Source organism: Trachinotus anak, unplaced genomic scaffold (assembly GCF_046630095.1).
Source record: "Trachinotus anak isolate AG129_WGS33_773 ecotype Australia unplaced genomic scaffold, CSIRO_AGI_Tana_v1 ptg000028l, whole genome shotgun sequence".
NCBI classification, from domain to species: Eukaryota; Metazoa; Chordata; class Actinopteri; order Carangiformes; family Carangidae; genus Trachinotus; species Trachinotus anak.
Window position 1 is genome coordinate 21,082,423 of NW_027273879.1, and position 121,896 is coordinate 21,204,318.

The 121,896-nt window shown below is 41.3% G+C and overlaps 7 protein-coding genes and 1 long non-coding RNA gene across 15 annotated transcripts; 3 read left to right on the forward strand and 5 right to left on the reverse strand.

The window, feature by feature from the left end:
• Positions 1-20,268: 20,268 nt before the first annotated feature.
• thap1 (THAP domain containing, apoptosis associated protein 1) lies at positions 20,269-25,933 on the reverse strand. Its single transcript, XM_071466496.1, has 3 exons — positions 25,580-25,933; positions 23,485-23,677; positions 20,269-21,224 (listed from the first exon to the last, which is right to left on the reverse strand). Exons 1-3 carry the CDS (start codon positions 25,648-25,650, stop codon positions 20,829-20,831), a joined length of 660 nt encoding a protein of 219 aa, XP_071322597.1. The 5' UTR covers positions 25,651-25,933; the 3' UTR covers positions 20,269-20,828.
• Positions 25,934-30,364: 4,431 nt separating this feature from the next.
• Positions 30,365-35,043, reverse strand: ccdc82 (coiled-coil domain containing 82). Its single transcript, XM_071467008.1, has 2 exons — positions 33,873-35,043; positions 30,365-33,699 (listed from the first exon to the last, which is right to left on the reverse strand). The coding sequence occupies exons 1-2, from the start codon at positions 34,422-34,424 to the stop codon at positions 33,514-33,516; spliced, it is 738 nt and encodes a 245-aa protein (XP_071323109.1). The 5' UTR covers positions 34,425-35,043; the 3' UTR covers positions 30,365-33,513.
• Positions 35,044-37,008: 1,965 nt separating this feature from the next.
• Positions 37,009-58,808, reverse strand: wdr91 (WD repeat domain 91). The gene is made up of 18 exons (XM_071466999.1): positions 58,558-58,808; positions 55,772-55,908; positions 55,481-55,660; positions 55,164-55,371; positions 54,908-54,990; positions 53,258-53,367; positions 48,722-48,893; positions 45,559-45,768; positions 44,145-44,347; positions 43,937-43,991; positions 43,711-43,806; positions 42,879-42,973; positions 42,370-42,523; positions 41,182-41,290; positions 40,707-40,819; positions 39,415-39,522; positions 38,926-39,015; positions 37,009-37,360 (listed from the first exon to the last, which is right to left on the reverse strand). Exons 2-18 carry the CDS (start codon positions 55,892-55,894, stop codon positions 37,196-37,198), a joined length of 2,274 nt encoding a protein of 757 aa, XP_071323100.1. The 5' UTR covers positions 55,895-55,908; positions 58,558-58,808; the 3' UTR covers positions 37,009-37,195.
• A 966-nt stretch (positions 58,809-59,774) lies between these two features.
• On the forward strand, positions 59,775-64,420 carry LOC139611934 (sperm-associated antigen 16 protein). Its single transcript, XM_071467000.1, has 3 exons — positions 59,775-61,020; positions 63,101-63,205; positions 63,320-64,420. Exons 1-3 carry the CDS (start codon positions 60,049-60,051, stop codon positions 63,989-63,991), a joined length of 1,749 nt encoding a protein of 582 aa, XP_071323101.1. The 5' UTR covers positions 59,775-60,048; the 3' UTR covers positions 63,992-64,420.
• A 72-nt stretch (positions 64,421-64,492) lies between these two features.
• Positions 64,493-77,658, reverse strand: cunh18orf54 (chromosome unknown C18orf54 homolog). 6 transcript variants are annotated; one of them, XM_071467006.1, is made up of 15 exons: positions 77,179-77,658; positions 76,319-76,454; positions 75,480-75,636; positions 74,954-75,121; positions 73,530-73,668; positions 73,359-73,422; positions 73,051-73,264; positions 71,170-71,258; positions 70,196-70,304; positions 69,387-69,479; positions 67,793-67,856; positions 67,655-67,706; positions 67,240-67,422; positions 67,033-67,088; positions 64,493-65,833 (listed from the first exon to the last, which is right to left on the reverse strand). In XM_071467006.1, exons 2-15 carry the CDS (start codon positions 76,451-76,453, stop codon positions 65,683-65,685), a joined length of 1,674 nt encoding a protein of 557 aa, XP_071323107.1. In that variant the 5' UTR covers position 76,454; positions 77,179-77,658; the 3' UTR covers positions 64,493-65,682. The 6 variants fall into 6 exon arrangements, with proteins under 6 accessions (XP_071323107.1, XP_071323103.1, XP_071323108.1 ...); XM_071467002.1 differs by having other exon boundaries at positions 73,051-73,267; positions 73,521-73,668; positions 77,532-77,626; XM_071467007.1 differs by having other exon boundaries at positions 73,063-73,267; positions 73,521-73,668; positions 77,179-77,611.
• Positions 77,659-81,408: 3,750 nt separating this feature from the next.
• mbd2 (methyl-CpG binding domain protein 2) lies at positions 81,409-110,805 on the forward strand. 3 transcript variants are annotated; one of them, XM_071466128.1, is made up of 7 exons: positions 81,409-81,910; positions 86,007-86,166; positions 90,281-90,421; positions 93,713-93,803; positions 93,880-94,057; positions 100,201-100,329; positions 110,012-110,805. In XM_071466128.1, the coding sequence occupies exons 1-6, from the start codon at positions 81,798-81,800 to the stop codon at positions 100,316-100,318; spliced, it is 801 nt and encodes a 266-aa protein (XP_071322229.1). In that variant the 5' UTR covers positions 81,409-81,797; the 3' UTR covers positions 100,319-100,329; positions 110,012-110,805. The 3 variants fall into 3 exon arrangements, with proteins under 3 accessions (XP_071322229.1, XP_071322228.1, XP_071322227.1); XM_071466127.1 differs by lacking the exon at positions 110,012-110,805 and adding an exon at positions 104,337-105,090 and having other exon boundaries at positions 81,419-81,910; positions 93,877-94,057; XM_071466126.1 differs by having other exon boundaries at positions 81,420-81,910; positions 93,877-94,057.
• Positions 110,806-112,728: 1,923 nt separating this feature from the next.
• On the reverse strand, positions 112,729-115,141 carry LOC139611728 (lysozyme C-like). The gene is made up of 4 exons (XM_071466609.1): positions 114,942-115,141; positions 114,181-114,339; positions 113,128-113,206; positions 112,729-113,038 (listed from the first exon to the last, which is right to left on the reverse strand). The coding sequence occupies exons 1-4, from the start codon at positions 115,066-115,068 to the stop codon at positions 112,972-112,974; spliced, it is 432 nt and encodes a 143-aa protein (XP_071322710.1). The 5' UTR covers positions 115,069-115,141; the 3' UTR covers positions 112,729-112,971.
• A 39-nt stretch (positions 115,142-115,180) lies between these two features.
• LOC139611729 (uncharacterized) lies at positions 115,181-121,394 on the forward strand. The gene is made up of 2 exons (XR_011686349.1): positions 115,181-120,222; positions 121,083-121,394. It is a non-coding gene; the product is annotated as an uncharacterized lncRNA (long non-coding RNA).
• Positions 121,395-121,896: the final 502 nt, after the last annotated feature.

The window sequence follows — 121,896 nt, forward strand, 5'->3', positions numbered from 1 at the left end:
CACCAACAATATCACAGAGGAGCCCTGGATTAAGACACAACCACCAGCTGCCAGAGGCAACCAGCAGACAGAGGGATTACCAACCAGGACAATGGGACCAGTTCCCTGAGGACTCTTATCACCAGGAGCCTCCGACAACCAGGGACCTCTTACCAGCAGGGCCCTCTGAGCTCCAGGACTCTCTGACCAGTAGAAAGGAAGAACAGATAGAATAGATTTTGGAAGAGGAAGGGAGGAATGAAGAGAGAAGAATAAAAGATGGGAAGAAAAAGGAAAGAAATTAAGACAGAGAAATGAATATGAATTTGTAAAGAGAAGTGAGCACTGGGAGAATGAAAGACAGAAATGAAGAAAGAGAATATTTATTTATCTATTTATTGACTGCAAACTTCTTTTAAACTTTGACACCCACATGTGAAACTGTGCAAATTATCCATGTCAGTTAATTCATTTTCACTGTTAACACAAACACACAGAAAACATGACATGATGTCCATACTACACACACCTCCTACAAACATAATGCTGCCCCTCCACCTTCTTCTACAGCAGGTTTAACGGGACTGTCCTCCAATAAAAAATCTCCCATAGGTCGTCTGCAGCAGGTTATTATGACCCGTAGTTAGGTTTTGTTGCTAGGCGACATCTAGTGGTCGTAGTAATGATGACAGGAGCAAAGGGAAAAGTGCGGTGACGTAGTTTATAGAGCTACAAAGTCCACGTCAGGAGGAGGTTGGGGTGGATGGATGAATATGACACAGGAGAGTGGTGTTCAATTCCCATGTGAAAGTAGCAGTTTATGTTTTTTTTTTTATTATCTATAACTGCTCATTGTTATTATTGTAACCATGACAACAAAGATTGTCTAAAGTCAATGAAGTACTTATTTTAACCCAAATTACCGTCTTTTCCTAAACCATGATCAAGCCATGACAGTTATTATAGTAACCATGGCGACGAAGGTAGGTACGCCACTCTAAGTACAGTCTGCATGTGTATTATTGTTACCATGACAAACAAGGTCCAGTACACCTGTTGCTATAGGGGAGCTATTATAGGAGACACTCCTATTGGTCGTACCAGAGGGTTGAAAAATGAGAGCAGCGTACCTGCCTTCATCGCCATGGTTACTATGATAAAAGTCGTGGCTTGGTTAGGTTTAGTGGAGTAAAGTTTGTCAGACGTCTACACCCGGACCAGGAGTTGCAGTGGAGTCATTTCCAGCTGATTATAAAATAGACAGAAATAGAACATGAGTAACATGCACACATGTTGCACGCAAAACCATTCAAAGAGAAAGCAGAGGAAAATCTTCACTGACCAGTGTTTTCATCATCATCACATGGTGCTCCACCACCACCAAAACACTTCCCCTCAGCGACTGGTGGGAGAAGGGGAACAGGTTGCACCATCTCAGGCCATCGCAGCCAAACCAGTGGACCCTGGCATCCAGGCCGGGGCTGGAGTTATAGTTTTTCCACAGGGAGACACATAAACTATAAAATCAGTGAATGTCGTTGCTGTGAATGTCTGACAGGCTGGTGAGCTTCAGTCAGGATGAGACACTGCTGGACGCGCTGATCATAGAAACCATCAGATATATAAATGACTTAAGAAATTTAAATAATGTCACAGGGGTAGTCATGAAATATCAACCAGTGTCACATCAGTGAATCCAACAATTACACAGCTAATATATTGATTAAAAAAAAAACAAATTAAGTTCAACAGCAAAGGCTAACAAATGACCAATAGATGCTAAATAAAATCACAAACTCAAAATACCTTGACGTGTGAAAAAGAAGGCTCAACTTTGTGTCATTCATTCAGTGTTTCCTTTCAATTTTGCACATCTGTACAGCGTTCACATCAAGCATCCTCGTTCCTGAGACACAACACGTCTGCGTGTACTGCTCAAACACAGCGGTGACGCCTTTCAGAGAAAAAAGACTTTTCATGGCTTTGGAAAAGTTAAGGTTAAAACCTCATTGTTTAAATATATGTTCATTTAGAGTAACAATAAAACATCAGCAGTGCAGGTCAGGAATATACTGTGATTTTTTTCTTGTGAATTTAATTTCAGAGATCTCAGGGTTTTTTTTTTTTTATTTACAACTTAGTTTTTTCTCAGAGTATTATCCCCCTCCCCCTGCACCATCATTTTATTTATTTATTTATTTTTTAACTACAGTCAGAAACCTTGGTGTCATTTTTGACCAGGACTTGTCCTTTACTTCACATATAAAGCAAGTCTCTAGGACAGCCTTCTTCCACCTGTGCAATATTGTTAAAATCAGACCCATTCTGTGTCTAAAGGATGCTGAAAAGCTAGTTCATGCAAAAACGCAGTAAAAAGCCTCCAATTGATCCAAAATGCGGCATCACGAGTACTGACAGGAACTAGGAAACAAGATCACATCTCTCCTGTGTTAGCTTCTCTGCATTGGCTCCCTGTAAAATCCAGGATAGAATTTAAAATCCTCCTCCTCACCTACAAAGCCATTAATGGTCAGGCACCATCGTACCTTGGAGAGCTTATACTTCCCTATTTTCCCAATAGGACACTTCGCTCTCTAAATGCAGGTCTACTTGTGGTTCCCATAGTTTGTAAGAGTAGAATGGGGGGCAGAGCCTCCAGCTATCAGGCTCCTCTCCTGTGGAACCAGCTCCCAGTGTGGGTTCGGGAGGCAGACCCCCTCTCTACCTTTAAGATCAGCCTTAAAACTGTCTTGTTTAGTAAAGCTTATAGTTAGGGCTGGCTCGGGTATGTCCTGACCCATCCCTTAGTTATGCTGCTATAGAGCTAGACTGCTGGGGGATTCCCATGATTCACTGGGCTCTCTCTCTCTCTCTCTCTCTCTCTCTCTCTCTCTTTCTCTCTCTCTCTCTCTCTCTCTCTCTCTCTCTCTCTCTCTCTCTCTCTCTCGATTACTTTATGCCATTAACTTTGTATTTTTTTCTCTCCCGTAGTTTGTGCTTCTCCTCTCTCTCCCTCTCTCTGTTCTCATTCTGCAGTATCCCTCTGGAGCAGCAGGATCCAGATCCACCACTACTCATCTTTACTATTAACCACTGTTACCTGTCATTATTATTGATAACACCATTACCTACACAGCTGTTCCTGGTCTCTCTCTCTCTCTCTTCTCACCTCTCTCCTCCCCCCACCCCCTCTTTTTATCTTCTCCTAAACCCAACCGGTCGAGGCAGACGGCCGCCCACCCTGAGCCCGGTTCTGTTGGAGGTTTCTTCCTGTTAAAAGGGAGTTTTTCCTCCCCCCTGTCGCCAAGCGCTTGCTCTTTGTGGGAACTGTTGGGTTTTTCTCTGTAACAAAGTAAGGTCTTGACCTTACCCTGTAAAGTGCCTTGAGATCATGTATATTATGATTTGGCGCTATACAAATAAAATTGAATTGAATTGAATACAATGACCCTCACACACCATCCTATACAAGACTGTCAGTAGTAAGCATTACATTAGCTACAACACGTACAAATTCATCACAGATATGGGGGCTCAGAGGTCAGACAGTCAACACTGACATAGTGTTATGTGAGGAGAAAAATCACATAAATATTTTCTTTTAATATAGTTGAGGCCTGTTTAATTTTCTCCGGCGGTGTCACTAACAGGCCTGCTCACGCAGTTCACATGTCTGGAAATGGTTCCTGACATTCAGATATCTGCAGCCTGTGTCGCTCATCCAGCTCTGTGCAACTGTGACCATGCAGAAAAGCCAACTCGGCTGCATGTTAAGCTGCTCACAGCTTCTGCACGTCAGCGAGCACTGAACTGTAATTTTCTAATATGAAGTTGTGTTTTAAAATATTACTATGTGCTCCTTGGAAGAGCTGAAACATCTTCAGCACGCCTGGTTCTGTGACTTTGACTATGACAGACAGACAGACATCTCTTACACACATTTTTTTCAATGTCAAGGGAAGGATCCAGCAAAAATATTAATGAGGGTCAGGTGATATATAAGATTCAGGCCATCTCCCCAACTTAATTAATTATTCCTCTGCGCAAGAAACAGCCAGAGCTGGAGTATGTAATGTCCCATTCTCCTGGACACAATATCTCTGTAACGCTTTGATGGAACTCAAGGCACATTTGGCACAAATGTCCACTTGGACTCAAGGATGAACTGATTAGATTTTAGTGGTCAGAGATCAAAGGTCAATGTCATGGCGCCCATTCATAGTTCATTCACATCTCTGTCTGGTTGATGATTGGTCACCTGAACGTGCTGCTGCTCTGTCCTGCCCACTGAACACCGTCAATCCAGAGCCACATCAGTCTAGAGCCGGAAGGTTTTATGAGTGACAGTTGTTTTGTATTGTGTTGTTTTATGGTGGTGCTGGTATTTCAGCTCCATAGGTTTGTATGACATCATTTGCTCATCAGGGGGATCCCATTTCCTACTACTCTGTGCACCCTGGGACCACCCACCTGGGCTGGAGCTGGTCTTTCCCTGTTTGTGGCTGGCCATGTGGAGACGCCAGGGGCGGCTATGATTTCATCTGACGCCACTCGCTCCCCTTCCCTTTGTTCTTGGCCTCCTCTCTCTGTTCTCTTTTTGTGTGGTCATTGATTTGTTAACTTTTGGCTTTCTGGACAATAAAAGGTTTTACTTGCCAGATCTATCAGCCTATGTTGGTTTCCTTACCCCTAGATACCTGCAGGGTTATAACAGGAGGAGAGGAGACAGGGTCTGTCCAAAAAGTCTCCAGACATGTCGCTAACTGCTTGCATGATTTTTTTTCAAATCATGAGAGAAAAATCACTTAATTGCCAACAAAGAAACCTCATTAAAGAGTCTTTGTGTGTTGATGAGCTCTGGACTAATAATGTGGGTTATTTACAATGTGACAACATTGAAGTTAGTTAGTTATTCATTTAGATTTTTATTTTAAAAAAATTACAAATATATAATTACAAACATAATGGTGATGGACACTGATTGCAGGGGCCCTCTGCCACTTTTTCAACTGTAGGGCCCCACCGGGCTCTACAATCACCATTGATTATATTGTGTTGTATCTGTAATGGCTAATAAATATAAGTTAACAACTTTAACTGTATACTGCTGTAAGAAGCCATGTCTTTGATGCAGTTTCCCTCAATAACATATCAGCTCATTAAAAGTTACCTGCAGGCTCGTTTGGTGTGTGACTGTGTTTGAGGGGAATCATGTTCCTAACAGCCACAGGAAGGTGCCGTCAGAGAGAAGGGTGAGATATGGTAATCATTAAAATACACACTGTCAGACGGTCCCCGCACACAGACACTCATGGTGCTGAGAGTGTTTGTACACACAGAACGTGGCAGAATTTGTTGTGTAAGGAATAAAGAGACATTCAAAGTTAATCAGGTAGGCTTTAGTTTTTAACAGTCATTGTCTAAAGCCACACTGTGGCCTGTAGCTGCTAAACCCTCTTAAAAAAGTTGAATATCTGTTCCCAACAGAACAAAATGATGCAGAACAACTGCATAATTTAAAACTGTTATTTTGTGATGTCAGTGTGCGTTGGCTTGAGCTTTGTTTTGGATAAACCTCTTGATGTTCATCTTGCAACCTGCTCAGCTGGGACTGGAAGCATGATGAGACAGTCAGACGGACGGATGTTGGAGGAAAAGGCCCTACAGCTGGTCTGCTGCATAAAATTACAGAAAAAAACACGACGAGGAAATTTATGCTGCAGCGTCTTTGTGTTCACGCTGCTGGAAAGCAAGCTGAGCGGAAACTGATCAGATCAGATCTGATCAGAGCCACATTCAGGACAAGGCCAGCGGTGCAGGGCTGACTCTGGCTGTGTGTGTAGTGGGGGGGCGTTGCACATTCACAGAGCCATAAACTAATTTCATCGAGTCGTGGTCGCAGCTCGTCTAAAAATAATAACGCCTCACATGTTTTGTCTTCAAACTGGAGGTCAGAATCAGAATCAGCAGCAGCAGCTTTCACTTCTCCGCTGCAGCTGTCCTACATTCAGAGTTTCAGTAAAACAAAAAACAAAAAAAAAACATCTGACAACATTGTTTTCCTCTGTTTTCCTTTGTAACTTTAATAAATATCTTTTAATAAATTTTACGTCTACATTCTTATTATAATCTTCATTTTGACCTTTTGCCTCATTGTAGACTTCATTTCATACATTTATTTATTTACTTTGTCTAATTTCATCTTTTGTAAAAATTGGCTATGATATTAGGACAATATCTAACTGTTTTCATGCTCTGTGTTTTATTCTGGAGGTCAAAGGTCATCTGTGAGCTGAGCTGCGATTAGTCAGTCTAGACCCAAAACCTCAGGCCGACAGAAACTGAAGCGTTTCCAGGGGACACCAGAAAACCCGGCTGGGCTGCACTTGTTGCTCAGTGCTTTTAACTTCAAATGTCACAAAGCATTAACAACACGTGCACCCCACGCGTGTTCATCTCTTTTTGGTGTCCCCTGGAAACACATCAATTGTCGTCTGTGCTACTTGCAGCACTTTTTGTGTATTTAGCTGACTAGTGAGTATTTGCAGCACATGTGTTGTTAAATTGACAAAGACGTTTTCTTCATTTTTTTGTGTTTTGTGTATTATTATTATTATTATTATTATGTATTTTCTTAAGTTGCAGTCTTTTGAGCTGTCAGGGCCACCGTAGCAAAAGCACTGTCAAACTCAGTAGATCTCATAGTAGTGGTATCTCAGTCTGTGTAAAACCACACACAGTTCAGTTTTGTTAAGCATATACACATAAAATGAGACAATTTATAACAGTGTATTAAGGCCACATTGAGGAACAAAAAAGAAATCTGAAATTTTTCAGAATAAAGTTATAATATTGCCAGAATAAAGATGCAATTTTATGAGAAAAAGTCATAATATTTCAAGAAAAAAGTCATGATATTACAAGAATTAAAAATGTTAAAATTCAAAGAGAAAAAAAAAGAAGCTTCAAATAGAAGTTGAATGGACAGTCACTGGCAGCCTGAGCCTACTTCTGGCAGCTGCTGTTTTTCTGTCTAACAATAGAATGGACACATTTTCTTGCACAATCTTTTCAACATCCTGATGCTCATGATGATGTGATGCTTATGTACCAAAAGATGAGGTATCTCCTCCTTTGTGAAGCCTGTGCTAAAGAAACTTGACAGGATGCTCCACAGTTTAAAGCACGGTTACACTGCAGCTCTTCTGATATTTACCCTCTAAAACAACACATAACCTAAAATTGCAACTTTACTCTCGTAATATTATGACTTTATTCTATTATTATTTTTATTTTCCTCAATGTGGCCCTAACACTCCATCATAACGATGCATCATAATATACACAGAAAAAAATAAAAACCCTGAAATCCATCCATGACAAATAATGGATGTATTATACAAAATAATAAATATATTTATCAAGAGAACTTCAAATAGGGGCCATAACTGTCTCAGGTATTTGTTATTGATTGCAGTCTGTGGCTTCAGTATAAAGACATTATTATTTCATATTGAGAGTCTAATTCCTGATGAAGGTCCATGACTCAAAGTTGCTTTTTAAATAAAATGACAGAGTGCTGGAGGTCACCTCTTTCTTTTAAAAGGCATTTAAAACATTGCTGGGACCACATGTTCTAATTAGTAGCTGTCTAAAGTTCACTTTCTTTCTTTTTGCACAGTGCATAGTGGTAATAAGGTCTTGGTCAGTACCATTAATTGTACATTGCTTTTTTACGTGAATGGTGGGATAATTAGAGTCCAATATTTAAGGCAGTGGTTACCAACCTTTTCCAACGATGTGCCCACTTGAAAACCTCAAAAATGTTGGCAGCCCACATTCGACCCTGTAACAACACGGAGGTGTAATTATTCCTTATCAGAGCACTTTTTATTTTAATGATGATCGCACATTCAGGACTGAACTGAAACCAGGGGAAGCTCAACACTATGCAAAATACCCCAAAGTCTGGAGACTGAGTTGCCCAAATATTTCAAACTATGACCCATATACAATAAAATCTGGACTGGACACACTCTGATCATAGCTTTAGAAGATATCATATCAAAAAATCTCCGGATATGATCCAGATTTTTGCGAGGACCTAAAAATTATATCTCTGGATTCTTGGGGTTTTGGCACAGTGACAATCAGACTGATATAGCAAACACAGCAACACGATGTGGTCTGGCAGCAACCTAAAAGCTCCTATCATTGGCTTATCACAGTGATAAAAATGTTTTTATAGATCATTTTGTTTTGAAATGTTTTATTATTGAAATTATTTTATTCTTTGTACATATAATTACATCAATACTATTCACCAAAATCATCCTGTTTTGCAGTTGATTTATTGGCCCACTTACAATACCTTTGCGGCCTACCACTGGGCCCCGGCCCACAGGTTGAACCACTGGTATAATATTCCTCAATGGACATGTGAAGGATACTACAAACTCTGGAAGCCACTAAATATTGAACTATTTATGTCAGATTCTGGGTGGAGGGGGGTTGACCGAGGAATCACCAACCTCTAAATCTGAGCAAACACACTCCTCCCAGCTGGTGTCATAGTCAACAGCCATGAGCAGCTACTGTTATGTTCTCAGTCTCTGCTGGACAGACAGGACCTGGTGGAACTTTGACAGTCACAGAGGAACATTTATGACCCTCAGAGAGAGTGTTGTAGTTGCATTAGCAGCTCTGCTGTGAGAATGACTGCCAGGGTATCAGTACATGGTCGTGACCATGCTGTGATTAACACTGGTGTTTGTCAGCCCTGAATATGTTGTTAAAGTCTGAACGCAGCACAGTTGTCATGAGGCCTGTGTGTTGTGTTTACTGCCACTGCAGAGGAACACCTCTTGTTCATGTAGGATGTTGTTTTTCTGTTGGCATTTATCAGGCTCGCTAACGTCCCAGCAGCTACAGTACAGTATGTGCCTTAGACACAAACTGGGGCCATGGGCAGCCAGTGTTCTGCTTTATTCTTGGCACAGACACTGACATATGACATAGACCTGAGAGATCTGAGTCTTGCCAATCACTTCTCTGTTAGAAAGGGGCCAGGTGGTTTGGCTGGACCAAACAAAGCAAACCCAAGCAGACACATACAAGCTCAAAGCAGTTTTTACATACAGCATGTTTTGCTGGAAAAATCAACTGTATTAACATCATATGACCTCAATAATCTACGTGATTTTTGTGTACAGTGCAAAACATTCATTGTGCAGGAAAACTGCCAAGAGATAAGTTGTTGGTGACTGAACTCAACCTGTTTCTGTCTGAGACCAATCTGCAGCCTTAGATTAGAAATATCTCCTCTAACTCCTCATGTTTGAAGTTTGTTCAGTTTGTCTGGTAGCGGATTATCCATCCATCCAGTTTCTGCCACATATGTTCCTGAATTAAAGCTGACAAATCCCAAACAAATGACTGACACAGATATGTGTGTGTTCGTGTGTATGTGTGTGTGTTGTTGTTGTTGTTGTTGACATACATTCAATGCTGATTTGTTATGCCATCTGTACTTTCAGATTATTATTAGCAACAAGGTTTAAGGTGATACACACATGAATTATTCACAAGTTTTGTCTACATACAGGATGTTTACATGAACCCATTATAGACAAACTGAAACAATCAGTTCTTGTCTCAAATAGATCAGAATCGTCTGCCTCAGTTAGTGACTTTATTATTTTATATTATTTTATTTCATGTAGTCTTTTAGGATCTCTTTCATGTTAAATTACCAGATTATTTTCTGATGTAATTATTTTATAAAATATAACAAAATAACATTCACAACATTAAGAAAGAGCGCTGATTACCAGACATAACATCAGTGTCACTGTGGTCTGTGGTCTGTTTACATTCACTCTTACTCCTGTGGCAGACACTTCATCCAAAGAGATTTAAAAGTGAGGGACATCACTAAAGAGTCAGTGCAGTAGGAGACCATGGTGTAAGTACCGAGTAGTACATCTGTTTAATAAGTGAAAGGATTTCAGATAAAGAAGTCCAACAGTACATAGTATGTTCTAGTTAGGTGTGTTAGGGTGTTAGAGGTGAGGAGGTGCCCTCAGAAGAGATGAGCCTTCAAGAGACGCTGAGGGTTTTCTTGGTTTGGGCTTGTAGGCTACAGATTTTTAACATAAAGCCACCATTACAAACTTGAACATGGATTTTTCCATCCATATATTTTCTTCTGCTTATCTCGGGTCGGTCGTGGTGGCAGCAAGCTAAGCAGGGCATTCAAGGCATCAATCTCCTCAGCAATGCTATCCAGCAGCTCCTCCTGGGGTTTCCCGAGGTGTTCCCAGGCCGGATGGGATATGTAATCCCTCCAGCATATTCTGGGTCTACCCCAGGGTCTCCTCTCAGTTGGACATTCTTGGAGAACCTCCAAAGAAAGGCGCCCAGGAGGCATCCTAATCCAATCCCTGAACCACCTCAATTGACTCCTTTAAAAAAAGATACAATCCAGTTGTATTATGGGAAATACAGGATACCATGTTTTTGGAGTTTCACCCATACTAAGTACAAATCGTCAGTATATCTTGACCCCTACTGCTTCAGTTTTGATCATTCTTTTTTATGTGGAAGTCTCACAATGCTAATGTGCAATGCTAATCACTGTAGCAGCCATTACCACAGAGTTAGCAGACCTAACAGGCATAGGTGGAGTGTGCCCCAGTTTAGGTTCTACAGTCTCAAAAGCTCAGTCACAGGTCTTTAAGCAGGTGCCTGGGACAGACAGTAAATTTAGCTGATTAGACCTAAGAGAGCGAGCTGATGAGTGAAAGTGAAGTAGATCAACCACGTAAGCAGGAGCTTGGCAACACAGTGCTAGTTAGTCAGAATGAGGACTTTATACTGGATCCTGTATGTACCAGGGAGCCAGTGAAGGGATGCAAGTACAGGGGTAATATGAGGCCATCTATAAGACCTACCAGTAGGTAGCTTTCTGAATTGCCTGTACACCCTCAATGGCAGACATATTAAATGAGGAGAAAAGTGTGTTACAATAATCAATATGAGATAAGATAAACATATGTATAAGTATCTTTAAGTCTGCATTTGAAACTACAGATTTCAATTTACTGATATTTTTTAAATACTAAAAACAGTAGCTGTTTAACATGGGTGTCAAATGCCAAGTATGAGATCAAAATGTTGCCTTAACATACATAAGTTGGAGTGGGCAGCAGAGGAGAGAAGATCAATACTTTGCTGGATCATGGAGGCAACCTTTTCTGGAGCAACAGTCAGAAACTGTGCCTCATCAGCATTAAGCTGTACGAAATTTTGCTAACATCCCAGCAATCTCTATTAGTGTTTAGATGGTCTGGGAGCTTAGTTAACCTATAAGTCTCACTAGGTTTGAATGAAAAATATAATTGGAGATCATCTGCAAATAAGTGATATGGTTTAAATGCTTATAATCTGTCCGAAGATCAGCAAATGTAGAAAAATTACAGAGACTCCAGAACCAGGCCTTGTAGGACAACAAATGTCACTGGATAGGAATCAGACATAAAGTTGCAGATAGAGAAAACAGTCATTACATTATCAACAAAGAAAATAAGGACAATATTAATGGTGTCAAATAAAATCTTAGGATTTGTTTTTGAAAAAGAGATCATATGTGCAAAGTGAGCAGTCCAGGCTTCCTTTACTGATGCATTAAAAGAAAGTAGTGGTTTTCCATAGTCATTCAGTCTTGGCAGCACTTCTTTCTCAGGCAGCAGACAGTGTCTGTCATCCATGGTAAGCTGTTACAGATAGCAAAAGTTCTTACCTTTAAAAGGGCCACATTGTCCAGCAGTGAAGAACAAGGCCTGTTAAAAGAGAACTCAACATCATTTAGATTTCAGAACTGATCAGCTGTGCTCTGAGTGATGCTGTGGGACACAAAGGGTCAGCACTCACAGTACGCTCAAAGAAAATGCATTTGTGGTCCAAGGTCCAAAGCATGACCACCTGTGTGACTGACACCTGAAATAACTAATATTACTTTGTCCAGCTTAATAACTGAAGTCAGAAAGTTGGTGAACTTAGATAAAAACTGACCCGCTGGACCGAGACATCCTGTGTCAGTGTCAGTGAATCACAGATCTTTAACATGAAACCCCTGTATTCAGTGTTTCTACTGAGTTTTAATCCCCTGGTTTGTTTTGGACAGGAGGACACCTCTGCAAATAATTTGGCTGCCGGTAAAAACTTCCTGAACATCTGGATCACAAGTTATCAGAGAAACAATGGAAACAGAGGTTTGCAGTATCAGCTCGCAGCCCTTCCCTGATGCCTTCGTACATAGTTGGTGAAACTGACTTTAACTTTGAACTGCTTTATGAAGTGTTTTTAGTGGTTCACCTGGTCTGTTGTTTTGGAGAGGAGACCTCTGTGGATAATTCAGCTCCTGCGAGAAACCTCCTGCACGACCAACATGAATCCAAACTGGGAGACACTGATGGCAATGGTGGTGAAGACAACAACTCCCATGAGCCCATGCTGCCTTACCATATCATTAAATGCCATATTTTGTTAATGTTTTGATTGAGACCCCTGACGGCAAAAGTTACCTACTGTTAAAAAGGACAATTTCCTTTCCTATTTACATTTCTATTTTCCCGCTGCTTTTCCTTTTCCTATCAACTATGCAGTTTGCTTCCATTATTTAATTATGTATTAATTATTTTTACATTATGTACTTAATGACTTATTGTTTTATGTTGTTTTTGTAAACCGTTTTTTGAACTATTTATTGATGGATTAATATTTCATTTGTAAATAATTTTTATAATTTCTCTGTCTATTACTCTTAAAATATCAAATCATGAATTAGGTTGTAATTTAGTCTGTTTATTTATAGATTGATAAATTAATTTGTAAACTATATTCATATCTATTTTTATTGTACAAGTTGTTATTAACTAATGAAATGCTTTAAAATTTCAATTTTTGTTGATAAGACCAGAAAAACACTAAATAAATGCAGTTCAACTTTGTATGATAAAAAATGACTCTGTGTGTGTGTGTGTGTGTGTGTGTGTGTGTGTGTGTGTGTGTGTGTGTGTGTGTGTGTTTCTTACAAACTTTCTCATGACATCAGGCAGGAATTAGGCTGTCAGACATGACTCAAACCAGCGGCACACACTGCCGCCATGTTAATGCTCAGCTACACACTCACACACACATATAGATGAGGTGAAACTACGTCGCTATGGTTGCATTTGGTCTTAGCGACACCCTTTAGCCCCAGAGGAGTGATGTCACATGGTCTCCACCCAGGTGTGCGTCATGGTGACGGCAACAGGCAGAAACTCTCACAAAATAACAGGTCTGTGTTTACTGAGCAGATAAATAAACACACACTGAAAAATCATCATTTACCTTTTAAGCTTCAAGCTTAAAGTCCTGATCAGCAACACACACACACACACACACACACACACACATATATACACACTGTATAGCGACACCAAAACACCAAATGCGTGAATATCTTTTGGAGGAGTGGTGTTCATCCCTGCAGTAGACTTCAGAGAAGTGGAGGCGCAACACCTGACTAAGACTCTTTATGTTGGTTTTTCCTGTAATTTGTCATGTTGATATTTGCATCCCCTGAAACACAAACAGCAGCATGAAGTCACACGTTCATCCTCATCCTCCTCCACTCATCTCTTCACTCCTGTTCATCTCACAGCTTCTGCTCTCTGAGTCATTTTCCTTCACTACCCTCAGATGCACACAGTAAATCACAAGAGAACAAAGTGATTTAGAGAACAAATTACTAATTAGTGTGCACGAATGTGTGTGCACTTTCTACTGCATGAATTAAGTAATTGTAAGACAAAAAGAAAGTACTTCTATTGCACAAATGAATTATTAGTGATCACAAATTATGTAATTCTTGTGTAATCAAGAATTCCATAGCACAAAATATGTATATAATTCTAGGAAATGGATTAAATAACTGTAGAGCACCGTGCTAATTAATATACTGTATATTAATCAAGTAATTCATGTTCACAAATTACAGACTGCAAGGGCTCAGTGCCATTTAACTACTAGACTACTAATTACCAAGTAGTAGTAGTAATTTGTGCGCTCGCATGATGCATTAAGAAATTCTACTCTATGAAATATTAATTATAATAATGCACATTAATTAAATTATTCACAAATTACTAGTGTGGGAAATCTCACAAGGCTGACACATCTGAGGTGCGGTGTATTCCAGGCCCTGTTCAGACCTGGTAGTAACATGGGTCTTCAGTGACCCCATCACAAGTGGTCAGCTCGAAGTTTGTCTGTTCACACTTGTGATCAGATCTCACTTCCCCGCTCTATGCAAATACGCATGTATGCATTGTTGTTTTTAGCCAGTCCAACAGTTGTCATGTGTTTGTGTGTGTGTGTGAGAGAGAGAGAGCAGGGCACGGAGGGGGTCAGCTTGAGGGTTGTGATCGGATCAGATGGATGGTAATACCAGGCCTGAGCAGAGCCTTACTTCTGTTCTCACAGCAATAAATGAGTTGTGAGGACATTAGCTGCTCAGACCAGAGCACCAAACCTGGAGCAGTGCTTACATTTAAAGACAGATCAAAGCTTCCTGAAGAGAGCAGAAGGTAAAATCAAATTACCGTATTTTCCGGACTATAAGGCGCACTTAAAAGCCTTTAATTTTCTCAAAAAACAACAGTGCGCCTTATAATCCGGAGCATCTTATATATGGATTAATTCTGGTTGTGCTTACTGACCTCGAAGCGATTTTGTGTGGTACACGGCGCTCTGTCAAAATGTTTTAGTACGACTTTGGTAAACTACAAAGCCGCACCGCTTGCAGCATTACGATCAAACTGTATCAAACTGTTTTTTTTACGTGTTACAACTGAACAAGGTTGGGAGTTATTGTGAATACGCTCATTAACGTTTGAACAATGTTGAGAGTTATTGTGAACGCGTTTAATTAAGTTTGACTGACTTATCTGACTGTTTTGTTTCGCTTAATGCGCCTTATAGTCCGGTGCGCTTTATATATGAAAAAAGTTCGAAAATAGACCATTCATTGACAGTGCGCCTTATAATCCAGTGCGCCCTATAGTGCAGAAAATATGGTAAGCAGGAGGCTGCTGTCATGCTGTGACTGTTGTTTAACCTCTCAGACCTTCTCTCAACTCACATGGACCTACATACAGAAGAATGGAATATTTTCCAAGATGGGACTAAATCAGCAAACTAGTCTCTTATAACTGTTGAATAGACATAATAAAGTGTTAGCATTAACAGCTGTTTATCTACCAGTCTAGAATAAATGTTGTGAGTTCAGCATCAAACTTCATCCCTTTATTCACAAAGAGCTGTCTCTAGCAGGTGGCAACTCAATGTAGAGTGATTCTGAGTGATTGAAAAAAATACAGCAGATTTCAGGTAAACACTCAGAGAAACCAAATCCTGCAAGGTTGGATGGTGAGTTGAGGTGGGTGGGGCTTGGGACATGGCTGAGAGCAGTGACTGCTTTGTTGTGACATCACAAAGTTACAGAAGTCCTGGAAGCTGGTTTTAAGGCTCAGTTTCTGAATACAGGCTGTGTGCATTTCTCTGTGGACTGAGGCTTTGATACTTTCACAGTATTAATATAGAACCTAGACCTGCTTTATAATCAAAAACACATGGACATCTACCTTTAGACTGTGTGGAGCTTTAAGTTGTTCTAAAGTTAGTGCAAACAATTTAAACAATTCAGTAGGCTACAGTTTGGTATCTGGTAATTAATGCACACAACAGTGAGGATTAAGCAATTTTAGACCATGAAATGGGAACAGAGAACAAATTACTAATTGGTGCACATGAATGTGGTGCCTCTAGTGCAAATTATTCATTTGTGTTTATGAATGAAGTTGAGAACAAAAACAAATATTGATTTGAATGCAGGAATGTGAGAAACTGTACTACAGACACCTGCCACTGAAAGAGTCTGAATTCAGGAAATGAATAATATTTTAATATTATATCTATGGATTGGAATTATAAATAACATTATTCACTTTATTTTTTTACTGCAGTCATATGTAGTTTGACATCCAGTTCAGTATCCTCAGCAGCTGCTTTGCTCATCAGCACATCAGCAGCATTGTCCTTGTTTCATTGAACCGCTCCCTCTGATCTTTCTCTTCTCTCTGGGATTTGAACGAACAGCTCTCTGCTCACTGTTAAAGCAGGATTCCTCCCTCCTCCCCCTTGTTTTCCTCCCCCACTCTGTTTCCTCCCTCGAGGCGTTTTTCAGTGTTTTTGAGGAAGCAGCAGATTATTGGCAGAGAGATCAGACAGTGTTATAGATCTGATAGATGCTGCCGGGCAGATTTGAGTCTTATGGCAATGTTTATATTTATATACTGTACATCGGCATCATTATCATCATTATGTTCATCCTTCTAACCTCCATTTAATTGAATCCTGGGCTCAGTGCTCCAGGTTGAATACAGAGTCCAGACTGAAAAGAATGAGAAGTGAACCTGTGTAGTTTCTATCTGGGTCAGAGGATGAACAGATTCATCAGAGTCTGAACAGAAGAAAACTATCTGATAGACGGAGAAACTCTGACACGTTCATATTTAACCTCTGGGATCCTGACTTCTACTTAAATTTACCCTTAAGTGGTATTAAGTCTTCCACGTCAGGAACATACAGTACAAATGTAATAATGAAGTATATATATATACTCACATACACATTCAAATAATTTGTTACTCATTTTATGTTTTTATCATGTTTTTAAATAAATAAAATAATTTTCTTGTGGGGTTGTTTTATGTATTTTTTTCATTTATTATCTTGGATTTCAAACTTTTTTTTTCAGTTGAGAACATTTTACTGCTAAAACTTTAATGTGTAATATCAACTATCTTTATATCAGTAAAAAATAATTAGTTGAATCTCTTGTATGGTTGACCTGAGTGATTAATTAAATTAATTATAAACAAATTATGCTCTTTCCAAAAAAAAAAAAATTCTATATAAAACCCAACGTTACCTTTGTTGTTGGTTGCTGGTGGCAGCGGCAGCAGAGCATGCCGGGAGCAGGAGGTGATCCAGGTGTTGTTTAATCAGAGCGGTCAGATTGCAGCCTGAGGAGTGTTACAGTTCAGACAGGATGACCTTGATGCTGGGCTGGGGGGTGGAACGTCATACCAAACACGTCGACCTGGATCAGATTTAGCCCCACAGTGGTCTGTTCACCTGAGGACGGTCAAAGGGCTGAAGTGTGTGTCCAAACTGAGACTCAGCTGAGAAACATCAGAGACTAAAGTCCTGCTAGTGTCCCCTAGAGGGTGCAGTGTTCATTACAGCCACATTATGAGACTGTCAGAACACACACACTGATGATTTAACTACACCCTCACTAGTAGTTAGCAGTGAACTACTGATGTAAAGTTTGCCCTGAGTAAAGGTCACGAGGTCATTTCAATCTGCAGCGTTCACCCTCTGGGGAATGTGATTAGGAAATGTATGTTTGTTTATTTGGATCTCCACTGTGTCCCCATTGTTTCACTAGCAAGTCCTAAGCTCCATAAAAAAATACAATATATTCAACAAATATTTAGACCACATCATTAGGGATAAAAAAAAAATAAATAATTTTTTTTTTTTTTTTTTTTCTTTAAGTTTTGTCAAATCATAGATACTGGTTGGGGGCCACTGTATGACACTGCAACTACACCAAAAGCAAACATATGACACCAGCTACCAACTTCATTTTTGTCTGGCACATTTCATGCAGGTCAGTGTAATTTAAAGTGCATCTTGAGGCTGTGTGGAAAGATAAGTGTGTATCCAGTGCAGGTTTCAGTGCAGTGCATGTTGGGGCACATGTACTGGCTACGTACCCAGAGACACACAGATCTGTAGCACCACCTGCAGGCCACAGCTATCACTGCTGTTCATCTTCTCCCACCAAAACAATGAGCTTTTTATGTGACACAGCTGAATCAATCTGACATAAATACAATAATTAATAACAATGAGTAAAAAGTGAAAATGAAAAAAGAGATTCAGTCAACCCCTTGAAAAAACTGTGAAGTATTTTTTCTGTCGTCTTGCAGCCCATCCACAGCTGTGGTGTCAGATCATCTGTGGTGAAAATTCATGGATGTGTTTAAAAGCAGTATCAGTGTTTAAATGGATGATTGGCTGACTGATGTCGATATGAGTTGTGTGTTGTGTTGTCGTTGACTGGTCACACAAATACACAAATGATGCAAAATGAACAAAAAACAAGGGCAAAAATCTATTTAAAAAACCACAGAGACTGTTCAGTCTGTCCGTCTTTCAACGATTTCAAAAACTGCACTGGATCTAATGAATGTTAATCTCCATTTTTTTTTCTCACTTAAAAATTAATTTTTGAGGTGGAAGGTGCAACATGAGGTGCATGATGGGGGCTGGGAGTAGGCTATGATTTTCAAGGCTAAAATTTTCAGTTGTGAAAATCTCATGGAAACATGGTGTTGATCAAGTGTTTTTTTTTTTTTTTTTTTTTTTAAAAGTCTACACACTGAAGTTGAATCCAAATGTGCACCTCCTGGACGGAGCTCTTGCAGACCTTTTTCATACGTACAGTGATGTCTTCACCATCCTGAACCTCGAGGAGATGTAATGTGCTATAAGATGTGATGTAAAGACCTCATGTGTTTCCATGTGACCCAGTCAGTCATTTTAAAGGAAGTCTGAACAGTTCTTAACAATACACATATTTGCAACTTAGGTGGGACATGTGCAGATCTGCTGCATCTCATACAGCAGGCATAAAAGCTACGGTCAGAATGTGCAGTAAAAATGCTGCCAAACATGCTCACACCGTGGATGGATAAAACCCATCCTATTCAGCCTATATACATATACATACATGTTCTATATGTGCAATATGAAACTTACTACATCTATACATTTAGACAACAAAAAAGAAAAAAGAAGATAAATAGTAAATAAATAGTACATTATTTATTAATTTTACATTGTCACACCCATATCACTATGGACTATGAGCTAATTTCAAGTGTGGTGAAGTCTGCATCCTGTGAGGACTCTCTGGAAGTCTGCAGGAAGTCTTCTTGAGCCCCCTTGTGGACTGATGAATTGTGGATGTGGACAGCAATCAGGCTGAATTTTGTTGCGGCGACGCTGCAGACTGGCTGGAGTGTGAGCAGTGTGTTTTAAGTTTATTACACACAATCAGCTGTTCAGTGAATCTGAATGGTGGAACATGCACACATAAACGCGCACGTGACCTTTTTTGTTTTGAAAAAAAAAAACTGTCAATCAACATAAAAGTTTAAAAACATCCATGTTTCATGTTATAATGTCCACCTGCATCTGCAAATCCCATGCCTGGGTCTTTAAAGGAATAATTCAACATCTTTGAAAATATTAGTTTTTTTCTGAGACTGACATCAGAAGATCAATTTCATATTAATCTCACGTCTGTTTGTTAAGTACAAAGTAAGGATTTGGTTAGCCAATCTTAGCATAAAGACTGCAAGCAGGTGGAAACCACAGACTGTAAATAAGGATGGATGTAGCTTCCGTGATGTCACCCACAGGTTTCTGAAGAGCGGTCATGAAGCTCTTAGTGGGCTGCTCCACCGTCGCCATCTTGGCACTGCCTGACTCCGCCCCTAACTCCTGGCTAATCCTAAAATACACAAAGAGGTGGAGCATGTGTGCAGCTGAGACTTCAGTGCTAGCAGTTGGTGGCAAATGGCTAATTAGCTAGTTAACCAGCTAAGCTAACAAAGTGGTATGATCAGCTAACCAATGCTGACATATCAATAAATACTAGAATTACATTCACCTAAAAAAAAAAAAAGAACAGGAGCACAGACGTGCTCACGTTGTGTTAGTCAATAAACTGCAAAGCAAACCAGGTTATCTGTCTGATGCGTGCAAGAAAAACTCAAATTAGCTGAGGTGACACCAAGCAGACAGCTGCAGCTGGCCTACTGTGATGGCACCCACCTGTCAGTCAAAGCAACCACGCCCACAATTATGCAGAACTTTAAGCCTTAACAAAACATAAACAGGTGAGTTATATAAAAAAATTCACCCCCTGTACAGTTGTCATGAAGGAGGAAATTAGCTCTAGAGACCAAAATCGTTTTTTCATACCAGGCTGTAAACATGTTGTTGTTCTGTGTAAAGTTTAACATGGGAGTCTATGGAGACTGACTCAGTGTTGGAGCCAGACTCTAGTGGTCATTAGAGGAATTGCAGCTCTTAGCTCATTAATCAATATATTGTATCTTATTTGTTTAATCCTTATACAAGCACTAATGTAAAAACAGAGTTTATAGTTTTATGGGTTTAAATTTTGACAGTTTCTTGACCCAACAACAGTTCATCCATCTGCCCAGCACTTCTGTGCAGTGTCTCAGTCACTGCTCCCAGCCAGTCTAGACTAGACTAGCCAGTCTCAGTGCACAACTCTCTCTAAAGAAACACACAATGTTGAACTTTTCATTTAAAGTGAATTCACTTGAAGCCATTTTCAGTGCAGCCTAATCAGAAAACACAAAAAATGAAAAGCAAATGCAAATGGAAAATGGAAAATGAAAAATGGATATGTAAGGAGTTTGATGTATCCACAAAAACAGACTGAAGTTTTTTCTTTCCTCCGTTTGTATTCCCCAACATGTGAGTGCTGCAGCTCTTGGCTCGGGAGTTGCTGCCTTGCTCAGCAGCAACAGTCTGCCTGGCTGCTGCTGACACATCTGAGATGGAACCTGCAGCAGAATTTTAATCCGCGGGTCAATATGACCACAGCAATGTTCTCCTTCCTCTCCTCCTCATCACTCAATACCTTTCAGAGTGTGGTAGATTTGTTTGGGTAAAATCACGTATCCCTCGCCAAACGCTGCAGGTGGCTCACAGCTGGTCCTTGGCACATCACAGGCGGCCTTCAGCCTCTTCAGCTGCCTCTCCTGCCGCCGACACTTCTGCTGCGTCGTCTTCAGCTTCTTCCTCAGACGCTCCAGCTGCTCCTCCAGCTGCTCGATGCGCTTCTTCTGCCGCGCAGAGTCCTCTGCCGTGTAGTTGTGGTCACAGGAGACCGATGCCGTGTCACAGTGGGTGTCGGGCAGGCTCCTCGCAGGCTCAGGGTCCTCCTCCACCACTGGGTCAGAGGTCAGAGGCAGAGAGAGGGGGAAGTGGATCTCTGAGGGGAAGGGATGCTCCAGGGACTCCGACTGTCAGACAGATAGCACACATGAGCTCTGACGCTGATTCCCCAACCAAGTCAGGACAACATGGCAGATTTTGTCTCAATAAGCTAAACACAACTGAAGGATCAATTTCTTCATTTTGATTGGATTTAACTTGGATAAGATTGTGCACTTCTTTTAAAATAAGGACTGGAGCTCGTCCTGATATGACACTTGAGACCATTTAGATTTTTTATCAGTATAATTTAAAGAGCATTTCCACCAAACACTCCAGGAATTTTACTTTCCAGACCTAAAGTCCAGAAACTTTCCCAGAGCTGATGTATCAAAAGCATGATGGTCGTCTTTCACATCATTTGTACAAATATGCGTTGTCTGCAGATGATGATTGCACTTGATCCAATCAGTAACCCCGAGAGCTCCAGATTATTCACACTAAATCCAACATGTCATTATTGTAGACACACTACTGCCAACAGCTGGACTGATGTGGCACCATAGACTGTGGTGACTTGTGGAATACAATTAGCCTTGAATACGACCTAGAGGTAGTATCAGGAAAAGAGGACATCAAGTGTTGATGCATCAACATTCACTCAGTGCAGGGAAAGATCCTGTGATTATCTTAAATTTGTTTTGTCATTATTCTCCCAAACCCCAGATGTTCTGTAGATCAACACAGTTCATAGTAGAGAGTAAACAATTAGTCTACTAATGAATTAGTCCACTGACTGAAAATTGATAATCAAATCACTGTTTTAGGTTTTTTTTTAAGCTAAAATTATTTTTCAGATAAGACACTTCAAGACGTCACTTTGGGCTGAGGGAAATAATAAAAAAACAGATAATTACAGCCCTAAATCACAGTAAAGCTTAGAGACATCAGCTCAGGGAAACTCTGGGGGTTTGTCTTTCATGCTGCATCTCAACTCAGTGGACAGAACAGGAAAACCTCCCGTTATTCCAGCTGAGGAGCATTCACAGCTTACTCCAGATATTCCAAGGAGTGGGCGATATGAGGAATGTACTCGATGTGTTGCAGCTTGTTGCACGTAGGATGTGGTTTGGCTCAAATCAAGTGTGGTGAAGTTGCCAGTTTGGCTGGCATCACTCAGGTTGGTGTGGAAGCTGTGTGTCAAACAACCAGACCAAGAACACCTGGGAAGAAGGTGTTGGTCCACGTCCAATCGGACTGAGGTGCAGTTCAATTGTGGCGTGAAAGCTAAACATCCATCCATCCATTTTCTATACCACTCATCCATACAGGATGGCGGGGGGCTGGATCCAGTCCCAGCTGACATGTATAATAATGTTTGATTTTGACATGAACCATTAATGGTCTGAGGCTATGGTTCTCAGCCGGAGAACGGTGGACTGCTTCCTTTGGATTGGGGGGCGGGGGTACTGTCCCAAGTGAAGGAGTTTAAGTACCTCGCGGTCTTGTTCTCTTGTGAGGGTAAGATGGAGTGGGAGATCGACAGGCGGATCGGTGCAGCGTCAGCAGTAATGCAGACCTCGTACCGGACCATCGTGGCTCAGAGGGAGCTGAGTCGGAAGGCAAAGCTCTCAACCTGCTGGGAATTACAGGGAATTAAACATTTCACCCAAACAGCAGGGCTGAGCTGGAAGGCAAAGCTCTCGATTTACCAGTCGATCTTCATTCTAACCCTCACCTATGGTCATGAGCTCTGGGTAGTGACCGAAAGAATGAGATCACAGATACAAGCGGCTGCATTGGGTTTCCTCCTGGGCCTCATTGGGCTGGGCTCAGCCTTAGAGACAGGGTGAGGAGCTCTGACATCCAGAGGGAGCTCGGAGTACAGCTGCTGCTCCTTCATGTCGAAAGGAGGCAGCTGAGGTGGTTGGGGCATCTGGTGAGGATGCCTCCCCAGCCTCCCTCTGGAGGTTTTCCAGGCATGGGAGGAGGCCCCAGGGTAGACCCAGAACTCACTGGAGGGATTATATATCCCATCTGGCCTGAGAACACATTGGGATCCCCCAGGAGGAGTTAGAAAGTGTTGCTAGGGAGAAGGATACCTGGAATTCTCTGCTTAGCCTGCTGCCACCCGACCCGTCCCCGGATAAGCAGATGAAAATGGATGGATGGGTTCTGACATGAATTCAAATGATAAACTACTAATCATGAAGTTTCAGATCAAACATTTAGATGTTTTTATTCTCCACACTTCTGACAGGACTCTGAGTGTGTGTGGACTCCAGGTGTGTGTGGACTCCGAGTGTGTTTGGACTCTGCATTAGATGGAAAAGCTCTGTGCTCCTTCACCTTGATGCTGAGGCTGAAGGTGAAAAGCGATGGCACGGCGTTCTCCTTCAGCACTCGGTTGTTGCACTCTCTCTTGAAACAGTCTTTGGTGAAGTGCTGTGAGCAGATGTTGCTGTACTTTGTCGGCTTGAAGTTGTTCCTCCTCATTGCTGCCACCCATTTACCACAAACATCTGGACGCGCCAGCGGAAACCTGAGAGTCAATCAACCCATCAGCAAACAAAATGAGAGATAAATATAAACGTGTGCTTTGCTTTTTGTTTTCTATCTGTAGTATTTCTTCAATCACCATCAGTGGGATAATTAATCAGTTCATAGGATTATTATCAATCATTCATTTAGGTTATTTAGGAAGCAAACTTTGTCAGAATTGTTAGCTACAGGCTGGTCACAAGTCTTTTCCTGGTGAATACTCAAGAGTCTAGTCCTCCACAAAGAACTCAGTTCTATAAAACAACAACTTTTATAACAGGTTGATTTATTTGCTCTGAGCGGGCAGTCAGTGACTGACTCAACCTGCTGGGATTCACAGGGAATTAAACATTTCACCCAAACAGCAGGAATGAAACGAATGAAATTGAAACACAACTTTGAATCTTTATGTTTCTGTAGCCTATGTTCCATCTTTATCATCTAAAAAAAAGTTCGATTTCCAACTAAAATAATGTAACAAATCCACTGTTACTTTCATTTTGGCTCAAGATGCAGCGATTGGTTTCCTATTGATCGAAAAGGCCGGTTTTCAGTGTGATTGGCTATGATCAGTGATCAGCTGATCAGTCCCAGGTGGGCGGAGGTGAAGGAGGCTGAAATTGCTGCTCTGCCTTGGACAGTGGTGATCAATAATAATTATTATCTCATTTTTCTATGGGAATTTTTTTTTTAAGTGGCTGAAACATGTTTTTGCGTCTGGCCCCGTCCACAGCAGCACGTCACTCAGCCTCTGAGCCAGTACTTGTGGCTGCTTCTCAAAACTGGGAGTGTACAGACTCAGATCTACTGCAGCTAATACACTGACTCTGTCTAAGTACCTCACACAACCTGACATCAAATGACCTGATCTATCCCTTTAAGAAAGAAAAATTATAAAAACATTAACATATGTTTTTATTGGCTCAAAATAGGAGTGAAAATGAGGTATAGTCCTGGCTGAACTACATGTGTAGCCTCCCCATAATGTAAGTTGACTATAAATGTAAAGTGATTCTTCCTCAGTTTTAGTACTAACAGCAATGCAGTTGTTTTGAGCTGTGAGTGAACTTTATTGTTGAGCAACCTCAACGTGAGCAATAAAGAATAACTGAGGAAAAATGCTGTAATGCACACAATTCCTCTCCTCAGAAACATGTGACATGGAATATTCATAAAGACATTTGGTATCACAACACGTACATGAGGATATGTGCAGTGTTTGATGCAGAACCTGCTTGTTTTGGAGACTGTTGCAAGGCAGCGATGTGTCTGCTGAGCAGTCAGTGTAATATTAGGAATTGTTAGGTGTACTTTAAAATCATACATTTTATCTATCCAACAAACCACTTTCTAGAAAAACATATATATTGATTATAAATTTTCTAAGTTTAACAGAACTCCATTCAGATTCAAAGAAGTTTACTATACCAGCATTTCTGGATAAGACAAACATGTTGACAGAATATAATATCAAGTTTTTACGAACTTGTATAATGTCCTGGTAAATTCGGCGGATAAAAATGTATGGAACATAAATTAAGTGAATTAAATCACTTATGTGCGGTTATCACCACCGTTAACCTGTTACTCTGGAGGAGGGAAGTGTGCGACTGGCGGACGAAGTTGAGACAAGACTTGACTTTTATCTGAAAGATAAACGGTGCTTGGTGATTTATCTGTGACCCGATTTTGAAAAGAAAATCTCCCGACATAAGAAATGTCATGTGTCCACTTCTACCACTCATATAATGGTGACGACTAGCCTCGAAGCTTTTAAAAGACACATCAGTAAAGGCAGATTGGTGAACTCTAAGTAGTGTGCAACAGTACAACACAGAGCTTATCCACCATGTCTGTACAGCTAATGCTGCCTAGCTGACACTCACGGTTTTAAAGAACTTACTTATGGAAGGAGATGTCTTTGTCTTTGTGGTAGCGGTTCTTACATCCGTAGGCTGAGCACGTCTGAACCATGTTTCTGCCTGAGCAGCACTCACAGACCCCGAATGACCCTCTACGAGCTTCGTAGAGCTGGTGGTCCTCCTAAATCCTGCTTTGCAATCCCTAATCCTACAGAGGCTACGGTTGTGGTTCTGGTCTTCTTCGTCTATTTCCTTCTTCTTCTTCTTCTTCTTCTTCTTCTTCTTCTTCTTATTATTATTATTATTATTATTCTTCTTCTTCTACCCCTGGAGTTTGGCAGCAAATGTTGTACTACTGCCATCTTCTGGAGTTAGTTAACGGTTCTCATTAGAAAGCTAAGCAAGCATCTACTGCCTTTTCCTCCATCACCACACTCCAGTAAACTGCTTACTTGTGTTAGTCCTAATCTTTTCATTTCTTCTATCATCTCCTTTATGTTTTTTCTACAGACTATGTTTGTACTACATACTTTCTGAGTAATCAGGGGCGTCGCCAGGGATTTGTATGGTGGCCCTGAGAGCTCAACCCACTTCAATTTAGACAACATGTATGCAAATTCAATTCAATTCAATTCAATTTTATTTGTATAGCGCCAGATCATAATATACATTATCTCAAGGCACTTTACATGGCAAGGTCAAGACCTTACTTTGTTGCAGAGAAAAACCCAACAGTTCCCACAAAGAGCAAGCACTTGGCGACAGGGGGGAGGAAAAACTCCCTTTTAACAGGAAGAAACCTCCAACAGAACCGGGCTCAGGGTGGGCGGCCGTCTGCCTCGTCCGGTTGGGTTTAGGAGGAGATAAAAAAGGGGGGGTGGGGGAGGAGAGAGGAGAAAAGAGAGAGAGAGAGAGACCAGGAACAGCTGTGTAGGTAATGGTGTTATCAATAATAATGACAGGTAACAGTGGTTAATAGTAAAGATGAGTAGTGGTGGATCTGGATCCTGCTGCTCCCGAGGCAGAGAGACCTGCAGAATGAGGACAGAGAGAGGGAGAGAGAGGAGAAGCACAAACTACGGGAGAGAGAAAAATACAAAGTTAATGGCATAAAGTAATCGATAGAGAGAGAGAGAGAGAGAGAGCCCAGTGAATCATGGGAATCCCCCAGCAGTCTAGCTCTATAGCAGCATAACTAAGGGATGGGTCAGGACATACCCGAGCCAGCCCTAACTATAAGCTTTACTAAACAGGACAGTTTTAAGCCTGATCTTAAAGGTAGAGAGGGGGTCTGCCTCCCGAACCCACACTGGGAGCTGGTTCCACAGGAGAGGAGCCTGATAGCTGAAGGCTCTGCCCCCCATTCTACTCTTACAAACTCTGGGAACCACAAGTAGACCTGCATTTAGAGAGTGAAGTGTCCTATTGGGAAAATAGGGAAGTATAAGCTCTCCAAGGTACGATGGTGCCTGACCATGAATGGCTTTGTAGGTGAGGAGGAGGATTTTAAATTCTATCCTCGATTTTACAGGGAGCCAGTGTAGAGAGGCTAACACAGGAGAGATGTGATCTCGTTTCCTAGTTCCTGTCAGTACTCGTGCTGCCGCATTTTGGATCAGTTGGAGGCTTTTTACTTAATTTTTGGGACATCCTGACAATAAAGAGTTACAGTAGTCCAGTCTTGAGGTAACAAATGCATGAACTAGCTTTTCAGCTTCCTTTAGACACAGAATGGGTCTGATTTTAGCAATATTGCGCAGGTGGAAGAAGGCTGTCCTGGAGACTCGCTTTATATGTGAAGTAAAGGACAAGTCCTGGTCAAAAATGACACCAAGGTTTCTGACTGTAGCACTGGAGGCCAAGGTGATGTCATCCAGAGTCAGTATATTATCACATAGTGTATCTCTGAGGTGTTTTGGGCCAATTACAATAACTTCAGTTCTGAATTTAAGAGTAAGAAATTACTGGTCATCCAGGTTTTTATGTCCTTAAGACACACCTGAAGTTGGGCTACCTGGTTAGTCTCACCTGGCTTCATGGATAAGTACAGCTGGGTGTCATCTGCGTAACAATGGAAATTTATCTGGTGCCTCCTAATAATGTTTCCTAGAGGAAGCATATATAGAGTGAAAAGTATTGGTCCTAGCACAGAACCTTGTGGAACTCCATGACTGACTTTAGTGTTGATAGAAGAGTCATTATTAACATGAACAAACTGGAGTCTATCTGACAGATATGACTTAAACCAGCTTAGTGCGGTTCCTTTAATGCCGACCATATGCTCTAATCTCTGTAATAGAATCTTATGATCGATGGTGTCAAATGCAACACTAAGATCTAGCAGGACAAGTATAGAGACAAGTCCATTGTCTGAGGCTATGAGGAGATCATTGGTAACCTTAACTAGAGCTGTTTCTGTGCTGTGATGGACTCTAAAACCTGACTGAAAATCTTCAAACAAACTATTTCTGTGCAGATAATCACATAACTGGTTTGCAACAACCTTCTCAAGGATTTTGAAAATAAAGGAGAGGTTGGATATAGGTCTATAATTGGCTAAAACATCTGGATCAAGAGTAGGCTTTTTAAGTAGAGGTTTAATTACTGCAACTTTAAAAGCCTGCGGTACATAACCAGTTGATAAAGATAAGTTAATCAGACTTAATATAGAGTTGTCGATTAAAGGAAAAACTTTGAGCAGCCTTGTTGGAACGGGGTCTAGAAGACAAGTCGATGGTTTAGATGAAGAAACTGTTGAAGCGAGCTCAGAGAGATGTACAGGAGAAAAACAGTCAAAATATAAGCCAGTTACAGTGGACTCTGAGGCTGCTGAACTGGACAGTACATCTGAGCCAGCTGTGGGGAGGAGATGGTGAATTTTTTCTCTAATAGAGACAATTTTATTTGTAAAGAAGCTCATAAAGTCATTAGAACTGAGGGCTAAAGGTATAGATGGATCAACAGAGCTGTAGCTGTCTGTCAGCCTGGCTACAGTGCTGAACAGAAACCTGGGATTATTCTTGTTTTCCTCTATCAATGATGAATAATAGGATGTTCTGGCAATACGGAGACTTTTTTTTATACGCCAATAAGCTGTCTTTCCAAGCCTTTAGAGATTCTTCCAGGTTAGTAGAACGCCACCTTCTTTCTAGCTTCCTTGAATTTTGCTTTAAAGCTCGTGTTTCTGAGTTGTACCATGGAGCTAGCCTTCTCTGACTCACTACCTTCTTCCTCAGAGGGGCCACAGTATCTAGAGTTGCACGCAGTGAGGCTACAGTACTGTCAACAAGATCATCAACCTGTGTGGATGTGAAGTTAAGGGAGCTGTTCCCTACTGCATTGATACATGGCAGTGGGCTAAGTACTGATGGGATTCTTTCTTTAAATTTGCTAACGGTATTGTCAGAGAGACACCTGCTGTAATGGACTTTTTTCCCAGATGCTGTGTAGTCCATGACTGAAAACTCAAATGATAACAGAAAATGGTCAGATAAAAGAGGGTTTCTGGGAGAAACTGTTAGATATTCAATGTCAATCCCATAAGTCCAGATGAACCAGATCAAGGGTATGGTTAAAAGAGTGAGTGGGTTCATTAACATGCTGAGAGAAGCAAACAGACAAAACCCAAACAAGTTCAGAAAACATCATCAATTTCACGACACATGTGCTGCACATACTGACAAGAAAGCGGAAGTGTTTCCAGGGGACACAAAAAAGTGATGAACCTGGCTGGGATCTGCACCCGGCTGCAGTGCACTTGTTCAATACTTTTAACTCCAAATGTCACAAACAGTTGAACAGCTGCCTCTAAGCAAGGTTCATCACTTGTGTTGTGAATATTTGCAGCACATTCGTGTATTTGGTTGTGAATGTGAGTATTTGCAGCGCAGGTGTTGTCAAATTGATGATGTACCAACCATCCTCTCCACTACATCCTTCAGGCCAGAGAAGCAGCTACAGCAGCAGCCAACGTCTCATCTCTCTGCTGCAGGGCTGAGAGGTTCAGGAAATCCTTTGTTCCCACTACCATCAGATTATTTAACAACTCAGACAAAGGAAGTGACTGAATCTTAATTTAACTGAATACATGAATAAGCTCCTGGATAATTGTGACTTTCCCTGAAGGGATAAATAAATATTTCTTATTTTATCTTATGAAAGAGCAGAGGGTCATGTAGAAAAAATAACAATCCCCAGGCTCAAAAACATTGTTTCATTAACTAAATACACTTTGAAAGATTATTTTTATATACCTTTTTACAGGATTAATGGGATATTTATGTTTTATTTATATGTATTATATTATTATATATTTATTAATGTTGGACTGCTTTGTACAAAGACTTTTCAAAGAAAGAAAGAAATGTTTTATCTAGGTTGTTGTCTGTTTGTGACAAATCTGTGGCACCACATGATCAAAACACAAACCAAACACAATATATAATGTAGCTATTAACATATTTACAGCCATGCTGCCACCAGTAGTGTATGTGCTGTTATTGTATGGATATAGGCTATTTATACAGTTTACAATTGTGAAGAATTATGTATTATATTTGTATTATTTATCAGAGGTGCTGATGTTTTTGGCTGTGACTGGATGAAATCCCAATAGACTCTGTCAAAGCATCATGGGAGCTGTAGTTATTGAATGCCAGCCAAATACTGCCATGTATAAAGTGATGTGTTCAGGCCTTCGTGTCCTGATGGTTCAATTCTGTTTATCGTTCAGGTCATGTAAAAAAAACAAACAAAAACAGCTGCACTGATTCATGGGAAATGTAGTCATATGCCAACAAAATTTAAAAATTGTGCTTTCCAACATATAATCTGTCAAAAAAGAAACTTTATTTATAAAACAGGTGTTTTCCACAGGGTAGGTTGGTCTGAAGAGCCTTATAGAGAAACAACAGACCAGAAATACACTGGAAAACAAGTAAATACACAGCACTGATATGTAACTATAACGTATGTGTTTGTCTGTATCTTCATGACACTGTATATCACACTGCGTCCAGTAGATGAGAAAAGCAGAAAAGGCCACAAGGCTCTTAAACACTCTTTAGGTTCAGTTTCAGTAGCTGCACACTGGCAGCTTATTTGTCATGTTGTGGTCTTTTATCCATTTGGTATGAGTGTCCTTAAACACACCATCACAGAGAGAGGAACTGCAGGAAAGGGAAGATTAAAACGAAGGGAGGAAAGAATGTTAAAAAAAGAGCAAACTTATCATTAGTGACATTATTTGTCCAATTTATACATTAGCACATGAATGCATCACCGCAACCAACTTTAAAAAGGGAGAAATAAATAGAACAAGTACAAAAAGAACTTTTTGCATGAGGCCCCCAAATAATTATATATAACAGAAACATTATTTCTTCTCCTGTCACATTAGTATGTTAACATTTACAAAAATGTTTGACCAAATTAAATTTAAAATCTTTTAAGTGCAAAATGCAAACTGCAATAGTTTTCTGCATTTAGAAGAAATGTCCAGAATCTCTGATTCAACACGTATGAACATAACAGAAAAATTACTCTTTCTTGTTTCTTTAAAGAGTCCAAATTTTATTTGGATAGTTTTGTGCCTCTTTCCTGTCAGCTGTGATAATATTTCACTGGAAAATATTCCGTTCAGCAACATAAAACGAGAGCTTTGGGCTTTGTTAAGTTTACCTCCAACAGCAGAACAGTGCAGTGTCGGTTTAGAAGATTGTTCGGGCTATGAAACATGGTAAAAATGACTATCAGTGTTTTTCAGTGTCCAAGGGGACGTCTTCAAATGTCTTGTTTTATCCAACCAACAATCCAAAACCCGAAGATAGATTCAGTTTACTATGATACAGAACAGAAAAGCAGCAGATCCTCACATTGGAGAAGTTGTAATCAAAAATAAATAAAACCATGACTGAGAATCTTAACAGACATCTTGTAATTGAAGAGTGGCTGCTGAGTCAAATGTACCTATAACAAAGCTGGGTGATTAAACAATAGTGACATGTACCAGAGTCAGAGTTTTCAAGGTTGCATGAACAAACCCAGAGTGTGCTCCCTCCCTGTCTCATAAACAGCCTATCACATCCCAGTGAGGGACACACAGCCAGTCATTTTGTGTGTTGTTGTTGAACCAACAACTTCAGTCTGGTGTGAGAAAATGAGCAGAGCCAGTAAGGACAGGTCAGCTGGCCAGTGTGTCAGTGTTGTAGTTTCTTTAATTGTAACTAATATAAGAACATCACTATGTCTAAACTGTGCAGGAAAACTGTCCTGACCAAGAGCGAGGGCACAACAAACTTCATTTATCACTATAGCCGCTTACATCCTTTGGACTGTGCAGTCATGACGTCAGTCAGGACCAACATGTGCTACATCTGAGGAAGCCCACAGGCCCCACGATGGAGAGGGACTCAGCACCAACATAACACATCCAAACGGTACAAGGACATATCCCACGCAGTAGTGTACTCCTGCTCTCCTGGTCTTTATTAAAAATAGTTCAATCAAAATTATTAAATTATTGAATGATATGAAAATTGTTATCATTTATCATAACATTTGTACCCTACCGCGCAGCCCTACTTTAGACTCACAGCAGAGATGGACAAAACTACCAAAAGATACAGACGCTACTGCAAACACTGCCTTTAAACTGTGACCAATAAAAAGCTACTGTACCAGAAAACGTACAAGTGTTAAACTGTTCTGTCTAAACTGTCTGTAGACATCACACAGTAGCCTGAAAAATATATATATATATCTGCTCTGCAGGAACGGAGTCCGAGTTAATCTCTTATTCAAATGCAAAAATAAATGAAAAAGACGGAAAGTGCAACGAAGAAGAATCTCAATGCTGTCAGTTGGGTATGTTGAATGTCTCTTAAGTACCACACTACCCATAAGCCTCAGTGGCCATTGTCCATCCAAACCTGTGAAATCAGTTTCATCATATTCAGAATGCGTCATCGCTGGAGTCAGGAACAAAACAGAAGTCTGAAGCTCTTTGATTGGAGGTTTCCTACAGTAACGCCCTCAGGGACTTCTGTCTTTGTCATGGACACAGTCTCTTACCTGTGACTTTCTCTCTATCAGTAACAGAAAATTTCTTCAGCTCAGCATTTCAGCAGGAGAATTTCATGTGTCACTGCACAGATCTTCCTTCCTCCTGCTGAAGATGAAGCTGCCCTGACATCATCTCCATGAACTGTTGGTATGTCGCTGGTGATCCACTGGCATAATAATGGATGTAGTGTTATTGTCAGTGCATAGTTTTTTAACCCTCACTTGACCAACACTGTACTCATACAACTATCTTGATTAGTCTGATAACATGATGGTTCACAAGTAAACGTGGGAATGTTTCCCATCTCCACCGTGCATCCCATATGACTTGAATGCAGCATTACCAAACACAAAAGTATTAGCTTTCATCAGTGACAGCTTCCATCAAGGAGTGATTATCTTCCAGTATGACATTATAAGATATTGGGTTTACAGAACATCAGCCCGTGAAAAGTGCCAGTTGTCAGTGGAACATGAGTGACATGACGCCGATTTGGAATCAACAACTGGGATTAGTGACTCTGGGATCCATAAACAAAACTGCCTTGACTTGACGTATGTCGATAGCTCAGCAGCAGCAGACATGAGTGACACATGGTTCATATCCATCGGCCATGTTTCAGTCTCAGCATCTATCTACAGCTCTGTCCCATTTCAGGCTCCACTTCCTGCACGGACGACACTGAATCACTTCACTGAGGTCGTCCAACTCCAGTGGACATCATTACCAATGTCTGTTGCTATGGGAACAAAATATGACCATGAAATCCTTATAATGGCAATTCTTGGTGTTTTTGCTTTCCACTTTAAGTTCTGACGGAGAAAAAATGTACAACAGCGAGTCATCTTCAGATGGGTAAAGTTTAGTTCTTTACATTCTAACTCTCCCTCTGTTCTCCATGGTTGTGTGAATCTAATTCTTCTTCTCCTCCTGCTCCTCTTTGTCCTTCGCCTCGTATTCCTTCTCCTCATCTTCCTCCTCCTCTTTACCTCCTTCAGCCTTTTTCTTGCTGCTGTTTTCTCCTCCATCTCCATCTTCATCACCACCCACCTCATCCTCACCTTCTTTAGACTCTTCCTCATCGCCCTCGCCAGCACCCTGGGAATACAAACACTTTTTAAGAATTTGATTGATGGTCTGCCTCCGAAAAGTGTCATATTGCTGAGATGTTTTCAAACAATCAAACCCTAGTAAACTTTTAACTACCAGCTAACTGGCGGGTTTAGATCTAAAAATAAGGGACAGTGTGTGATGTGACTCCAGAGGGGTACCTGCTTTAAGCGGCTCCTCCTCCGGCTGGGGATCCGGGCCTTCATCCTTCGGGACAGCGCCAGCAGTTTGTTGTGTCTCTGCCTCCTCTTCGCCTTCTCGGCCTCCTCTTTCCGCTTCTCCTCTGCGTGGTCCGAGTCCGACTCGTCCTGCCGCTGCAACCTGCTCCGCTTCCGTGGCTGCACCATCCTCTTCGGCTGGCTCCTGTCTTCCTCCTCTTCGTCCTCCTCCTCGTCGTCGTCCTCCTCCCCGCTGGAGGAAGAGGAGCTGTCGTCGCCTCCCAGGAATGAGCGCTTCCGGCGGGTCACGGAGCGGCTGTCGTCACTGGAAGTCGCCCCGGACTCGCTGCGGTCCCGGTGACCCTGCTCGCTGTCATCCTCCGGGGAGCTCTGGAAGTCGGACTGGGATGCGGAGGAGGAGGAGGAGGAGGAGAAGGAGCCTTCGTCACTGTCGTCCAGTATGGAGGCGGGCAGGCCAATCTGCCGCTTCTTCGATGCGGCCACCTTGGTTTTCCGCATAGACGCGAACATTTTCCGCTTGTACAAACTCTCCATGTCTGCACGCGGGCGCGGAGAGCAGTGACATGAAAGAGAAAACCGGAACCGCGCCGAGAGGAAACAAGCTAACGCTGCTAGCTGCTAGCCGCGCTGCACCGTCTGCGCGTTTCAACGACGAGCACAGGTCATGTCTGCGTCAAAAACACAACCTAGCCCCGGAAGTCTCCTCAGTGCACTATTTTGAAATCTTTTAACGGAAAACGTCTGTCCGTTTGTGTTACAGAAAGATTAACGACCCAAAACTTAATCACGTCGGAGATTTTCATCCCAGTCCTGTTAGTTATGTTTTATTATGGCCCCTGCTTCTTCTTCGCTTTTTCTACTTCTTCTTCTTCTGCTTTACGCCAGTTGGCATCCACGATGTTGCATTACTGCCACCCGGAGTTTTTATTGGTCCAATCACATGAAAGTCTTCTCCAGTCGCCCTTGAAAAACTAAACAGCCGTGTCTTACCTTCAACGCAGTCTCCACAGTCTAATTTACTTTTAATGTTGCCCTCTACTCGCCCTGGTTTAATTGTATCATTATTTTTTCTTCTTCTCTGTGTGAATTTCCTGCACTATATAAGCATGAGCTGGATTGTTTCAGCCCCCTGGTATAGGGTTGCATTTGTGCTAAAAATATGTCTACAGCTGATCATGTGACAAAACATCTGTCTATGTCTGTTAAGCTTCCGCATGACTTCAGTCGCCACAAAACTATCATATTGTCTGTGTCATTGCTTGCCTGACAAAACATTTGTCTGCAACATCGTCAGAGGAAACATTGGAACAACATGCACATCAATACAGTTAAATGGCAGGGAGTGCAAAAAGAGGTCAAAAGAACAGTTTGAGGTTGAACTGACACAGATAAACTACATATTATTTACAAATATGTCATTTATCATATTGGAAAAAGAAGTAGGCCTTAAAACCCTTTTCTACCTGAATAGTTCTTCCAACTAAACAGACAATCCAAATGAACATTTTCTCTCTGATTAAGTGCAGCTTGATTAGAGGCCTCACTTTCCATAGCATATCATAGGCTTTTTCAACATCAAAAAACACTGCAGCCACTGTCTCTTTATATACTTAGGCTTTCCTTATTCCATCATATCTCTACTTACCAAGAAGTACGTCAATTTCTGATTTATTATTATTCCATTAATTTACAGATGTATGATGTCAAGGCAGTTACTCAATAGTTTCCAGGCTTGTTGGCATGTTTTCCAGGTTTTCTTGTCAGATATTTTTCTCCTCTTTCCAGCTCCCTGGCATTCTTTCCCTATCACACACTTCAGCAACAATGATTTCTCCAAACTTTCCTATACTTAGATGTTTGACCAGCACCAGGTTTTATGTTATTGTCTTCTCTCTTAACTTATTTTTCATCACTTAAAAATACATTTAAAAAAAGTAATCTGATAATATATAATGGTAAGTGTTTAAGACTCTGTTAGCTCATGGTTTTGGTTTTGTGGTACATTTACCCTTTGATTTAGTCTCACTGCTCTCATCAGTGTCGTTTCCAGCAGCAGGCAGCTGGTTTCACAACATTTACATTACATTTGCTCATTTGGCAAACCCTTGATCCAAAGTGACTTAAAAGTGAAGGACATCAGTAAAGCTTCAGTGTAGTGGCAAACTTTGGTGTAAGTGTTAAGTACTACATCTATTTAATAAGTACAAGGAGATTGTATCAGGAAGTGCACCAAAAGTGTATAGTAAGTGCTTGTTAGGCATGTTTAGCTTTTGGAAAGGAGGTGCTCTCAGAAGACATGAGTTTTCAAGAGGTTCTTGAAAATAGAAAGGGACGCCCCTCCTCTGATACAACTTGGTAGCTCGTTCCACCATCGGGGAACCACAGATGAGAACAGTCTGGACTGAGATCGTCTTGTGTGCAGAGATGGCAATACCAGATGACATTCCCTGGTGGAACACAGTGGCTGAGAGGAGCATAAGGCTTCAAGAAGATGGGTGCAGACCCAGAAGTCACTCTGAAGGCAGCGTCAGTGACCTGAATTGAAAAGTGACGATTTTGATATCAATATCATGATGAAGAGACTGATTGGCCAGGATGACTAGAAGTTCAGCCTTTGAGAGGTTTAGTTGAAGGTGGTCTTTCCTTCATCCATGCAGATACATCAGAGAGACAAGCTGAGATCTGCGCAGAGACCGTGGGGTCATCTGGGGAGAACAAGAGATATAACTGACTGTTGTCAGCGTAGCAGTGATGGTTTCACTACAAAAGCTCTGATAAATCTTCTGCACATTATCTGCTCAGCAGCAAACAGCCAAACACAACTGAGAGACCAGCTGGTGAAGATAGTGGAGCATTTAGCAGCTGAAGAGCCAGAGAAGCTGGTGGAGACCAAAACAGAGCTTAAGGAGAGTGAATTTTGGACATTCCACAGATGAGCAGAAACATGACTCCAGTGAGATGACCCCATTGCTCTGCTGGGTGTGGAAGGAAGTTGGCAGCTGCTCAACACTTTATACAGTGATATAATGTTCAGGCTGTGAGTCTGTCAGAGTGTTGTGGAGCTCTTCTGCTCTTTACAGCTCTGAATGCAGCATTAAGAAAGAAAACAATTGTCAGATTGAACTTTTACTGGAATTTTAATGCTCATATGAATTTATAACAGGTTTCTGAGATTTTACTGTTTGTATCACATCATGAAAATGTTGACATATTTATCAGATTCTGGAATAATCTCTTTCAGTAAATGGGCAAAGTGAATGTCTGATGATCTCCGACCCCTGACGTGTCCTCTATCAGGTCCTCAATCAGGACTTCTGTGCCAGCAGCGTGCTCAGTTTGATCTTCCCATCCATAGAGGCAGTCAGGCAGGTGCCACAGTCCACTGCGGAGCACCAATCAGCTGTCACTACTGGAGCTTTGTGCCCACCCAGCGCCAGCACGCTTTCCAGGGCAGGTTCCCCATTGGTCAGCTGGAAGAGGGAGAGAAGCCGAATAGAATAGCTAAATAAAAGTTAACACATTTAAATGAAAATATTCATTTTGATTCAGAAAGGGGAAACAAATATTTATGTTTACAAGAAGTCTTTAATAAAAATAAATAATACAAATTAAATGTATTAAATAATTAAATTAACCAAAAAAACAAATAAATATGACTTAATATAATAAAAACTTCACTATTACTGATTAACTATTACTAATTTAAAAAAAGCCAAAAGAAAACCAAATATCATCAAAAAGACACTACAGTTACCACTGATATGATCCAAGAAGAGTTGAATCAAGGTCAACTGGACTTGGTTGTAGATTTGTGAAGGCATTTCACATCATTCAAGAGGCTTCTTTGGGTCTAACGGACTGGTGGAGAGTCTGTAATCTCTGTGGAGTCATTGTCAATTGTTTGTGCTCTTGAATGCTGTAACAATAGTTGCTGAAGTCGCCTCATGCCACAGTAAAACCCATTTTCCCACTGGTCAAAACACCCGCTAAGACCCGCTAATGTCGGGCTTTTGTCAGCAGTGGAAAAGGGTACAATCGGCATTCACACCCGGGTCGAATGACTCTGCAGTAGACGCTGGTGTTTATCAGCTTCAAGTTTGATTGGCATTGATGTAAACACAACACTCAGGTGAACACACTAATTTTCATTCCTTTTCCTGCTGTAACATCTTTCAGTGCACACTGACACTGTAGACAGACCTGTCACCTGCTGAGCGCAGTGCTGTTAAACCAGAAACATTGTGGCTTCACGGCGCTCGGGGATGAAAGAGTGAGCTGCAGCCCCAAAATAAGTTTTAAAAACACACAGTCACCGATTGATGCATCTCACACAGAGGCTCTGACACTTTTACAGGGGCACCGATCCGGGGATGAGACATAACAGAACCATTTTACTAGTTTGCACTTTGGCTAGCAGCTCACTCTCTCTCTGTGTGTGTGTGTGTGTGCGCGCTCTGTAAGCGCATGTGATGACTTGGCTCCTTGCAGCTATGTGTGTCTGAACAAAAAGGTAAACTCAACTGGCAGTGGAAAAGGGGTCAATTGGCTTTTATTAGTGGGTTTACCAGAATTTAAAAAAGTGCTTATACCTGCTAATTTTAGTGAAAAAAGGGTACAAATGACAGTTGTTGGGAGTATTTGGAGTCACATGAGGAGTGTGAATGACTGTTAAATCTTATGGGAGGGGATGAAAGAACAGTATTGTAGGAGGGGGATAAAAGATGTTGTAGGCATCCTGTCCACATGTCCGTTATCTTTCAGGTGTAGGTAAACTGCTACCTGGGTCTCCCCACCAGTCAGTCAGACCTGAAGAAGCTTCTTGGATGAAAGGTGAAACGTCTTCAAGAAACTACAATCAAGTCCCGTTGCCTCCAATTCAGCTCTTCTTGAATAACCATGACCTGGATGACTGAGAATCTTCACAGGCATTAATATGATAATGAAAAAAAAATTAAAGTTATTCAAGTTTGACCAGAAATGCCAAGTTTGGATGAGAGGTGGACAAATGATAAAGGTAAAGATGAATGTTATTTACTCTGTATATGAGTCCTCCAGAGCTGGAACAGGTCAGGACATGTTGTCCTTCAGAGTCGAAGGCGAAGAGTCGACCTCGAGGAACCTGAACCTGAACAAGAGATGAATGTGTCATTCAATCACTTTGTTTGATCTGTTTCATTGTTTTACCTAATTCTACATCAGCAGGATTTATTTTCTCTCTTCAGACCCAGTTTACTAAAACTTACATATGAAAGAAAATGCTGACTAATTTTTATTCCTTTATTCATGACATAATTCACTGACTTACTCCCAACTAAGTCAGATTTGATCCTGTTCAATAATAACTGGTGAAAACTTTGTCTTCCTGTTTTGCTAGTTCTGTAGTGGTCTCACGAAGGGCGGTAAATACATGCTCATGTCAGTTTTCATAATATGTTTGTATAAAACAACCTAACACTGAAGCAGTCTTGGAGGTAAATCACTTATTTCATCACTTATCACTTATTTCCACTGTAACACTGCATACCTGTTTGTATCCACTGTATCCTGACAGGACAAAGGGCCCGGTGGCGTCCTGAGGCAAAGCCTGCTCTGACTGCTTCACCCCACACCGATGGATGTTCCACTGGATGAACTGAACACCACACACAGAGGCACACAGTCTACATTATCTGACTAAAGGATTTTCATTGAGTATACATAGATCAGGCCAGTAAGTGTTAGTGAAGAGGTAGAAGGGAAGACAGTGGGAAGACGAAAGTTGGTAGCTGGACAAATCTGGTACAGCACCACTCTGGCTTGAGTCCAGCCTCACGGCAGTCATTGTGAGGCATGACAAGTAGAGGAATCATGTTATTTTCTTTCCACTGGTGTACCACAGAGATCTATGCATTATTCTAAATTATCACCATCGCCCATGGTCCCACTATCCACACACACAGTTTTTCTCACCACTGCCACAACGAGGATACCCAGCTCTATCTGTTCATCCCACCAGACGACCTAACTGTCTCAGCTTGGAACCCAGCCTGTCTTCATGATATCTCAAAATGGATGATAATAAAGCCACCTTCAGGTCTGTCTCTTTAAGACTGAACTCCTGTTGATCCCAGACAGTCCTGTTCAGCACAACAGTCGTATCCAGCTCAGCTCTGTCTTATTCTAATCAACAACATCCCCCTGAAATCTGGGCTTTGTGAGTGAGGACTAACTGCCTTTCACTGAGCATGTTGCAGTTGTCACTCAGTCGTGTTGCTTCACACTAAATAATATTAGAAAGATCAGGGTCCTATCTGAATGAGTATGCCGCCCAACTCCTTGTGCAGGCTCTGGTCATCGCTCACCTCCTGGCAGAGCTGACATCATGCACTTTAACACCTCTGCAAATGGTCCAAAATGCAGCATCATCTGGCCTTCAACCAGCCAAAGACTCATGTCACTCCACTTTTGTTACTCTCCACTGGCCCCCTGTTGTTGCTCACTTTAAGTTCAAGACACTAATGCACACCTACAGAGTAGCCGGTAGCAGAATCCCTTTCTCTCCTCAAAAATCACTTGGAGACCTAGCCCGGCTGAGAGTACTTACTCATCTAATATGTCCCTTCTCTCTCTAAGTCTCAATCCTACTCCAGCGCTCTCAAAAAAATAAATAAATAAATATTTCATGCACCTGCAAGCCTTGCAGAACATGTGTCAGAAAAGGGCTGACATATAAATGTAAACACACAGAGGTTTTTGGGATCTGGAGACCTTCTGTCAATCATGATGGATCTTCCATAAAATAAACACACACACACACACACACACACACACACACACCTTGCCATCTTCTCCGATGCTGAAGACGGTGTTTTCATCGTAGCTGAACTCCACACTGTAAACTTCTCCGTCGTGAGCTCTCCAGCTCATGGCGCTCTCATAGCGCTGCATATCTACATCAGAGACAGGCAGAGAATGCAGAGGACTGTGTTCACTAATTAATATGTAAATGTTAAAGAAATTGCCCCAAAATCACTGACATGAAGTGGAAGTATGTTTACACATATACAAAATGAATCGTCACTAGCACTTATTGCTGCGCTAACACTTCTTATCGCACTTAACCTTGATTGTTCCCCTTTCTGTAAGTCGCTTTGGATAAAAGCGTCTGCTAAATGACTAAATGACTAAATGACAATACATGTACATGACTACACATCACTGTACAGCTGAATTGGTTCAGTAAATTATTAAAATAATTGTTCAGGATTGGCTCAGAAATGAATCATCAGTTGTGTCCCTGATAAAAACTGACCAAACAGTCTGATGACTCCGTCAGCAGCTCCGGTCACCAGCAGGTTTCCATTGTGATTGAAGGCCGTGCAATTAATGGCTACTGGTTCAGGTTCTAAAGAGAACTGGAGCTGAGAGACAGATTGAAGAGGGATTATAATGTAGCCATAGGAAATACAGTGCAGTCCAAGTCTGAGATCACATTGAAAATCTCCTGGAATTAATTTGAAAGTTTGAGGATTCAGAAACATTTTAAAAACACAAGAAGTTAGGTGAAAATGAAGATGAAATATTTAGTACTCTGCTCTATTTGTAGGTCAGCAATCAATTTTAAGCAAGTCTGGGACATTAACTTAACTAAAACTTAACTATTTTGTGCAAAAGATTAGAATCCCTCCCACTGACGCATGTGTTCAGGTGACTTTCAGGTGATCCAATCTACTCATCAGAGGCCGGTTGAGGTAACTCGACTTGCAGCCAGGTTTTGCCTGTTGTAAATAAGACTGTTCCTCAAGTTTCCAGCGGATCATTGCACTTTGCAGAAACTGAATCACATGCATCCTAAGCATGATCAGGCAGAGCAAAAGTTACCACACGATTAGACCACCAGACCACCACCATACATCAAGCTTAGCTCCCTGAGAGATTGACACCTGTAATGGGAAATTTTGGTATAACTCATGTGTGCCTATTCAAAACTGTGTAACCAATGACTGTGTGGATAGTTCTAACGAAATTTTTGATCCTAACCTTTGTACATCCTTTATGATTGTGTGAAAGACCTCTGTGTGAACTGATGAAGAACACATGTAGACAATATATGTGGATGTCTTTGCCCTTCTCGTTGTGATAAGTGTGTTGTTCATACATTGCGTTGGGGGAGAGGCAAGCAGGTGAAGACTCAGCACAGAGACAATCCCGTGAGAGAGTATCGTATTTTGTCTTTGTGGAATGTGTTTTTGGAACTATAAGACTGTGGCCCTGGGTAACATCCTCAGGCCACTCACTCACTGACTGTACTACTGTTCGGTTGTGTTTGTGTGACTCCATTCATGAATGTTTATTAAACTCAAGAAAGACAGCTGACGCGTGAAGATCTTCTTTTTCAATTATTGAACAAGGTAAAACATTTTTGCCACCACACACCTCAATGCTTTGCATGAACAACTTGTTAGCTAAATAACTATTACTGAACCAGCGGGTTAATTACCTGTTGTTTGACAGTCTTGGTGTCCCAGAGCAGCAGTTGTCCAGACACCGGTATAGGAAGTCGAAGAACAGACTCGTTGCTTCCAGATCGACTGAGAGCTGCTGCCGAACATACGAATGATGAACCACTAGGACTGCAGGCTAAAGACAAGATACTGAGACAGACAAACGTCAGATGATCATCTGAATGAGTAGTTCAACAACCAATATTATTTATTTCTGCTTGACTGTGCGCACAATGGGTGCAAATACACCATACACTTACATAGAAATAAAAACCAGTATCAACAGTAATGCAGTAATGCAGTCCATTCAGCTCAGTTTATAGGAGCATTTTATATACTGTGAACACAGCATTAACACACAGAGACTGATCTTTTCATCTTATTCTCAGAAAGAAAACAAATATGTTTAACTTATAAGGCTATGTGTTTTTCTACTTGTATTATCAACCAGCTGAGGACCTGCACCTTACAGTTCTACATACAGCGCAGTTACTTCATACAGTACCGTGGATGAGTTTCATCAATGTTCATCTCATAAAGATTCTTCTTGGCTTCGGTGTCATACAGCCGCACTGTGCCAACGCCGCTGCCTAGTAACAACTAACCACACGCACGCACGCACGCACGCACGCACACACACACACACACACACACAGAAATTTGCTTGTGACAATGTGACACATTTTTATAACTACAACACAATCCAAGTGCACTTGTTTGTGTCTGTCACATATGGGTTAGTTAGGATTATATCAAATTCAGGGCGCATTGGAATCAACCTTCACTGGACCACTATTTTTATCCTTTGTCATGCCTCAGTTTCATGCATAAATCTGCTTTGTGTTAAAAGCTTTTTATTCTTTTATTCAATTTAATTCTATTTATCTTTGCATGTTCAGGTCCCATGCTGTATTCAATCAGTGTTTTTTGTCTTGGTTCTTCATGTTTATAGTTAAACACACTCAAAGTGTGGACAGGTGTGTTATCTGAATTTTGATTAATAACAGAATAGGATTAAACTAATTATTTCATTTTAATAATAATAGAATTTCCCACCAAATCAATGTATTGATTTGATTTTAGTAATCAGGTTATTCTCTGAGTTCAGCATTTTATTGACGACCGAATGTCATCATGTAAATGCTGTTTCTTTCATCAGGTTAAAATATTAACAGAAACCTGATTAATACTGTTAAACACACACTATGTAACTTCTACTGCAACAAAAGTATGTAACACAGGTCCAGTTGTTTTAGACAGTTTCATGCGGTACAATTACTTATCACACTGTTAATGTCTCTATACTGATGTAATAATGTGCCCTCTCTTGTTCATACCAGTCTGTCAGGTTTGGTGGCCCACTCCAGAGACAGGAGAGGAGACTTGGACATGATGGTGGCTTTCGTCTGTATGATGGGGTTGAAAGACCACACCTGAGGAGGAGGAGGAGGAGCAGGAGGAAGAGGAAGAAGGCTTATTGTGTGTTTCAGTTAGTTATGCATGCAATTGTAGTTTTTTTTTCTATGTCCATATGACCCCATCAGAAAATAGATAGAGATTCACCTTGATGACTCCATCTACATCCAAACTGGCAACCCTGCGACCAGAACAGTCAACCCTGAGAAGAGAAAAAGATGAGTTTTTGTTTTCATTTAAATGTATCAAAAGTTCAGTCAGGTCCAGCTGGTTCTCTCAGATGATGTTCAATCTGTTGCTTTGTTAAGACACAGACTCACAGCTGTATGAGAGACTGGGAGTGGTGAAGACAGACCTGCAGTGCATGATGGAGGAGTGGTGCTCCCCATATTCCTCCTGGCTGAGTTTGATGAAAGGCTGTTCTGCTGACAGACCTCCTCCCTCTGTTCCTCCTCCTCTGCTGCTCCTGCTGTTGGAGGAGGAGGTGGAGTCAGGAGGTTCACCGGAGGTGTCAGCAGGAGGCTCTACCTCTCCAGTCTCCCCCTTCTTCTCTGGTGTCTGAAGACAACACATGAAAGGGAGTAATTACTGTAAATTAAGCCAGTGACCAGTTGTAGTAGCCTTTACAACACTGTGATGCTAACCACACTGTCATCTATGGAGCAATGGTCTCTGTAGCCATTGAGAAGCCATGTTACTGGTGTTGTAGTGTGTATTTCTGTAATTGTGTTTGCTGAAATGTTTGCACTATTCTTAGTGCTGTATATTCAGTAAGCTCAGTTACTGTATATTTTGTCTTTTATCTTACATGTTTCACTTTATGACCGTGTTGGGACGTCATGTGCTCAGAAAAATAGATAGCCTACATGAAACCCAGAGGTCTGATGAGGGGTTTCCCGCCTTTTGGTCAAAACCAAAGACTATAAATAAAGATGGACCTAGCCTCCGTGACGTCACCCACGGGTTTCTGAAGAGCGGTTCTGAAGCTCAGAGTGGGCTGCTCCACTGTCACCATCTTGGCAGCATCTGATTCTGCCTAACTCCCAGCTAATCCAAAAATGGACAAAGAGGTGGGGGCATGTGTGGAGCTGACTGACTCTCTTTTGGAGCCAGCTTCAAGTAGTCATTGGAGGAACTGCAACTCCTTAACTTTTTGTCACTTGAGCGTTGACTTCATTTTCCAGCCTTGAAGGTTGTCTCTTGGTTAAACCAACACTGAAGCCTGCCAACATCATGTGTGTAATTTGGTTTGAATTCAAACTTTGACTTCTCATTGGACAAAACCCACTGAAATCCCCTAGAGTTCCTGTGGAGTGGCTGTAACGTCACCAAGGTAGTAACAGCCAACTTGCTCTGCTCCTCCCTGCTTTTCCCGGTGTGCCATTATTGCTGTAGATCTTCAGGTTCTTTCTCCTGTGACCGTGGTTGCTAAAGGGGGCCACCCTGCTCAAACATTTATATTCAACCTTTTGGAGGCAGCCTCAAGTGGTCATTGAAAGAACTATATTTTTAATAAGGTGTGCATCAGCTGTGGCGTAGCCTTTGGTGTAACCTTGGAGCACAATGCAAGTAGCTGCTGCTGCAGATAACCCCCTAACACAAGTATAAATGAGCAGTATTGATTTTCTCATCTAACTCTCGGCAAAAAGCAAAAACAAATTAACTTATTTTGCAAAATGTCAAACTTTTCTTTTAATAAAATCAGATTTAGTAAAAATCCACCAAATAGGTCTGACAGCTAAACGTCAACAGAATCATTCTTCAGGTACCTGTTGTGGCGGTTTGGAGAAAAGCTCCTTCCTCTCTTTCTCATGGTCCTGGATTCTCCTGTGTCTTGGGTGTGCCAGCTGGTTTGTAGCCTGGTTTGCTGACTGGTTTGTTGACTGTTGGGATTGGGAGCTCGCAGATTCACTGTTTGATGCCTGGCTGGCAACGGGCTTCACCTCCTTAGTTTGGACTGTGTCTTTTGACTTTGCAGACTAGAAGAGACAAATTAATTTGAGTTACAGAGGATGATCTCAGGTCAGAGCTCTATCTGTCAGTCACAGTGGTGAGGACGTTCAACATGGCTGCCAGAGGAGATTACAACCATAAATGTAATTGAAACATCTGTGTTGGACCATTCAGGTATCTGAATAGACCAGTGACTGATTATAAAGATGGACGACATGACAGCTCCATAAATGTGAAGCCAAACATCTCCATTGCCCCCTGGTGGGTTGGCAGTACAGGTCATTATCCTCACCCCATGATGTTAGTGGATAGGACATTTTCCCTAAGACGGTTTCTGTCAGTTTAGGTAGTTAAGTCTTCATTTTTCTGATAAGTTTGTTTCTAATTAGTTATTTGACATTGAAAACAGGGGTGTGCATCATGATTGACAGCTGTGATTGATTCACAACCAACCTTGGTGGGCATACAGGTAGAACCTTGATACCATGGCCCCAACCCATGATCATTACTGTGCAGGCTCTGGCTCTACATCACCAGTGTGAGATGGCAGCGATTGTATTCCAAATATGCTGGCATCATTTTTGTTCAGTGGGAGAAAGTGGAGATGCGTTGTCCATCTTTACAGGTGCTGGTCATACAATTAGAATATCATGAAAAAGTTGATTTATTTCAGTAATTACATTCAAAAAGTGAAACTTGTATAATGAATACACTCATTCCACACGACTGATATATTTCAAGTGTTTATTTCTTTTAATTTTGATGATTATAACTGACAACTAATGAAAACCACAAATTCAGTATCTCAGAAAATTGGAACATTGTGAAAAGGTTCAATATTGAAGACACCTGGTGCCACACTCTAATCAGCTAATTAACTCAAAACACCTGCAAAGGCCTTTAACTGGTCTCTCAGTCTAGTTCTGTAGCTACACAATCATGGAGAAGACTGCTGACTTGACAGTTGTCCAAAAGACGACCATTGACACCTTGCACAAGGAGGGCAAGACACAAAAGGTCATTGCTAAAGAGGCTGGCTGTTCACAAGGCTCTGTGTCCAAGCACATTAATAGAGAGGCGAATGGAAGGAAAAGATGTGGTAGAAAAAAGTGTACAAGCAATAGGGATAACCGCACCCTGGAGAGGATTGTGAAACAAAACCCATTCAAAAATGTGGGGGAGATTCACAAAGAGTGGACTGCAGCTGGAGTCAGCGCTTCAAGAACCACCACGCACAGACGTATGCAAGACATGGGTTTCAGCTGTCGCATTCCTTGTGTCAAGCCACTCTTGAACAAGAGACAGCGTCAGAAGCGTCTCGCCTGGGCTAATGACAAAAAGGACTGGACTGCTGCTGAGTGGTCCAAAGTTATGTTCTCTGATGAAAGTAAATTTTGCATTTCCTTTGGAAATTAAGGTCCCAGAGTCTGGAGGAAGAGAGGAGAGGCACAGAATCCATGTTGCTTGAGGTCCAGTGTAAAGTTTCCACAGTCAGTGATGGTTTGGGGTGCCATGTCATCTGCTGGTGTTGGTCCACTGTGTTTTCTGAGGTCCAAGGTCAATGCAGCCGTCTACCAAGACGTTTTAGAGCATTTCATGCTTCCTGCTGCTGACCAACTTTATGGAGATGCAGATTTCATTTTCCAACAGGACTTGGCACCTGCACACAGTGCCAAAGCTACCAGTACCTGGTTTAAGGACCATGGTATCCCTGTTCTTAATTGGCCCGCAAACTCGCCTGACCTTAACCCCATAGAAAATCTATGGGGTATTGTGAAGAGGAAGATGCGATACGCCAGACCCAACAATGCAGAAGAGCTGAAGACCACTATCAGAGCAACCTGGGCTCTCATAACACCTGAGCAGTGCCACAGACTGATCGACTCCATGCCACGCCGCATTGCTACAGTAATTCAGGCAAAAGGAGCCCCAACCAAGTATTGAGTGCTGTACATGCTCATACTTTTCATGTTCATACTTTTCAGTTGGCCAACATTTCTAAAAATCCTTTTTTTGTATTGGTCTTAAGTAATATTCTAATTTTCTGAGATACTGAATTTGGGATTTTCATTAGTTGTCAGTTATAATCATCAAAATTAAAAGAAATAAACATTTGAAATATATCAGGCTGTGTGTAATGAATGAATATAATATACAAGTTTCACTTTTTGAATGGAATTACTGAAATAAATCAACTTTTTCATGATATTCTAATTATATGACCAGCACCTGTATATAGTCATTGGAATATATGTTATAACAACATCTGAGGGCAAAGGGATGTGGGATTGGTTATAGTGAGATATACAGGGACACTTGTCAATCAAGGCAGTCATACCTATTATTATTATTATTATTATTATTATTATTATTATTATAGGATTTTGAGTTTGGTTTCTCTTTATGTTTTCCTAGATTGGATTGTAACTTTCAAAATCTCCACTCACATCAGAATTAGGAAAATGATCCTTAGAGCTGAACTTCAGTAAACATTTTCTTGACTTTGTATTTGTGCATAGAAGTTTGGGGGTTTTCCCATTAACCTCAATGCAGTACAATAATGCAGGTAAATACTCTCCAGCACTCTCAAAGGAGTTTTAAATTGAAAGCAACTGGACTTGGTTATTTGTCTAGAAAGACGTTTCACCTCTCATCTAAGAGGCTTCATCAGTTCTTTCTCGCACCTGACCAGGCTGGGACTGGTCCAACTATCTGGTGTGGAGACCCAGGTATTTTTAACCTCTGGGAGGGGTTTTCAAGTCCAGTTGCTTTCAATTTAAAACTCCTTTGAGATACTATGACCTGGATAAATGAGAATATTCACTGGCTCACTCTCCAGCACTGTGTCTGCTGATCAGTCATAACACCTGAAAACTTGTTTTTCAAACATCCCATCAAGTGGTTTAGAAATGTGGAAATTTAGCAACTGGTGTGGTCTGCTTTCAGAGAGGTACAGTTTACTGGTTTCAATCCTTTCACCTGACTGGTTGGTGGATCCTTCCTGATCACCACTACTTGGCTTGGTGAAGACCCAGCAGTAACTTGAGGTGGTTTCCCTGGTGTACGTCGGCCCTGTGGTAGGAATGTAGAGAAGAAGTTTCTGGAAGGAGTGGTGGTGGTGCTGACAGCTCGCTGGCTTGACACCAAGTCCCTAAGAGGGTGGAATGAAGACAACGAAGGGTTTAACAACAAAACTACTGAAGGAGTACAAAAGAAATCAAAGCTTCAGTGAAGTCAAGATTTAAGAGCATGCAGAGATTGACTGATAAGAGCTGAACAAAGCTTTGTCCGAGTTCTACCCATGAACACTTCCCCTTATTTTGGAGAATTGGAGTAACCTTCCAAAGAAAAGCACTAAGAGTCAACGTGGTAAAATAACTCCACTCTGGAACAAGACATTCATGACTCACACACGTCAACAGGAAGCCACCAGGATCCAGTGGCATAACAGAAACAACCAACCAACCAGCAATAAAGGTTTGAAGTGATATTGCCTTTACAGTAAAAAATAGGTAAACTGCAATAGTTTTGTGAATATCACAAGCAGACTTGAATGTCATGAATTGAGGTATAAGGTTCGATTAGTGTCGTTGATGATAGTTTTCAGGCTAAAGACCAGCTGTTGTCCATTTGCCTTGTCATTAGCCAGGTTTCGAATTTGTAAAATTCTAACCGATTTGCATATCCATCCACTACAGTTACATGAATTTTACTTGTTTCATCAAGATAAACATCTGGTGGTGCTAATTCTCCAGCAAATTGCCATTTCACCATTACTGAAGAGGAGGGCACAACCAGATTAGTAATTAGAGAAGTGCCAGTCAAACCTCAAACGGTGGGAAGCCACATTGGAAGTGTAATGGAAATATGACATTTCTCTTAGTTTCATATGAGGAACTTTACAGTCTTCCCATCACTCTACGCAGATCTGATGTTTTATTTCTACTCTCTTTAATGATTCTGAAGCTTCAGTGGATGTTTAAAAGTCGCAGGATTCATCTAAGTCATGATTTGTTCACCAAGTCTGTTTATATTGCACTTTGTTGCATTTTGAAATATCTATGTATTTTTCACCTCAGCCAAACACGAAAACTTTTTTTGATGTCTCCATACTGGTTTTTAATGCTCAAATTGGAAATCTACATTAAAAACAGGTGGACTATGGATGTCATCTTTCACTCTTAAGTCCTCATAACTGAAAGTGTAAAGCAAGGTTCACCCACGTGTCCTTGAAAAATAGGCGATGGTACAAGGTTATTTACTTGGGGACTACTCGAAGGGCTAGTTAGTAACCTACTGTAGCTAGCACGCTAGTATGCTAACAAGCTGAGAACGTACTAGCGCTAGTGAGTAACAGTAACTCTTCAAGTTAGTAAATGTCAGTCCTGTGAAGGTAGCATACTGTTGGTCAAAGGTGAAAGTTTGAGCATCAAAGTTTAAAAATTTGAACAGGAATGGCTGCACCTCCATGAGCTTATTCACTATAGGCTGTTTGAAATGCGGCTGGTAACAAGTTATTTACGATTTCTTGTAGAGGAAATCAGTGAAAAGACAAATCACAGACAAATGTGTCAGGGGTACAAGAATACAACAGCAACTGTGCCTACAACGTAAAAGACAAAGATAATGTCAAGCAGCAATGACGACAATGTCAAAGACAAAGATTACATCAAAGGTAACAAAGTTGGTAGTCACATGGGTTTAAGGTGGCAACCATTAATGGCAACACCCCTGCCAGGGACCAGGGACAGCATTTCGATCGCCATCTCTCCCTGTTGACTCAATAATGAAGGTGCAACACTGCTCCGAAAATACTGTGATGGTCTACGTCTTGGCATCCCTGAGTGCTGAGTTTTTTGGCTATGTACAGGTAACATGTCACTTACCTCAGTGACGTGTTGGATTTTATGTTCCCAAACAACTCTTCATCTGATCAGCTCACTGCAGCTGTGTCTTTATATAACTCTAAACCTCATCTGCTGACAGAAAAATGCCTACAGGACCATATCTTTGTTCACCTATTTTATTCCACAAAGGAATTAGCTGTTATTAAAGTTGATGGTTATGGCCACAGGAAACTGTGAGGCAACAGGAAGAGTAACATCTGCAGTTTTGTAATGTAAAAGACATAACTGTCAAAGACAAACAAAAGATGACTACAAAGATGACAGTTTGTCGGTCCAACATTTCCAGACTGAAATATCTATTGGATGAAATGCCATGAAAATTTGTACAAAGATTAATGATACCCAGTGGGAGAATCCTAGTCATCCCAATTATCATGCAATTTCTTGCAGGCATTCATGGTCTTTATACCAGACAATGTGGAAGGCTTAAAATGCCTAAATGAAACAAATAAATAAAGTGAAGTAAATGAACACACACTGTTATATGGATTTCCTTAATTTCATTTCATGGAACATTTACTGCATCATAAAAAAATCTGTTGAAAGGACAGTTATTTTGCTTTTTTTCTGTAATAACAGAATTAATTGTTCTTCATACTACAGAAAACAAATTGATTCAGTTATCTAACAAATTGATTGTTATAAAAGACAAAAGCAGAAAAAAACCAAACAGAAAACAAATTAATTCCATTATTAAAGACAAAAACAAACAGAAAACTAATTCATTTGGTTTTTAAAAGAAGAAAAAGTAAATAACTAAGTAACTGTCCTTTTAACAAATGTTTTCATTTGATTACGACACAATAAGTGCAAACATATGAAGGAAATATATTAAAATATATATTGTATGTGTTGAGATGTTTTTATTTAGGCATTATAAATCTTCCGTAAGAGAGCACTCAACAGGCTCCCACAACCACTTTAAGCATTACTACACTGGTCCACATCATTTCTTTCATTTTAATTTACATTTCAGAGTTTCTCTCCACTAATTGACCTCTGTGCAGCCTGAGGTCCTCTGACAAGAACCTGCTGGTGGTTCCCGTGAATACATTTAAGAATAAATACATTTGAAACTAGAGGGAACCGTGGCTCAGCTGTCAGCGCACCTTGCCTCCACAATGACCTGCTTTAAGAACTCAGCTTCTCCATATCACTGTTTCTTTAATTTTCTTCTTAAAACTTATTTTTATCTAATAAAACTACTAATTTCCATGTTTTCTTGCTCAATATCGCATTATATTTTATGCAACCATTTATTAGTAGAAGTATTAATTTTAGAGTCTACTGTATCTGACAGCCCAGTGTACAGTTCTCTGTCAGCGTGTGAAAACCCTAAATGAAATTTTAAAAAATGGATCGAACTGACAAGAAACAACAATTCATCAGGTGAATTGTTTATTTGGCAAAATCAACCGCATCACAGCACACAGTGTAAAACAGCATAAATATAGTATCATTAACAATAAGTTAGTTAAAAGCCTTTTAAATATATATATTTTATATGAACGAACACATAATAAATCAGCAGATTTGTCTGCCTCAAAGTGCCAGAAAATTCTTCCAAAAGTGACTCTGGGAGGAAGATATGAGGTTTATAAATGACAGTCTGTTAAAACTTCACAAGTTTAAAAAAAAAACAAAAAACTTCTCACATTCTTTCCCTCTCTTATCATCATGTTTTCCTCTCATGATACTACTGTTCTAGGGAACATGTTAACCGCCAAAAACATCAGTAATTACGTTAATTCAACACTGAATTCTTATGTCAGTTTTAAACATCTGATTCCTCTCAACATTTCTACCTCATTCTCAAAATTCAGACATAACTCTCGGAACTGAAATGATAACGTTCTAACTTTGCAGTACAATTAGCTAAGAACTCTATCAACCTTCATTTACCAGGAGGTTTGTCATGTCACGGTCTGAAACTCAGCTGACAATGGGTTCTGTTTGGTACCACATGTTACACGCCATTTTCAAGCGTTTAAAATAAAATACCAGTGACACAAATGCAGTCATTCAATGCAGTGAGGTAAAACTGAATAAAAGAGGCTAGCATGCTGAAATGCTAACATCAGAAATGTGTGCGTCCTGTAAGTGGAGATAAAAACATTTTAAAAAGAAACTATCAGGATGAAAAACACTAAACTGAGATGATAGAAATTCTGCTCAGATTAATAATTTGAAAGATCATTTAGGTAGCAGAGTTAAGATAGCTGCCATCTGTAACTCCCAACACTTCGTGATACAGCTATTCTTTTTCATCTAAGTGCTTAAACTCAATAAAACCAGAACCTAGTTTATACCTGATCATCATTGTTCTACACTGTTTTTATCCAGAGAGTATAATACATCAGAAAAATAATACTTCCATTTCTTTTAAAGCATGACGGCCATCTTGGGTGCAGAGAGGGAGGAACAAAACCATGTGGGATCAGACGTGTTACAAATGTATTGACGCTTCAATAAATAACTTTGGTTAAAAGCAAATCTTGTTGAGTGTCTCTCAAAGACTCAACACAATGAGCATTTAAAAAAGTGACAGAATGGCAGCCATCTTAGTTGTAGTCAGACATCAGTAAAGACAATGATGTTAGTGTCTCACAGCTCAGTGTCTCCCAGACGGTCCATGTTCTGAACATACGCTGGCAATTTGTGGTGGACCATTTCGTCTCCGTCCCTTGGGTCCCGACTCTCTGTCTGCAGGGCAAACAGCTGGGCAAGACATGACGAGACAGACAGGTCAGATATAACAGCAAGAAAACGTGTCCATCTACACCACCACCACCTCACCAAACCTCAGCATGGAACAAATTCATTAAAATCATTTAACCTCAGGACGGGGCTGTTTGTAAAATGACGGGCTGGGTAGGTCACTTTGAATCTTATGAATGAGTTTTTAAAGATAATGAACTCTTTACTAATCTACGAAACTTTATAAACAAAAAGATGGGACGTTTTTAAACCAAATTATGGAGAATTATCAAATACATGACGGAATTATTTCTAAATTATTTCTACTTTTTACAATATTTGATGGGACTGTACTTAAATAAAGCAAATTTTTAAAACGTTTTTGACTGGACTGCACCAGCAGGGCCAGCCCTAGGTCACTGACTGACTGAGTGAGTGATAAAGTCACACCAGTGGTCAGCCAGCCCAGTATTGGAGTTTCACCACTGGTCGTTGTGGTTGTATTGCCAAATTAGCATCTCTGTCACTAGATTAATGGACTTTTCTGAACATTTTTTTTTTTTTTCAAAAAAGCGACAAAAACAAAAACATAGTGACTTGTTGGACAAAGCTCAGCTACTCTCTGTAGGGGAGAGCTGCCAGGACTTTTGAGGTTATAAAATCTGAATTTAAGCAGCTGCAGAACAGCAGCTTGGAAATGGCTTGAAGTGCCTGTGGGTTAACATGTAGTGTTAATGGGCCATGTTTCAGTGGCTTTTTTTATACTCAATAATGTATGTAATGTAATGTAATATACTCAATACAAATATTTGTGGAGAGCGGCAGCATGGATGAAGGCCTTAGTCTAAACCCCACGGTGGTCAGAGGGGCAGGAGGTACAGTGAGATTAATAGAAGAGGAAGATCTAAGAGTAGAGGTGGGTGTGCAGGTATGGAGAAGATTAGAGAGACAGGGAGGGGCGAGGTTGTGAAGTGACTGAAAAGTGTGAAGCAGAATCTTGAAATTAATACAGTGTCTATCAGGGAGCCAGGAGTGATGTGATCTGGTGATGATACGAGCTGCTGCATCCTGAACCAGCTGCAGTTTGTGCAGGAGTTTGTGAGGATGACCAGACAGGATACAGTTACAGTAATCAATGTGAGATGTGACCACTACTATCAGTTGTTCTGTTGTCTGACGACAGACACAGAAAAAGGTGGAATTAATCAGCTTTGTTGTGAATTCATCTGCGTGTGTGAGCACAGAGAGGAGGACAGAAGCTGACAGATACAGAGCTGAAACTGGCTGAATGCAAACAGCCTCTCACGCTGTTTGGCCAAGGTTTACAACTCAATGACGAACCAAAAGGGATTCACACACTCATCAACTGAGTTGGACAAAAGCAAATGAACTTTAAGTGTGAAAATACTCTTAAGCACTTTAAATGATTGAACTCCTTGAAACATTTAACCACATGAGATATTAACATAATATTACATAGTATTTGCATTTCCTTTTTTGAAATATTTTCTCTATTAAAAAAAACATCCCTTTAAAACAGGAAGCACTGTTTCCTTCTCACCATCTGTCGGAGCTGTTCATTCTCTTCTGTCAGGCTCGTCATCTTCTGGACTTCAGCATCAAAACTCAGCAGGACAGGCTGAGGTGGAAAACAGTTAAGGACCAACCAGCAAATCCAGAGTTTAAATGACACACAGACACAGTGGATCCAGCATCGCATCCTCCAGAGTTTCAGACATGTTACAGTATCTTTGCTATGATATGTAATCCAGACCCTGTGCTGTATTCTTATACGTAACTTCACAGCTGAAGGATATGCATACACTGGAAGAGCACCGACAGGAAGTTGTGCAGGGAAACCAGGAAGGTGTCGGCCCACTGGCGGGAGAAGTATGGAGAGAAGGCAGGGTTCTGCTCGGGGGCGGGGATGAACGGCAGGATAAACCAATCACGCCACTCGGCCTGACCCTGCAGCTCCAGCGCCTGCTTCTGGAAGAATTCCTGAGTCCTCTCCAGGTTTCCCTTCTAGAGGGAGAGAAGGATGGAGGAGTGTTTTTACCAGAGAGACTTTTAACTGCAGTTCTGCTTCAGAAACGTACAGTACGATCTGGTTCATTTCTCCACAGGAAGTTACCTGGATGGTGCTGATGACGTAGTATCTGAACAGGCTGGTTCTCAGTTTGTTGACGGTGGCTCTGTAGACGTCCTCCAGTCTGCAGAACAGACGTCTGTCCAGGTAAAGCCAGTACTCCTTCAGACCAAACAGGTCAAAGTTTTGGATGAACTGCTGCAGCTGATCGATGATCTTATCCACCTGCAGAAAGAAGATGTTTGACATGAAAGACAAAACCTAAAAAATCATCAAAAAAGATTCTGTCTCTAAAACATCCCTCTCTTCCATCAGGAAGACTATGTTCGTTTGTACCCTGAAGCCTTTCTCCTTGTCCACTTTGATCTCGCTGTCCAAGTGTTTCAGGGTGCTGGTAAAGCCGCGGTAGATCAGATACTCCCTCACATGTTCGTCTGTCCTCTCCACAGCTGACCCCATGATGACCTCTGACCCTGTAAGGTACAATTTAATACAGCATTTCATACATTTATACAGTTAATACAATTTAACAGCCAATCAGAAAAACTGGTCTGTGTCTTCTGTTCTTACCATACTCAGTAAATGTCTGTTATGTTGTAATGTAGTTAGATTTTTCTTTTCTCCATATGTGAAACAAAGCTGAATTTTGAGGCAAGACAAGTGTTGGATGAATCAGAAAAAAAAAAAAATCTAACCTCACATAAAACACAACACAGCAAAGAGAAGATACAGTGGCTTCAGAAAGTATTCAGACCCCTGTACTTTCTGCAACTGTAAATGGATAAACCATAGACTATTATCATAGACTGTTATAAAAATGGACATAGACTCTGGGTCTGAACAGTGAAGCCTGAAGAGCCTTGAAGCTGCATTCTATCTAATGACCATCAGGCGGCGACTCCACTGGTTGTAAAAAGAAGTCTGATTATATTGAAGTCTATGTGAAAATGTCTCTACTTCTCACTGATTTATTACCTCAGTTAATGTTTTCCTGATGACTTTATGGTCTCAGTCTCTAGTTTTAAGTCTTCTTCAACACAAAATGATGTTCGGTTTTTAAATTATGCTCCATTTAGAGGAAAATAGACCATAAAGGAGGGGATGCATTAGGGCGTGGCTACTATGTGATTGACAGACTGCACCACACAATCAGGATAGAGGACAGAGCAGGTCAGGTCCACCCCTCACTCCTCCTCAGCTCCACCTTCTCCTCCAAACATGGTTTCTTCTGTAAATGACGACCAACTCAAGAGCAGCAGTTCAAAGTGGCAGTTTGGTGACGTCACAGTGGACTACCACAGTAAAGGCTCTGAATACCTTTAGTAAATGAGAGCTTTCAGTTTTGTTTTTGTTTTTTTCATTTTAATAAATTTGCCACAATTTCTAAAAATGTGTTTTCACTGTCATATTATGGGATATTGAGTCCAGACTGATGGGCAATTTTATCCATTTACGATTAAATCTACAACACACTTGTAGATTTAAGGTGGCTGAATACTTCCTGAAGCCACTGTATGTTCAGAGATCCACGAGCAGAGTCAATGATTTTATGTTGGTCTGATAACAGAGAAGCAGCTGGAGATGCCCCAGTTCAACCATCGCTCTCTGAATACTGATGCAGATACATCAGCTCAGGAAATCTGCAGTTACTGAGCTCTGGTCAATGACCAGCACTTTCTTCTTCACAAATTTAAATTCTGTAAACTCCACTACATAGAACTGACTGGAATTATAGAAACTGTATGTTAGCTGACACGAGGCCAAAGGCTGCTGTGGCAAAAAGCATTGGACCAAAAGTATTGGTCAGAAAGTTGCCATTCTAGAAGTAGAAATAAGACGTGACATGCATATCTGTGACTTGTGGCCAACAAAAAAAGCAAAAACTAATGTCGGCCTTACACCAAACGACTTTTTGACAATTTAATTGTCGCAGACAAATTTTCAATGTTGGAATAAAATCAGAGTTTTGATGGAGTTGCGGCCACTCCTGTTAACTCAATCGTTTGGTGTATGGTGGGTCTGTTCTGCTAAATTCAAACATGTTAAGTATTATGTTACGTTTTTTGTCTTGACTCATACAAATCATGATGTTCAATGACACTTTCTCTAGCAGCAAGCAGCAAACCAAGGAGATGGTGAGAGCATGGAGGCGATTCTGGGGAGGAATGTGAGTGGTTTGGTGTGAGGCTGGCATTAAATACATGAGGGAGACAAGGGTAATTGGACACAAGGTAAAATAATGTCAAAATAAAACAAAAAAATCATATACAAAGGGGCAGATCATGACAATTATAGAGTCAAGTTCCTGCATAATAATAATAATGTAGAATTTCAAAGAGCAAGTAAGTTTGGAGAAAACAGTTTTTCTTTCTGTAAATTGGAAATAATCTCAAAGGAGTCTAGTCCTGTAAATAGTGAACTGTGACTTTGTCTCCAGATGTGAGAGGGTGTCAGTGTTTAGTCTGTTAAAGTTGTCCAGTGTCTGGTAGGTATGAGTGAACCTGAACCTCCCAGATGTAAACTATGGACACAGAGAGGGAAATATTTGTGACAGAAAAACAATTGTTTTTTTTACATCAACATTAGTGAGTTCCACTTTGTGTATTAGAATCACACTATGTTCGACCCTGAAGAACACTTTATACACAGTGAAGATACAACTACATCTACACTAACTACAACAGTGTATTCAAAGCGTGACCTATGTACGAATCTAAGTTTGTTAAAATGAAGAACTGTCTGTCTGAACCTAATGCTCTCCACAGTGAGACTTGATCTCTTCCGCAGTCGGTTGCTTAAGAAAACCTTCAAGCCAAACTCCATTCAAAAATCATATAAAACTGGACACGTATGAAGTCGCCAGTCGCATTCACGCCACACCTGAGCAAACACCACACATTTGTAACGTCGTTGAGTGACGTTTCCGTTACTTGTGTTGACCGTGAAGTGACACAAAAGCTCCGGTTAGCTGTTCTTTTCTGCAGTGACGTTTGTCACCGGAACGAACAAGATCTTACTTTTTTTTTTTTTTTTAACGAATTTTAACCGAATTTCGTGGATTCTATGCTGCAGGAGTTAACGTGCAGATCGTGTTCATACATCGTGGCTTAAACTGCACTCACCTCGGTGGATGATCGGTTATGTCCAGCTGAGTTAATCTCGCAGTGAAACGAAAGGTTGAACCATAGACTGTATATACCCGCGGAAACAGAAGAGACGTTATTCAGATCCAGGTCACAGCTGCAGCGCAGAGCTGCCCCGCCGTCATTTTCTGAGAGGAATCAAATGTAAAACATTTACAACAACAAAGACAAATCTCTTCCTGTTGTGTTTTCCTCCTGACAGTCATGTGACGAGTTCATGTGACGTACACTGCTGCAACAGTGACCTCAGAGCGCCCCCTCTGTTTTAAATGCCCCACAAGCTCAACTCATTGCAGAGTGTTGACACTGACTGACAGTGTTTCTCTGTCTAACTGTCCACAAACACACAGACAGTCATCCAGGTAAAGCGGTGAACAAAGCATCTGTCTAAAAAATATGTCAATTAAAAAATTGGAAGAAAAAAAAAACAAAACAACAAAAAACAAATTTTAAACAAGTGCCAATATCCATCACAAATGGGAATCTTACAATTTCAACAACCACAACAACATAAATATAACAACCCTAGACTGTAGAAGTCAAGAACTGTTGACTGTGGAACGTCTCAACATCTCCCATTGTTGTGGCTTTTTTTCATACTTTCATTAAATAATGTCTTTTATCCCCATTTAATGATTTTTTGAAGAAAAAAAACCTGAGGAAATAGCAAGAGTACATAAACTGGCTCCATAACAAAAACAAATATGAGAAGTCAAAAAAAAACCTTCATGGTAACACTTTACTGGAGCAATAACACATTAATTAATGCTTAACAAATCCAAAGATCATCATGAGTTAATTACTCATTTAGAAATAAGCCGTGCATTAATGTTTGATAATGAGTCTATCAACAGACTGAGTTATACATGAATTAATTAAATCTGCCATCATGGATTAATTCATTATCAACATCTGGCATTAATTAATGCTGTGAACACATGTCCACAATTACCACAGTGGGGCAAAGTCATTTATTTCGCCTTCCAGCTGTCAGCACCCGGGATGGTCCACTTCATCTGGCACAGGGGCATCACCTCAGTTGTTCATGGGACAGGAGTTTTCCTGGTGGAAGCTTGTGGTCCAGGACCCAGATGGTCCAGGACTCAGATGGTCCAGGACCCAGATGGTCCAGGTGGGACACTGAGGTGCTGCTGGTTCAGGAGCAGTTACAGCTGAGGCCTAAAATGGTATTTACCCTCCTTCAAACACATTCTCTGACACTGTACCGTGTTAGCGACCTCGTTCACATGTAGGATCATTACCAGCACACAATATAAAGAAACCTGACTAACAATCTATGCCACGGCGATGATTTACAAAACAGACCTCAGATCAGAAAGTATAAAAAAGTGAGTTTAACAGGGTTGCTACGGTAATAGCACAACAGCACCGAGTCAAAGTGGAGCTCAGCTGTTCTTTGTAGAGTTACCATAGCAACGGGTAAACAAGAAGCTCAGAGGCAGAGAGAAAATGTCAGCTCAGAGGAAAGAAACGGCAGAGCAGGAGAACAAGGAGGTTTTGTCAGAGGAGGAGGAGAGGAGGAGTGTTGAGGACGAGGACTTCGCGGAGGCCCTGCGGGAGGCGGCCTCCTCCACTGCCGAAAGAAGAAAGTCTGGACTGCCCACACAAAAAGTCATCCCCGACATCCCAGAGGTGGTGGATGACTTCCTGAGGAACTTCCTCCGAAGAGCTGGCCTGAGCCGCACTCTGAACAGCTTTGAGGCCGAGTGGTACAGCTCGGCACAGACAGTCCTGACAGAAACCCTGATGCCAGAGACGCCAGCGGCGCCAGCGGCAGGTACCCTCTTCGTCCCTGACGCCCTCTCACACAGGCAGCTCCTCCACAGCGAGCTGGAGAGGGTCCGCAGGGAGGCAGCGCTGCTCAGACAGGAGGTGCTGGCAGCGGGGGGGGGCCTGGTGAGGACGCAGAGGGAGAGAGATTTCCACCGGCTGCAGTACCGACAAGTTGCTGAGGACAAAAACGGGCTGATCGAAGACTTCAAACAGCTGAAGAAACACCTGGAGTCCTATGAGCCCGCCCTGAGGCAGCTGGATGACAAATATCAAGCAGCTCTGAGGCAGAAAATGCTCATCAGTTTAGAGAAGGACCGAGTTCAAAACACCTCAGAGGCAAGACTGAAGCAGGAAACCCCCCACATCAAGAAACACAGGAGTAGTAGCAATGATATAGCAAAAGGCCCCAATACCAGACATTCGAAGGTCTCGCAGTCTCCCATCTGCAGCAGGCAGGTCAGCCCGAACCCGGCTCAGGCAAAATCTCTAACATGGAAAACCCCCAGTTCCTTCAGCCTGTCCTGCTCCATCAGAGCCCACAAGCTTCCCATCAGCTGCATCAGTCTCCATCCGCGAAAACTAATCCTCGCCTCAGCCAGCGACGACCGCAGCTGGAGGCTGTGGATGCTGCCCGCCGACGGAGAGAAGGTAGGTGGAGAGAGAGGTCTCCCTGTGTGGACAGGCGTGACGAGAAAAGCCGAGCTGAGCCGAGCTGAGACGGGATGAGATGGGATGAGACGGAGGGAAGTATGGGATGGGATGACATGAGAGGATGAAACATGACATGAGATGAGATAAGAAAACACACAAGATAAAATTGGATCAGATACAGATACTTTAAGATTAATAAAGAGATGAGACAATAATGACAGAAAATGAGAAATTACAAGTTACCAGATGAAATTACATGAAACAAGAAAAACAAAAACAAAAAAACAGAGGAAAATAATAAACAGCTTGATGGATGTAAAATGTAACAAAAATGTAGTTCAAGTATTAAAAAGTCCTGGTTTAGTCCCTCTGACTGATATTATATAGTATTATTACATATGAAATCAATAGATGATTAGTACTGAGACATCAGTGTGTCGGCAGCATGTTACTGTTGTAGCTGCTGCAGGTGGAGTTGGTTTAAACTACACAGTTTATAAACTGGGGGCTTCAGATGATTCATTAGAGAGTTCTGATTTGCAAACCTGTTCCAGTTTTTGACTTTCCTTCTGATCCTTGATTTCTAGTCAGATATTGGATCATTTGAACATTTATTGAAATGAAACCATGTGAGAAGTATAGAGGGAAAAATCCCTCATTGGTGGAGCTGTTAACAACCCATAGAGATCTGAAGTGTGACCCAGAATACACATTGATGTTTGTAAGACGTCACAGACAAAAAGGTTGGAAACCACTGTATTAATCTTTAACAGTGTGTTGTATTTTAAAAGTTTGTTTTATTATTCATTGTGTAAAACCTTCATCTTAAAAGTAACTAAAGTTGTCAAATAAATGTAGTGGAGTAGAAACTCATATACTTATACTCAAGTGAAGTACAAGTACCTCAAAATTGTAGTTAAGTATAGTAATTGAGTAAATATAATCAGTCACTTTCCACCACTGGATTTATTAGCTGGCAGCAATAACCTGAAACCAGCTCTTCCAGTAGCAGCGTTGGGAAGGTTACAGATTGCTGATTACCCTGTTGAAAATGCAATAAGTATTGTAACTGTTTTAATTACTTCATCAAAGTAATGTAACTTAATATATTTGATTGTTTTTGATGACTTTTCAGGACCATTCATTCAGTCAGTTGGAAATGTCACAACCTAATGACGTCTCAAAGTTCATATTTAATGAAAACACAGCACTGACCTGACACTGGTACTGAGTGATATGCAAAAAATTACATTGTGATTATTTCTGGCAGATACTGTGATATGAGTCATGATTTCAGTTGGAACTTTTGCATTTTCTTTTCACTAAAAAAATATTAAGCTTTTTGTTGTGGCTGGCACCAAACACACGTCCAGACGCCTGGAGGATACAATCTGTAGGCCGGAGCGTCTCTGTACAATGCTTCATTTATGGTCTGTTGCGACACATTGGACTTTTATCAAAAAATTGCAGTTCCTGCAATTGGGATATTGCACTTGGCTGTATTGTGATTTAAAAAATATTTTGATTAATTGCTCGGCTCTACCTCACACCTGTTATCTGTTTGATCCATGCTGTCTGCAGATTTCACAACAGCTTGGCCAAAAGATGCAAAGCAACAGAATGAACGTAACTGTATATTTTACATATCAGCTTTTTACCAAAAAATATGGCAACGAGAGACAGAAAATATGTCTCACAAAAAAGACTGTTGTAAAATGAAAAGATGAAATACTATGAAATAATTTAGAAGATGATAAAGGATGAGAGTAAGAAGAGTAGAAAGAAAATTAGTTTCCATAAAATACTGTACGTTGAGATGATACCGGAAAATAAAGAAGATGAAATGTGGAGTCTATGAACAGTAGATACTGTGATAGTTTACACAAGCAGACAAAATGAGACAGAATAAGACAAAATGAGGTCAAGAAAGAAAACATAATCAAATTAAAATAAAAGAACAGGACACTAAAGTTAAAGGACATGGTTAAAAAATGGGGGAAAAAATGAGACAAATCATGTTTTGTTGACATTCAGGGGTCACTCTGATTGGCTAATGAACTGTAATGTGTGTTTTCAGGTGGGTCAGATGCTGCTCACAGGTGAGGGTCACTCTGATTGGTTGTCTGGCTGCAGTTTTCACCCTGATGGATCACAACTGGCAACAACCAGTGGAGACACAACAGTAAGTTCATCTTCACCACCACACTGCTGCAGCATGTACAACCAGCTGACTGATCAAAGTGAAAACCAAGGTAGAGTGTCTTCTTCTCTGACCGCTGGGTCATTCCTCTTGCAGGTGCGGCTCTGGGACTTCTCTCAGGGCAGCTGTGTGTTGACACTGTCCAGTCACAGCCAGCCCACTTGGGGCTGCTCCTTCCATTCCTGCAGTCACTTCCTGGCTTCCTGCTCTGCCGACAAAACAGCCAAGCTGTGGGACCTGAACAGGAGGAGCTGCTGCTTCACACTGCGCCGCCACACCGCCTCCGTCAACAGCGTCTGCTTCCTGCCCTTCTCCAACCTCCTTCTCACCTGCTCGGCCGACAAAACCCTCGCCCTGTGGGACGCCAGGCTGGGCATCTGCACCACCACTCTCCATGGACACCTGCATCCCTGCAACCACGCTGCCTCCAGCCTGGCTGGTGATGTCATAGCCTCCTGTGACTCCCATGGTGTCATCAACCTGTGGGACATCAGGAAACCCGCGTCAGCAGTGGCCACTGTAGATGCTGGGCCGCAGGGTGCCAACCAGGCGGCGTTCAGCCCGTCAGGGAAGATGCTGGCGGTCGCCAGCAGCGACAGGTTGGTCAGACTGGTGGAGGTGGATTCCTTCGTGGTGAGCAGCCTGTCAGGACACAGCGACAGTGTGCAGAGCGTGAAGTTTGACCACAGCGGTGAGACGGTGATGTCAGCAGGGAGCGATGGGATGATCAACATGTGGTCAGAACATAACATGAACGAAGAACTGTAAAACTGAACTGAAATCAGATGGTGATGGTCCGACCTTCTTCTGAAGCTTTCACAAGATTGACCAAAAAAAAAAAAAAAACCCAGATGATGTCATAATGATGTCATCTGGGTTATCTTGGATCGGGTTTGGAGACTTAAATTATAAACTGTGTTACAAACTGAAGGTGTGTAGTTTCAAAGATGCACAAATTATACCCATTCTTCTTTTACAGTCCTCCACCTTTGTGGAAACTACACTGAAGTCTCTGGTACAAGGTACAAACACAGATGTTTTAATGTGAGTCATTAAGGACGGACCAGCTGAGAGCAGCTCAGACACTGATAAACATCACAGATCTTGTCATGCTGTTGTCACCTGGATGAGAAAACACTGACAGTCTGTAAACATCAGTTAAGACACAAGACGTGAATAAAAATACAAAGCTGTCAATAATCTGATTTTCTGTTTCCTATCAAAATCATATTATAAATAAAGTTCTTAAAGAAGGAGCTAAACTTCATGTCTGCAGACACAATGATTTAATGATCATTACACATGTTGAAGTTCAGAGGAAAGACCAATCAGAACTGTCTGTTACCTTCACATCATAAGAGAAGGATGACAGAGATGGGAATGTTCTCATATTCTGTGGACAACTTAAGACTGTAAAGAAACTAGAATACTGTCTCGTGGTTGTATCCCTCCGCCTCTCAGACTAGTTTCAGGCTACATCCCTGTTAATAGAGTCATAGAAAATATTAACCATTTGTGTGAAATTTTGTCATAGTCTTGAGTTATGGCTAAAACATGTTTTATAGTACAGTTGAAAAAAAAAAAAAAATACTGTCCCGATTCAAAACAGCTCCATGTCCATTACATTTGTTTTACTAACCATCAGCAATATACTATGTCCAACATGGGACACTTGCTTTTCTGTGCAGTAACTAGACATAATATTCCACACTGATATTGGCACTTCACAAATGAGTTGAGCAGAGTCTCAGCAGCTCAACAGATGCTGCAGAATATGTAGACGTGTGTGTGTGTGTGTGTGTGTGTGTCATTTCTTCTCTCAGTTTGAAATCTGATTGTCCTGTTGAGCATCTTCCACAAAGTCTGATGAGAAGCTGGATATCACTTTTATCTCCGGATCCAGTGCAGAGACAGGCGTACAATGTGTTTAGCTTAGCTTAGCATAAAGTCTGGAAGCAGGGGAACCCGCTAGCCTCCATCAAAAGTGCAAAACATTCCACCTTCAGCTGACTCTGAAGCAGTCCAACTTCCATGCAGCATCTGTTTTACTGAACAGATGTAGAAACATAAATGTTTGTGACCTAACATTAGAGCTACTGAAACCATCCTCTGAAAATATCAAATGACAGAATCAAGTTCTTTAGTGGACAACCTTTTTCTTCTCAAGTTCAGTGTCATTTAAACCACCAGAAGAAAGAGCTGTATTCAGAGTTTCACACCTTTCTTAACACACATTTCATATATCTGGTAGTAAGTCTGCTTTGGTCTCTGTACTGTTTTAGTCTTATGATGCACAACATCTTTTCATTTAAACTGAAGATGCAGAGAAAAACTTCATCCAGTTTCATTGGCTGCTTCTTCCAGAGGACACAACAGGAAACAAGTGGAGCAGAGTGAGAACACTGACTGATGCAGATGCTGACAGGAAGAGCCTTGTCCTGTTAGAGGGGCCTTCAGCTTCAGGCGGGTTTCTGCCGAGCACAGATGAGTCCGTCAGCAGATGAAGAGGAGAAGCGCCCTTCATCTTCATCCTTCTCCTCCTCTTTCTCTCTGTGTTTCTCTTTGGGTTCTTCCACCAGCAGCTTCAGGCGGCTCAGGTGATGCAGAGCTCTGAGGATGGAAATACTCATCAGAGACCTGTTTTCTGACACCTTTCTCTAAAGTGAACTGGTTCAGAAGCTCCTCAGAAAAGGCTGTTAATGCAGTGATGAGACATTTTAAACTAAATGTTGTTTATTTAAATTCAAAATTGGGCTTTTTCAAAGGACATCACAAAATTTCTAAACAAAATTAAGTGAATTAATTAATTAAATTAAATTATGAAATAAAATGACATGTCTATTTAGAGAAATTATCTGATCTATGTCTTTTAAACACATTAGACCATGCGTTTCTGATTATAAAGCAGGTCTAGGTTCTATATTAATACTGTGAAAGTATCAAAGCCTCAGTCCACAGAGAAATGCACACAGCCTGTATTCAGAAACTGAGCCTTAAAATCAGCCATCAGGACTTCTGGAACTTTGTGATGTCACAACAAAGCAGTCACTACTCTCACCCACGCCCTAAGCCCCGCCCACCTGTACCCACCATCCAGGTTTTGGTTTGTGTGTGTGTGAGTGTTTACCTGAAATCTGCTATATTTTCATTCATTCACTCAGAAAACAGTCAGAAAACACTCACTGACTTGCTGTTATTGCAACTTCAGAAAGAAGCCTGATAGATGTAAACTACATTGAGATGGTTCTTAAAACCACAAATATATCTTCCTGTGGATGTCAACACTTAAAATAAAAAATAAAACACTGTTAAAGTGTAAAATATCGGACCTTTAACTTTGGAAACCAAATGATGGGAACTTTTTCTCTAAACTTTAGCATTGAACTGTTTTTAGTCAGCTTTATATGGTACTTTAAGGACGCTCCTCGAACAAACAAAGGTTGATTTAGTTTCTTTTACATCTTTACATGGGTACGAACAATTAGGAAAAATTACACAAGTTCCTTAAGGTTCCTCAAGGTGTTTTGTCCAATGAACCAAAAAAAAAAAAAAAAAAAAAAAAAAAAAAGATATTTGACCATTACATGAAATGACAAAAAGCTGCGAATCTCCACAAATGAGTAATCGGAACTTGCTCTAATCACCACAAACATTTTTGATTGTAAAATGATTTAACTGCTCAGTCGATCGATTACCAATCACTTTTCTCAAGGCCGGACCCCTGACTTGACTCCATCAGGTCAACACAGACATTCTGATGTTAATCCTGATGTGAGAAATCAAATATGTGTGTGTTTAGAGTCAGTTACCTGTGTAGTGACGGTCCCCCAGAAAAACTGTCCAGCTCTGCTTCACCTTCAGGCCTCTGCAACACAGACACAGAGTGTTTGTTCCTCACAGCTGAGTGTTGACAGCAGAGACCTGAGATGTGTTCAGGAACTCTATGTGAATGACGAATAAATGAAACAAACCGTATTCCAGTTTTTTTTTATCTCAGACACAAACTGACTGACTACCTGCTTCACTGGAGTCTCCTCTGTCTGCAGCCTGTCAGTGAGTGATGGAGCCACTGATGCTTCTTGTTGTTGTCCCTGAAGCTTCATCTCCACTGCCTGCAATCTGAACAACATCTGTTTTAGAGCCTCCACCGGACCAGGCTGCTTCCAGATGCTGTTTCCATGGGGACCACAGCCCGAAGTCTGGGAGAGAAGGCAGACAGATGTTGGCACTGTGATCCTGAATCAGGGCATGGATCATTTAGACTTTAGTGCATGCGTTATAGGAACGACATGGAAAACTCAGCAGAGGTCTCTGGTTACTGATCCATCGTCATACAAAAGAGAGAAAGACAGCTGACAGCAACCCTGAGATCTAACAATGAAGGAAGTGCAGTGGATCAGTGAGAGGAGGTGAGGACACACTAAACCCTACCTGAACTCCCCTGTCACTCAGAGCCTCTGTCCCGCCCCCTGCTGCTGAGTCCCTGCAGGTTCAACATATCATCAACCATAAACACATGTTCTGTCTCAGCACATCAGAACTAACAGAAGGAGTAAAAATGAGTCTTACAGAGTGAACGAGGGACAGTGTGAGGGCGACCTGAGCAGCAGCTCCTCAGTGTTCACTGGACTGACTGCACAACGACATCGAGATATAAACCAGGTCAATAAGAACAAGGCATGTGATTGTAGAGAATACGTGTGAAACACTTTAATGTAACAATGGTGTCATGAGACTAAGATGTCACTGTTACCATCTCTCCGTGGCAGATGAGCTACAAATATGGAAAAGGAACGGCAAGTTTTTGTGTGATAAAAAACAGAAATAACTTTCAATTCATTTTCAGCTTTAACAACAGAACACTGTTAAGATTTTGAATATCCAGCATGTATTTATACATTAGAGCTGAGTGATGTATTCATTTCGTTTGATTAATTTTAGTTTTTGTTTTTGAACAATGTGAAAAAGGCCTAAATTGCAAAACTGAGATGAGTGCTTCCACTGCTGTCACTCAAACGCCAGCGCCAGCAGTTCTCTGTAGTTACAACAATAACCGTCACCATTTCTTTAAAGCACCTGCATGTCTGAGCTTTGCTGGGCAACAAGCTGGAGTAATAGCAGCTCCAAGTAAAAGTCTTCCTGCTACTTCACAGTAAAGGTGCAGTTGATAGCATCACTGCCACCCAACAGTTGCTGTGTTTACACTCTTTTCCATTTATTGTATTACAGACCAACCAAGGGAAGATGGAAGATGTTTTGCTTTGCTACAGTGGTGTGACCTGAACATAACAAGATTACTGAGCCTTTCTTCAACTTAATATCAATATCGTCTTCACTCTCAGCAATCTCTACCAGCATCAGAAACTTGTAGGAGAAATCATTAGCAGCTAAAGCTAACCAATCAGCTTTTTTCAAAAACCGCCTGTGGCTGCTTCACAATGACAGCCACCCACTGACATCTACGTGTTTGCTCAGATTACCTGTGGCTGGAAACATTTTACTGTGAAGCAGTAAGCTGAAGTGTTACATGTCTTTGAGTTAGCAACCAGAGTTAACTATGCAGCAACTATTTAGCTATTACATATTCAAAGTTAGCATTAACAGCTGTTTACTGACCAGTTCAGAGGAAACCTTGAGGAAACTTCATTCCTTTACTCACCAACACTGTCTCCAGCAGTGGAAAGCAACACTAATGTTAACTCTTGTTTTGCTTCTATTTCTATCACTTATTTTCTTCTACTGAACATAGCATGCTAACCAGCTAGCTTCAGGCCAGCTGGACTGTCTCGTCACTTTCCGATACTGAGTCACTGTAGCGTCCAGGCTGTGCTGAAGAAGCAGCTGCTCAGAGGACGTATCATAACCCTTGTCTTGTAAATGCAATGATGGCTGAAGCTCTTGGCGAGACTGGTAAGTAAACAGCTGTTAATGCTAACGTTTGCTATGCAGCAACAGCAAAACTTACAATAAGCTCAATTAAGTGTATATTTATTTCTTTTTTGTAAAAAATGGGCTTCATTACTGTTTTTATGAATAATGAATGAACATAAGAGAATAAGATCTGTGGAGAGCAAAGTAAAACTGAACCCTCGCATTGAACTGTTAGTGACTTTTGTATGATACCTGAACTGTGTTAATGAAAATGTGACCCCACTGGTCTCACCTGAGTCTGTAGGACCGTCTGCTCCATCACCACTCTGAGACAGGGAGTTCAACACCTGATCTGCTTTCTGGATCAGAGATTCGATCCTGTTGTCTGACAGAAGAACACAAGTGTGTGTGTATCCATACAATCTGACAATCTTTTTAGTGAAATATTGTAATGACTGAAATTGTATTATTTTGTGATTAGATTTAGTGATCTTTTGATTTTATTTATGTACCAGTTTTTTATATGATGTTTAGAATCCTTGCACTTCAAAAGAGTAACAACTTTCCTGTCTGTCCACGAACACTGACTGACCCCCCCTGAAATGTGTAATCCTTGTGATTCCTTCATTGATTTACAGTGAGGACTGAAGTCCCTGTGTACTCAGTGATGAACTGCTACCCAACCACTGACACACTGAACAGTATTACTGAAGATCAGTGCTCATGTGGTTTTTTGTGATCTTGGTTTTGATGAGGTTTAAATTCAGGTGTGTGTCATTGTGCAGTGACCTGAGAAATCATGTTTGAAAACAATTCAGATGATTAACCCTGATTTGTTTTTGTTGTCTGAAGGTTTTATGTTGAGCTGTTCTTCAATAAGCAGATGTTTGTTTTGTAAGATTCATAGAAAATGCAAGGTAAATGAGACAGAGAACACTATCACCATGGAAACTGAATGGGTTGACATTTTCTCTTTTGAATTTGTGGAACTGTAACTTATGATTTGTCATGTTGTTGCTGCTGTTGGGTCCAATAAGCCCACATGAGCTGGACACCACATGGTGACAAACGCTCACATCAACAAAATCAATCTATTTTTACCTCTGAACAGAGTTTCCTTGATGTCAGAGCCTTTTCTCTCTGTAGCAAGCAGCGAAATCTGTTCAGCAAACTGAAGCCTCAGATCACGGAGAGTCTGCTGGCTATCAACCTGATCACACAGAACACACACATACACACAAATTATCATTCAAACCATTTCACTGCAAAGTTCATTCTTGAAATTGGGAACACTACAGCTGCATGTTTTGTTGATTTTTTTAAGTGGAAAGAAGTAAAAATAATCCTGCAGCAAACAAACATTAAAATGAGCTGGGAGTTAATTTCCTCAGATGTGAATGTACTGTTTGAAATCAGAATTTAAAAAAAAAAATGAAAAAAATTGTGAAGTGAAAGTGAAAACAGGCTGGCATCTGCAGCAAGACAATGATCCAAAGCAAATCTCAATATCCGCCATGAAATACTTCAAGAGACACAACGGCCATCACAGCCCACTGACATCACTGAAAGTCTGTGGGTAGATCTTCAACATGTTATCTCACAGCTTGAAGTGATCTGTAGAAAGAATGGCTGAAAAGTGTTTGCACTGTTATCTGTAAACATAACTTTTTTTCCCCTAATTTTTTCAAAGCTCATGAAATAACAGATTTCAAACAGAGCATTAATATTTTAACATCTGTTTGCTGCAGGGTTTGTATTTACTTATATATGCTTCAAAAGAAACTAAATATGTAATTTGCCCTGAGGAGCAGAAAAACTTTTGTTTACAACTGTATGTGACAAAAGCTCTAGTTTAAGGTCCAAAGTCATGTAACATGTAGTAAGTGGACCTTTAGAAAAGATTATTTTGCACACAATACTATCTCCCACCTGCTGCCTATCAAGAGACACTGCCAGAAGATCTTTGTTAGATGATTAATCTCACTTCAGTCACTGATCCTTTTTTAGGTCAAGTGTGACAGCAGCTGCTGGCTGATTAAATCAAAAGTTCCATAGGTGTGATGTGGATCTCTCACCTGTGAACTCGTCTGGTCAGGATCATTATCCTCCAGCTCTGCTATCCAGGACGGAGCTCTGGTTCTGGGAGCTGCAGGTGGAAGAACACCTGGAAGAACAACACATAACCTCAGTAATAAACATAATAAACTGGTAAAATATATTATGTTTTGTTAATACAAACTTTTTTACGGGGACTCATGATGATTCATAACGATCTTATACTTGCAATGGACTATTAGAGCCTTTACCCCTCATCATTCTAATCAAAATTGATTTTACATAGAAACCAAAAGCAGCTTCTCATTTCCGGTCTGTAATCATGTATTTTGTTGTCTGAAACAGCAGCTGATCAGCTTGATCAGCTGCATGAATCTGAATTCACAACCTTTAATAGAACAAATACTACAATGGCACTGAAACTGGGATTTTGTCAGATGTAGCTAGTTAGCAAATTAATATAACATTAGCTGTGTGAAATGGCTGAAAACACTATCTCAGGCTGACTCACATATTTTTCGTTTGACTCATTTAGAAACAAGACTCTTGTGAAAAGGGTCTTAAATGTGGTATAGCTCAGCGTAGACCTGGTTAGTAGTCTTATAAGAAAAAAATACAAAATTGGACCGTTTCTCTCAGCTTACATGGCTGTTTCTTGTTCCACCCAGTGTATTAGACAAGCTTGACACCGTCTCGGGTAATGTTGGCTGGAGTTGCTGGAGAGCAAATGTCTCCAAATCCAATAAAAAGCAGGACAGAGCCACTAGTGTTAGTCTGAATATGTTCACCTGAACATATTTAATAATAAACTAATGAGCGGGACACAGAGGTAGAACAATAAACAGCAGCAACTTCTTTATTTTCCGAACACAAGCAGGACTCCACACACAACTCCTGTCTTACGGCAACTCCTGGAGGCCACCTTACCTGAAGTACTGAAGTTCATTGTAAACACAGGACAGTCTGTTACTGTAACTACACATCAGGCAGGAAATCCACAGTGTGGGATCATTTCGAGAGGCTAAAAGGTGACCAAAGAGAGGGCCACATGCAAAATCCTTGACCTCAAGCATTTGACACATGTAAGTAGCCTAATGTTAGCCATTTAGTATGGTCACTGACACATTCATACTCATTGCTGCTTTTGCTGGTGTTGTTAATAGGCAGCTTGCTTTGTGCATATCCTTGCAAAATTGTAAAAAAAAAAAAAAAAAAAAAAAAAAAAAATTATATTTCAAAGGCTTCTTGTTATGGTTTTGTATTTCTCTGTAATATAGAACAGTGTTAACAATGTTACTTACAAGATTTTTTCTCAGCCTCAAGAATATATTTTTAAATAATTAAATTAATATTGTTAACGTGCCACAAATAGTCGACTAATGGCTTGAACTGACAACTGCTCGTCAACCAGGAAAATCTTTGGTGGGGGGCAGCCGGACATACAATACAGTGGAAGACTTGAACTGGGCTTTTTTTTAAACTTGACCATTAATGCCACAAAACGATGCACAAGATGATGTGCTTCTTGGACTTGGAATAAATGCTCAGTTACTACAGTTGGTAGTGCACTAGTTAGCAGGACATGCAGCTTACATTACAGCAGTAATGTAAACAACAGTTTAAACTTTTGGGTTCAGGAGAGACTGAAAAACATCATCCTCCAAACTATGATATGCTATGACTGACAACTGCAGCCTAGGAGAGGGATTTTCCAATTGACACCTAACTGTCATTTACATGCTGCTGATTCATTAGTCTGTGTTTAAATATGGTGCGAGTGTTTCATAACGGTTTAATAAAACAGATGCTCTCACTAATATGGAGGAGCATGCAGTACATGTCATGAAGGGAACTGATCTGTGAACTCTAGCAGTGTTGGTGCTTTGCAGCAAGTGTGCTACCATGGTCATCACCCAGCTTCGACTGTGGGGGCGTCGGCACCTTGCTGCGGTCACAGTGCTGGATCCAGGCTTCCACACTGGATCCATACTTGAGGTCAGCCATGCTGCTCATTCTAGACCACTCCATGTCAGCCTTGTTGTTTGTGAACCGGTGTGGGCGGTGGAGCAATGAGGACGATTCTGCCCACTCTGACCCTGCTGCTCTGTGTGCAGACTGCTAGATGGAGACACAAAGACAAACAATGAGACCCTACATAGACTCAGATCCTAAAAGACAGAATGTACAGCCCTTTAAGAGAAAAAGTCACCTTCATACTGCTCACAGAGAATATGTCATCGAGTGTTTTAAACATGGCTGCTTCTGGTCTTCCTCTGCATCATGTGAGGAGGAGAAATTAATGAAATGATGTAGGCTCTTCACAGATCAGAACAGAGATCTTTCAGGACAAATTATACAGATAGGTGCCAACAATGCGAACCTGTGGCTCCTGATTAGTTGAGGGTGTTGGTGGTTCAGTTGGGGGTTGGCCTGGCTGCTGCTAAGCCCAGCACAGGCCCTATGTCCTGGACTTGAGGAGGAGCAGTGGAGCCGGGAGGACACAGAATGAGACAGGAGGCCTGGATCAGCAGACAGAAGAATTGATACATACAGACTTACTGAAAGAATTAAACTAATCAATACCTTTATTTCTGCTTCATCTATCAATTATTTATTCTATCAATCCATGCTTCATGTAGTCTACATAATGTCTGAAATACAGGCACACACCCATCACAGCTTTGTGTTTAAAGCAAACAGACAGAAAAAGCATTTAAAGACCTCAATAGAGGTGTAGGTGTAGCATTTAAAGACCTGGGATAAAAGTGGTTATGTGGCCGATGCATTTAAATAATCTTAGCTGAAGTGTGGGTAATGTGTTCAAAAACTTTGAAAGAAGGCGGAGGAGTAGGTGAAGCATTTAAAGACCTGGGATGAGGTACAGCTGGTGCAGTTAAAGGCCAAGGATGAAGATGGAGGTTTGTGTGTAGGGTTGGTTGGGAATTCAGTTCCAAATTAAAATCAGTTTCAAAATGCCAAGAACTGGTTACCCTGAAAAAAAACTAAATTTCAGTTATGCTGTGAAATGGTCAAAAGTGTAAAGTGTAGCTTCACTTTAGAAAAGAAAAGTCTGTGCGAAACTAATAAGCTGCAAGTTAGATTACGCATCAAATCTGAGCAAACATTTAAGGCAGCATGGTGTCGATCTGAAACTGTGCAGGGTTTGACACCTTGCTGCCGCTGCTGCAGTGTAACATAAAACACAGCTACTATGCATCGGTCCAGGTTCAACTCACCTGAGGTTCAATAAGTGCAGTTTGACATTCACTCTCATGTTTCTCTTGCTGAAGTTGATTTACTTCTGATAACATTTTAATTGTGTGATTCTTGGCCAGCACAGTTTTTTTAATCCTAAGATATTATATTTGAAATGCCTTGATTCATAACCTTTTACCCATATATAAAATCTCTGGACAAGGTGTTAATGTGTTGATAGTGGGGATAGTGTGTGATGTCCTTAACCAGTAAAATAGAGGACAAACAAAGATGCATGTGTCACCAGAAAACTAAAGTACATCAGCCAACAGTTAATCAACCGCTCCAGAGTCATCTTTATCTAGCAAATATTTTTTAATGCACATGTCTGTGGATCACTTTCTTATCATCTTTTTTTTTTAAATACCATTTTGAAATAGAAAATGAAAACCAACAAGAACCAACCTTATGTGTGTGATGTGTTTAAAGTCCTATCTGAAGGCGAAGGTGTGAGTGATGTGGTTTAGGATCTTGAATAAGATGCAAGTGTGGGTGATGCGTTCAAAAACCTTGAATGGAGGCAAAGGTGTCGGCGATGCATTAACAGACCTTGGAGGAAGGCAGAGGTGTGGGTGACAGGCATCGAGCCGTCATAGGGCATAGACAGCAGCTCGTCCGTTGTCATGGAGAGTCTGTCTCGGTTAGCAGCGTGATGGAGTGAGCTGACTGGGAGGTCCAGGAAGTCCAGCTCCCTTTCAGTCAAACTCTCCATGAGAACTATCAGTGGAAAAAAAACAAAACATAAGGACAGGAAAACAAACACTAACTGATGCAGACAGATACTAAAAAAATAAATAAAATAAATTTATGATTAAATAATATAATTCTAATAAACTCACAGGGGTGTGGCTCAAAGTTTTGATTATATAAGTAGTTTAAAAAGAATATCTAAATCAAATGATCAATATTTATGTAAATAACACCTTAGAAAATACTGTAAATTCTTAAATCCCATGCAGCAATACAACAAGACCCTACCAGACCTATCAGAATGAACAGAATTGGGCCCTGACTGAAAGCACGAGTTAATATCTCTGCGTTTCTCTTCAGGGACAGCGCCTCCATGGTGACCTACCATCTCTGTTTCTGAGTGGGTTCACTCTGGATCTGCTCGGCGTGGAGGGGGGACCATGCGGCAGAACTAGTCTTCCTGTAAATGACAAGGTGTTCTGACAACTCCTCTCAAAGTCTGCAATGTAGGCGTCCAGCGCTGCTGAAGCTGAGTCATAGTCCTGCAAAATCAATCACTCACTGAATGAATGAACATCAATATGAAGGCGATACGTAGAAACCAAGACATGAGGTCAGGGGGCAACACTGCAGGGTGCTTAGTGTGAGGCAGCTCGAGGGCCTTTAACGTGAAACACTGAAATCATTAAGAAACTAGAGCGGCACTCAGAGAGAGCAAACCTTCACCAAGGTGAGTGTCAAACAACATAAACCAGCCTTAAGAGAAAAATTCATATTAACTGATCCAGATCTACTCTAAAATGGGTACTGCCCTGGCCCATGCCTGAATCTTCCGCCAAGTTTGGTCTAAACTGGTTCAGTATTTTTTTGTTGCTGATAAACAAACAACAAACAAACGGACACAGGTGAAAACATAACCTCCTTGGCAGAGATAACTAACACAAGTTTAATTGTAAGACTCTCTTTTGGTCCATATTATACGTATTATCTAATCAAAAAAATGATGCAGAACTTCCATGGACGATTTGCAGTTTAAATTCTTGGAGGAGCTAACTTCCGTATTGATTAACAAAATGTGCCATCATTGTTTGCCAGGTGGTACAAATGGCTGCCAAAATTCGCTCAGTTATTGTGACAAAACAGAAGACAAAAACAGGCAGATTTCCTCCACAGAGCAGTGCCATAAGAAATGCACCCCCAGTACAAACAGAAGAAGCAGTGAACCTTGTCTCTGTATCTGAAAGTGGTGCTGTGCTGAGGTGGCCGCAGGCTGCTCCTCAGATGACCTGAGCTCGACAGCAGGGAGGTCACTGTGGACTCTGGAGACACAAAGTCACTGACCAGGCCGCTGTGTTCCATTCTGACAAAAACAACAACAACAACAAGTACATTCTGAAGTTATACGTCACTAATAGGGTTATCTGATGCTGGAGAGGAGGGTAACATGTTCACTGTGGACCTGTCTCCTTAAATTCTACCTCCATAGAAGGCTGTGTACATCCATGTTTCCACAACCAGCCCTTGACATAACCACAACACAAAGTGGTGAAGATATTCTTCCTCATTTGCAACAGTTGTGTTTATGGGGTCACAGCTTTTGGATAACAGCCATTAAATGTATTTCTCATCAGGTGATCCAGTCTAATGGACCACACAGTTTGGTGAAGCCAGGCAGCGAACAATAAAAAGCATTTGTCAGATATCCTGATCAATGATTTGGATGGTAGGGTTATAGCTCTGACGCACACCGATGTTAGCCTAACCATCCAAAATACATGTCCGTGTGATTTCCAGTGTTTTTGTTTGTCTTGTCTTATAAATAATAATGTCAGTGTCGACCTAAAGTTATTTCAAAGTTACAAAGCTGAATGACGTTATTTTGCTAATTTGGCTTTAGCCTAGCCATCCCTGAATAACCTAAGCTAGCTTAACAACCAAAACACAAAGCAAACACAACTTTAACTGGCCTGACAGATTCAGTTATTAGTACGTTTTTTTTAAGTTATGGTAGTTTGGTGAACATGCTATCTTTAAAAGATCTTTATCAACTTTTTCACAAAATCTCAGAAGTTAGTTAAACTCACCTCGGATGTTAAAAATGAACTTAGCAGCTCTGTCAGGCTAAAAACAGGAGTTCGTATCCGAATACTTCAAGTCAGACCCGTGAATCTGTCTCAAACGAAAGTAACACGTCGACATTTTTACTTCGTGTTTTTGGTGTGTTTCGGGTCCAGCTACACCCGTGCTGTGCGTATGGTGCAGAGCAGAAAATTCAAAGCTCCCGGGTAAAGCTAGCGCAGAGTTAGCTGGTGTAGCATCAGTTTCGAAAGAGACGTTACGACCGAACACCATTCGAGAACCTGTTCATGGTGACGGACAGAGACGTGCTATGATACATACGCGGCTGGAGCAGCAAGTCTCACTGGATTTTACGCACTTTTAGGATCTTCAGGAACATGGGCTCGACCAGCTCAACCCCACCAACCGACTGTCGCCGTCAACTACCGCCCTCCACTGCCTGCTGCGGTAACAGTATGAGGTAGATACTTACGCTATAGTATGTTCCTGCGGGACCGGAAGCTGCAGTTTCTGAGAAACCAATAATAAAGTTGAAATTGCATTGACATGCATCATATTTGCGCATGTGATCCATGTCGAATGAAAGAATGCATTTTACTGCATTGAAGTAAAAACATTTAGGTCAGATTGTTTTATCCTTTTTTACAGGCTTGATGTAAATGAACTGCGCCTCGCCGGGGGAGCAGGGCAGGTGGCAGCAGCAGCAGACCCCTGCTGCAGAGCAGAGCCTGAGGCATTAAAAATCTACTTTATGAACATCGCAGTCATGTTACATAGTAGTATTTGAGAAAAATACAACAAAAGCAGTCGTACGATGTAAAAACATACAGACAGAGGCAAGAAACAATCCTCGTATCACCTGGTGTCCTGCAGTGATTGGTCATAAAATGTGACCTGACCTTCAACTGAGTCACAAGTGTAGACATGGACAGTGTCCCTAAGGTTATATCACACAAACAATTAGCCCATAATCTTTTGTATTTTTATTGATCACAGACATTAAACATTCTAAGCACTGGTGAAAAAACTGGGACAGTTGTGCACAGAGATGTTAATCAGCGCCAATGATTCTTTTATCCTGAGGTTCCCTTTTACCTCAATGAGCATTTTGCGTTGCCCTTTAAAGTCATTTTAGCTAGGCGCCCACTTCAGGGAGAGTAGTAACTAAAATATCTTCAGTTATAAACAGTTTGTCTGACTGTGGACTGGTGAAGATCAAAACTCTTTGAAATTACTTTGTAACCCTCTCAGCTTCATGTAAATCAAAAAGTCTTGATCACAAGTCCTCTGAGAGCTTTTTTGTAAGGAATGGTTCACATTAGCAAAATGTGTTTTCTAATTAAAAGTAGTTCTAACCCACACTTCCATTCCTGTTTCACTGATAACTCCTGGTTCCAGCTAGCTTTTGTAGACATCATTAGCTGAGGGGTTCACATACTTTTTCCACCGTGAATGTTTGAATAATGTTTTCATCATGGACAAGAACAATACAATGATTTGTGTGTCATCAGTTAAAATAGATTGTTTTGTGGATAATTGTAACTTGGATGAAGATCTGACAATGTTTTAAGATAAATGTATGTATAAATGGAGGTAAGTTCACTTACTTTTTCTTGGCACTGTAATGCAGATATTAAGGAAAGAAAAAAAATCTGGAAACCACAATGTTTCTGAGAAGGCGAGAATAAAGCTTTTTGTGTTTCAAAACTCTACAAGTTCAATCCAAAACAAGTTTTTGTAAGGAAGAAACAGAGGAAATCTGGTTTTGCCCAAAAATGAGGAGAATTGAGTCAAAAAGTTACTTGAATGAGTACAGGTATGAAATAAATGAGAAAAGGACTCAACCTTTTTTTTGTGCAAAAGGAACATTAAGGTTAAACATGAGGTCTAAAATTGTGAATGAATTCATTGCATGGATTGTATCTGTGTACATTTTTAATATGAGGTTTTTTAACTTTATTGGGGACTAAAGTCAATTAAGTTCAGTCCAAACATTACTGCTAATGTTAGGAGACATCACTTTCCAACGACGAAAGGAATTGAGAAACTGACTTTAAAAGAATTCATATGTAAAGTGGACGCATTCATATCAGGTTGCTGCTGTTTATAAGTAAGCTGAGCAGGACCATGTCCCTTTCAAACAGCAGAAATGAATTCAAAACATCAATGAATAGTCAAAATACCTGGGAAAAGGAAATAAATACAAGACATCGTTTAATTATTGATCATGGCTTCTTATCTGCACCGTTGTTATTTTAAAAATCTTCACATCTCATCAAAAGCTTTTCTGTTACTTAACACTTCAAAAATGAAATCACTAATATTCCTACTGTAGGCTACAAATATCTTGGAAGTACTGGAGTCATTGGAGAGCAACTGTGGTGCCTGGCTCCTAAAACTACAGTAAACATTTGATGAACACTTGTGAGGTTATTGTTTACGTTTGCATGATGTCAGATCAAGTCAAGATCAAGCACGGATGTATTGCGGGATCAAGACGAAGACCAGTATCTAAGTGGCTGCCTTGTGCAACGATCACCATTGATTAATTCTGCACAGGCCAGGCTCATCTTGAAGTCAGGTGGGACACATCTTTAGTGTCAGAATTATCTCACTGAACCCATGTGAAAACCCAGGGCAGACATGGTGAGGCCACCAAATGTTTTTCCAGGCCTCCTGGCTGCTGCAGGCCCCTTTAACCCAGAGCCTGTGATGTCACTGGTGGACTGAAACAGAGAGGTGTGAAGAAAAAAAATGAGAGAGTGATTACTCCAAGTCCAGGCACCAGATACTGTGGGCTCAAATTAGGGTCGAAAAGATTTTGATGTGTAAAGTGATGTCCAAAAATAATTCCAAAGTTTTTAGATTAAATCAACCTTTGTAAACCTGTAAAAAATAAAACTGAATGAGAAATTCAAGTTTGTACATACATAGAAAAGATTTGTATTTGTAGAAAAAATGTGCATGTGTAGAAAAGATATTTATTTTTTCTACACAGAGAAAAAATAAATAGAGACTGAATAAATAATTGTTATCAAATGATATCAGTGGTGAGGTAACACAAAGACACTGTGAAAGAAGAAATGCTTTGTGAACATCTGTGTACTGATACAAAGCAGAAAACTGTGTGTAAAACTAATGCTCAAACTTCCCACACGGTGTGTGACACTGAAGTAACAAGTACAAATTTTGACCCTGTTTTTACATCTGAATCTGATTGGACAATGACAATCCAATCACAAAACAGAGTCCAATTAGAGGGCAGGTGGTTCCATTGACTTCAGGTCCTGGAAGGTGTAGTAGATTGTTTAAGGTTGAGGTCCAGCGGGCTAAATTATATTTGATGATGCTGTAGGTCTGTGTATGTCTGCCCTGTTGTCCATCTGGAACATTTACTACACTTTTCAGAATCTGAGCCAAGATTCTGTAGGCCAACTGCATCTGTTAATTTATTTTTATTAATTAATTTTTTTCTTTGAATAAGAAATCATTATGTAAGTTTAATCACATAAAAATGTTTAATTAATCAAGTTTGTATTTTTGGTGAAATCTAATGTTAAATTATTAAACAGTATATGATTGGTAAATTTAACTCCTGGAGCATCACAATGTAAGAACTGTCAGGCATTTTTGAAAATAAGGACAAAATGTTATAATACAAGAGCTGATATACACTATTCATGTGGACGTTTTTTATAAATGAATTATTGTATTACTTTTTATAAAAGCAAATTTTATATACATTTGTATGAATTGCATACTTGGCCAATTTTATATAAATAGTATATTTAATGGGGAGTTAAGACATGCAGGTCCCACGTACCAAACACTTGTCTTGGTTTTAGGCGAACAACTAAAAAAAATAAGATAAGCAAAACAATGATAAATAAATAATATATAAATAAAAACATCTTTGAGGGAAGGCAGCTGAGAGAAACTTTTCCAAAAAAAAAAAAAAAAAAAAAAAAAGTAAAAAATTGTGAAACAACAGTCTCTGGTACTGATAAAATCACTAGTAGGCAACTAGAAAATAAGTAAAATAAAAAGGCAACCTCGACCTCTCTCGGCTTCCGTATTTTGGATTTAATGGATCAGGTTTTCTCGCACTACAACTGCGTGATCCATCTTTCCTAATAGACGATCTCTGAGGGTGTGTGCGTGTGTGTGTGTGTGTGTGTGTGTGTGTGTGTGTGTGTGTGCGCGTGCGTGCGTGCGTGTGTGTGTGTGTGTGTGTGTGTGTGTGACATCTCAGACGTCACAACCTGCCGTTGGTCGAGTTCAGTTCAGTTCAGTTGTGATCAGATGAGCCATTGGTTCTCTACGGAGGAAAACTAAACTAAATCCGGATGTGGACGCAGTTTTAACCCGCAACATCCGAGCTCACAGTCTGAACCGGGATACTCTTAAATTTTATTTAACCCGAAATAACTGCTGCAACTAGCGGCAAGAGCCAGGGCGGAGGGAGGGAGAGCCGCCGTTAACGTAACATCCGTGACGTCGGTCCGCCCGGGCTGCTGCCCTGCTGGGTTTACCACCACGCTGTTTGTCGGGAAGGTCCTCATCTTGTTTACGGAGTGATCGATTGATCCGATCGAGGCCTAATCGTGGGATCGATAAGTGTGGGATGATGGAGAGGAAGAGGACGGACTGTCCCGCTCTGCCGCCCGGCTGGAAGAAAGAAGAAGTGATCAGGAAGTCCGGGCTGAGCGCTGGGAAGAGCGATGTCTACTACTACAGGTACTCCGTCACTCTCATCGATCAGTCACTGACCAGTCACACAGCAAACCGGTGATCGATCGGTCAACCTGTGGTTACTGGTCCTTCGTCTGAATGACATCATCACTTATCAATTATGTTGCTCATAATAAATCAGAAAGTGTTGAAGTGAGTCAGTTGTGGTCAGAGAAGTTACAGTGTAGCGTCAGTGCACCGCTGTGTTCAGAGTCAACATGGTGTCACAGTAAAGCCTCAGGATCAGTATGTGATTTTAATAACAACACTATACTACAGTACTACAGTATTTCAGTACTAATACTCCTGTGGGGGTTTACACAGGGGTTCTGTGCTTGTCCACAAGCAGTTAACTGACACTGGCAATGTAAAACTCATATATGTGTTTATTTATTGGCCAAAAAAATGAGTGAAGCTGAGTTGAAAATGTGTCATATGTCACTTCCGAGTGATATGTTACTGTTGTCTGTGCCACAGCTCATCTACTGGCATATGTCACGTACAAATGGTGTGTTGCTTGTTGCCACTGGCAGATGATATTTTTCCTGGCATATACCAATGTTACGCCACTCTTGATTTTGATTCATTTTTTTATCTTTATTATATAAATTTTACACAAAATGTGCGTCTAGCACACACCCAGTGCGTTAGGCTCGTCAAACGTGACCCACCCAACCCACCTCTGAGAGGGAGTTGCCAGTTTTATCATGTGAACGCCCTCTGTCTTGTCTATAAGCTAATTAACAAAGTCAAGGATTCAGCAGTAGTAGGTTTTGAATGATAGGTTCTCAGCGGAGGCTGAGACAGGCTGATGTACACTGACAGGCTACAGCCTGGGATCACAACCTGAGGTACAATATCAACACCTGTAGATTCTATCATACAGGATTCACACCACATGATCGCAACAATACTGTCCTGAGCCAGCAGCAACAATATCAACACAGTCTACAGTGTGTAGCTGGATGGCACACACCTCCTCCACCCATACACATCCGCACACACACCTCCACAAACACACACCCACACACACACACACACACAATTCATGCCGCTCTGCTTAGGCAGACCTATGAGAAATAATAATACATATAACCTGTATCATACAGAATCCTCCACATCACACTTCCTGGCAAAGAGATGAAATAATACAACAGCCAAATGTTTTCAGAAAAAAAAACAAATGATTTTCTGCTAGGGAAAAAAATCTACATGGGCATAACATTGTTGTTCTTTAGCCATGATGTTAAATCAATAAACTTTTTTTTTTTTTGAAATGACAAAATATTTTGATAAAGTCAGTCAATGATTAGCCTGTGAATGACTCAGCCAGTCACGGTGAAGTCCATGATAAGGTGAGGTCATATAATAATCACTGAAGGGTTATTACAAACTTTAACATAAGTAATAAATGTATATATAATATAATAGCTTTGCGGCTTTAGTGTTTTTTTTTTTCGAAACTGCAGTATGATCAAGTGCAATATCCAAATTGCAGGAGCCGCTTTTTTATATATTTTTTTTTTGATAAAAGTAAAATCTGTCACAACATTACCATAAATGAAGCCTTGCGGTGCTACAGGGACGCTGTGGCCTACAAATCATATTCTCCACACGTAAAGGAACATGATTGTTTGGTACAGACCCAGTAAAAATCATATCGTCATCATTTGAATATTTTTTCAGTGAAAATGAAAATGCAAAAATTACCATTCAACTGAAATTGTGACTCATATCACAATCACAATGTGATATTTTTTTTGCATATCATTCAGCCTTACCTTCCAGTTCATTAGGTACATGCAGCTAAACTGATGCCGTTTAATCCAACAGTCCTGCAATAAATCCTCCTTCATGAAGGTTATAGTAATAGTGTTATAAAGTAAGGTGTTGATTTTTCTGTATTATTATTATAATTTGATCTCCTCCATTCATTCAAATTTTTCGTTTTTTATAATAAAAATATGTAACTATAATAGCGAAAGATTATACTCTGCAGGATTGTACTCCACACTGTAAGCAATGCAAAACACTGCTGCTGCACTACTGACCTCTTTTCTCCTGTCTCTCACACTTTTATGGAAGTGTAGATAGATGAATAGATAGATATGTAATTAAATGAATACATAAATAATAGATGATCAAAGTTGCTGCCTCAGTTCAGTTTCATTGTTATGCACTTCATGCACATTACATTAGAGTTTTTACAGAGCCCTCGGACTGTTTGTGTGTCTGTGCCTCAGTAATCATCACTGTGAGAGGACTCAGGATGTCCAGCAGCAGTGGAAAGGAGTTCAGCTTCTTCTTAAAGCAGCTCAAACTTCACTCCAGTAGTTTCGGCTTCTGCTTTTTTCCTGATTCTGTATCTTCACTCGTCGCTGTTGTGTTAGATGGGGGAGGAAATGTTGTCACTGCTGGTTCAGGCCTGGTGAGGCCGTGACGCTCATGAGCTGTCAGAGGCTGCGTTCACGGCTTGTTGATGGACAGTGAAGGCACCGCTCTAGATTAACAGCTAAGAGTCAGAGATACACACTGTCCTGGTTGAATCCTGGACCTTTAACATGAAGGAGATCAGCAGCTCAGAGCTGAGACTTTGCTTTACTTTCAATTTGCTTTGTAACGTGACTCATCACTTCCAGTTAGGAAACCAGTCAGCAGGCCAACTTACTGGAACAGCAGCAACACCCTGCTGAGGCGTCTGCTGGCTCCATTTTTACTAACTCGTGCTGCTCATCAGGAACCACAGAGTCCAGATTCACACAATGACTCAAATGAAGTCTACACAGGATGAAACACAATATACATACACACACACATACACACACAGACACACACACTTTGATGTTTGATTTGTTGCTGCTGACCTACATGTCAAACACAGCTGAATGACTGTGTCTGCTCTTGTTTCTCTATCTTTGTGAGGACCAGTCACACTCTTAGACCCTCAGAGGGGCTGACGACTCGTTGTCTGGGACGCCCACTGTTGGAGGGTTGATTTTAGGGTTAGAATTAGGGGCTTGGGTGGCCCGGTAGTCGAGTGGTTAGGGTGCGTACCATGTTGAGCGCAAGACTGGTTCGACTCCCTCCGTCTCTTTCCTGCATGTCATTCCCCTCTCTCTACCCCCTTTCCTGTCAGTCTCCACTAAGCTATAATAAGGGCATTAAAAAAGCCCAAAAAAATAAAAATAAAAAAAAAAGAATTAGGGGCTTGATCATGCCGTCACAAGTATTGAAGTACAAGTGTCTGTGTGTGTGTGTGTGTGTGTGTGTGTGTGTGTGTGTGAGTGAGTGAGTGTTAGTGCAGAGCAGAAAATGAGGAAGTGTGTGACAGTTGCTACTGTTGTCAGATGTGATGTCATAGCTGACTGATTTTCTCAGAAAACAGAGAACACCAAATGATGGCAAGTTTGAAACCGTGGGAGCTTGACATGGGACCGGTGACTATCTGTTGTAAGGAGTAGTCCACTCATGTGGCAGCAGGAAGTATTAGAGTTCTTCTCTGAGAACAAATGAAGTTGTTTTGAAATTGAAATTATAGCAGGTGTGAGTCTTGCTCATGTCCACTGGTTGATGCACAATGCATGCTGGGATACTTGTCTAGCTGACACAACGCAATAAAATGGGTGGGGCAACAACACTACTGGGTGCAGCTTGAGAAAGGCCTGCTGTCTCCAGCTCCTGTGGGTGGAGGTGTTTCCATGGTGCCACCATCAGACAAGAGATCATGGCAGCTGTCAGGGGTTGAAAATGAGTGCGATTATCCAACCTATCCCCGATGATCCAGATATCTGAGGATGAAATGGAGTGTTTAATTTTTTTATTCTGAATGATAAACAGTCGTCAGGCATCCACTAATATATATTAGTGCTTCATTACTGTTAGTCATGTTCAATGACTGTGGTTTCATTGGACTCTCAGTGTTCGCAGCCTCTTTTACTCTGTCCCTCATTCATTATATGTCCACTTCCCTTCAATGTCAGATCAAATATTTTTGATTGCCTGACAATTAGAAATATGAAACTGGTCTTTTTTGAATATCCACAATTGCCATATTTCTGTCTGTCTGACTCTCTTCTCATCCTGCCTTCCTTCCTTCCTTCAGTCCTACAGGGAAGAAGTTCAGGAGTAAGCCTCAGTTGTCCCGTTACCTTGGTAACACAGTGGATCTGGGATGTTTCGACTTCCGGACGGGGAAGATGATGCCTGGGAAACTGCAGAAAAACAAACAGAGGCTTCGACACGACCCGCTCAGCCTGGCCAAGGTAACACTGACGGATCACACCTGTGGGGGAGGGGCTGCGGCTGTGCTGTGGTCCCGCTTTGTGTTATCAGATTATCAGATTAACACAGCTCTTCCTGCTACAGGTTGACAGTTCAGCAGGTCAGTTGACAAACATTCACTTCAGAGGAAGAGAGTGACGTGTGGCCAACCTGGCTCGCCCTCAGGACTCTTACCTCAGACTTGGGTTTTGTGTCAGCCCTGTCAGTGTCAGTCTGAAGGCATTGGCGTCCTTGGTCCAGTGGATGTTTTGACGTGGTCTCATTAGTGTCTTGACTCACACTTGTCCGGTCAGTTGTGGGTGTTTACTCTGACTTGTATTAGTCTTGTGAGTCTTCTGGCCTTCAGTCTTAACACTCACAAAACAGAGACGAGCCTTGAGGGCGTTTTGCCTCTTACTTGGCAGTGTTTGGATTCAGACTTGTCTGGGTCTCATGGGCATATTGACTCTGACTTACCTTGGTCTTCTGGCTGTTTTGATTCTGACTTGCCTCAAACCTGTGGACATTTGACTCTGAATTGTCCTGTGGGTGTTTTGACTCAGGTTTGTTCCTGTGTCATGGATGTTCTTGGTCAAGTGGATCTTTTGATTTAGACCTTCTGTATCTTTGTCTTGTAGGTGTTGTGAAATGGTCTCATGAGTGTTTTGACTCAGACTTGTCTCAGTCTTGTCTTGTCCTGGTCTCGTGGGTTTTTTTGACACTGAGTTGTGTTTCTTTTGTCCGAGATTAGACTCTTGTCTTGGTCTCTGGAATTTTGACTGAACTTGTCTGTCTCGTGGGTGCTCTCAGTCTAGTGGATATTTTGACTCATACTTGTCCTGGTTTGGAGGCCGTTCAGCTCAGACTTGTCTTTGTCTTCACTCAGACTAGTCCCGCTCTTGTCTTGCCAGTGTTTGTCTAAACACTCACAAATAATGTTTATGTTTTGAAATAGTTTTTATTGTCTTAACTTTTTTTTAAATTTTTTGTCCTGTTTTTGTACCTCAGAGAGTGCTACCTGAATTTCATTATATTGTTGTTTGACTCAAATATAATGACAGTAAAGCTAACACTACTACTAACAGACAAGTCTTGTGGGCATTTGACTCAGACGACAGTAAATAGTGTTTGTTTTGAACATTAGTCCACAGCTCTTCAATTAGCTGCCTCACTTTCAGCGTTTTCAGCTGTGTTTTCCTGACACAGCTCAGAACACTCACTGTGAGGAGACCAGACTCATTAACATGTGCAGGAATCCATCTAATTAAATTTGGATGATCATCCAACCTGGGTCAGCTCACACACGCACCTACACACACACACACACACACACACGCACACACGCTCTTCTCACACAAATAGGACACAAATAGTCAGGGAGGATAAATCCTCCTCCATATTTTCACCCATAAGTGAACTGAAAACAATACTAATGGATACTAACAAATTCCAACTGTTGCTATGGTTACAATCAATTTAATATACCCCGATCTCTGATTCAGAACTGTGGTTACACTGTTGACCACATCTATGTTTGAGCCGTCCACTTAACTGTGCTAACAGACCGACTCCAGTAATAAGCTCCGTCCACACAGATCAGACTGCTCTGTGTGTTGTGTGTGTGTGTGTGTGTGTGTGAGTGTGTGTTGGGTTAAGTATGTGTGCTTGCATGCCTTTGCACACGTACGCATTTGTGTGTGTTGTTTTGTTTGTGAGCTGCAGTCTTTGTGCCAGAGATAACAGCCGCACTGACCCCTCCCACACAGCAGACACTTCTCAGTGTTTCTTAAAGCGAAAACAGACACACACACACACACACACGCACACACACACACACACACTAGAGCTGGAGGAAAGACCATGGGGTCATTAAGATGTACGGGTTCACCCTTTGAGCAGCAGGAAGGAAAGCAGGGCTTGTATACACCAAGTGCACATAACCAGTCCTTGCCATCTAAGAAGTTTCTTAGGACCCTCTATTCAGGGAGTCATGACAGGGTGACAGGCAGGCAGTGTGAACAACACCAGGACCCTGACACTGCATTAGCTAGCAGCCTATTAAAGGAGCACATGTACAGCACTTTTATACCTGAACAGACAAAGTGCTGCAGCTGCCATGCAGGGCGGTCGCCTACCACCAGGAGCGACGGGGCGCTCAGCGTCTTCACCAAGGACCAGCAGCCCTGTGGTTAAAACCTGGTCTGCTATGGCTCCTAGCTGATGTTGGCTAATGTTAGCTAACTTGTAACAGTGAAAAAAGTAATCACATTACTGTAGGTTTTACTAAGTAAAGCCTCATCTAAGTTATTAGTGTGATTATTTATATATTTACCACTTCCCTTCAAACATTTAGGCTCATATTCATTTCTGCACAACATTACAGACCAACACACCTGTCCCCTCTGTATCACATAGCCTTGTGTGAGCAGCCCTAACTTGATTTCATCTATTTATTTACTTTCTTCCCCCCTTTTTTTTCTTTTTTCAGGGGAGGGGGTGAGAAGAGGTTTTGTTATTACTATACTTGAAATGTATTCATTAATTTACCGTTCTTTTTGTAAGTACTGTCCCTGTCCACTATTTCATTATATTCTGTCAGTTTTTAATTATGTAAAACCATCATAAATTAAATAATAAAAAAAATGCAGATGTTTCTCAAACTGTTTTGTAAAAGGGAAACACAGAGAGACACAGCACACACTGCTGCACCGACAGAGCTCACTCTACATCCATATTAGTATTTGGACAGTGCATATCAATGCAAATGCAAACTCCAAACCAGCCAAAGTGGCCACACAGCTGTAAGATCTGACTGACAGCTGATCCAGCTGTGCTTCATCAGAAATGGATGTCGCTTCAGATGACAGCACAGAGGAATTTCCTTTTTAGGTTATTTCCATATATAACCTACATTAGTTCAGCTGTTGTGTAATACTCCACTCTGCAACTGTCAGGAAAACTGTTACCATAATTACTGCGTTACAACTGAGAGTGTGCTTAAACAGCAGTGTCACACTTCTTTTGTTGAGTTGTCCTGCTGCTGAAAGTCAGAGTAGGAAGCTTCATAAATGAGTGTCAGTCCTGCTCTGACAGATGACTGGTTGTACCCAGGCCTTAAAGGAATAATGCAACATTTGGGGGTATATATTTATTTGCTGCCTTGCTAAGAATGAGATGAGAAGACTGGTTCATATAAAGCATGACATTAAATTGATCCATATCTTATTTCACTCTCACCAAGAAAGTGAATATGTGAATTTCCCTAAATGTTGCATTATTATAACTTTCAGTGTGAGGTGATTGAAAAGTGGAGGCTTACATATGTTGTCTTAAATACAACCACCCAACATCCACCTCCCTCAGCAGTGCAGAAATAGTGTGTGTGTGTCTGCGCGTGTATGCGTGTGTGTGTGTGTGTGTGTGTGTGTGTGTGTGTGTGTGTGTGTGTGTGTCTGTGTGTGTGCGCGTGCGTGTGTGTGTGCATACATGTTTGTGTCACCTCTCTGGGATGTTTTCCGGTACAGGCCTAAACACAGATCTTGTTGGGGCCAGTGGTCCTCATGGGGACCAAAGTCAGGTCCTAATGAGGCAAATCATCATTTCCAAGATCTGAGTCATTTTCTCTGAGAACAAAAACTTGAACACAACCAGGGGACTTTGAAATTGGCAAGCAGGACTAGTGATCGTGCACGAGCTGTATTGGCGCAGTTTGCAACTCTGCATCGTGCTGCTGATCTTCACACATCATTACTTTGGTGTATGAACACTCACACTCACTCACACACACACACACATACACACACACTCACACTTCCTGTTGTTGTCTGTGAAACCTCAGCTTAGAGTTAACCCTTTAAGATCCACTGACACATACACAAACACAGGTTAGAGGTTTATTCTTCTCTGTCTCATTTTTAGGAAGGTAAACCAGAGAGAAAGAGGGAGGGAACAAGGAAAAGAACAAGTGAAGGAAGGATGAAAAAAGAAAGGAAAGGAAGGAGGAAAGAAGGGAGGGAAGAAAATAAGGATGGCAGGGAAGGAAGGAAGGAATAAAGGAGGAAATTAGAAAGAAAGGAAACACTTTTGTCACCAACACTTAGTCTGTGTCTCTTCCAGGGAGGAAAACCAGACCTGAACACAGCTCTGCCAATCAGACAAACAGCATCCATCTTCAAACAGCCCGTTACCAAGGTTACAAGTCATCCCGGCAACAAGGTGAAGGCAGACCTGCAGAGAGCAACCGAGCAGCCCAGACAGGTGAGAGGCTGACACACGCATGCACACACACGTGCAGGCACACACACACACACACACACACACACACACACACACACACACACATACACACACGCACACACGCACACACACACACACACTCACACACCCATATGACTGGTGTCGCCATGGTAATGCTTGAGGACGAGGTCAGGCTGTTACGCAAGAGGTGGCGGATTGGAAGAAACCAGGTTGTCATGGTGACTGCAACCACTAGAGGATGCTGAGGCATCATGGGAAAAGCATGACACACACAGGAGCTGTGTCCGAAATCTCTCCCAGTTTACTAAGTAATGCAGTGTATTCACTGTCCAGCATTTTATTTGATTAGATAATTTTAAGTGTTTAAATGTATCCACTATAATGTGCCCTCCGAAATTACATTTCATTTAATTTACTTCATGCTAACAATCCCACAATGCAGTGCTCCCTAAGATTCAATAAAAACCGTTGTGCTACTCTTCAGTCAGTGATGAAGTGAAGCAATAATGTCCAAAATCTCAGTTTACAGCTGATTAAACTACTGAGGAGAGAATGAGTGAATGAAGGAGTGTTACACGAGCTGTGGGTCAGCTGTGTTAGAAACTGAACAAGATGGCTTGAGTCGCAAAAATAAGTTGAGGTGCTTTTATTTACACAAAAAAATGGTGCAAACAAAACTTTGGACGTCCACAGCAAAACAGAAAAAAAATAAATAAAAATACATCACACTTGCAGAAGTCAACTGCCTGGTTCACAGCCACACTCAGAAAGCCTTGCACTCCCCTCTCCTCGAGGCTAAGCCCCTCCCACTAGACCAGCGGTCAGCAACCTTAAACACTCAAAGAGCCATTTGGACCCATTTCCCACAGAAAAGAAAACACCGGGAGCCACAAAACCCTTTTGACATCTAAAATGAAGATAACACTACATAGTTTTTTACCCTTATGCTATGTATAAAAAAAAAATTATAGTGTGTTGCATTTATGAAATCAATGAACTGCTGCAGAGAAAACGAAATTACTGGGGTCGTGCCGGCGGGTGTCACACATCGGCGGTTGTGATGCATATTTTGAGCGACAAAAAATTAAACACGTTTTATTTTAATGTTACAAGATCACCATAATCTTCAAATTTAGAATTACATTTAAAAAACAAATGAACTAAAATAAAATAAATTTAAATTAAATACTCATTATTTATTTTCCAAAGCCACAGGGAGCCGCAGGAGAGGGATGCGGCTCTGGAGCCGCGGGTTGCCAACCCCTGCCCTAGACCAACCAACAATGTACCTAAATCAATTATCTTCTATTTCCCCCCAATATGCAACTCTACTACCAGTTCTGATTCCAAGAACTATATCAAAGACTTATGAAAGAAACACAATCTTACCACTTAAATGACTTAAATAAATACCTAAATCTCACTATAATTTAACTAATTAGGCAACATAACCCATGACCCAGTTAAACATGGTCTCATCTGCCATTCCATCACCATTTAAAAATGTATTGCTGAGTATCTTTACCATGTGCCATCCATAATCAGTGACGAGGTCGTAGTCACAAGGAGTGAGAGCGCCAGTGTTCTGCAGGAAAAGTACAAGTGGGCAGAGAAAAAGCAACTGGAGAGAGAGGAGGGATGAAAGTGAGGTTAAGAAGAAAGAGAAATGAGAAGGAAGATGGAAGGAAAATCATTCATCTTTGTCTTGTTTTATTTTTTGATATGTTCATGATTTTTTGCAACAATTAGTTTTTCCTTGCAAACTCATACTATAGTGTAGTGTAGTAATGTGATGTGGATTATTTTCAGGGCATGCAGCCCACTCTGTCTGAGCCTACATTTATTGTTGTGGTGATGTTACTCACTTTTATCCAGGGCTAGACGTAGTAATTAGGGGGCCCCAGGAATGGGCCGTTCGTTGTGTCTGATTGTGCTTTATTAAAATTTATTACTAAAAAAATACTCTGCTTAAATAAAATGTTCTGCATTCAAAATGTCACTTAATGAGAAGTATTCCCAGTAAAATTTAAAATCTGTTCAAGCTGGGCTACTTTGAACTGTGTTATCTGCTACTGAATAGTTCATATCTATAATAAATGCTCCATATTGTTGATCATATGTTGATCATATGTTTTGTGGACTGTCAGAATAACAGGTAACAGGTTTCCCTCAGGTTTCCTTTACACAAAGTACAAATGCTGCAAAACTGCAATTAAGTGCAACAATGTGCAACGTTATTTTCCACCAGTGGCTTATATTGTTATATGGTTTATTACACCACCCAGCAGCACTTAAAGTAGCCCTGATTCTACCAGCTACGACATTATGCTTAGACCAGTGCTACCTAATGCATCTGTCACAATGAAAGGAGCCAATCTGATGAATGAGTAATTTTACTTTTCAGACTATATATGATATACTTTCATCAGTAACAAGTGTGTGATGCACATTAGTCTCCGTCTATGCCTAATGGCAAATCTGCTTTTATCCACCATCCATTATTCTGTCTGCTTTTGCATGTTACATTAACAAACGAATGAACAGCCCAGTTCACTGAGGGCAGCACATAAACACCACAGATCAGAGTGTGAGTGTATTTTACTCATCGCCCCTGCTGGAGTACGAGACACAGCCTGTCGCACTTAAACACTGTGAGGTGTCAACACGGAAGTTGAGTCTGTGAGACTGTGTGAGATATGGACTGTGCCACTTTCATATTTAAAAACTCACACCGAGAACTTCCATGTTTAAAATTTAAAAAAGCCACCAAGTGAACCATTGAGTTATTATTTTTTTCATGCATGCTGAGCATTTTCAGTTTGAACAGATCATTGCAGACTGAATATTTGATCTTTTCAAACAGTAGTTTGAATTTCTCTTCACCATGTTTTGTAAAACCTTCTTTGGGAAAACTATATTGGAATGGCATTTTTATTCCAAGTGAATTTGAATTACAGAGAGATAGAGAGTGTGTATATTCTCATCCACCCCGCCCACCAGGTGTGTGTGAATGTGTGTGTGAGGGTCTCATATATTCTGACTCATCTCTGCTCACATCTTTGTTTTGTGGAACAGGCAACGAAGACAGGAAGTGGACTGTAAGTTAGTCTGGCAGGCTGCTAAGATAGAGACTGAGGCTGGTCAATGAAATCCAAAGCATATGATTCCCATAAAGTCTTTTTACTTTATTACTTACATAACAATTTTTCAGTGGAATCTCTTTATTGAGTTGTCGTTAACAGGTAATTAACCAGCTAATCTCCCTCCCTCTGTGTCTCTGTCTGTCTGCAGCTGTTCTGGGAGAAGAGGTTGAAAGGTCTCCGGTCCTCAGATGTCACAGAGGAAGTCCTGAGGACCATGGACCTGCCCAAAGGGCTGCAGAGTAAGTCTCCAGCATGAATCTGAATGTACACTTTTCTTCAGTCCTGACTTCTGACCTCTGACCTGCCTGTCAGCAGGTGTTGGTCCAGACTCCAGCGATGACACGCTCCTGTCGGCCATTGCCAGTGCTCTGCACATGAGCTCATCTCCGATCACGGGTCAGACGTCTGTGGCTGCAGAGAAGAACCCGGCCATCTGGCTGAACACGTCCCAGCCGCTCTGCAAGGCCTTCACTGTCACCGACGAACACATCCGGTGAGAAACACGGACTAGGGTTTTTTTTTTACCCCTTAGTTACTATTTTCACAGTTTTATTTTGACGGTAAGTGTTTTAAGTGTATTCTTTGGGGAGTGATGATGCATTTTATGACTGCGCTCAGCACTTAAACCGAAAAGAAAAAGAAGAATGTGTCTCTGCTTCTGACTTCAGGGCTGAAGACAAGCCAAGCTGTTCATGTCAACTTCGGAATAAACTGGAATGCAAGTCCTGAGACTGTCGCTGGTTCCGCAGTAGTATTACGCAGCATGGTGTTGACTGCTTGTTTCACTCATGATATGTCTTGTGTTATATATATATAAAAAACATCATATAGACATGTTAACAAGGTTAACCTTGATCATATTTTCTAATGGTTCCAGTTTGCCAAAACATAAATAAATATAGGTTAAAAAAAGTTTTTAACTCACTGATGATGACGGGGGTGTTGTGGGTAGGTTTAGGAGTGGCCAGTTGTCTTGAATTTGTTTGGGGAGGGTCACAACTTTGACCAATGATGACACTGGATGTGTGCTCATGCTAGATAAGGTGGCTCCAACTGCAGCCCCTTTGTCCTCTGGTGCTAATGTACTCCTCTGGACCAGAATAATGTGTCATCATTAAATATATCACTTGTTCAACTGCAAATTGCTTTCAAAACGTTTCGAAACGAGCCCACCAGACTGATCACACAGCCGTGAGAAACAATACACAAGATCCTGGGATTCAGTCAGCTGTAACCATTTAAATCCCAATACGACAACAAGAGCAGTTGCTTATTGTGTAACAGGTGCATACAGAGTAGCCTACCTTATGAAGGAGGATTTTGTTAGAAGGGTAACTAAAGTTTTAACCCTGGGTTTTCAGTCCTTTTATGGTGGTTCACTTCTTACTGGGGTAAATCACCATGGTAACTGATGCTGAACTCCTAACCTGTCCAGGGGAAGGTTAACTTCAGAAAATCAGACCAAAACCTGTCAACAACCCAACTACTGACCAGTCAGGTCCTGGAGTTATCATTCTTCCAGGTTCCTGACAGGCACAAAAGAGTTTACCATCAAGTGACAAATAATAAAGAGCAACAGATATTTTTATAGATCAGTTGAATCATTTTGCTGATTCAGACAGAACGGAGCTTCTAACAAATGGAGGGAGAGTTTATCACACTGAATAATAGCATAATGACTATTATAGCTCCATTTTGATTGAACAAAGATTCTTTAATCATTCATTCGTTCATGGTTCTGACGATGTCGCGCTCATAGCTGGGTAGGAAAACCCAGAGTTAACTGAGCCAGTTGATCACCAGCTGTGTAGAACAGGTTATCAGTTCGGCCAGTTCAGTGAAGCCAGATAATGAAAAGCGATCCTGGGCATGTGGAAGTCGCTTCGTGGCACAGGCCTCAGGTAGCAGCTTTGGCACCAACTCCAGTTAGCAAGTCCAGTGAATGGTTGTGGCTCGTTGTTTCTTACCTCACCAGGCAGCAATAAGCGTGTTTCCATTCAAAAATGCTCCTGAAGGGGGTTAAAAAGCTAATTGTTGTGGTTAACTGAGGTTAATGAACTTGTCATAACATGTTCTGAGTGTTTGGCTAAAAAGTGATGAGATGTGTGAGCAGAGCCATCACAGGAACGTGTCAGACATGTACGATGCCGTTCCTTCTCCCCCTCTGATAAAAACCTGCAGTGAGTGAATCCAGCGGCTCCCTCTCCATCTCATTCAGACAGACCAGAGGAGAGCAGATGACTGATGCCTCCTCGGCAGTGGGAGTAATCGGCTGTAGGGAGGGAGGAGGATGAGAGGGTGATGAGAGAAGAGACAGACGATGAGAGATGAAGAGTAATGAAGCATGAAGGAGGAGGAGGAGGGGGAGGAAGAAAAGCAGACCCCGCAGTCATGCTGAGAAATTTATACCAGACATCCCTGGGTAGTGGTGGGAAGAAACAAGCAGCTAAATCAGTCTTCACCTGCTAAACAGACTCGTGTAACACCTGGTGTTACGGTATAGGCACGTTAGCACATCAGCTGCAGGTCACATTTACCTGCGTCAACTATTCAGCTTTTAGATCAGATTCTTTTCCGGGCAGCCTTTCACTTATTGCCCCTCACTGTCCTGTCCTGATTCAAGGAGACATTTAGGCCCTGTCCACACCGGGCATTAGCATGATCACAAGTGGACAGCTCTAAGTACGTCAGTTCAAACATGGTGTTAATTGATACAAAATTAATATAACATGATGACATCATGAATATGCTAATTAGCCTTTTAAGATTTAGTGACTCTGGCCCACCTTATGCCAGGTTTTAACCCAGTCTTGTATCCTGAGCATCAGAAACTTTTCTTGGATGCTGCCTGGGTTTTTCCGCCATATTCCTGGTTGCTGGAGCCATCTCCATCACTACAGTTGCTCCTCTCCTCAGCTCTGGCAAACCAGTCATGGCTGGATGGCATAGGATGCATCGCTGCCAGTGGGCCAGCATGGGAATGTCCCCACAGGCACGACAAGAAATACAGAGAGACTGACCTGGAGCAGAGGCTTAATAAGTATTGTGTGAACTCATTTGAATGTAACAGATGTTCATTTATAGGTAGAGGTCCCACACTCCAAACATGTAGAGTTGATATTGTTATCTGTTTCCACAAAGGTCAAAAGGAAAGTGAACTGATAATCCTGTGGAGTACAGCCCTCCTCCCTCCTCCTCTCTATAATCTAAAGAGTAAGATTAGTCCTGTGATTATAGACAGTTACTGCAACCTGACAGCAGGGGGCACTGTGGGGACACATACTGACTGACTGTGTGTGTGTGTGTGTGTGTGTGTGTGTGTGTGTGTCCGTGTCCAGTGGAAAACTGAGTAGAGAACAGCTGGCTGAAGCCATTACAGAAGAATCACTGGAACACATCACTGCATCCTTCATTCCCTCCTCTTCTCTCCTCTCCTTCCTTTTCTTCCTTTTCACTCCCTCTCTCCCTTTTCTTCTTTCGCAGTATTTCTTACTTTTCATTCACTCCTTCCCTCCCATCCTTCTCACCCTCCTTATCTTACACTGTATCTTATCTGTATTTTGCCCTTGCCTTCCTCTGTTTCCTTTCTTTAATATTACCTTCCTTCCTCCCTTCGTTCTCCCCTTTCCTCTTTTATCTCCTCCCTCCCTCCAGCCTACCTCCTCCTCCTTTTCTTATCTCTCCCCTCCATTAATTTCCAATTCTCTCCCACTTCCCTCCTCCAGCTGAATGTGCTTGTCATCCAAAATCGCTCTCATTCCTCTCCTCTCCCTCCTCCACCTTTTCATCTTCGCTCCTCATCTTCGTCCACTGCTACAGTACACCCCCCCACCATAACCACTACCTCCCCCACCCACCATCCCCTACCCCCCCACCCTCCTAAACACACACACAAACAGACACGCTCCACACCCTGTGACAAAAGGAGGCGGACATCTTTTCTCTGTCTGCAAATAAACAAACACATGTCTGCTTTAAAGAGCTGACGTCGCCTCTGAGAGGAGGAGAAGTCGTCTGAGTCACAACGACCTGCTAACATGCTAAAAGGCTCAGCTCTGTTTTTTTTTCTTTCTATCTGTGGTCAACGTCCTTTTCTATCTCCCTTTTTATTTTGGTCAGTTAGAATTGGAGCCTAATGAGGCTGATGTCGGTCTGACCAACAGCCATAACTGTGTTGCAGCCATTGGTAAAGCCAGTGTTATATTTATCACATCCGTGAGTATGTGAGGTTCCACTTGGGTCGGCGTGATGTGAATTTTGTCATCAGAGTGTGTGTGCGTGGCTCTGTGCAGACATCCATGTACCCCCCGGTTCTTTGTGTCCACATGGACTTGACTGTGCAGGTTCACGTGAGCCACCACGCTACAGCGGCACCAACTGTGCATGTGCTCCTCCAAGCAGGCTACATAGAAGTATAAGAACAACTACACATCTATGGTGTCTGCAGCTGTTCATGTGCGCAACCACAAAGGGAGTATAACTGCAGCCTAAGAGCTGAACATGTCATTACTAACTCCTGGCTGTTAATGTGCTGCTGTTACAGCCCCCGCTCCTCTGGTTTCAGTCTTTGCACGAGATGTTGAAACCTGGCTGCAGGACCTTTATCCCATTCAGCCACAGGAGCATCAGTGCGGTCCAGCACTGGTGCTGGGCGATAAGGCTTCTGGCTTCCACTCAGTGTCTTTGATTGAACTTCTAACCCTAACCCTTGATCATCAGTTTTAGTTGAAAACTAAATACATGTTAGTCTGGTCTTCATCATTTATGTCATGCAGATTTGAATGTTACTGAAATGTGAGAAGCAGGAGCTCAAAGAAAATGTAATTCAATAGATGCATGCAAGTTGTTGAATAAGACTCTGCATTTAAACACTAACTTGTTGATTTGTCCATTCTTCTGTTTTTTGCAGTATTGTTTAGTTCTTATTCATTGACCAATAACATAATATATGCAGTTTATATATGAGTTTTATTTACTTGTGGTCTCGTTCACTACCTTCACATGGGCAGTGAAGAAGTCATTTTTGTCTTTGCATCCCAGTGATGCTGGGTGGGGTTGAGGTCAGGGGTTGAGGTCAGGACTCTGTACAGTCATGTTCTTCCACTATAAACTGGGAAAACCATTTCTTTATGGAGCTGGTTTTATGCATAGGGACATTGTCATGTTGAAACAGGATATGGTGTTACGCAAAATCTAACCACAAAGTTGGAAGCACACTGTTGTCTAAAATATCACTGTGTGCTGTAGAATTAAGATTTCCCATCATTGGACCCAAACCAGGAAAAAAAACAGCTCATGCCAAAGAGTCATGTCCACATACTTTTGGCCTCATTGTCTCTTGACCTGATTTTCAGTCCCCAGAAAATGAACCGTTTAGATTTAAATGACACTGTGACTTTTCCTCTGGAACCACGCCCAAGACAAACTTTATATTTTATAGACTGAATCCAATTGGTTACAGACATGTTTTAAACTGTGTAAAAATCCTCTGCTATGAAAAATATTTTGTTTAACATGGTTTTCCTACATAACGGTGACAAAAATGGAAAACTGGGGCTGGAAGCTCATCTATTCTTAGGCCCTGTTCAGACGTGGTATTAACAGTTCAGGTGTGAAGACACCCAGGACACACTTGAGATCTGATCACTCAGACCACATTCTGAGGTGGTCTGGGCCACATGCGGCCACATTCTTCTAGCAGTGTAAACGCAAATGTGTCCTGGCCACATTGAAGGACCACCTACTGACATCCTCTGCCACAGCCTAATGAGTCCTGTCAAACTTTACTGTTTCTAATGCTTATTTCACTGTAAAGCTGTGCACAGTGCATTGATTTGCTCAGTCAAACCCAGACTCAGATGAGGAGTCTGTTGAGACCAGAATCAGAGACTAGCAGATGGATCAGAACCATTAGCGTAGTTAGCATCTTTTATTTGTGTATGTTGTTTGTTAGCTTGTAACTTGCAGTGGCTGACACAGTGGTTGTGCTAATGCTAACTCTGGCTCTCTGTACTGACAATGTTTCAGGTTTATTTAGCCCCGCCCCCCATCCCCACAAGTTGACAGGATTGTTCCTTAGTTATATGATATATGAATCCCTGGCTGGTTTTTATGAGACTGCCATTGGTTCACTGCAGTTCAGTGGTGGAAACACTTGGTCATGGTGTTGACTGATTATTTCGCTCATGATATGCCTGATGTATTTTATAAAAAACATCATATGGACGATAATAAGGATAAAAAGTCGAGGGGGGCTTTAACTAAATAACTTTGTCGAACTGATTAAGATTTAAGGAGGTAAAGGAGGAAGTTGTTATTGAGGTTTGTGTTTTTTCCTTCTGTAATTTAAGTGCTCAAGTCTTTTACTGGTACACACAATGATACAACAATACAAGACAATGAAGTTTAAATTATTGATCAGTAAGATTTAGTGATTGTTCTGTTGGATTTGATAAAACAGCAATGGCTGAAAAAACTGTTTAATGTTGCTTGGTGTTTGTATTCTATACAAGTGTATTTATTGTTTCCTGACATTAAACTAAGAGTTTGGGCAAATGGTAAACCAGCAGACTGTGGAACAGAACTGACAATGAGACTTCCTCTGCCATATCTGTGTGTGTATGTGTGTGTGTGCAGGGAGCAGGAACTGAAAGTGTACCAGGCCAGGAGGAGTCTGGAGGAGGCGCTGATGGCCGATGGTTTGGCGCGGGCCGCCGAAAACACCCGAGAGCTGCTGGAGTGGAAGACGGCCTGAAGACATAACAGGTGAGGCAGGTGACTTGTTTCATCAATGGGTTCTACTGCAGATTGTTCTTCTTTAAGTGTCTGCTCTACGAGCCAGACAGGTGTTCCACTCGATCTGTACATTTCCCTTTGTTGAGCAAGTTTACTTTTCTTCTCATCTTCAAAGCTACGTTATATATCCTAGTGTCCACAGTGTGGGAGACGTGAATATTAAACAGGTTAAAAGGCCCCTTTCACATGTGCAGATAAGATGCAGATAGGATTGGAGACATGATGGCTAACATTAGCCAGTTGTCATGGTAACACAATCTGCTTTCAGGCAGGTGTGATGAGGTGCACATCAGACAGGAACAGAATATGAGAAAAAAAGATGAAAGATCTGTCAGAGTAAAGAGGGGAAATAAACGCCACTGTGAGATGATGGTTTAAAAAGTCTGCAGCTTCCTGCTCAGACACATTCACTCCTTGGATATGTGGAGAAGAGGGGCGTTTGTTTTTTTACGTATGTGCAAGGCTGGTCCTGATTACATGGGCGGAGTTAATTTACAGCTTCTAACCTCTGACAGGGGTCACTGATATTTTTATGCCTTCCTGCTGGCAACAGCCAGAGCAGCCAGAGCAGCCAGAGCAGGCATTATTATGTTTTCAGGCCATCAGTCCCATTCTCATGAACACGATGTCTCAGTGACGTTTGGACTCAAGGATGGTGAATTGGACTTTTGGTGGTCAAAGGTCAAAGGTCAAGGTCACTGAGACTTCACGCAGTGCATTCATACACTAATTATGACACAATGCAACTCAAATGTCCATAAGGACAAAATGAACTGAAGACATTTTATATGCAGGGTCAAAGGTCAACTTCACTGTGACATCATAATGTTCTGCAAAAACACATCTGGCCATTATTCAGTGCTGTAACTCAGGAAGGACGCAGGTCTGTGGCCATATTTCCTGTAACTGTGCTGGTTGGTGGAGGGAAACAATCATGAGGCAGTGAGTCTAATTACCTTTATGTTGCTGCCTGTTCAACAGTTTCACTGCTGACCAACAATACTGAGCTACTGAACTACTACAGTGTTGAACTACTAAAGTATTGAACCACTGAAGTTCTTAAAACTGAACTAGTGAAATACTGAACTTGTAAAGTACTGAACTAATAAAAAACCTACAGAACCACAGACCTGCCAAACTACTAAACTAGAAAACTACTAAACAGTCAAAGTACTGAACCACTGAAGTATACAGACATACAAAACTACTTAGACACTGAACCAGAAAACCACTGTACTACTGATATGCAGAATGAAAAAACTGATGAACTGGTGAATTAGTAAACTGCTTAACTAAACTAGTAAACTGAACTATTTGTCTTTGTGAAGCACTTTGTGACACCTGCTCTTGAAAGGTGCTGTAAGATAAACTTACCTAACCTACCACAGTAGAGAACTACTAAACCACTGCTGAACCACTGATGTGACATGAATGACTCAGTATCTGTGCTGCAGTTTCAGTGTCTTGAGTGATGCAGAAACAGAACCAATCTGCTCTGTCAGAGGCCCTGTCAGTGTGTGTGTGTGTGTGTGTGTGTGTGTGAGAGAGAGAGAGAGAGAGAGAGAGAGAGACTTGTTGTGAATGCTGATGGGATTCTCTGCATCTGATTGAAAGTCAGCCATGCAGCAGACTAACAGACTGTGTGTATATGTCTGTGTGTGTGATTGATGGGCTGTGGGCTTGTTGTGTGTGTTAATGGTTAATGTGGTGTATATGTGTGTGTGTGTGTGTGTGTGTGTGTGTGTGTGTGTGTTGTATTACAGTTTGTTTGTTTATTGGTTATATTTCACTCTGACAAAACCAGATTAAAAAACATTTACTTTCACAAGTTCACACATCCATCCATCATCTCTTTATTTCCCCATTGTTTATGCAGGTCACGGTCGCTGTGGCAACAGGGTAGCACAGTCAACCAGGCTGCTTTCACTGTGAAGATTTTGCTGCAGAGTTTGAGATCTGAGGGTTTTTTTCCCCCAGAGAGAGAGTAAAGAGTCTCAGCTGATGACTGCAGCCTGGATCAGTTTAACATAAATCTGACTCCAATTCAGATTAAGTTTAGCTTTAGCTTCAAGATGATAGTGCAGTTTGTCCTGAGGATGGAGCTAAAGAAAAGGTCGGGGGATGATTCCATAAAACTGGTCCATCTGCTGGGGAGCAGGAATGTGATCAGGAATTTACGTGGAAATCTGTTTTGAGCCTAATCTTCAAATCTATTTTAACAAATCCAGGCTTATATGTTTTATCCAGCTAAAGTGAGCTGAGGATGAGTTTGTACTCATCATCAGAAGGGACTTACATGTGTGTCTTGCCAGTGTCCTTTGAGTCAGAACAGAACTGTGTTATCCACAATTCTCCTCATTTTTCTGTTGCTGATCTTCATGGATGTAGCCAGATAGCTAGCTAGCATACTGTATGTAGGAAGCTAACGTCCAACTTATACCAAAGTGATGTTAAACTCTTATTGGACATTACGAGAGGTGAGGAAAGAAGAATACAAAGTAGAACAACTGCATGTAAAAGTCAGCGCTCAAAGTTCCCACAATGTTTGAGACACTGAAGTTGCAAGTATGAATTTTAATCCTGTTTTTCACCTGAATCTGATTGGATGATGAAAATCCACACACAAAGCAGAGTCCAATGAGATTCAGGTGTAAGAACAGGGTTAAAATGTGTGCTTGTGACTTCAGTGTCACACGCATGGAGGGAACTTTTAGATGCAGTTTTCTGTTCTGTATCTACACACAGATGTTCACAAAAGCACTTCCTCTTTCAAAGTATTTTTGTGTAACCTCACCACTGATTTTTTATTTATTTATTTATTATTATTATTATTTTTTTAACAAATACAAATCTTTTCTACATGCGTACAAACTCGACTTTCTCCTGCAGATTTATTTTAGAGGTTTACAAAGGTTGGTTTACAACCACAAACTGTGGAATTATTTGTGAACATCACTTTACAAACTCAAAATCTTAACGACCATAATTTCAGCCCATATACGTCTGTCATGACGTGTCTGTCGTCAGTGGAAACTGCAGTTCTGTCTTTGCATGTGTGTGTGTGTGTGATTTCAGATAAACGCTGTGTGTGTATGTCTCTGCTCTCTGATGTTTCCTCTAAAAGCCGACAGACAAGGAGGGTTTTTTTAAGCACATTTGTTTTCTGTGGAGGGAAAATCGTCCATTAATGCAGATTTATGCAGATTGGCTGGATGGAAGTCGTTTGGGTGAAAAGAGCCGCTGAGAGTTGAGGAGTGATTACTAATGGCTTTTTATAGCTGGACCAGAGAGAGGGCAGCGGCCAGACTGTGAGTGTGTCTGTGTGTGTGTGTGTGTGTGAGTGTGTGTGTGTGTGTGGTGTATGTGCGTGTGTGTCTCCTGGGCTGCTGTTGAAACACCCAGAAATCTCAGGCTGTTCAGTCTTGTTGCTGCTTCCTGTTTATTATTTATGTTGGTTTTATGCCTGACTGTGACTCTTTATATTCTGCTCTTGGAAACAGTCGGTGTCAGCAGCACCCTGACGCTGCCTCCACACTGCAGAAAAAAGACAAGAAGGAGGGAAGGGAAACGGGTCCAAAAGCATTATTTAGTTGTTAAAACAGTCTCCTTCAGTTTTCATCATCAGCAGCAGCAGAGGGTTTAGTGATGAAAACTTTGCACAGTACTGTGTGAGAAAGTAAAAGCAGCTGAGCCTATCAGGCCAGTCAGTGCATTTTGTTTTCAATGTAAAATTCTAATTTGGTAATTATCATAACTTTATCAGTCAGATAAATGCAGTGAAATAAAAAGTACAATATTTACTAAGCAAAAACACAAAAAGTGAAAAAAGTAAAAGTCATCGAAGTTGTGCTTCAGAGCAGTGCTTCAGTAAAATTACTTTCTTATCATTCCCATCATTCCTAGATGCAATGTTGTTAGATTTTACTAGCATGCAATAGCCCAGCCAAGGCCTCCAACCTGCCCTGTCATCATAACAGCTCCGGAGGTACAGTGGGTCATCAGTGGTTCGATCCCCAGCTCCAAGTGTCCTTGGACAAGATGCTGAACCCTGAATTGCCCCTGATGTGTCACTGGTGTGTGAATGTGTGTATAGTAAAAAAGCACTATATGTCTAGGAAAAAAACCTGTATCAATGTGTGTGTGTGTGAATTGTAAAGTGCTTTGAGTGTAGCCATGTTAGCGGTTTAACTCTACAGCTCAGATTAAAAATCCATGTAAGTTTTTGTCATGTTTAGTCAGTCTCATCCTTTTTATTTTCACAAACATGGAAACCAGGAAGCACCAAAAATGTTGTAGCTCATGTGTTAGTGCTATGTGCAGTTTTCATTCAAATGAGTGGGCTCCATCGTATCTAGTTCTTATAATAAATCCATCATATTAACAGAGGCGTCACAATGCAGTCTCAGTGGCAAACCGCAGTACTGCAACCAGCAATATCTGTGGCCATGATTAATAGACACCTGTAAACCTCTGAGAAGATAAAACTGTGATGTCATTTCAGTGTAAACTCTACAGGATGAGTGGAGCGGGAGCAGCACTTTTACTAATATTAATATACTAATGTACATTATGCAACATGCCAGACAACATGGAGGCGAGGAAGACCACTCTGACGTTCACTGCGGTAGTGCTGCAGCCCAAAATACAGTTTTCACATCTTAGCAGAGAATTACAAATTCCTGCTATAAACACTGAGGGAAAACTAATGGCCCTACACACATCCCCCACAGTCCATTAATGGACTGACCTCTGGCTAACTCCTCTGGCTCTGTCCAGTGCTGCTGTACTTTGCTACACTTCACAGTTCGACAGGGGAAGGGGAAACACGGGCAGGAGGTAAACCAGGGTGTAACACAGCTCGAGGTGAGGGCAATAAAACTTTGGGAAAAGCTTGTGAGGCATGTGCCATGCAACAGTTAATCATCTCTCCTTATGTTTGTCATTTACATCAGTGCCTGGCCTGTGGCTAAATAGCAACACCATTAGTTCATACCGCACATCAAACCATAGACAGCTTCCACACTATATACATATATATACAGTCTGTTGTTTCCTCTAAGTGTAAGAATGAGACTCTGCATTTATCACTCTGCTGTTTCATCTCTGGAAATGTTTCACTTCAACAGCTCAGTTGGATGGTTTTACTTAGAATGAAGCAAAAAGTTGTCATAAAAGGAAAACTACAGGTTTTTACAATGTGTTATTGCGACTGCATCACTAACGAGCAGACACACAATCATACAGGTTGTAAACAACACACAGAGAGCTACCACTTTATTTGAAGGTGAATATTAAAGTGAGCACATGCCACTAATAATCAGAGGTGGAAAAAGAACACAACTCCATTACTAGAGTCAAAGTATAGACACAAGTATAGATACACCTGGTCTAATATTACTCTAATACAAGTGAAAGTTGTTTCTTACTTGACTTAAAGTACTGCAGTACTTGCTTTTAAGTATTCAAAAGTACTTTTTTTATGTCAACCCATTGTTGTATTGTTGAACGGAGCATTTACCTACTGACTCTGACACAACCCACTGACTGACTGTGTAACCTGTAGAATAACCTGACAGAACCTGATGTAAGATATGATTCAAAGCCTGAAAAAATGACCACTAGTCATTTGACAAACCACAGCATAAAAATAGCAACTACTACAACCTGTCTGTTCAAAACTTAATCAGCGTCTGTAATAACCGTTACATATGTGTATGTTACATATCCTGACATGCTTTTTTAGGGAGTAATGGAGTTAATGGACATGGACACAGAAACATGGACTTTAATATAAGGCCGTGATAAGACCAGAACAGTGTATGGCCTATAAAATAAAGAAAATTCATTCCACTGGTTAAAAGCTTCTTCAAAGTAACAAGTGCTTCATAAAAAGCACAATATTTTAAGTAAATATCTTAAAGTGTGGTGGAGTTACTGTCCACCCCAGTTAATAATTCTTTAACTGTGCCCAGACAGACAGAGTTACTATAGGAGGTCAAAGTCGAAGTCAAAAATTTGAAAATTTTAGTCGAGTTTTAGTCAACTCAGTGTGGCAGTTTGTGAAATGCTGTTTCGAGGCCTTGAGTTTTACTTTAAACCATTTTTGGAGGAGAAGGTGGAGCTGAAGAGGAGTGAGGGGTGGATCTGATCTGCTCCGTACTCTATCCTGATGGTCAGGCAGTTCGCTGTGTGTGGTACAGTCTGTCAATCACACAGTAGCCCCGCCCTAATGCATTCCCTGTTTATCATCTATTTTCCTCTAAATGGACCATAATTTAAAAAATGAACATCATGTTGTATTTAAGAAGAAACTAGTGATTGAAGTAGAGACGTTTTCCCATAGACTTCAATACAATCTGACTTCTTTTTACAACCAGTGGAGTCGCCCCCTGATGGTCATTAGATAGAATGCAGCTTTAAGACTCTTCAGCATTGGATTCTACATCCATCCAACATACACTGATAAGATATAAGCTTAGAATGGGAAGGGAAGGAAGCAAGTCAAAGTGAAATTTAGAAACCACAAAGGAAATAAGGATGAAATAGTGAAAAGATAATGATTAAGTCAGGACTGAAAGAATCAGCTGATCCATCTTCAGATCCCGCTGCAAAGCTCTGCTCTAAACGTATGAGCTTTAAGATTGAAACACCTCTGAGATGTGGTGGTGGAATCAGTCTGCCTGAGCTACAGGCTGTTTTCCTACAAGTGCTTTATAGCTAAACGTCAGAGAGTGCAACTCTACTCTGCCTGACAGGAGGGCCAACCTACTCTCCTGCACAGACCACAGTGATCAGCCATTGTCTGTTGAACCTGATGTGATACAATTCATGTGATGATTGAAGAGCAGATGGAGGAGCATGCATATAAATACAATCACCATACTCCAGCACAGCCAGGACCGCTGACTGAACTGACTGAACGAGACAAACAATTTTTATGTCTGTACAGAATGTTTACTGCAGTTGTTTGCGAGTCCCTGGGCTTGTAATTTGAAAGATAATTTAACGTACCAAAGTGTTAGGATGTGACTTATTCAGTTGTTGCTGCTGCTGCAGCCATCAGGAGCACACCAGACTGTTGTGAAGACCAAGAGTTTTTTTTTTGTCACATACACAACAAACGGGTTTGCTCTATAGTGCTCCCTGTTACATTACATCCCTGAATACGAGAGCAAAAGGAAAACAGTGTCCCAAAACCCCCACCCCACCCCTTCAACCGCTCTTCAGTTTTTCTATAAGTTTACGTCACACTGACACAGATGACGCTGATATCCAGCTTCTCATCTGACTGTAGGGAGACAAAGAAGAAGAGGATTTCACAAACGCTGGACTGTTCTTTTAAATGTGCAGACTGGTGTTTCTATCTGATCGAGACTAAAGAGTCACACTGCTGACAGAGAAAACACTGCAATACACATGTCTGTGTGTGTGTGTGTGTGTGTGTGTGTGTGTGTGTGTGTGTGTGTGCAAGATTATTAGCTGTGTATCTTGTAATTTCCAGAGGAGCTGATTCAGACTCCTGCAGCATTTTTCAGCTGCTGGTAATTAGAGGATGTAGAGACACAGAGAATTATCTGCTTCAAACTCATTCACAAGGCTGATAACTGCTGTGTGTGTGTGTGTGTGTGTGTGTGTGTGTGTGTGTGTGTGTGTGTGTGTGCTGTCAGTCAGCTGCATTGCCTCGATTAAGCAGCAGATTATCAGGATTTTCTAATTATTAGGGAGTAATTAAGACTGAGCCAGTGATTATCAAATTGAAACATGAAAATTCTGAAACACTGAAGAAGAAAACACTCAGATACAGACATTAACACATTGAAACAATAAAACAATGGAACACAAAAACAGTGGAAGTCTTTTTGGATTAAGCAACACCTGCATTCACCTAGTTCAAGACTGAGGGATTCACAATGGTACGAAGACGTGTTGGAAATGAAAATGAAGGATTGGGTGGGTTCAGTTCAGATGGGAAGAATTGAAACTTGAAGGGGTTCAAAATACTATAATAAAGGGTCCAGAATCAAAACCAGATATTCAAAACAGTACGACGAAGGATTCAAAATGGTAACGGGTGGGCGGGGCAAGGCCATTTTACCTGTATAAGACATTTCATAAACAATGGCAATTAAAAGTGATTCACATACAATAGATAAAAATAACAAAGACAAGAGGGATTCAAATGACATGATGAAGGATTCAAAATGGTACACAGAAGGATTTAAAACAGAGAAATTAGGTATTCAAAATGGAAACAAGGGGGACAAAAAATGGTGTATTGAAAATTTAAAATGGAAAGAGGAGGAACAGGGCAAAATTAAAGAGTAAAACTGAAAGAATTATGGATTTAAAAGGGCACAATGAAGGATTCAAAATGGCATAATTACATATTGAAATGGAAAGAAAGGATACCAAATCAAGGATAGGGACATAAAGTAGAATTCAGAATGGAAAGAAGAAGGGATTCAAAGTGTAAATACAGGGGAATTTAAGATGGGATTCTATGCTGAATGAAGGAGGGATTCACATGGGTCAATGAAATATTCAAAACTGAAAGAGGGGAGTCTAAATGGAATGTAGAAGATTAAAAATGGCACGATAAAGGATTCCAAATGCTAACTAGTGGGTAGGACTAAAGGATGGACTAAAATGGAACAGTGAAATATTCAGAATAAAAAAAGAGAAGGGATTCAAAATGGCACAATGGTGGATCAGAATGGAATGAGTGGTTCAAAAAGTGTTCATTTCTTAAAATGGAACAGAGGAGGGATGCAAAACACCACAATGTAGCATTAAAATGGAAAGACAGGCTCATAACATCTCTACCAGCAGTCTGGAGAAAAACTCACTTGTTTTTTCTGTCAATTATGACGTTTTTCATCGTGGTAGTGCTGCTGCTCTCCTGCTGTGTGAACGCTTCGCTCTGATGTTTTATGTATAATTAAAATGTTTTCTGTGCAGGCAAAAGGCATCCGCAGACTAGCAGTCCTAATTGTGGCCCTGCCCCACTTGTTAATGCAGCAGGCAGGAGGAGGTGTAGAAGGGTTAATGGAGAAGCTAATAATTAGCATGGAGGCTCTTCACATTAATTAGGCATTTTGTGTCCAGAGACTGATTGTTCTTCAGGAGGCGGAGGAAACACAGCAGCGAGACAGTTTGTGCTGTAGAGTCTTTTTATTAAGTGGGTTTCATTATGACGAGCTTAACGAGTCCATTTGGGGTCAACGGAGGAAGGAGGGAGGAGGCAGAGTTCTGTTCAGAGGTGTCTGCAGGGAGCCTCACAATTATATTCACATTTTATTTCACAGTAGAAGATGTCAGAGTAGACCTGAGTCATTATTAACACACATGCTGGTACTTCTGTGCTTAAGAGGGCCCTATTTGACATAATCCATTCTTTGACCCCACAACTACCCTTCTATGGTCTCATTTATCACAAATGTTGAAACAGTCCTGAATAAGGTTGGACCAAGGAGGTGAGAACATCACATGAGTCTTAAAGTAAAATAGGTTTATTTTACATAACAGAGAAATTAAATAAAGAGACTGGTTGATCAAACTTCTTCCTTTGTTCACTGTGTGAACGAAGCACAACTCTTTAGACTGAAGTGTTATCAACAACAGTAACTCTTCATCTCTCTCTGTCTCTCTCCAGAGATCCTCTGCTCACCAGCCTCAGGTTTATCATCATCTTCTTCATCATAATCCAGACATCAAACCAAAAACAGACCACCCACAGACTTAAATATCACCTGCACTGACCCGTTGTCCTAAGTGGGCGATTGTCTCAACCTTCCCGTTAAGGAAACTTTTTTCAGGATGACGTCACTCTGTGCATCTGTCAGCTTCGGGAGACCAACAGCAACCACAGCAATAATTTCATCAGCAACGGCAAAGACACCAGCAACAACGACACATGATAGTAGACAACTGCAGCAGCAGTGGAAACTGCAACACAGGAACAAGAGGAGCAACAGCAGCAATAAGTGGATGATCTACCAGCTCAAAGCAACTGAAGCCTTTAATCCTTTTCTGTGACTTATAATCTGTGCAAACTTTACAGCAAGCACTTATCTTTTCTCAGTTTTTCAAATTCAGGTATAAGTTCTTTTTCTTTTTATATAATGCTGATAAAAAAAATAATAAAAAAATAAACAAAAAAAAAAAGACAAGTAATACCCTCATTAAACCCAAAGTCAGGTTGCAAACTGCTGGACGGCTTTTGCTAACTCTAACTACTCAATTTCAATGTGCTCTTTGATAAGTTTGGTCGTTCGTGGTGTCAGATCGTCATCAGTTTTAAAGAAGTCTTCAGGGGTTTTAATTAAATAATGAAAATTTACATGAATATGAAATAGAACAACTGCTTATTTAAGATAAATTTTGTACCTTAAGAGAACATATGTGTACATTTCTTGGACTGGAGTAAATAAATGATTATATTCACAACTGTTTGACGGTGTTTTTAAAACCTGCTGATACAGATGTGTTTTTGATGATGTTGATTATTACACATTCAGTACGGAGCTGGAGTCAGTACATGATTAGCCTAGCTTAGCATGAAGGCTGAATGCAGAGGGAGACAGCTACCCTGGGTCTGTCTAAACTTCAGAAATACACCTGCTTCCAGTCTTTGTGTTAAACTAGGCCAACAGCTCCAGCTCTGCACTTAACACACACAGACAGGAGATTGACATCGATCTGCTCATCTCACCCTGAGACCTGCTGGAGTTCAGCTCCAGAACATTTGCTGAGACAGGTAGCCAGCGTGAGATGTGATAAAAACAATAACTTTTCCAAATCCTTAGGCTGAATTAAGGGTCAGGTTTTAGGGTAAAGCAGGGTTGAGCCAATATTTTTGCCCTGAGATCAAAATTTAGGTTGGGATGAGATTTTGGTACACCAAGTTTAACATTTAATTCGATTAAAAATATTAGTATTTAAAAAGATTCAGTTTTATCACAGTTTTAAATTGAGTTATTATGAATTTACCCCATGACCTTTCCTCTACCACCCTTACAACAAACTGTTACATTCAGCTCCTCCACTGGTAAGACTCTGAGAATAGCAAAATCATCAGGATGTTGTTCTGTCAGATACTGTTCTCACTCCAGATGTTGGATTCTGTATGTGTGACTGTATGCGTTTGTGTGCACTGTGCATGTTGTGTGTCTGTGTTATCTGTGTGTGTGTTAAAGACAGAGTGAGACAAACCAGCCTGCCCGCTCTGCCCTCATTTGCATCCGCTAATGGCTCTATGATGCCAGTTTCTGATCACTGCAACTACACATTTAAATTCCTGTCTTGGTGCCAGATGCACTCTCTCTCTCTCTCTCTCTCTCTCTCTCTCTCTCTCTCTCTCTCTCTCTCTCTCTCTCTCTCTCTCTCTCGTCCAGGGATTCCTGTTTCCATCCTTTAACAGCAGCTCTGTTCGTGCTCTGAATCAGAAAACACCAGCGGAGGTTAAAATGGAGACATGAAGCTACTGCTGCTAATGATGCTCTTGATGAAGTGCATATATTTACGCTCAAACATCACAGCACTAAACACGTCACTCTTAAACCATGGGCATTAATCTGCCAAATTTTGGAGCCTGGCTGCATTTGGTCTCATTCACTTAAAATGAGGAATGAAGCATTGAAAGGTCATTCAGTCACTTCTGGTCTGTGAGGAAGAATTCAAGAAGCACTGAGATTTCTACTGGATAATTAATGATTAATACATCCTTGACAAACACATACATGAATATTAGAACCTAGCGAAGTCAAGAATATAAAAAGGAAGTGGAAGCTGCCATACTTTCATGAGCATATTAGAGGAGCAGACACCATGTTGCTGAGTGGGACCAGATGCAGGTGAAGGCTCTGGAAAAAGTTAATCAACAGACCTTGAGTTAGGATTTTTTTTTTAATTACAGTGTAAAGCTGCAATTATGCTGCTGTGTGAACCTATGCAGAGCAGCAGGGTGTTCTGGGTAAATGTGAGGGAGCCTGTAGGTTGTGTTTCTCCTCTGTCTCTCTCTCAGTCCTCATTCTGAAGCGCCCCCCCCCCAAATCATGTGATTTGGCATGATACAAACAAATTGAATTGAATCAGACCTGTTGATTCAATATCTGTCAGGGGTTGTGATTGAAACAGAAATTTTTAAAAAAGTACATGTCATACAAGCTGTACATACAAAGCATGAGAGAAACAGCTACGTGAACATCTTTGATTGCCTAAGTGCAGCCTGGAGATGCATCACCAGCTTAAGTTGGAGATTGAAAAAGATCTGGTTAACATCAAGTTAACCTCATGCAGGTGTAGACTCAAACTGTGACTATTAATTAATCATTGTTTTCACGTTTATATTAAAGTAACAGTAGTCATTAGTGGAAATCAGCTGTTTAATTTGGTTCCAATTGAGCAGAATAACAAGAGATACAGGTTGAAATGACCACAGTTCTCTTCTCTGATTAGGTGTAAAGGTAAAGTATAAACTGTAACTGTAATTGTCTGTAGCTTCTATGTATTTTACTTCTGTAAAATCAAACACAGAAACAGCCGAGATGTTTCACAGCAGCTGAAGATGGGACAAGTTCATGTCGCTGACAGCTTCCTGGTTTCGTGAACTGATTACACACCACATCCTGCCACATAGGCGCTCAGGTCACGGTTCTCACAGTGACGGCTCCAGGCCCTCCTGAAACCAGACAGAGGTACGTCACTCATCTGTCTACATGTGGAGGTGCTTCACAGTCTGTGTCTGGGAATCACCTAATCAGGTCTTACCAGGCACGGATGCCATTGGGGTCCCTAACGACACGTTTGGCACAGTTGATCGCTGTACTGACATTATCAGTCAGAAGCTCTGTGGAAAAAAAGAAAAAAAAAATCTGGACTTGAATGTAATCTGAAAAAGTGGACATTAAAGGAGGAGGCAGCAAGTACAGCATGAACAACAAACTGATTTTCAACTTTTTTCTGTTTTATTTGCATCTTCACCAGGAAGATGACTTTGCTTTACCTTTTACTTGTACAATTCTATAACATCTTAGAAAGAGAATATAAACAGTGGATTAAATAATAATTTAGTTTTCACCCAAACAACATGTGGAAAAGTTGTCTGCACTTAATTTTGCCCTGTGTAGTGTCTGGCATATGGCCCTAGTCATCTCCACCAAAAGAATAGGGCAGCCTGTATGTAGCCTGAGAGGTAAAATCATCTCATGAATCTCTTTGCTGTAAGTGCAGGGTAATAACTGAAGGTGAAAGTATCAACATTTTTATCAGCTCAGACCTTCTCTAATCTAAATCTAGATCTAGGACATTCAGAGTCCACAGAGATTTTAGTTAGAAAATTAAGTCCTTCCCATCCCTGTTTGAATTAACACCAAGGGTGTGAGCCCAATTGTCAAGAGCAGCCAGGGTTCAGTGCCTGAAGGCCATGCCCCAGTCTACATGTAGAAACCAGGTTAATAAAAGTTTAAATAACAGGATATTAATGTAAAAAAGAGCAAACTGAAAACAAAACATTGGCTGTATTATCATCCTCTGAGGTTGTCGTGGCTAACATGTTGGCAAACACCTGTCTCCCTCCACATCCAGCAATTACACACTGGACTTGTGTGTGTGTCCACCTAATGAATGTGAATCTGGTATCCACTAATTAGCTCTGTTTTGGTCTCCACCATCTCCTGAGAAGAACATCTGGCGCACAAGGTGGTGGACCAGGACACAAGGTGATTGGTGACAAAAACTCTCATGACAATGTGGGAAGTAATGAAACAGGAGGAAAATGTCCCCGTGCAGTTCAAGTTTTGGGTGTGGTGGTTCATCACTGACCGCTGCACCTGATGTTGCATCCATTTGAAGTGGGCGTTTGTCCGTTGTCACACCACCAGCGGCTGTTGATCTGGAAGATGCCGTAGTCAGTGGACCCATTACTGTTGTTGTTGGTGGCTCTAGTGTTGTAGTTCGACTCCCACTTGCTCAGGCAAACCCCTGCAGAGGAAACACAACAGACTCACATACAGAGCAGCTGAAAGATCTTCCTACCAGCACCTCTGCAGCTCACAGAATAGCACTTTATATCATGTTTGTTTAATCTGGAGAAAACCTTAGTGTAAGATTGACAAATCTCTGTACATGTATTTGTTGGAATACTTTTTAGTTGGGACGACTAACTGCCTCCTAGTCAGGCTGACGCATTCCCCCTTGTTTCCAGTTTTGTGCTAAGCTAAGCTAACCTGCTACTTGATATAGCTTCATATTTAACTCATCTAACTATTGGTGAGAAATCAAAGAAGTATATTTACCATCATTTTCTTTTACAAACTGCTTACCTCATGATAACATATGAGACAATATAATGCAACAAAAGTTAATGCTGTCCACTCCGACCAACTGCAGAAGCAGGAACCAAACTTTAAAGGTATTTTAGTTGATTTCCATGTTGTACTGAAACAAATGGAAATCAATGGCTGGCTTTAAATGTGGTTTGGTACGACAAGTTTTGCAAAACGTCTGTGTATTGTACTGCTGTTAAGACATAAATGAATGTAAATGCTCCAGATACAGTACCAGAGCGACAGGCTAGTACTCACAGTTGGCCAGGCTGTTGCCACGATAACCATCCATCCCATGGCTCTTCAGGATCCGGGCCCATTCACAGCGGCTGTAGACTCTGGCATTGGCCACAGCCACAAAGAGCAGAAACACCAGACTCCTCATGATGGATTCTCTGCTGGGGCAAATGTTTACTCTGCTGCTGCTGCTCGGTGTCCTTTTATAGACGAGCAGCTCAGCTGAAACCACTGTGGTTACCGCTGACGTTACACCATACAAACTGACTGGCTTGATTGCAGCACAAGATTGATTGGGTCAGTTGCTTGGGCGTTATGCCATACAAACTGACTGGCTTGATTGCAGCACAAGATTGATTGGGTCAGTTGCTTGGGTGTTATGCCATACAAACTGACTGGCTGTTGAGGGAAGGATTCAAAATTCATCAAATTCATCAGGATCTGCTGAAGAGGGTGAGTAATGCACAATTGAAAAGGTAAGTGCAGATAACCATCGACTGAAGGCAGATTCATATCGCACATACACAAACATGGAAGGGGAATTCGACAAAGAGTGTGAGAAGAATGGAGGGTGTGGTCCTCCACAGTATATGATGGTGAGTTCAGTGGGAGAGCAGTGGAGTAAGGTGAGAGCACAACTGTCAAGTGTTTTTTCTAAGGAGGAGAGAGAAAAGAACTTGAAAAAATATGATAAGGTCTGGCAAGCAGTACTGTCACCACCAACAGCCCAACAGTTGTATCCTGATTTAAATGCATTATTACCACCTCATCAGATGCCAGTGGTCAAGGTAGAGGGAGTTTTGCAGACGGAAGAAATAAGCCAGGAGGAGAAGAACAAACTGCTGGAGGAAGTGAGTGGGCTGTTACAGTCAGAGCTAGAATTGATAAGGGAAGAGATAGAGAAGGCTAAGAGGCGATGACTAAGCTAGGGGGAGAAGCTGATGCAGTGCCGTTTTTGCAACATGCCACTGTTATAGGCGAAGCAATGCGTGTAAAATATCCAGTTCCACACGGGGCAGTGCACTCACTAGTGTTCTCAATGCAGGAGGGAGAGGATGTTCCAGCTTTTCTGATTAGATGCAAAACACAGTGGACAAACACCACTGGAGAGAATCCAGGTTCTAGCGAGCTGCAGAAGTCACTATTTAGTAAAGCTGTGATGGAGGGGATGCCCAAAGTTGTTAAAACGACTATGGAAAGCAATCCCGACATCCCAGGATGTGACTGTGCAAAGTGGGAGAAGCATCTCTCTCACCATATGAAAGCCCACAAAAGTAAAACTGATGCATAGAAGGCAGAGACTGAAGTAGTACAAACTCAGCTTCTTAAACTCCAGCTTGAGGCTGCCAGAAAACTTGTGAATGATTCAAAAAAAGCCTCAAAATAAATGGTGCAACAGCCTCAACCACAGTCGCCCACCCATCCTGACCTGTATCCAGCGGCGAATTGGGTGCCTAGACCACCTAAACATCCTAGAAATTACACAGGGGGCATGGCGGGGGTCTTTCAGGGCAGAGGCAGGGGATGTAGCGGTTGCCGAGGGTTTGACCATGCGCTAGATCAGTGTTACATATGCCATCAAACAGGACATTGGGCTTGAGACTGCCCACACGCATATCAGCCGGGGCCGAGGCCATGGCAGCCTCCCAGTCGCAGTCCAGCACCTCAGCAACATGGGCAGCACATGCATCAAGTACCAAACCCAGGGACTGCACCACCAAGGGGTCAATACCCGATGGTCTCTGAAGAGTATGAGTACTGATGGGGCCTGAGAGCTCAGGAGCATGTAGGATTGGCAGACCCCTACATGCCTATGATGGTAGAAAACAAAGAACTGCTTCTCCTTGTGGATACAGGAGCAAGATATTCAACCATCATTAATGAACTGTCTGAATCTAGACTTCCTTCTAACAGTGTCCAGGTTGTTGGGTTCTCGGGTAGACCAGAAGCTTTGCCACTCACGAAACCTGGCGGGACAGGTCAGTATGTTCAGGCAGCATCATGACCTGTTAACCTCATGGGTAGAGATCTCTTGATAAAATGTGGAGCTTCTGTGTTGTGTAGTCCGGATGGGCTCACAGTCACGTTCCCAAATGGCATAACCACAAACTGTTCTGTTCCATTGCTGCATACGACTTCACATATGATGCTGGCGGCTGACACAACTCCACAAGTGCCAACTCTGTGGGCTGACATCTACTGGGGTTCGTTGGAACCTGAGGATGTGAAACATAATGGTGTAGTAACGCTGTTCACGCAGTGGCGACCTTGGTTGCGGGCTTTGCATCCTTATGCCTCCCCCATTGATCCTTATCATGTCACTCTGTTCTATGATAGAGAAGGTAATGAAATGTACCAACATGCGTTTTATGATGAGATTGAGGGGAAGAATTGGCAAATTACTTCTCCGTTTATTTTGGCAGGTCCAGAGGGTGTGGCTGCGGTCGTTGATCTGACACCAGAACAAAGTGTATGGTATGAGATGGCTGAAGAAGCCATACCTCATATCATCTTAATGGTTCATGCTAATCACCAAGCTAAAGATTTGGGTCCCATGACTAAAAGGTTGAGTGGTGTCACAGATTGGATGCCAACTCAGATTTCTGGCCTTCAGTGTTCCCCTTCAGAATCTGCATATAAAATAACACATGCAACACGTGATGTAGTGATCCTGGAACACAGGCAAATGGAGAGGTTCCATGGCAGAGAAAAAACTGACCATGAAAATGCTAATGCAATGCTTAGCACATTACCTGACTCCCTGTGGTCCCAAGGACTCACAGATGTAGGTTTTTGCTCGCACATTGATCCAATCACATTTGACCTATCTGACATCACACCCATTTGGTAACCTCAATATAAACATAAGCCTGAAGCTGATCTAGGCATACAGGACACCATTGAAGGGCTGTTACAAGCCGGTGTTCTTGAACCCTCTTCCTCACCTTGGAACACTCCAATTCTTCCTGTGGAGAAGCAACACACAGGTAAATACCGCATGGCTCATGATTTGCTACGCATTAATCAGATCACGGCGATGCCAACGGTCCCCGTGCCCAATCCGTATACTGCTATGGCAGCTCTCACACCCCATCAGTGGTTTTAATGCATAGATTTGACTAACACAGTTTTCTGTCTTCCATTAGCTGACCATCTGCATGACGTCTTCTCATTCACATACCAAGGACGCCGTCTTAGGTATACTCGTGTACCTCGGGTTTATTTTGTCACCAGGACTGTTTAACCAGGTACTCAAACAACAGCTGTGTGGGCTGCACCAGCCACAGGGTGTGGTACTAATTCAATATGTAGATGACATATTATTAGCTGCTGCATCACCTGACTCTTGCCTAGAGGCGACACGTTCCCTGCTAATGAAGCTGTTCGAGATAGGCTTTAAAGTCTCAAAATCTAGTTAATGAACAAGGTATGAGAAATCTAACTGCATGTCTAAATTGGACAGTTGCAGCGGAACAAGCGTTCATTAGCCTCAAACAGAACATGTCTCAAGCTGCTGATCTCGCTGTCCCCGATTACACAGAACCATTCTTTGTTGTTTCTGTAAAAGCACATTCTGCGAACGGAGTGCTTTTTCAGAAAAAAGGGGGAGGTAGACAGGTACTGATGTATGCTAGTGTAACTCTAGATCCAACAGAGGCAAGACATCCACCATGCACAAGACATGTGGCAGGAGTAGCTAAACTACTACAAAACACAGCACACATAGTAATGGGACATGCATTGACAGTTTTAACAACACGCAGCATCACTAAGGCAGACTAGGCTAGATAAACTTCTAGGAGCTGCGCACACCTACACACATGAAGGCATCAACATGGCTGACAACATGGAGTAAGGAACACCACACCAATGTGAGGAAAGAGTGGAGCAAGATGTAAAGGTTGGTTTGAGGAAGTCAGAGCAGAAAAAGTGGAAGGGAATGTGTCAGCTCAACTAGCTGGATTAAGAGCAGTAATAACGGCCCTTGAACTGTCAGAGGGAAGGAAGGTGAACATGTACACAGACTCAGCCTAAGTAGTAGCATGAGAGAGAAATGAAAGAACTAGCAGAAGCGCTAATGAAACCAACAGCAGTGGTATTGAAATGCAAGGGACATGATAGGTCAAACACGCAGGCAGCCAGAGGAAATGAGGAAGCGGACAAGGCAGCCAAAAGGAAAGCAGGGTATCAGTCTCAATACCAGAAGATGCAGGCAGAAAAAAACATTCATAACTTGTTACCTGTGTGTAATGTAAATATGTTAATAGCAGAACAAAAACTGGCCTCTCCCTGTGATATATCAGTATGGGTTGAAAGGGGAGCAGTGAAACAAGATGAGCTGTGGAGAGCACTGGATGGCCGACCAGTGTTGCCTCCAGGTTTGATGAAATCAGTATTGACAGAAGCTCATGGGTTAACACACTGTGGTAAGAGACAGATGGAAAGATATCTCTGTTATTGGTGGCATCCATACCTGGCAGCAATGATGGAAACTCATGTGAAAGAATGTTTAATCTGCAATGTATATAATGTAAAAAGTACTGTTAAACCTCACGAAGGAAAATTTCCATTGCCCAAACTTCCAGGTCAGGAAATAGTGATTGACTATACTGACATGGTAAAAAGAGAAAGAGGTTACAGGTATCTTCTGGTGGCAGTGGATGCATACACCGGCTGGCCAGAAGCTTTACCAACAAAAAATGAAGATGCAAAATTGGTAATAAATTTTTTAATAAATCAATACATTCCATTTCACAGTTTTCCCAGAAGAATCAGATCTGATAATGGCACACATTTCAGAAACACAGATCTATGAGAAGTAGAAAAGATACTCGGATTGAAACATGCCTTTGGAACAGTGTATCATCCTCAATCTCAAGGAAAAGTGGAAAGAATGAATAGAAACATAAAAGAAAAGTTGGGAAAAGTGTGTGCTCAAATTAAACTAAATTGGGTAGATGCACTGCCATTGGTATTGATGAGTATCAGGAGCACGGTGAACAGCATGACAAGTTTCACACCGTTTGAACTCTTCACAGGACAACAGTTCCCGGGGCCAGGAGCCAGCCTGATAGTGGGGAATTCAAGCCCAGTAAGCTATAAACCTTACTATGAACAACTAACGGCTATTGTCTGAGCTTTCTCCACCCAGATTCACGGTGAGCGAGATGAAGGCAAGGACGTTCCTCCACCAGTGACTGAGTGGGTCCTCCTGAAAGTCATCAAAAGGAAGTGTCAGAGCCAAGATGGACTGGACCCTACAAGGTGGTGGAAAGAACATCGCATGCTGTCAGACTCCAAGGTAAAGGGGAGACGTGGTTTCATTGGAGTAGGTGTACTCCAGCTGAACCCCCAGGGAGATCCCTGGAGAACATCAGACAGTCATTAAAAGACACAGCAGGCAGATCCAGAGGAAACCAAGGATTAGACTCTGTGACTGTAAAAAAAAAACGAAAAAAAAAAATATTCATATATCCAGCTTATTGCCAGTTGCATATTTTGCTGTGTGTGTGTGTTTTTATATACTCTGAGGTGTTTGTATGAACTCCAGTGAATAGGGTGTGAAGGTTTTAAGTGCTCTCTGGAGAAAGGTTTTCTCTCAGATACAGAGGTTAAGATTCAGTCCTGAAGTAGAAGGTGATTTTTATGCTTATTTTATGTGGATGTTGCTGGATTCCATGTATTCATTCTCTCTGTGTACGTCTCATCACTACTACCATCGAGGGGAAACAAGCTCCTCCTCCATACCAGAGGCCTCTGTTGGCAGGTGAAGAAGAAGAGGTGATGATCTATCGTGATGAGCAAATGTAAGATTGGCCTCAGAATATCTGAGGCCAAAAGGGGGAATTGAAGAATATTTTTAGCATTGTGCAATAGCATTGTGTGTGTGAGTATTGCAAGGTTATGATGCTTGCTTTTGATAACTATATGTTGGGGAGTTGCTGAAGTCTCAAATGGGAGCAGGGTGTTACAGATAGTGAAGCCAAGGATGTGTGAAGGGGTTGTTCTCCAGATGCGGGGCGGACATGCCACAGATAGACATCATAGGTAAAGACGAGGACAGAAGTGTGCAAGGGCATGGTTAACTGATAGATGTGAGACAGCCTTGAGGATGTGGGAGTGTTGTGTCTGTCTCTGTCTTCTTTTCTCTGTTTCATACAGGAAAATCAGCTGTTCCCAGGCACGAGTGAAGGAGGTCAAATGGAGTCAGATAACCGCGAAGGAGGCGCCTGGGCGAAGGCCGGTCGGGCAACAGCCAATGAAGAAGGCTTCAGCCTACATTCTTTGCTTCCTTTGTGTAACAGTAATAAAGAAACCGGGATAGGAGGAAGTAGGGTCCCAGACTTCGTGAACTGGCACAACTGCATGTTGTTATCAGGGAAAGATAGTTTGGCCCAGAGTTCTGTAACGATCTCCTTTTCTGAATGCTATTTTGCTGTTAGCTTTAATAAATGCTGGGATTTGAACTTTGAATGAGTCTCCTGTTTCCTTCATCAAACCAACACGTGAGTTCAGGTGACAAACTCAACACTGCTTCATCGTTGGCAGCTGTTTGTTTTCAGGCTAAGTATGTTATCAGTGTGTTCATACAGACTAATGTGAAGGACTGACAAAGTAAAGTTCAGGTAAAGCTCTGACATAACATCAGATAAGAGTGATAAAAGCTGGTGGAAAATAAACACTGAGAGGCAGCAATGACAGATTGTATTTGGTCCAAGTATCCAACCTGACTTAAAGGTGCCCGGGAAACTCTTTACTTTCCAAATCTAACTGTGTGTCCTTGAGACCTGACAAATGTGTTGAATGCATTTCTTTTGTACTAAAAGGTTTGCAGAGCTGATTTTTGATCAGTTTGTCATGCATTCATTCAATTATTTAACATAAAACAAAAACATGGAAAAAAGATTTCTGTTTTATTTCTTGGCTCTAAAAAGGAAAATTACCATGTGTTTTTTTTCTGTTTTTGGTGGGTAAT

What these genes read in the sequence shown, in the direction of transcription:
- thap1 (XM_071466496.1), bottom strand. Translation starts at nt 25,650, where the DNA reads ATGGTTCAGACGTGCTCAGCCTACGGATGTAAGAACCGCTACCACAAA. An exon ending in AAAGACATCTCCTTCCATAA is followed by an intron (nt 23,678 to 25,579) that starts GTAAGTTCTTTA and finishes ATTGACTCTCAG; the next exon opens with GTTTCCGCTGGCGCGTCCAG. An exon ending in CCTTCAGCCTCAGCATCAAG is followed by an intron (nt 21,225 to 23,484) that starts GTGAAGGAGCAC and finishes TCTGTCTGACAG; the next exon opens with TCGGAGTCCCTGGAGCATCC.
- ccdc82 (XM_071467008.1), bottom strand. Translation starts at nt 34,424, where the DNA reads ATGGAGAGTTTGTACAAGCGGAAAATGTTCGCGTCTATGCGGAAAACC. An exon ending in GGAGGAGCCGCTTAAAGCAG is followed by an intron (nt 33,700 to 33,872) that starts GTACCCCTCTGG and finishes TTGTATTCCCAG; the next exon opens with GGTGCTGGCGAGGGCGATGA.
- wdr91 (XM_071466999.1), bottom strand. Translation starts at nt 55,894, where the DNA reads ATGGGGTCAGCTGTGGAGAGGACAGACGAACATGTGAGGGAGTATCTG. An exon ending in TCTCCAAACCGCCACAACAG is followed by an intron (nt 44,348 to 45,558) that starts GTACCTGAAGAA and finishes TGTTGTCTTCAG; the next exon opens with ACACCAGAGAAGAAGGGGGA. An exon ending in CCAAGACTGTCAAACAACAG is followed by an intron (nt 41,291 to 42,369) that starts GTAATTAACCCG and finishes TCTGTCTCTCAG; the next exon opens with CTCCAGTTCTCTTTAGAACC.
- LOC139611934 (XM_071467000.1), top strand. Translation starts at nt 60,049, where the DNA reads ATGTCAGCTCAGAGGAAAGAAACGGCAGAGCAGGAGAACAAGGAGGTT. An exon ending in TGCCCGCCGACGGAGAGAAG is followed by an intron (nt 61,021 to 63,100) that starts GTAGGTGGAGAG and finishes GTGTGTTTTCAG; the next exon opens with GTGGGTCAGATGCTGCTCAC. An exon ending in CAACCAGTGGAGACACAACA is followed by an intron (nt 63,206 to 63,319) that starts GTAAGTTCATCT and finishes TTCCTCTTGCAG; the next exon opens with GTGCGGCTCTGGGACTTCTC.
- cunh18orf54 (XM_071467002.1), bottom strand. Translation starts at nt 76,453, where the DNA reads ATGGAACACAGCGGCCTGGTCAGTGACTTTGTGTCTCCAGAGTCCACA. An exon ending in AGGAGCCACAGGTTCGCATT is followed by an intron (nt 73,423 to 73,520) that starts GTTGGCACCTAT and finishes CACATGATGCAG; the next exon opens with AGGAAGACCAGAAGCAGCCA. An exon ending in GGGGGACCGTCACTACACAG is followed by an intron (nt 65,834 to 67,032) that starts GTAACTGACTCT and finishes TTCCATCCTCAG; the next exon opens with AGCTCTGCATCACCTGAGCC.
- mbd2 (XM_071466127.1), top strand. Translation starts at nt 81,798, where the DNA reads ATGATGGAGAGGAAGAGGACGGACTGTCCCGCTCTGCCGCCCGGCTGG. An exon ending in ACCCGCTCAGCCTGGCCAAG is followed by an intron (nt 86,167 to 90,280) that starts GTAACACTGACG and finishes TGTCTCTTCCAG; the next exon opens with GGAGGAAAACCAGACCTGAA. An exon ending in CAACCGAGCAGCCCAGACAG is followed by an intron (nt 90,422 to 93,712) that starts GTGAGAGGCTGA and finishes GTCTGTCTGCAG; the next exon opens with CTGTTCTGGGAGAAGAGGTT.
- LOC139611728 (XM_071466609.1), bottom strand. Translation starts at nt 115,068, where the DNA reads ATGAGGAGTCTGGTGTTTCTGCTCTTTGTGGCTGTGGCCAATGCCAGA. An exon ending in ATGCAACATCAGGTGCAGCG is followed by an intron (nt 113,207 to 114,180) that starts GTCAGTGATGAA and finishes TTTTTTCCACAG; the next exon opens with AGCTTCTGACTGATAATGTC. An exon ending in CCCAATGGCATCCGTGCCTG is followed by an intron (nt 113,039 to 113,127) that starts GTAAGACCTGAT and finishes GTCTGGTTTCAG; the next exon opens with GAGGGCCTGGAGCCGTCACT.